Here is a 144,179-nt window from a genome sequence, read left to right as displayed (position 1 = left end):
CAGACTGCAAATATGCATGTCCCCAGCGGGTGTTCCTGCCAGTAGAATGTTGGGAATTTAAAGCTTTAGCCCCAGCATGATTATAATTCTACAGAAAATATTGTGTTTAGGGAGAATCAGGACATACATTAAAAGGTAATCACAATATCAGAGGAAAGGAAAATACAATGGATCCAAATCTTTAATTTTGAAACACTGACACAGAAGGATGATCAGTGATGAAGATTACAGGACAACCCCATACCATTGTCGACACTAGCTGGAAATGGAGTGTAGATGTCCAAGGGCTTATTAACCAACAATGCAAGTCAGCTACCCAATCATTGAGAACTACTAAATTAGTAGCCGCTTCTTCTTGTTTGGGCATTTTCAGTCAATTATATACAGTATATGTTGTGTATAACAACCCTAATTCTTCATATGAATTTACCATTGCTGAATCAGGAATGCACACAGTTCATTTCATATAGAGGCAGTTTCCACATACACTATGTCGAAGTCGTATAATTAGATGAACGAAAGTATATTGGTTAATATTGTTTTACCGTGTGATTGCGATCGGTATGCATGGCGCGATCACGTGGTAAAATACGCAAGCACACACTCGCACTCTAACATTTAGATATATATATATATTTTTTTTTTTTTATTTATTTTTTTCATATTTATATTAGTTCCATTCCACAGTGATTTATGCAGATAGTATTTAGTTTATTATTAGTTTATATATTATGATTATATGTACACCTTAGTGATATTTGAGGTTCAGGAACTATGTCATGTTTAGTGTCATTTTAATCCTCTATTCATCAGCAGTTGTCCGGTTTATTCACCGAAGAGATCGCACATTGCATACTCTAGTTAGCGATGTTAGGGAATAAATGTTTAAACTGTTACCGAGTGTGCGAGTGTGTATTGGTGAATAGACTAGCTCAAACTGGTTTCTGGCCGGGGAATCATCTGGAATGTTGACCCTCACCCTTGGAGGGGGTTGTTTGAACTAGCCTATGACCTGTTTACACTGGACCCTCCTGAAGCCCGGACCTATAGAAGCAAGCCACGTCCTCTGCATTGTTTTCTCTGTAACACTGAGTGTATATAATACAGCTCTAGCTGGTATTGCCCAGTCATTATCTGGCCACAGTATTCTGGAGTGAAGTACCGTAGCTGGTACCAGTGGAGCGCAGCGAGTGCGGTATGTATGTATCTTTTGGTATCGGCTGTACTGTATTATAATTATGTATTGAACTGCTAAATTTTGCATCTGCTAAATAGTTTTTGTGCTTTGGAAACACAAGCAATCGCTCAGACAATGCTTATTGGAAAATAATAAAATTACTTTAATAACTACATGGTACGTGGACACCGAACTTCACATCCATATGTGCTTGTTGACCCTCTCATTACAAAACCATATAAAATGAACATGAAATTGGTCCCCCCTTTGCTGCTGTAACAGCCTCCATCCTGCTGGGACGGATTTCCACTAGATTTCGTGATGTGGCTGTGGGGATTCGCATCCATCCAGTCGCAAGTGTATTAGTGAGGTCAGGATCAACTGATCAACTGATGCTGAGGGATAAGGCCTGGCTCGCAGTCTACGTCTCAAATCGTTCCAAAGGTGTTCAACTGAGTTGACATAAGACTTCTGTGTAGGCCAGCCAAGTTCTTTCACGTCAAGCTCAGGAAACCATTTTTTTATGGCCCTCGCTTTGACTACAGGGTTAGTGTCATGCCGATACAGTTTCCATATAGTTGGAAACACGCAATTCTCTAGAATGTCATTATATGCTGTAGCATTAACATCTCCCTTCACTTGAACTAAGTGGTTGAGGCCAAACCATGAAACACAGTTCCAGACCATTATTCCTCCTCCACCAAATTTTCTCATACGCATTCGGTACTTAAGCAATCACTTGGCATCTGCCAAACCCAGATTCGTCCGTCAAATTACCAGATGGTAAATCGCGATTTGTCACGCCAGAGAAAAGTGTTTCCACTGTTCCAGAGTCTGATGGTGGTGTGCTTTATACCCCTCCGGTCACGGTTTTGCGTTTGCTCATGGTGGTCCGAGTCTTGCGTGTGCCTGCTCGGCCATGGAAACCCAATCCATGAAGCTCCCAACAAACAGTTCCTGTGAAAATGCTGCATCCAGGACTGTTGACCTGTTGTTGGTCCTAGACACTGGCACTTAACAATACCAGAACCTACAGCTGATTGGAGCTGTTGTCAGGGCAGAAATCTGATCAACCGACTTATTGCAAAGGTGGCAACTTATGGCCGTGCACCATTAAAAGTCAGTGAGCACTTCAGTATGACCCATTCTACTGCTTATATTTACCCATGGAGACTGCATGGCTGTATGCTTGATTCTATGTACCTGCTAGCAATGGGTGGGACTGGAATGGCCACAATAATTAGAACGGGCATCCAAATTCTTATGATCATGTAGTGTATTTTTTGACTTTCTATTTATACTGCATAGATAATTTGTTTATTGAATGGGGATAGAAGTTGCTAGCCACTGTGAAGAGCAAGAACAAACACCATCAATAGTGTGTTCATTTGTCTTTCTAACATCAGGTAACTGAAGGTGATAACACTAACTGGCGTTCAAAAATATATGAGAGCTTTTCCTCCCATGCTAGTACTACAATAAAGTACAGATCAACACCGCTAAATAGCTAAATTATATAACTGAAGAAAAATATAACAAACAAAAGTATCACAACAACTACTTGGACTTGTACACATTAGGGTTGAAAAACAGCACAAGTTAGAAGTGTAGACAAAATCTTGTACTTTGTCCCTATGTTACACTAGTTTTAGGACGGTCAGTGTTTATATACACAACTTATAACATCTCTCTGCTAGCTTGAAGTACCCTGAGAAGCATCTAGCTGCTGAAGAAACTACAATGAAGCTTTATTACTGCCAGATCGAGAAAAGTGCACAACGAAACTTTAACATTCGCCCTATACTGATCCTAGACTTATGTTTTGGGAAATTCATCCATGTTTAAAGATCAACAAGAACAGAAATCTCTTCAGAGAAGGAGTAACAAGTGCACTGGAATCGGTACATCGTTCATTACAAGAATTTGCTATTTAATCAGAGACTGCTATTGGCTCTGTAAACTGGTCCCTCTTATACACTGGTAAATGAATATCAAATGTGTCTATATGGAACATCTATCTACATTCAATATTATTGTTATTTATTACATGGCTAATATGGGGATATAGGACATTATTTTGATCGAATACATACATTTCTGGTCAATTTTTATGCTCTTATACAATTAGTTTCTATAACAGTGCTGTCTTTTTTTCCTTTCTCACAATAACATACCTTGGGTCTGGCTTCATGGCAAGAGTTTAGGATATCACTAGAGAATGTCCAAGTGTTAAAGAGAAATATAATAAATATATATATCTATCAAAGATAGCAGGCAATCGGAAGGCCGACATCTTCCTTAGCTTGTATAAAAAGCAAAGTCTAGACCATATTTCCCCGTGTATTTAGACTCTCTTTAATGGTGATACAATTTGAAAAGTGGCAACTAGGCAGCTGTTGGTTGTTCTCAGAATTAGGAGTAAAATGATGCATGTGTAATTAGTCTAGTTTGACATTTTCTACATTCTATTACAAATTCGGATAATAAAGCCCTGGTACAAAAAGGGTCTTCGCACGATAGGTATTGCTATTAAAAAAACAGTCATACTGTAAATCCTCTGTGGCTTGTTTATAAAGGATAGAACTGAGAGACTAGCTGAAAGAGGGCTATTTACTGACATTGCTGAAAGATGCAAATCTGCTCTACCATAGCAACCAAACATTTGCTTTCACTGTCTGACCTGCACTACAGATATAATAGCTACTGCGCTACAGACAGATGAAAGCCCTACTGATTGGTTGCTATGGCTGAAGTGTAGATTTGTACCTTTGATATACATGTTAGTAGGAAGCCCTCAATAAGTCTTAATGGCATAAAAATGTCTGTCTCAATGTGTAGAACACAATCAGACCCAAATCACTCCTAAGGCGACAACAACAAAGCCATTCACGAAGGCTTGGGACTACTAGGATAGTACAGAGAGAGACTACGGTCCTGATTCATTAAGGATCTTAACTTAAGAAACTTTTATTTCAGTCTCGACAAAACCATGTTACAATGCAAGGAGTGCAAATTAGCATTCTGTTTTGCACATAAGTTAAATACTGACTGTTTTTTCATGCAGCACACAAATATCAACTTGAAATATCAATGTACAAATAAGCTATCAAGTATTTGTGTGCTACATGAAAAAACAGTCAGTATTTAACTTGTGTGCAAAACAGAATACTAATTTGCACCCCTTGCATTGTAACATGGTTTTGTCCAGGAGACTGAAATAAGAAGTTTCTTAAGTTAAGATCCTTAATGAATCAGGCCCTACATGACTAATCTGGCTAAAAGTGAGTTATAAGCAGGCTGGCAACGTAAGTGTTATACTGAACCCCAAAGAGAGAGATCGCTGCTGCACGTGATCCCAAAATGTTGACACGCTCAAGCAAAAAAGAACCGATCATTCTAGGAATTCTGTTTGACTGCACTAACAGTCCCAAATGTGACATAATTGCGCGGCCTTTGCTTAAAACTGAGGAGTCTTAAATTTTTCCCAGATATGTGTTCTGACAAATTGGAAACAGACTGTGTCACTTGGCCTGAATGACAATATGAGTGTGTGTGTGTGTGTGTGTGTGTGTGTGTGTGTGTAACCATCTTTTAGCTCTCAGGGGAAAATTAAATGCTTTAAATCAAGAAAACGTACTGTGTAAAGAGCCTAATAGTTTTTCCACTATGTAATTAGAACACACACATTGGTGTATAATACCTTATAATGGACCCATGTTCTGCTGCTTCCGGCCTCACAACTACAAATGATCTTACACTGCTGAGAAGCATTGGAAATCTAGATGCACACTAATAAAAAGGACATACAAACAAGTAAAACCAAATGAGAGAGTTACAAAAACACCCATCTACCTCCAACTAACTCCGCAGCTTCTTAAAAATGTGCCACCCGCACTGTGAGCCACCGATACAGAATGACTACTGCCCAAATGTTGTTCAATCACCACTGAACCATCTCCCGTTACTGCCATCATAAACACGTTTGTTAGAGGGCGTCATGCACCCGTGTGCTGTCTCAGCAATCTCTCATTAAGAAAATAAAAACCTTTGAAAATTAAATGATCATTTTATTCCTGGTGCTATGCCCTGGTCAGAGTGTGTGTAAAATACACACAGTTGCCATCTCTATGCTCAAGAGGACAAGCAGAGTTCATTTGGGGTAACTTTTGGATGTTGCTCTAATCGTTTGAAAGTAACTATGAGACGAATCATAACTTCGCTCTGTTATGCTACCAAAACAAAGCCCAATCTGTCCCAAACAATAGTACATTCACCACAGTAAAATATGAAATAAAATAAATGCATACAAATTATTTCCCTATTAAAGTCTCTCATCAACATTAAACTTACGTTTCGGGATTATTGAAATGAATGTATAAAATAATCATGTCACACACATTTCATTAAGAAGTTCAAGTTTTTCAAACAATACGTCTCCAAAGCTTTGGAGCCCTCCAGTAGATTACATGCAATCCTTCCAACTAAAGCGAAGAAAGACTGATCTACCTCTAATATCAGTCTATTGTAACACATCTTTAAGTTAGGGATTTGGTCATCCCAAATAAAGACTGTTGCAATAAATAATGGAATACTGCATCTTGCTACAAAGTGCTTAGAATACACAAATAGAATGCATTCATTAGGCTCACCGGCTTCGGCATCTTGTCTGTGTTCTCTCTTCGTTAAACCAGCAAATGATTGTCCTCTCCTGCGAAAAGAAACATTTTAATCAATACAACGGAAAACAAACATTTGAAAAAAAAACACAAGCACTAAACAATCTATGTCCTATATGCACACTTTCCCATGCTATTAAAATATAACTAAGCAGTGGTGAACAATATAATGAAGGCGCCAGTCATTTCTGCACTCAGAATAGAGGCCCTCGACACTGAACGGCTCCCATAATCTACAGGCAGGGTCTCACGAGAAGTGCCCCAAACCATGCAGACGAGATCAACATCCAAGCAACCAAAAAAAACCTGAAGCCAACTAACTTTCCTGAGTCATTAATATTGGAGGTCAATGCCTCCTAGATATGACAGACCAGATCCTACATCCGCCATTATTTTATACACTCTAGTTAAGCGTATCATAACTGAAAGAACAATATCCATGGCAATGATCTATAAACATATTTCAAAAGACTCAATCATTATATTTAACCGCACACTTGTTTTACTTTAAAATTACACTGGCCCCAATATATACATATAAGAAGAGACGGCTTTCTAATTTCACTAAACAACCATCAAAAAAACTAGCAATTAAAAAAAATAAAAATAAATAAAAAAAAAAAAAATGTACAGGATGAAAGAAAATGCCTCCTAAATCGGAAACAGATGCTTCTTTTAATATCCATTTAATCAGAACCATAACATATTGGGCAGCAAGACAATAAAGGGCTGGAATCCACTATGAGAAATCCTCTCATGTTTATTTTCACTGTGAACGCCTTAGCTTGTGTTTGTTTACATGTGTGTTACACATGTTAAGTACAGCACATGACAAAGATGGTTAACCGTTCACTACATCTGTCTGCACAGCCACGTGCAAAAATGTGAATTGACTAACACCAATGGAAAATATCCTTCTCAGTTGAATAAAACTAAAATTATTCCATAACGATGTAACAAATGCAACTGAAATCATTAAAGTCAACTTCAACTGTACTTCCCCTTTAAAGTTGCAATGCTATGAAAATAAACAACAAACCACTCGGTTACTGTCAGAAAAAAACATGGAGGTCATTGAAACAATTCCTTAAATTGCTATAAGTTATTTACAGATTGACAAGAGTTGTGTTACCATGGCAACCAGTCACATGGCATACAACGTTTTTAAGCACAGAGCCTTTAGAACGCCTGTCGGCACATTTGTTTTCTGCATAGTCCCTCCGCTCCCTATTCCTCGGTGAGCATGTACAAGGAGGGAGGGCTCTGTCTCGAATCAGGTGACCCTCTCCTCAGGAACAAGCTTGACGGCTGAAATGCAAATGCATTCCAGATAAGAGACTGTCTTCAGGTTAAACATGTAAAAAAGGGTCCAAATGTCAGAAAACTGTGGTAAAAGATTGTAACATCCTCGATAGCAGGGGTTGCTCATTTCAGTGAATAAGTGAACTCTAACAATATTAGGCAGCATAGATTGTAGGCTCACAACCAGGGACCTCTAACCGCCATCAGTCTGATAACACGCAGGTGTAAATTTATCAAGCTGCGGGTCTGAGAAAGTGGAGATATTGCTTATAGCAACAAGATTTTAGTTGTTTAGTACATTCTACAAAATGATAGCTAGAATCTGACTGGTTGCTATAGGCAACATCTCTACTTTTTCAAACCTGCAGCTTGATAAATTTACCCCCCAGTCTTTTTATTACGGTTTGTTCGCTCCCAATTGAATAGTGTTGCACTAGAGAAATATAAGTTAATAGTAATGGTAACAGTAATGTGAGAAATAAAGCCATGTTAAAGACATAACTCAGGCATGTAGAAGACACTGTGAAGACAATAACTAATTCCCTTCCTACTGGTCTTCCCCTAAACAGACTCTCACCCATACAATCTATTTTGCACGCAGTGGCCAGATTGATTTTCCTTGCAAATTGTTCTTCCTCTGCTGAATCACTGTCTGTGTCTACATCGGGTGCCTGTTTTTTACAGAATCCTATATAAAATACTTCTACTACCATAAAAAGCCATCAACAAAACTGCACCAACATACATCTCCTCACTTGTCTCAAAATATCTCCTAACTCGATACCTTCGTTCTGCATAAGATCTGCGTCTCTCATCCACTCTCATTACATCCTCCCATTCCCGGTTACAGGACTTCTTTCGCACTGCACGCACTCTTTGGAATTCCCTCCCTCACACAATAAGACTTTCTTCTGGTCTACAAACCTTTAAGCGTTCTCTGAAAACGCACCTTTTCAGGCAAGCTTATAATATTCCTCAACCACCTTCTTAACTTCACTAGATTACTACCCATTACATAGTTCACACAAAACAACCACCCTCTGACAAACATTGCGGTGTGACTGGATCATATAGCATACTAATCCCTTTTTGTCTGCTTTTTTGTTTTTTACCTTTGCAATCTGGCTAGACCAAAATACAATATGTAGACTTAACCTCACGTATCCAACTCCCTTTGTCCCATAGATTTTAAGCTTGCGAGCAGGGCCTTCTCACCTCTTTGTCTGAAGATCTACTGTAATACTATCTAGGTTCAGCTGCTGGACCCAACGAGTTTAATGTTCACTGTTACTGCCGGCGCTATCTCGGTTCCTCCTCTGGTGAGGTCTGCGTCTTCCTGGGCGGATCTGTGTCCAACTGTGAGCATGGTGCCAATCAAACACCCCAGTTACACAACAGAACCAGAAGAGGAAGGAGGATCAGTTAATATAAATGGTGGTGGTCAGTCATTACAAAGACTAGCTCACCTTTCATGTCTCCAATTCCCACCATCTCTCCCAATTCCAACTACACCAAGCCACCGGAAGCTGCACAAGTCATCAATGGCCGCTTTGTATTCAGAGGCAGAAGCTTTATCAGCCCCCAATATTACTCTCCCCAGCTACAATTTATATATCAAGTGTTCTCCACAAATTTTAGATTGTAAGCTCCTTTGGGCAGTGCCACCTTTTTCTTCTGCTGCATGTCATTTATTTGCATCATGATAATCTCACTGTAAAGTGCTGCATAATATATTGGCGCTACATAAAGGATGGTTAGCATAGGTCTGTTAATGTCCTGACTTGAAAGAGGACAATAAAAATGTCCATGTGATCCGAGGTCATATGATCATGTTAAGTCCCCACCCCATACACACAGTGGTCTATCGGTTCACCACTAATCATGATTATTTTCCACTGGTATTGTCCCCTGGACCGGTAAGAATTCTAATGTTATTTATGGAGCAGAGTCTTAGCAGAAAGGACAGACAGTATTTTTTTTCTCTCCCAGAAATGGTGACAACTTAAAGGTTTGAGTGGGTTTTCTCCGGTTTCCTCCCACACTCCAAAGACATACTGATTGGCTTCTGACGGTTAAATGACTTTTGACGAAATTCATCCTATGGTGTGTGTGTCTGTGTGGTAGGAAATATAGATTGTACACCCCACTGGGTCAGGGAGTGAAGTGAATGAGTATATTCACTGTATGTGCTATATAAATAAATAAGATGATGTTTTTTTTCTCCTCAAGCGTCTTGTAATCTGTACTCAATAATGTAATGCTACATACCCACCTCACTGTGTGCCACAAGTTTACATTGGTCTCTTTCTGTGATAGCTTTGTTGAATGAGGGACATTTGTATATGAAAACATAAATACAATAGGTTACACAGAAACAGCTATTAAACAAGCATGCAGCAATCCTGAAGGCAGGATTACCTTGTTTAAACCACTTTAACGGACTACTTACAATTGCTAAAATGTTGTTCCTTCAAAGGAATCGGTCACAGCATTATGTCCTTAAATATAGGAGACAATTAGCAGTGCCACATTTTCCTAATTGGTGCCAAACGCGTGGAGCTGCCTATGCCTGCCAAATTAATATGCTAATCTCCAGGCTTTATGCATTCTCTAACATACGCTTCTTATGAATAGATTAGTGATGGGTTTCAACAAAGTTTAGGATCACTACAAATTCAAATATAGATTACAGAGCCTTTAAATAAACGCTTTAAAGTCTTGATTTTATTTGCGACATTAATTTTGTTAAACAGACCAATGATTTTTATATACAAGATTGTCTGTCCAGGTATGCATTCAGACACCCCTGCACCGACTGGAATGAATCCAACGCAAGGTGGTCCTGTTGCATCCTGGACAGGTTTAGGGGGGTTAGGGTCCTGGGCCTTCCACTGGATGGATTTCGATGATATTTAATATAAAAACAAGATTGACACTGAGCAGCCACCTCATGGTGTGTTGGAGGAGCTGCTAATTTTTAAAAGTTTGACAGTTACACCCAACTCATTGGTAACTTAATGACGCCAGGTACTTCAGCCAGTTTACATCTTGCCCCATCTTTAGATTTATTTATTTTTTGCTGAAAAAGTATCCCGCTCACTTCAGTCTCTAGCGAAAGATTTGAAACGCTGAAAATGCCTTACTATCTACTGACTGTACAAAATTACAATCTTGCGGGTGAAAATGTTCCCAATTTGGCAGAAGCACCATGGATATTGTCCACCAGTGTTAGCGGTGGTAGACACTTTAACGGTGCTGGTAACAGACCGTGACTACCACAAACCCACAAAAATGAAACTGACTTACCCGACTCATAATACATGATTGACCTTAACAATGACACCACTATATCAGTCTTTTTAAAGCGGCAATGCCGATTCTCAGACAACCCCACTCCTACACTTAGGGTTAGGGGCTAGAAATAACAATAAGGTTAGCTTTAGTGACCTGGCATTGCTGCTTTAAAAATACGGATATAGAGGTCGCTAATTAAATTTACGTTAAAACAGGCTGCCGTTTTTACTGGTGATCGGGATTTGGTATCACCCTGTCGGGGACTTGTTGTGTCATTGTTAAGGTCAGTCATTTATTAGGAGTCTGGCAAGTCAGTTTTGTTTTTGTGGGTTCATGGTAGTCACCGTTGATTACACCACCCCCGTTCATTCGTACCACACCCAGTGTTAGGGGGTTTGGAGGTGCCTAATATTTATTTGGCTGCCCAGTTGGTAAGGCTCATTTTATTACATTCCCCTCAATTATCTCTACATTATGTTCAATTTAGGACTAAGTGTCCTGTAGCTTTCCTGCAAGATGCCGGATGTTACCCACACTTCCTTCCCTACATTCCACTGGGTGAATGAGGAGTGAATTACATCATGTAAGTTATAGTGGTTTCCATATGCTCATTGTTAAAGTCTATATACCTAGGTTATTTTACAATAAATACATTGCAGAACAAGAGGACAGTCTTCGGCTGATCGGGGGGATCCTGGAGTAATGTAGCTATTTTACTGAAAGTAGTAGATGAAAAAGGCAGGCATTCAGCAAATTCTCTGGGGAGCGATTTCTAAAAACTGGTCATCCATTATATCCAGACCATGTGGCTGGGAACAGAGAGATGGTATTCATGTTAATTATTCCCCAGGTTCACACCAGAGCTTGTCCTCCTCAAGTCATATTTAAAATGGTTGATATATGGGCTCCAATCAGGGGCAGTAGCACTAGTCCCAAAAATGCCTACTAGTGTAGCTCTGCAGTCTTAGGTTGTGTTTTCCCCTTAATTACTGGACAATTCCACCTTCCTTTAATAGCAAAAAATTACTATCTTACTCAGATTTTATAGACTTTATGCCATGAGATTTTACATCAGTAAAGCAGAAAGCTAGTCGCTATAAGGAAAGATCTGTGGATTATAGGGGTATATTAAGTCAGGTAGTAATCTCATCTGTGAGTCCCAATAGTCAAGTTACACTAGAAGTATATTTAAATATTAGCATGTACATATATCGTGTGAGTTTGAGTGTTACAACTGGGCAATTTGCATTCCACCAGCTAATATGAGAGTAAGAACTGTGTACTCCAACTAATGGGTCTTCATTTCTGGGGAAAATATACTCCAATCAAGAATTCATGTGTATTTTTGTGTAAGTATACGTAATGAGAGAAACATAAGGTAGACTTATTTGCTTGCAGTTTTAACATGAATTATCCACAAGCGTCAATTGAACAGTACCCCTATTCGCTAAATTAGCTTAATAGAATAATTGCTTATCCATGATAATCAATACCTCTTGAAGAAAACACTTTCAATATATTAAAAATACAAATTATGAAAAACTTTAAAAGTACCATTTAGTATAGAATAAAAATGCTTATGGCCATGTGATACCCAACCTAGCATTAGAGAAGACAGACAAACAGGTCCCTCTTATAGCCACATCTCTTGCCTGCAAAAGAACACTTCACACCGAAAACAGCCAAGCATTCCTGAAGCTTCACCAGATCTTGTCCTTACTCCTAACCAAAAACCACCACTGAATGACAACTATAAAAGCTGCATAGGTTGTGGGAAAAGAATAGGAAAAATAAAACATATACACACACTTACATATATGGAATATGTCTTATCTGCCAACCTGTAATACAGAAAGTTCCAAATATGGAGAGGAGCAATAAGTAACACATTGCTGATTTCCACTGATTTTGTCACATACACAGACATGATCGCCAAGCGTTTCTTTGTAGTTACTAGGAGTTACTATGATTTTAATGCACAATTTGCTGAATTTGATAGGCCTAAATAAGAGCAAACAAAAAAATATGACTACTGAACACCATGTCAGTTTTTGTTTTAACGCCTCAAAACTTTAATTGACTTGTTAGTCTTTCTTTCTTGAGTTAAAGCCTATTTCAGAGTTGAATAAATACTCTGGTCCTTCTAACCTCTCAGGATGTTGTGCCTACTCCAGCAGCTGACTGAGGACTTGGAAATAAATACAACGGACGTTACAAAGCAAGGGAGGGCTACACAGATTTTTACCCTTGGAATTTTCATGTACAGAAATCTGTAAAGAAATTGAAGCTCAAGACAGGTAGAAAATTTCAGCAAGAATTTCATTAAGCTGGGTACTCACTCCAGAAAGTTTTACCAACAAGTAAAAGCCCGATCAGCAGGCCGATTCATGTGTACACCCAATACACATTCTACAAGATTTACCTTCAGATCTGTGCTCTTCATCTGTTATAACCATCGACTGAAAAGATTGTGACTCTGTAAACTCTATGGAGACCTGCCTACACTGCTGGGCGAGAGTCATTACACACTGCAGAATCTGCCCAACATCGTTCTATCGTTGATAGTGATTTTTAAACAGTTTATAAAATCAGATGAAAAGATACCATGATTGTGGGAGCGTACACACTAATGTGATATCGGACCCAACAGTCGTTTATCGTGTGATTGGCATGAAAATGGAGTGAAAAAAACCTGTAGTGTGTACCCCGCTTAAAATAAAACAAAAGATTAAAGTTTTGGGATGTCTTACACAGTCTCCAGACTTGGAGATCTGCAGTAATTCAACATGTGCATGCAAGAAGGCCTAACAATATTTATGAGCTAGGAAAGCTCTCTAAGGAAAAAAACAAAAATCATAAAACAAGAATAAGTCGAATGACTTGGAAGCTGTGATTTCTGAAGTTCTGCAATTTGACCGAGGTGTCCAAAACGTTGCACACTGTGAGCAGATGTTCCGGAGCAGTGCTGTTTTCTGTGACCTTGCTAGTCTGTGATGTACAAGTGCTTCACATTTCCATGTCCAGAGAATTTCTCTGAGTAGCTTGACCAGCGTAACATCACTTGGCCTGTCGCCTCCTCCTTTTATATGGTCGTGGAACACTTCAGTGACTCCTCGTATTTGATAAGAATAAAGTCACTGGTCTGGGAAATGAAACTTGCAAAGGATTACGTTCACAGTTGCTTCTTTAGGCTTTTCCTGTACTTTAGAAAGGGCACGACCTCCAGTTTCACAAGCAGCTCAATTTAGCTGCAACTGTAAATAGCCCTAATATACCATAGCTGGACTTCCTCTCTATTTATACTCCGGATTTTTACTACTGCTCCGCAGATTTCAACAATAGCCCTTAACTATGTGTCACAATGGGTAGTCTATTTAAACATGTGATTAACATGGACAACATGAGCAAATGTTGACACACATGTTGTAGAACATTTTGAATGTTTTATTCCTTGGCCGACACCTCAAAACGGAGAGGATGGTTTGTAATGTCTTTTCCATTGTACTGTCCGAAGCCACAATGGCAGGGTTCACTTCCTTTGCATATAATGCCACAGAAAGTAGCGAGGAAGTATATTGGAACATAAAATGTGTTCTTGTAACAAACGCCCTGCCCATCCCATCCCCACCTAGTAGAAATGATTAGGAGAGTTTCCTGTCTAAGACCCCCAGAGTTCAGGATATGCTAATCCCAGCTGGAGCTATAAGGGACATTTATTTTTTTCATATCTTCAAAGAAAGCTGCCTAAAGGTGCCCGGGCAGCTCCGACGACTTTCAATGGAGGAAAATTACTTTTAAACTTAGCCCGACAGGTTGATCAGGTACAGAATAGATGAGGCAAAGTACCACCCACATGGAGGGTACTTCTGTACGTCTACAAATCGGGGAGAGAGAAATTTAGTGGGAGGCAAAATACTTTCAGCACCACACAAATGAGCATGGCCCACTCCACCCTCCGTCTTTATCTGCTCTATAAACCTTGTTCTGTTTCTATGTTTTACCACCTATCTGGCACTGCAGTTTTGTGGCTCTTTATAAACAATGGTGATGATGGCGTTCTACTTTATAACGAGCACTGAGTAAATGTGTCTATATGAAACTACTACTACTTACATGCACTAAGTAAACTTTAAATGTTGAAATCTAGAACTGAAGATATTTGAGGTACGACATAATAGTGAGTAAAATAAACATTCTCTGTGTACACCAGGCTTCCGGTTTGTAAACTCAGTGTTTATAACAAGTGTGTCCAGCGTTACATTCACCGGGAATACAGAACTAGCCATATACCATTCAGGACTTGTTAAATCTGCAGTGTGTATTGGAACAGTAATTCGAGAGGGCGATCTATTAGAGACTATTTTGCGAATCATAGGACAATGCACCACAGGCGTATTTCTAACCACATTCTTAAGTGGTAATCAGCTTGTTCACATTACACACAATGCATGGCTGCAGAGATTTAATATGGTCTTGCAGTCTCAGCAATGTCACTTGCTCCTATTGAATCAATAGGCTACATTCTCAAGGATATTGGCTAAGCAAGGAATGCACTATACCACTGCCAGTGAAACTCCGAGACCAAATGAATTCAACGCTTCTAGTGCAAACCATACACAATAGTAGTTGAAGTAGTTGGTAGCTGAAGCTTTATAAAGCAAAGATCTAGATTTAGACATTCAGAAGACGCAATAAACAGTTTTAAGCACAGATCGAGTTACACTGATGCTTCCCCAGGAGTCAGGCGTGTAGCAGGATCTGCTGTAATGCTTGGTCTAGCAAACACTAATTTAGCCATAAACCACAACATTGCACCAGTGTTGTCATATAAAATATTGACATTAATAAAGTAGGTGAAAGCTGGATACAAACCGAATGCAGAAATAAAAAGGGCTCCGTAAACTCAGGTCAGCAGTAACAGATCTAAATACTTACTTAGGGGAAATCATTTTATAATTACCAGTTTGAAACAGACTTACAGGATAATTATAAATGATCGTTTACATAACAGCAGTCATATTACATAGCACTGTACATATCATATTTATCATTCACATCAGTCCCTGCCCCACTGGAGCTTACAGTATAAATTTACGCACAAACACAAACATTTATGTCAAAAGCTAATTAACCTGCCAGTATGGTTTCTGTTCTGGGTGACAAAACCGGAGCACAACCACACATACACAGGGAGAACATACAAACACCACACAGATAGGACCCTGTCCGTAATCAAACCCATGACTGCAGTGAAGTGGGGCAGCAATGTTAACCACGGTGCTAGTAAAGAGGGTGTCCCTAAAGATTACATATATGGGGTCCGGTGGTCACAAGGTCTGGTGGATTCCTCAATGTCTTGCACATACCTATCACCGCTAGACTCACTCTTACTGATAGTGCTGTTGTTGGTGGACAACATGATGCCGGTCTGAGAAAAAGGGCAGGTTGGAAGGAGGGAGCAAATCCCACTGATGTCCGCCACACTCTCCTTGTTCCCTACAATACCAGTCTATTTTTCAGGTGGGCAATGTGTTGTCTACAGGTACACCGCCAGTAGCAGCCAGCGGACATGCGCATGACCCCAAGTAAGTAATCATCCTGAGCAGACTTATTTTTCACCCAAAGCTGAATGTTTAGGTGAAATTTTCTTTTTCTACATTCTAGCTTTCAAAATATGCAACAAAATTTCATTAACAAACATGACGACTGCAGTTTACTCTGGTTTCCCAATGGATGTCCCATCTTTAGTCAAAGACAATGCAGCCATTTATATGCCAACAAGAAAAAAATTATAATTTACAAAAATAATGAGATGCAAGTGTTATTTGTTCTCGCAAATTTTCTTTCAAGAGCATCTGTTAACAGAGACTAATACAAGCTTTGGTTCATCGACCAGTTAGATCACAATAACACACACTCTAACACTGGGTACACTTTAGAAGAGGCTATTTGGTCTGACATAAGGACATTCACTCCTGTTGAGAACCGCAGTGAAGTCATCACCTGAAATTCTAAATTTTGTTTATCTGGGAGAATGGGAAGTAGTGTCAGAGATGATCACTTCAGCTGTGAGCTTCCTGCATGCATGCATGTAACAGAAACTAAATTTACTATACAGGAGAGTTTAAAGACACTTCACTCAGTTTTAATGTGGTATTCCCAAAGTTACTAGCTGTCCCTGGAAAAGTCACTATCCATCATATTAACTACACTGTATACATCCTCAGTCTGTTCACTGGACGCAGTCGTCTATTCTAATTTTTGCGCTCTAAACATGATTATAAATAAATGTTGATAAATAAGTAATGACCACTGACCATTTGACAAATACAAAAGGATGTATTCACTTACTGTAAGTACACTTGCAGTATTTTGGTCAGATTACTCTGTGCCATAAGTGGGGAATGGGTTGATAATGACGTAGAACAAACTACATGTTTTGTCAATACTCCGTCTTGATAGATCCCCCTTGGAGCTTAATGGCTTTTCCATTTGCAGCACTAGTTTTAAATACACCCTGAAATGCTTTTAAACACACAGCAGAGTCATCTCAGGAGTCCGAAATACATTTCTGTCTCATTCTTTTTACTAATCTATTGAAGTTTTAACGATGGGCAGCTGTAATTTATTGGTGAAATAACAAGAGGCTTCCTGGCACCATCCTCTGGGGTATAAGTTTAATCCCACATGCTACATTCATACTGCACCAAAATCCCGGGTTTTTGCCGGGGGGAGCTCAAACGACCCGGGTCTTGGTGCAGTATGAATGGTACAAGTCAAAAATCCCGGGTCTAAAAACCCGGGATTATGAATGGTGCAACCCCGGTTTTTCAACCCGGGTTGCACAGAAAACAAGCTGATTGGCTTGATTGTGGTAAACAATCACCACCCACTTTTGCATCATCTTTATGCGTCAAAAAAACAGTGACCTTTCAATGACATCACCATTTTTCAGCCAATGAAAACTGCTCTGGTGATGACTCCCACAAATTGCCAGGGCACAGACTTGTGCAGTATGAATGGGGTCAACCCGGGAAATTCCCGGGTCCGAGGTGCAGTATGAATGGTGTTTCTGAGCTGGGACGCTCCGAGCCCCGGCAAAAACCCGGCTTGAAAAACCCGGGATATTGCCGGGGCGGCAGTATGAAAGCGGTATAAGACAGTAGAAACTCGTGGCCAAGGCTGGTCTATTCCATTTCTGTAGACTGCCCATCATCATCATCAACATTTATTTATATAGCGCCAGCAAATTCCGTAGCACTTTACAATTGGGAACAAACATTAATAAGACAATACTGGGTAATACATCTCAGGATTACACATTCTAATCATTTCCTCATAAACCTTACTCACACATTGACCTGTTGTAACCATCTCACACAACACCTTTTAGATTCTGACAGTCAAACACCTGGCTCAATACTCACTGCATTATATGATTTGCTAAAAAAAAAAAAAAACCTTGATGGCACCCTTCATGGCAGCTCAACAAAACTTTTTAAACCAGACACTTCAAAGAAACCATTTCATCCACCTCAAAAAGAATATTTTGAACTAAACTAGCACTTAGAAGTAAAACTTCCCACAATCTGGGATGCACATAAAGCGGTCACTGGGGACACAAAGTCTTCTAACTACACAACTTGGAATCACTCCATAAACAACCACAATCACCCAGAGGGTCAAACAAATTACAAAACTCAAGAGGGGAAATTCAAACAATACTGGGAAGACGAAAGAAGCGTAAAGCTGGGTACACACTACAGAAATTTCGACCAACTTTTTATGCCGAGCGATTTTACATGCGATTGATGGTCCGATCAGTCGGTCCATGGACTGCATACACACTAGCCTTGTTTAGGACGATAAAGGGAAGAGCGGACGTCCCTTCAGCGACTTTTTACAGCCATGTTGTCATGAGCAATAACTGTAATTTCGTATTCACTGTTGTGGATCGGTCAGAAGTTTATACACACTACACAGCGGAAACGAGATTGGAACGAAAATATTAAACGGTACGACCAACCAAATGAGGCGACAATCGTCCATTTGGGCAGACTTTCGACCATCGTGTCACTGCACACACTGACCCGACTTTTGAAAGAGCGGTTGTATGTCGGCTGATTTAGCCGATTATGGGACGAAAACCGTGTAGTGTGTACCCAGCTTTACTTCTGACCAGAGACCAAATTAATGAGACATTTCGGAGTTATTACGACTCGTTAAGTAACATCCACAGCACAGAATCCTCTCGAAGTGCAATCCAGTCTTTCCTTTACCTATATTGGAACACTCACACACAGGGTCATTCAGGACATAATAGAGGAGGAAGTAGTCCTTGCTCTCAAATCAGCTGGACCACATGGTTTTACAAGGTGTTATTAAAAAGTGTTTGTGAAAGAGTGGACCACACAGCTGACACTGATATTTAATATTACTCTTCAAGGGGGCAAATTTAACCCAGACTCTACACAATAGTTATTCTCAGACCAAATAATGATGTACCGATTACAGAGCAGTATCACTTTTAAATACCAATGTCAAGCTCTTTGCAAAAGTGCTGAACAACTGCCTTAACAATTAGACGACTTGATAGTCCTTCATCAAGTGGGATTTGTCCCCTCCAGACAATCCTTAGTTAATACTTGGAGAACAATTAATCTAACAACGCACACATTTAAAATGTTGGCCCTTGCAAGGCTTTCTTGGACTTATGTTTTAAAAAAAAAAAAGTTTTGGCTTTACTGGCAATTTTTTACAGGCTACTCGTGCACTCTACCATAACCCTTTTCCAGTAGTAATGGCTGACTTCATCAGTGTTTACATTAAGCAATGGAACCAGGTATGGATGTCCTCTCTCTACTACTATGCATAGAACCCCTCGCTGCTACAATACGGACAGAGCAGTTATGAAGGGTACACAAGTTGGATCTACTCAATATAAACCATTATTATTGGACAACAATGTTTTACAGACTCTCTCAAACCACTGATATCGCTTCCTAAACCTTTTTTAAAGACCTGGAAGCCGACGGTAAACGGTCAGGTTACAAAATTAACAACTTAAATCATTTCAATGGAAACCTCTATCACTCCAATATTTAGGAATACAAAATAATCTAACCAAATATTAAATGAAAATTAACCCCACATTTCTAAAAATCAACTAATAGAGAGATTGCCTACTGTGGTCCCCTGAACATATATAAAATGTCTAGTATAGAAAATAATTATAAAAAATTACACTGGATGCTATATGGTCCGACCCTCTCCTCCATAAATTCTCTCTATTGCAGGCCACTCAGAGAATTAGATTCCCCCCCAAAAAAAAGAATCCCCAGTAAGCTTTACCTGTTCATTTTTTCTCTCATTTTCTTTTTTTTTTTTTTTTTAGTTATCTATTTTGATACAAAAAATTTTTGGTTTGATATTTATGTAGATACAAGATAACCCGTGCATGATACTCATGCATTCTAGTCAAATCAAGCTACTTAAGGTGTTAAAAAGGTTCTTATCTTCATCGCCACACACACACACGCCGCTAGGCTTTTATATATTAGATAATGCTAAGAATTTAGTAGGTCAGTGTAGTATATAACTCCGCCCAGCAGGTGGCGCTGCAGCTTGAGCACTCTGTCACCCGGTAGTTTTTTCCACACACACACACACTAACACAGCATGTGTGTTCATGAGGTAAAATTACCTCACGAAAATGAGTTTGAGCCCTCAACTCGTAAATTTAGCCTTTACTACCTCTCCCACAGGGGGGATGATGGAAGCTAACTGACTTCACTATTATAATTTTTTTGTCAAATAATGTCAGTATACCAAATTTCAGGTCAATTGGATGAGCCCTTTCTGAGAAAATATTTTTTTACACACCCACGCCGCTAGGCTTTTATATATTAGATAATGCTAAGAATTTAGTAGGTCAGTGTAGTAGCTGCAGCTTGAGCACTCTGTCACCCGGTAGTTTTTTTTACACACACACACACACGCCACTAGGCTTTTATATATTAGATAAGGTTCTTATTAGACGTTTTACATTCTTAGATTTGTAACAATGACTATACCGTTTGTATTGTGTATTCCCTGTTATAAATAAAGACCTTACAGGAGCAGTCATTGTGATTTACTGTTCACACGAGTTGTGTTGAACGAACAGCAGAACGATTTACAATCTCCTAAAGAGAAAATACATGTAGATTGGTGCTGTTATAGCCATATGTAAGATCTGTAGTGAAAGCACTAAAAGTGTTCTTCATATACTTCAATGTATTTGTCAGGTAGCATTATTATGGCTGGGGATGACCTGAATCCGCTCTCCCCCGCTATCTTGGCAGGATGTCTATTCTCTATAATCGTCCTGTTATATTACAATACAGACTACAGGAAGTAGAGCATGGTCAGGAAATGGTTAATAACCTTTACATTTTCTTTTACAAGATACTTTGTAAATATACACTGCTCAGGAGAAGACCAAGCAATAATGGAAACTTGTGTTTATGTTCATAAAAGGTGGCGAGTGGTTTTATCACACCTCAACCAATGACAACATTTCCCATTCATCAGAAAAAAAACACGCAGATACTGAGTACTCTGTGCGGAAAGATACGGTTTAATGTTTCAATGAATAGCTGTAGAAAATAAAGCCTCCACAAATTGGCATATATTCCTTTTAATGCGATGCTGATAAATGAAGGACAGAAGAGAAACAAAAGCGCTCATATCTCCCCTTACAGGCTGTATAAACACAAACTTCAGCAACACTGACAGCTGCACAAATTCAGATAAAGGGACTCACCATATATTACAGTATTGATGTTTTTTTTACTCCCATTGAGCCTCCAGAACATCAGTTTTGTTAGTGAATTCGACCATTCTACAGAGTGTGGACCAGTCACACACCATCAAATTCTGTGTTTATGTGACTGTGTATAGTTGCAGGTGGGACAAACAAAGACAACCTCATCTGGGCTTCTGTGGCGTTATCTCCCAAACATGGAAGTACTGGAGTCTGTATTGCAATCAGATTATTACGCACAGATCATGAACAACTGCAGTTCTCTAAACATACTGGTGGGTTAATTGGCTGCTAGTTAAAGTGGACCCTAGCGTGTATTTGTGTGGCAGTGAATTTAGAGTGTAAGATCCAATGGACTGATGTGAATGATTAAATATACTCTGTGCAGCCCTGCAGTATACAATAAGAATAAACAAGGATAATAATAATTTAACCACACTGCTCATCTGCCATATTAACCAACCAGATTCAAATGTCTGTGGTCAGCTTTACGTTTCTAGAAATTTACGCATGACCTCCTAAGGTGGAGAGATTACTCAAACTATTTTTTTTGGCCATTACTGAATGAGAATTGTATTACTTTAGCACTGGCCAAGCTACGTTACAAAGTAAAAATCACTATTTATACATGCAGCTTTCCACTGCCTCTCAGCAATTAAACAGCAAAAGGCTGTAGGGCTACATAGCAGCCCTCTGGCCTTCAAAAGGCCTGCCCATTACCCTTAAACTCAGTAATAAGTTAAAACAATACGTTTAAACAAAGAAAAAGCAACCTATCTATAACATATCAGCAGGCATTTTAAACAAGTATTAAACAAGTGTTACAAGCTATAACAAACAAATCTGACAAAGCCGGAACGAGCTGGGGCCACTGGTGAAGGCTCTGAGGGCCGCCTGTTGCCCATCATCGCTACATATACACTGGAGTTTGCATATTTTTTTTTTTGTTAAAATAAATGATAAAATAAACACGGAAAAAATAAAACATCCTATAAACCACACTGCATTATGTAGATGCATTTACATATTAGGTCCATGCGTCTTTTTTTTTGTAACACGTGTCTGTTTAACAGAAAGTCATCTTGTTCATGCCAAACACGTGTGGAAAGTCATATGTAAAAACCGCATCTCATTGCATTTAAACAGCACTTTCCATCTAGATGAATGTATGTTTTTAACTGCGTTGACACACATACATTACAATTGAAGCCAAGTATTAAGCAACAAAAAAGCACCAGGGCAGGTTTAACCAACATAAAAATGCAAATATCAATATTTTTTTTTTTATCTATACATGCACTTAACGTGCATCTTAAACACAGAATATTAATGGCAGGGGTATATGTAGCCTTAACGATTCAGATTTCTGGGAAAAGTCAAAATAAATCCAGCTTTTTGGACTATACTTGTGGTTTCTTTTTCTCCAAAACTTGTCTTCAAACAATAAGAGGAAAACATGCAGAAAGGGAATGTAAACTCCACAAAGACATATATTACCATTAAGCATCATCCTGTATACTCCCATACTTTACAGAGTGACAAAAGCTTGAGTATTATTGTACAGTCCCCTTTCCTGCTATACGGTTTTTAAATATCAGATGCTCAGAAAAAATGTGTCTATATAAAAGGTCTGTACATGTCTATATAAAAGGTCTGTAAAATAATCATCTATTACCACAGAAAGAGGTTGGTACAAGTTTATAGGTTAATGCTCAGCAATACATAAAAACTAGTTACAGCCCTGAACAGACAGACACTGCCAGATGGAGAACCACAACTGGGATAGAAAGGCAGGTACTTCCCGCATCAAGATTAGAAGAAGAAAATGTCAGCACTACAGGATCTGCTTAGTTAAAAAAAAAAAAAGTTATATTTTTTTATTAAATTTACATCTTTAAAACATGAACAAACATGTCCTCATCTTACACTTGTACGAATTGCAATTACTTAATATACTGCATCCATGTATCAACCTGTCTTTGCTCCTAATACTATCACCGGATCTTAAACACCACAGTATTACCAGGTTTAGTGGGTTTTGCTGGATACCAGAGCGAGACAGATGTCATACATAAAGGCTGCAACAAGGGACATCTGTGTCCTGTGTCACCAGTTGACCTGCAAGCTTTAGGAATGTGTCTTCCTCCTAAACTCGGCATCCATGTATAGCACCTTATCTGGAAACATTTTCTAAAAACCGATAAGTAAAACTTTTATTAGCAACCGTGTCATGTAAACATGTAGGTATTCCCACATGGTCAGGTATTCACAGTACTCCCTCTATCCCAGACATATGTTTTAACTGAACATTACAAATGAAAAGCAAACAGTTACTGAAGTGTGTGCTTAGCTCATAAGCCATAAAGTAAGACATACACAAACATCCATTTATGAATACATCACGTATATACAAACATGGTACCAATACAGTATAAAAGACAGCGATAGAATGCTTAGAACTCAGCAGTCCTTTGACCATAAATGTTAGGTTGTTGCTAGCAGCATACACCATAAACATGCCTCTCTCCCAACTATATAATAAGCAACAAATAGCCAAATAAACATTTAACCAGACAAATCACAAAGCAACATCTATAAACTCTCTGACATAACATTAACTGGATGTTGTTTACACATATGCACCAGTAAAGTGTATTTATATGGCTAAATATTTGTAAACTCATTCTTCTAACAAGCAATAATTCACTCCTTATGAGTGCTACAGTCCACATGACATCACCTGTGTGGCCAATAGATAACATAACTTGAAGTTTCATAAATAAATAAAAAATAAGTATATTCCAAAGAACTTGGCATTAGGTCCCTGCATGTGAGCACTGGTGGAATAAATGAGGGAACAGCCCCTGGGGACATGTCCCTTATTTTGAACTGTGCACAACACAGAAGTCATCTAACCTTGTCCAGACCTAGTGACAGAGAGGCCTTTATACTGACACACACCTAACATACAGACACTGCCCAGAGCCACAGACTTGTCAGTCCCCCCCTCACTCTGCTCCATTAACATTGTGGAGTATAAACTTCCAGCTCTCTGCAGTAGGAGAGGTAAGTACATAGCTCGGTGTGCGGCGATAAACAGGACTGACTGTGCTGAGCAATGACTGGGACATGTTATATAAAACTTCCCCACTCGGGATCCTTCCACTCTCTCCCCCCCCCCCCCCAGCAGGGCCCAACGTCCCGCACCAGCAGCCTCTCCCCCCCGGTCTCCGTGTTACCTGCAGGAGGCCTCGGCTCGGGTGCGCTCCCACCTCCTCCTCCCTCCCGCAGGCTCCGTTACTCGGGCGGCTCTGGAGGATGTCGGCGCTGTGTGGGCTGAGGCCGCGCAGTCTCTCTCTCTCTGGGGAGGAGGAGAGGGAGGGAGGGGAGATGGAGGCTGGGAGGTGGGAGGCGGCTCTCGGGGTCGCCGTAGGAGGAATGGAGGTCTCCACAATATGGCCGCCCAGCACCTCATGCACCGTCTGGGGAGAGAGGAGGGCGGTGTGTGCCGGGGGCAGCGAGTGGAGTTGTGTCATTCGTGTGTCCCCAGCTGCCCTGTCATGCTGAGCTTATAATACTCCCAGATATTACCCACATCACACCCGCTGCACTAGTGTATCAATTATATATAATCATAATACTGACTGATTGTACCAGGACACTTCATGTCTCTGGGTTCATATATCCAGACATTAATACCTAGTACTTGAGGGGAACTTATAATATACTTCTAAGGGGAACAGTGAGGGAAACAGGGACACGTCTGATTTAGCAGCATTCATGTTTAGTTATATTATTGGTTGTTATGTACTAAGAGCACGTTGTGGTGAGCAGAGAAATACACAATAAATAACCAGCATTAGTTTTGTTCCCGTGCAACAAGTGGATGCTGCAGATACAGTGTAGATGTCGCTGTACACTGTATATTATAGGATGCACAGCAGAGTGAACGTGCTGTAATACTCCTTAGTACTGTCCTTATCACTTAATACAGAGCTCCCATTGTTCTAAAATGAAAAACAGGGACACCTATGTGACCTTAAGTTTGCTCAGTTTATACATTTTCTCCACACATACTTCTTATTATGTCCCAAATAAGACAAAACAGTTGTGAGTTTATTCCAATATACTGTTAGTTTGGATTCATTGGGAGTTTAAATTATGGTAAAGTAATTATTGTTATTTAAAGACTTTGGGGTATTCAATTGTTAGTGAGTTTTTTTTTTCTCCCGCCGTGTTAAAAAAAAAAATCTCCTGTGGGTATTTGATGGCAATAGCGACCATTTTGAGTTAGCGCAGCGGGAAAACTCGTGCAATTCAATTGAAAAAGAGGGAACGCTGCCCCGGCTCGTTAAAAATTGTGTTTGCGAGATTTTGGGGGAGTGAAGTGGAGTTTTAACGTGGTCATGTATTACACAAAAAAAAGGTTTTGCATGCATTTCCATACATTAGATTGCATTGCACATGATAATATCTACATTACAGTACTTTCTTTAGCATATTTTTTAATTCAGCTATTTTTTTTTACCATACAATTATCTATACCATGTCAAAACACATTACTATATTCATATTTGTACCAAAAACATACATAAATAATAATTAATTAGTGATTTTATTTTTATTTATTTCTTTTTTCATTTCATTATTTTTTCAGAAGTTAGGCATTAGTGATAAACATGAGTTTAACTTTTTTTTCCACATTTTTACATGATTTCAAATACTTTTCAGAGGTTTTTTATTTTTAACACACCCCAAGGAGGTGCGAGATGAAATAGCATATTTTCCTGTTTTACCTGCCGCTTTAAAAAACAATTGAATAGCTTTTAACGTGGCTGCCTCTCGCACACCCTATACTTTCAATACATCTTCTACTGGAGCGCGAGAGGACCGTTTCTTGAAAAAAAAGTAGCATTAAAAATGGAATTGAATTGCGGGTAAAGTTAACCCGCTCGAAAATGATAAAAAACAGTGTTAAAATAACTTAACACGGTCAAAAAAAACAACTCGCTGACAATTGAATACCCCCTTTGGTTGGAAAGAGGGGACTACCCTAGGAAATCCAAGAATCTTGGAAAGCAAGGTTTAATTTTGTGTTGAATAAACTATACAATATAGGTTTTATTAATCTGCTACAGACATCTGTTTCCTACACATTATGGTGACTATAATAAAATAATTATTGTATTATATTTCAAATGGCTGTTTATATGAAAAATGCAAATTTCATTTGAAGGTGCCTGAAACTGCAAAACTCAGCTGTAGACCCCCTTCCCCTCAACAATATTGTGACATGTCAAGTTTACAAGGTAATTTTATGGCATACTCCACTGCCGACTTAAACTGCAAAGTTCAAGCCTATTATTTTTGCTCCTTTTAAAAATTAGTTACAGATTCTTTGGGGAAATTCAGTGATGTCCTGTCGGAGCTGCTAAGGGAGATTTTAGTTGGCTTGGCAGGGGTGTTAGGGTAATTTTACCTCTCCTTTATCAAGTCCCTTCAGATATCAGTGAGATAAGATGCTGGTTAACCAGGAGATCAGTAATCAAGACACAGACATGCCAATGTCAAGATAGAACTGAGCTGTGCTCGTTTAATAGTGGCATACATTTATACATGAAAAAGCGTTTGATCTGGTTATAGAACAGAAACACACGATTAATATTTTCCTCAGTAAATATAAATCGTCTGACAAAACTAGTTAGTTCTCTTCATGTCACTTTTATGGGTTCTTATCAACTTTCACTGGAGCCAGTACTCCCAATGTCCTCATCCATTATCCCCTGTCCTAGGGGTCTTTAAGATAGTTCAAGGCTGGAGCTGGTGATTACACTGAATGTATTTTTAAGGCAAATACCAAGATTTTTAACTCCTTCACATGTCATTATTACCATCATCGTTGAGGACCTAGAAATGCTCTCACAATCTCCCTCCTTTTAATAATATATATAAAAGTTTAAAAAGGTTAAGGCCTGAAATGGTGGCAGCCCAGACTAATTTTGTACAGTCTTGTGAGAAAGCAAGGGTCTTTCACCATTCACCCAGGACCGAGTAGAGATATCAGCACTTCTGCCCCTGTTTATTCAAAAAGTATCTTTTCTTCATGCCTCTGCTGTAATCTCTGTATATATTATCTGAACGTACATGACGTATACCAGTTCCATCCTATCAATATAATCAATACCACAGTGATAATGAGTAGTGGGTGTAATGCCCATACACAAACACTAGTGTTATGCTGCAACATACATGTTTGAAATACTGCAGTTTGTTGTGGGCAAACAGGTCCCATGTCTGTGTTATCACAGAGATCTAGGTTATGTGTCCAGTGTGACCAGCGTCGTCTTGCAGTGTGATGCGTGCACCCAGGAGTCTCGGTTTTGGAGTTTCACTGATGTGGGGGTGGTCAGTAAGACCTGATATGGATCCTCGAACCTTGGTTCAAAAGTTCTCACGTGTTTCTTTAAGTACACCCAATCGCCAGGTTTCAGCTTATGCGGCTGTAGGTCTGAATCAGGCTCTGGAAGTGAATAAAATGCTAGAACATACAAATAGTTCAAATGGTTAGTTAGACTTCTCATATAGCTAGTAAAATCTCCATGTTTATGTTGTAATTGCTGTGGATAATAACACCCTGTCTTTGGTAGTGTTCCCAAAATTATTTCATAAGGAGACTGCTTGCTATTCCTATTTGGCACAGTTCTTAAACTGAACAAGGCTATGGGCAGGCATTCTGGGCATGTTTTTTTTGTTTTTTTGTTTTTTTTTAGCTATGATTTTCTGAATCTTCAGCTTCAATTACCTCAGGGACACCATACCTGCACACAATCTCACCAATCAGTTTTACGCAGTTGCTTTTGCTGTTGCCTTGGCTACTGGCCAAGTCTCCGGCCATTTACTGAAAAGATCTGTACAGACTAGACAGCACTCCTGTAAATGTGGCCCAGAAGGAGTTTTGGTTGTGGCAAGGGGGCAGCACTGTTAATGGAAAAAAAAAATCATGCAAAAAAAAAAAAAGAAAATACTTACCTTGCGGTCACGCGGTCACGTCAGCTGGTACTCCGGCTCCCTCCCTTGTCTCCTCCTCCGTGTGGTGCTCGCAGTGCATGTCGGGCGTGATAGCATCACGCCCAACATCCATTGCGGAGCGCAGCACAGAGGAATCACCCGCCTGAGAAGAACAATCAGCAGCACAGAATTGGAGAAAAGAAGAGAAGAGGACAGGAGAACAAGCCGATTAAAAGGTAAATTATTATTATTTCAAGGGATGCTGACCAGTGAATAAAAGTCACCTGTTCCTGGAGCATCATGGACCTTATCTCCCTGCTACATACTTCTACTTGTAATACTAATGGGGCATTATATTATTATTTTCTTTGGCCCATTATAAGTTGTTATTCCTTAGCTAACATAGTGGTGTAATTAACAAAATAGGTCACAATTTGGGGTCACAGTGATGTATATGTCAGGTACCGCAGGCCTGGTCAGGGCACCCTGATATACAATGCCTGGCTTAAATGCACTTAATTGATATTGCATCGAAACAATACAAAAAGTGATTATAGTATAATAACTAGTGAGGATTTTTTGAACAGAGCGATTGAAAGGTAAGTATAGGGGATTTGAAAAAAAAGTGATTTTATATATATATATATATATATATATATATATATATCACTTTTTTTCTCATATATATATATATGTTAACTACGTTTTCTATGGTTTTTTGGATGATCAGATATCGTTAATGTGGCCCAGGGAAGCTAAAAGGTTGGACACCCCTGGACTAGAACATATTCATATATTCCATATTTAGGCAATTGTATATAGTCTATCTGTAGTCTTTGAAAAGGATAAAAACTTTTGGAGTTGTACCTTGTGACATTTTTACCCTTTTTCCTGGATTTGAAGTTCCACAGATCCATCAGGCCTGAACATAGTCTGTAGCAGCGTTATTGAATCCTGGAGCTATCCAATGCTGATGGACCACGCTAGTCATCTGTTCCTTCCCCAGGTGTGGCTGTCCATGAGCTATCTGTAACATGGGAGGGAACAAAACCCTTGGAAGACAAAGTTTATCATTCAGTTTCCACATACCAACGCAATCTTCTTGTGCTCCTAATCGTTTCCATCTTTCTTTCTCCAATGGTCCTGTTTGTTGTTGAAACTTTTTAGATCAGTGTAGTCAGACATTTCTTTCTGTACTGTGTATACTTCTCTTTCAGGTTTCTCTTAGCCACCATTTTTTTGCTTCTGCATCTGCGCAACGTGTTCCCTTTTAAAACAAAAGTCTCATTCCTTGTATGTGCTTCTATTTTAATTACGGCAACCTTGTGTGGCAATTGCAATGCTCTAAACAAGTTTCTTATTAGACTGGCATGCTGTATGTCCTTACCACTAGAGGTCTTGAAATCTCTGCTCTTCCATATTGGACCAAAGTCCTGCGTCACTCCCCAAGCATACCTGGAGTCCGTGTAGATATTGGCAGTGGTTCCTTCTGCATATTTCAATGCCTTGGTGAGTGCTATCAGTTCAGCAGCTTGTGCTGACAGTATCGATGGTAGTGGTCCTGATTCAACTACTTCATTTTCTGTAGTCACAGCCTATCCTGTAAATGGTGATCCGTTATCATAATACCTGGAACCATCTACAAAAAGTTCATACACAGCATTAGCCAAGGGAGAGTCAGTAACATTTGGAAGAGACTGTGCTTCCATATCCATAAGAGTGAGGCAATCATGTGAAAAAAAAAAATTGTGGTTAATATTTTCATCCAATTCATCGTCATCACCTTCACTATCACAATGTCTTTCTTCTGACGCTCTTGTTCTTCACTATTATTCCCTCCTTTTGAATCTTGAGATTCATACATTAGGGGTAACAATGTTGCTGGATTTAATACTGTGCACCGTTTGATTGTGACATGTGAAGCACTTAACAATGCTACCTCGTACTTAGTGAGTCTGGCTGCTGAAAGGTGTTTTTACCTGTTATATCACTTGTACTCTTTGAGGCGTCAGATGTTTAGTGCCCTGTGAAATGCAGTGTCCTAAGAAAATTACCTTCTGTGCTGCTTGGAGCTTGGATTTGGACACTCTGCAGTCCTGCTGGGCCAAAAAGGTTAGTAGAGAAACAGTTTCTTTACACTGTTGTTCACTATCAGCAGCTATCAACAAGTCATCAACATACAGCAATAGTCGGGTTGTTTCAGGATATTGCGGTAACCAACCTTGTAAGACAGTTGACATTGCTTCAGAGAATTCTGAAGGGCTGGTGGCCCCTCCCTGGGGCAATCTGGTCCAGTAGTATTGTGTTCCTTCATGCGTAAAAGGCAGCATTTTCTGTGAATCGTTAGTTATTGGTACAGAAAAGAAAGTATTTGCTAGATCTATAACTGTAAACCACATTGATGTAACAGGAATTTGGTTCAGCAAGGTATGTGGGTTTGGGACAATGGGTGTGTTCACAACCAGTCGTTTATTTATTTCTCTGAGATCGTGAATTAACCTGAATTCGGGAGCTCCTCCCTCTTACTGTTCTCTTTCCTTGACTGGGAATAAAGGTGTATCAAAAGGTGGTCGACATTTCTTTACTATACCTTTGTCTTGGTATTCTTGTAATTGTTTTGTGATTGCTTTATTCTGTAACAAAGTCAAAGGATATTGTTTAACACATATTAGTAGTGTGTTAGGTCTTAGTATAAGTTGTACCGGAGCAACTTTTAACAGTCCCACATCAGTTTTTTCCCTTTGACCATATTTTCTCAGGTACATCCTTCAGCCACTGTGGTAATGGTGCCTCATCTTGAGATGTGTTTTCACTTGGTTGTTTCAAAAACACCTGTATTGCTGCTTCTATCTGATTAGATATGTTGTCTGGAAGTTGACTGGTGCATTTCTTCCCTTCTGGGGTGTATTTAATGCATGCTCTCATTAACTGTAATATGTCGGCACCCAGTAGATTTACAGGACAAGTGTTTAAAGTGAGAAACTCTATAGGGACAGGAGTACAGTCTTTGTTTACTTGTATCTTAACTTTCTTACTTTTCCTCAGGTGTATGGGCTGTCCTGTCAACCCTAATGCTTTTACATCATCTGAGGTCACTTATTCTTGTGGTACTTGATCGTGTCTCAATACTGTTTGGCTTGCTCCCGTGTCAATTAGGAAGTCCAATTGTTGACCAGTGGGCAGTGTAATTTGCACAGTAGATCCAGGCAGCTTTCCTTCTTCAGAGGTGTTTACAAGAACTGGACAAGGTGTTGACAACGGGGAGCCATATCTTCATTGATTGCTGCTTATGGTGCCCTGGGGACCTCTGATTTCTCTTTGCTGCTGCTGCCACTTCTTGTATTTGCTGCAGTTCTTCTTCATGTGACCTGGTAATTTACATCAAAAACATCTGCCAGTCATGTCCTCACCTTGATTCCTTTGTCTTGCACTTACACTTTCTGTTCCTTTGGGCTGCTGCCTTACTTGCCATGTTCCTTTTCCCTGTACCAGGTGTAAAGTTACCTGAGGAGTCTTTTGGGCATTCTTTTCCCTTTTTTCTGCTTCCTGGTACTCCAGTCCTCCAAGTACCTGTAGCAAAGATTACACTTTCATAGACAATGCCTCAGGTCTGACTGTAAAGAGTTGGCTTCTTACCTCATTCTTTAAACCATTCAAAAACTTTGTCTTTAACATTCTTTGACCATCTGGGGTTTCTATAGAAAAACCATCATTTTGTCTGGTAGTTAATTTATCCAAATACATCCTTACTAAATCATTTCTCTGTGTTATGTCTGGTGCTGCTGGTGCTTTTAATTTTTGTTTATGACACCACCATTGTACTCTGGCTAGAAATTCAAGACCACTGTTATACGTATTTCTTTCTTCTACAGGGGGTGCAGGATGAAGTAATAGCCCCCCTGTCACCTTCTGGTGCGCTTGCTGTTAACCCCATTATTTGAGTCATCACTCCTATTATTAGCACCTTCGGCAGTATTAGCATCAAAATTTGGGTTAGGCACCCTTTGTATTCTGACTGGATACATATTAGTGTGAGAATGCAATCCCTGATTTTCCAATGTTATTCTCCTTCTCACCCTCTGATTTGTTGTTTCTCTTTAATGGACTGATATTGTGATCCTTCAACCGGCTTACCATCATTGGTATCTTGGAAACATTTTCCTTTCTCCTGCAAGAATTATCTGTACAAGGAGGTGCATTAGATTCCACATTGCAAACATTGTCTCTCAGGATAATCATTTATTTCATTATTAGCAGACTGAGAATGGATTTGACTTGGGGTTTGAAACGTGATTGATGGAGTGTTACCTGCGTCCACTGGGGTCACTGAATGAGTTTCTAATTGCGAATGCCCCTTTTGTGCTGATAACTGTACTATGTGACCTGCCTGTTAAGGTACTGGTGGTTTATCTGGTCTATTGTCTGGTTTCTGCGGTGGAGCTGTAGGGTCCACATAAGGCGGTGGCATGTCTAATACACCTGTACCTATGTGTGCATTCTCTCTTCTTTTCTTTTTTGTCATCTCTAATGATACTGTATACCACATGTTAACCATATATGCTTGTCCTTTTCTGCTTATCCATGCTTTATTGGTGTTTTGAAACCTTTTCCACTTTTCTGGATCTCTGTTGCAGCTGTAACCATTTTTGCTTTCTTATTTCATAATCAGCAGAATATCCTTTTACAATTTCATTACGTAACCCAGGTGGTAATTTCTTTATACTGTACAGACAGATAGGTTTCCCTTCAAAGGGTATGTGATTAACTTGCCAATATAGTAACACTTGAGACCAAAAATAATCTATATTTTGCTGCAATATATATCATTATTTAAATGCACATTTAACATACAATAATATTGCTTTGCATCCACAACACATCCAGAAACAGTTCTATCAATTACAACTTCCAGTGTAGGAAGAGTATTGGCAGAATGCTTTCAAAGTATAACAGCACATGAACAGTCTGAGCAATAACCAAATGAATTATTAAAATACAATCGTGAGTATATTTGACATATATTAAATGCAACCATATAGTTAGCGCTTTTTATGCTCTTAAACAGATATCTGGGTTCAGGAAATCTCTCTTACTATATACAGATGAACAGCTTTTAGACACACAACAAGAATGCTGGACAGAGAGTAAATCAGTGGAAAAAATCACAGCTGAATTCACTCACCGTACGCGTTTGAGCTGTCCGTGATTCTAGCTGATGCTGCAAGCGTTATTTGTCATCTGTATAGGTTGTCCGAGATCCCGGCTATTCGAGCCCCCACGTAATGTTAGGGTAATTTTACCTCTCCTTTATCAAGTCCTTTCAGATATCCGTGAGATAAGATGCTGGTTAACCAGGAGATCAGTAATCAAGACACAGACATGCCAATGTCAAGATAGAACTGAGCTGTGCTCGTTTAATGGTGGCATACATTTATACTTGAAAAAGCGTTTGATCTGGTTATAGAACAGAAACACATGATTAATATTTTCCTCAGTAAATATAAATCTTCTGACAAAGCTAGTTAGTTCTCTTCATGTCACTTTTATGGGTTCTTATCAACTTTCACTGGAGCCAGTACTCCTAATGTCCTCATCCATTATCCCCTGTCCTAGGGGTCTTTGAGATAGTTCAAGGCTGGAGCTGGTGATTACACTGAATGTATTTTTAAGGCAAATACCAAGATTTTTAACTCCTTCACATATCATTATTACCATCATCGTTGAGGACCTAGAAATGCTCTCACAGGGGCGTTTCGCTGGGGCTCGACAATAAGCCCTGGCATGGTAAATTCAAGTGGCAGTACATTTTGTATGACTGCGGTATGCAGAGATATAAAATTATACTTACTGCCGCCATCTAGCCACCAATGATAAATAGACCCCTAAGTTCTAGTGAGGTATTGACTGATGTGAATGATTACATATTTTTTGTAAAGCGCTGTGGTGTCTTCTAACATCTAAAATAATTTACAGTAGGTTGTTTTTCATTCTTAAAGAACTTACAGAACAGAACTCACAAATCCTAAACAATGACATCAGAAATTATATTTGTTACATATATTATTTACATTTTATATACATATTAGCATCACTTGAGTATTATATCTATATTAAAACTACAATATTGCTATTGCTACTATGGCCCTTCCCCTCTTCCCCTCCCCAGAGTCCCCGGGGCTGATCCTTATGATAATGCAGACAGGGATAGTGAGTGGAAGCCATCTTACCAACATTATGGGCCCCTGGGCAAAGCAGTGTACTGAGGCCCCTACCAACACAACCATATATATATATATATATATATATATATATATATATATATAGTACTTGCTCTGCCACCTGTACAGCAACTAAAAAGTCAAATCCCCTCTACACTTACCTTTCAATCTCCGTGTTCACCGATTGCACCCCATTCTTTTCTTTTTTCTTATTTTCTGCCTCTTTGAATTTCACTTGCTTCTCCATGCTGCTCGCTCCTCAATGAAAATGTCCGGCGTGATGACGTCACACCCGACATTCAGTGCGAGCACAGCATGGGGGAGGGGAACAGGGAGGGAGCCGGATCGCCACCTGACTGCAAAAGGTAAGGTTTTTTTTTTGCAGGATTATTTATTATAATTAAGAAAGAGCTCTGCCTATGGTGCCCCCCCCCCCCCCGCCCCGGGCACTTGCCCATCATGCCCAGAGGAAAAGACGGCCCTGAGTGGGAGGATCAATCAGAAGCCAAAATTACGGTCCTATTGCTCACACACTCCCTACACAATCATTTTAAAATTGCAAACTTAAATGTTTTGCCGCTCAGGTGGTAATGCAGCTATTATGTCAGTTATGATATTATTAGAAACTATTAATCTCATCAGCAAGGCTATGGCTACGTGGGTAATGTACATGCAAGACTATCTGAAACTATTGGATCAGACCAAACAACGTGATCAAAAATGCCCCTTTAGCCTGCTGCTACATAAAATTGTGATGCAATTGGTTCACCAATAAAATAGAACAATACCTCACTTATTCCATTCCATTCTGTGGTGGTAGCTGTGACTTTATGTATTCTGCCATAAGCATGCCATAGATTCTGTACTAGTCTGCACCAGCTATATGCTATATCATGTATATGCTATGTGAAATATAAATACAACTAAATAGAGAATACATATAAGGTGTATCAAAAGTACCACTAGTTTAGCATAAATATCTGCTTTTGAAAATGTTTTCTTTTTCTGAGTTTCATTTTACTGAAATTGTTTTTGTTTTAATACTAACGAACAAGAAGAACTGACATCCAGTTGGTTTAATATCAAGTTTCTGTGCCTTTTAAAGCAACCAGAGTTTCTGCATCAACTTGACTTTAGAAGTGACCTGATCTGTGATCAAAGTATTCACCTTAACCCAACGGAAATGCTATGGCATAACTTGTATTGAGCGGCCCACGTAAGATAACTCAGAAATATTGTGCTGAAACAAATCTGTAAGACCTATGAATCATGTATCTACAAGTCAATGTGTAAGATTGATCAAAGCATAAAGGAAACTCTTGCTTAAAGCCTTTGCTCCTACAGTAATTGCCTTTAATTTGTGAATGTCGGATCAAGTCTTCAATAAAAACGTGAAAAAAGGACATTTTAATGTAGAAATACAGATTATTATTTAGGATTCAAACACTCTCAGCACTATATATTTCATCTGCTCTGTCTTGCACTCTGTACCATTGACTTTTATAACATCTGGAGGCGATTCTCTGAACCGACCACTATTTAAGTACTTCCTGTCGCTCTTGTTTAGATTCCATGGCTTGTCTTCTAGAGTCTGACTTTACTTTCTGACTTTGTAAGGAATTTGATTCTTTGGCGTTTGCTTCCAGTGTTACTCCTATAGGCTGCTTGTATGAAAAAAAGATCCAGAACTGAGTGTCTGCATCTTTAGTTAGATGTTAACCAAAAAGGAAAATGTTAGATGTTTTATGCTAGGTTAAAATAATACAAACATTAACATATTTAGAAACTTATATCACAGAGACAAAAAAAAACCTTTTATTAGTGTAAGTTTTATTTGGAATGGAAATGTCAGTAATACATTGGGTAAGGAAAAGAATTGTGTAGTTCATAGCAACCAAACAGACCCTGTTCATTTTCTAATGCAGATTAGAACATAAGAAATCTGATTGGTTGCTATGAGCAACACCACATTTTTCTATTACGCCAGTTTTAAGAAATGCTCCAATATTTATAAAATCTATGTCAAATAAAATATATTTGCCATGACCTCGAAGATACTGTTCAGCAGGATGTGTGGAGTGTCTTTAACTCTCCTGTGTCTGCCTGTACGCTCACAACTATATCCTGGCTCTTTATGAGCATGCCCAAAGCATTGTTGACAGGGTGACATGACGTAGACATGCACTTTGATTGGACTGCCATTGTAGGTTTATCTAGCCTGAGTGTACATCAAGACTGGCTTTTGTGTTGCTGGCCGCTGTGAACTATTTTGACCTTGATTGAATTGGTTTTGACCTTGGCTACTCTGACTCACTGGTTACTTGTTTTCCTATTAGTAAACTAGCTACATGCTTATGTCCTGGGGCAAATAAGTAGCAGCAAGTTTGACAAGGACATGTTCTCACCCACGTTTAGTGATGCATGGCACACTTGCTGTTTTCTTGCACCCACAAACACTGTCAAAAATCTTCATTCAGTGTTCGATTGAAACTGTGAATGCAGGGTCTTAACAGCTAACAATCTCTTGCTTTGTACAAAAATTGAGCAACCTTATTTACTTCCCTACCAACCAAAAGAAATACAGTGCACATAGACACTTTGTGTCTGTGTGTAGTCACAGAATCATCTACAGGCGACAAAAAATCTACATACGTTTGTTTCCAGGATGGAGGGGAGGGGGTGTGTTGGCAAATTTCAGCTGGGGCAAAGGAGGCAAGACTCAACTCAGCAGCCTATTTTAAAGGAAAAAAATGAGGGTGGCCCAGTGACACAGCCCAAAGTAGCCCCCTATGGGACCGGCACAGGGGGCAGATGCCCCCCAGCCAAGCCTGCCTCTGCTTCAGACTAACATGCACAGAGTGCCCTTTTGTTATCGCTGTACTCAGTAGAGCGTCTAGTTAGACTTTGGGGTACATTTTTGGATTACACTAATTGCATAAAAGAAATTTGAGAAGAATCATGGAAAAGTCTATTTGTTTCAAACGTGGTTACATAAAATGTGTTTTAGTAACCCATTACAAAGTTTTGACCCGATGGTACCGGTGTCCCAGCCTGTTAGCCAAGATGTTTCCAGGGCAGTCAAACCTATGTTGGCGATGCCAGCTGGCGCCGGGCACCAAATTACACATATGGTGGGATTGTACAGCGCTTAGGCCTTTCTGGGATGCAGTTCTTCTTGCCAAAGCCATAGTAGGTGTTGAGTTACCCAATTGTCCTAAATACTGGTTACTAAACAACAACAAAATGACTATCTCGCAGTATAAAAAATCAACAGTTAAAAATCTCTGTAAGGCGGCAAAGGCCGTGATCCCGGTACACTGGATATCGTCAAATGCCCCTACCATTAAAGAATGGTTTGCCCGTTTGGAGTTTTACAGGACAATAGACGATGTGCTTTACTCCTCAATGGATAAATATAGAGAATATTATCTTTTGTGGTTCAAATGGCTTGAATTCAAGGATACATCATTATATACTCAGTGGAATAGATGAAGCCCCCCTCTCCTTTTCTTTCTCCCTAGATTTGCCATCCCTTCCACCACTTACCCGTCTTTTTTCTATCCCCCATCCCCTTAATTACTTCTGCTAAATAATATATTTCATGTTATTGTTCTTTGACGTTCAGTAACACCTTTAATCTTTTGTCTGCTGTAAGTCAAGAACGTTTGTATAAGCTGTTTTATTTTTCAAGAAAAAAAAGATTTACAAAAAAAAAAATGTGTTTCAGTAAAATAAAAAATAGGAATTTGCTTTAAGATCAAATCGACACATCTACAGAACATAAAATTTGGCCTAGGGTATATTTTCACCTTGTTTTCTATAGATGTCTAGTCAGCAATGGCGATCTTTATTTCATTGCATATTATCATGTATTAGTATGATTGGGACCAGCTATGTTAGTTGCTTTGTCATGCTTAGATGTCAATAGAACAATGCCATTCAGTGGCCGAATATTATGACAATCGTAGAATACATGTTGGTAAGCATTACACATTAAAATGTATTGCAATGAAGGGACAACTGGGCTTGGCTGTACAAGACATCATACATAACATTGATATGTTTCAGAATAATGTCACATTAAATTTAATTAAGTATTGCCCATATTCAACCATCTTTATATATTTTTATAACTACACTCTTAAGATGTCCTTCAACTATATGTACCAACATCTTAATATGTTCCTTTTGTACAGTGCTCTTGCTATTTTAGATCAGCCACTCCTTTAGCATCCAAACAAAGTTCTCTGTCCTTGGCCTTCTTCCCGTTTCCGTCATCATTGTAGTGTGTGTATTGTATGGAGGTCTTGCCAGCTCCTAATCCTTGGCTTGTTTCCTCTGTTTGCTCAGTTGTGGATCCTTTTTCCCACTTTCTCTACTTACCTGTGGTGACCTTATGAAGTCACAGAACTTAATTTTTACCGGAACTTACACAGATGATTTCTGATACTTCAAATCACCCCCATGAAGAATTTATGGGGGAGTCGCTCCATTTACCTAAGAATTAGTGCAGGAAAGTTGACCTAGGACATGCCCTATCCCAACTATAAATCTGCCATCACATTTTAAATTTACCTCCCCTCCAATGCAACATGGTTTTGCCTTACTTGCTTACATTTGCTTAACGTTTCTTAATGAATCAGGCCCATAGTTATTAGTGACAAAAATAACAAAGTTCTGTTGTTTTTTCCCATAAAATACATTTATTAGGATGTGATGAATGTCTACTGTACATACAAATGCATTTTTACCGTTGCTCCTGATATAACGCAAGTTCTAGCATGCAGACGTGACCGCCATAACTAGTAATCAGCACTTACGCCCGACCGGTAGCTGGTGCAAGTGATACAACAGAAAATCTGGTACCTTTGAGATGCCCAAAGCATGAATCGGATGCTTCTGTGAGCGCTTGAGCGCGCCCTTACTGTACATTGACTACATCCATACGCCCAGTCCGCTCCCCGTTCCTCACATGAAATTGTAGGCTGTAGTAATGGTCCTTTGCGCTCAAAGATGAATTGGACGTTGCTGCGTTCATTGGCATATGGTCCGGTTCTGGCACATATTGGCATTTACGTTTCTTAATGAATCAGGCCCTGTATGTATTAAGAGCATCTTTTTTGTGTGTTTTATGTAAAAAAAAGATATATATATTTTTTTTAAACTAACTATATTTGTATTAATGATTATACTGTTTAGAGTTGTTCATTTATTTTATAATATATATTTTTTTTGTTTCTGTTCTGATCCTTATATTGCACATAAGCTTGTGCGTATACTGCACTTTGTTCTATCTGTTATCATACGGTACCGTTTAGGCAGAGCGTACTTACACCTCGATTCAAATCGAAACACATGTTGAGATCCGCTCCAATTTCAATACGGTCGGGACTGCACTGAAGTTCTGCGCTCTTTCATAATCTGCAACCGCAAGTTGTGTTCCGATTTGAATGAGGCCAAAAAAGTGCGGTTTCACAAACCTGCACTTCGATTAATTTCTACCTCTTCCTTTTATTTATAACATCAAGGGGAGTAGGTGAAAATTGAATTGTCTCAGATTAAGTTATACCAGCTACCAAAAATAGATTTTAACATTGGAAACTATTTTAGTCTAGACAGGTGTCACATTTTTAGAAGGATGATTTCAGATCAGGGCTGTTAAAGAGAAGAGATAGCAAATCCCACATCAGGAACCTTTGAAATTTGATTTCTGGGAACACGGTACACAATGGTAATAGACCAGAATACTTCTACACTACATGCATTCTGTTAGTTTTAGAAAATGTCAGAATATTTCTTTAGTTTTACTTTTGTTAGTTCAGCAATGTGTAAATTCCTGATGATCTGAGCAGCCAAGATATTTATTTAATTCTTTATAAAAGCTTTGTACTTAATAACACAGGTATAACAAGAAACGAGAGGCCTGATTCATTAAGGATCTTAACTTGAGAAACTTCGTATTTCAGTCTCCTGGACAAAACTATGTTACAATGCAAGGGGTGCAAATTAGTTTTCTGTTTTGCACATAAGTTAAATACTGACTGTTTTTTCATGTAGCACACAAATATCAACTTTAAATTTCAGTGTACAAATAAGCTATCAAGTATTTGTGTGCTACATGAAAAAACAGTCAGTATTTAACTTATGTGCAAAATAGAATGCACCCCTTGCATTGTAACATGGTTTTGTCCAGGAGACTGAAATAAGAAGTTTCTCAAGTTAAGATCCTTAATGAATCAGGCCCGAGGTGAGAAATTCTGCCCATAGAATAGAAGTTCTGCTTTTGCTTTGCCATTCATTCCACACTGTATTTTTACATTCTCATATCGCAGAATTTCTATTGTCTTTAAACAGAGCTGGTATAACGCTGTTAATTCATTTCTACGCTGATGGTGTGGTTAGAGTATAAAATTGGAGAAGTCCGGGCAGCACAAAAAAAGCTTGGGAAATTTCATGGGGCTCAGGAATGACACTGGGAATTCCATTTGTAACTAATTATGGAATGAGTCAAATATTTGCAAATTTTGCTGATCACTAATGCCTCACCTGAGGCAGATATGAAATGACTCACTTCTGATCCCTTATAGAGATTACCATAAATATTTGTATATGACTTATGTGTACTTTACATAGTACAAATACGGTAATTGTAAGCATCATTATTTCTAACAAGTGAAATTCTACTAATTTATACATTTGTACAAACTTTATTTTTTTATAATAATTTCCTTTATTTGTCTGCCCCCCACCCACCCCCACCATCACCTGGGATAGCTGCCCCAGTTTGCCTTATTATAGACTAATAGTATCAGAGCATCATAATGTGTTATGAAAGATGATTTTATATTATCCTCATGTTATAAAATATTTAAAATATGCTAAAATAGTTGAATTGCAAGGTCATACATTTTAGCTGTCTCTAGCTTAGAAATCAGACTCTAAAGGGAGTCATAAATCTAGGATTTGAGAAAAAAGGTTTTGTTATACTTTGGAGCCTGATTTCTGAGTGAAAGTATAAAGAAATATACTTCCGGCTTCTGGAAACAGAATATTCAGAATTATTGGTGATGTCTAGGGTTTCTGTTATTTATTTCGTAATTGTTTGTACATTTACAATTCTGTTATTTTGTATAATTTACTGATACTAGATTGTAAGGGCATGCCTACTAATTGTCCTGATTTAGGTGGGAAAGTTCAGATTTGATGGGTCTAGATTGGGATAGTCTGAATATGGGGAGACATGACCCATCCATGTCCATACACCCCCTATTGTGTACGTGCACTACTTTCCAATTAGACATTCTGAAAAGTTGGGTAAAGTGTGTGCTAAATTTAGTGGAGTTATCATCATCACCATTTATTTATATAGCGCCACTAATTCCGGAGCGCTGTACAGAGAACTCGCTCACATCATTCCCTGCCCCATTGGAGCTTACAGTCTAAATTCCCTAACAACCACACAAACAGAAAGAGAGACTAGGGTCAATTTTTGATAGCAGCCAATTAACCTACTAGTATGTTTTTGGAGTGTGGGAGGAAACTGGAGCACCTGGAGGAAACCCATGCAAACAAGGGTAGAGCATACAAACTCCACACAGATAAGGCCATGGTCGTGAATTGAACTCATGACCCCAGTGCTGTGATGCAGAAGTGCTAACCGCTTAGCCAACCGTGCTGTGCAGTTATGTTAAAGGTACCTGTCTTTATGTGGTGGCATCAAGGTTTAGGATGTATGGTCTGTTTGTTGGTGTTTGGGTTTCACTCTATTTTGTAACATAATGTGAAAGGAGAATGAGAGATTTTGTTGTGGATGTAATTAATATCAGTTCCTTTGTGCAGGAAGTATGTGACAGATTTTGTTTTAAAAACCACTTGACGTACAATAAAAACAGCAAGAATAAACTTGTAAGGAAGGTGGTGCACAACTAGCATTCAACCCCGCTTGCAAACTGTTGTCCTGAAGGAAAAGTATTACTATAATAGGGAAATAAATACTAACTTCCCTAGTCAGTTCGGGTTACTATATGGATAGTATGGTGCTTGGCTGGCAAATTATTTTAGCAGTCACATTTATTAATGTATATATTTTGACTGTCATAAAATGTACTGACTTTTTCTTTAGCTGGTAACTAGTCTCCAGACAATGGCAGTTGCACATTCCTGTATAGACAGGCTAATTCTGTTTATACAGGGATACGATGACATAGTCTCTACACCTCAGCAAACATGTAGGAATCTGTGTGAGGACCCTCTGTGCGTTTGGCAACTGGCTCTTTTGAGGCACAGAGCCTAAAAGTTCTCAGAACAGGGGAACTTGGACTCGACAGGTAGAGGACTGAAGGTTGCAGTCCCCATAAGGAAGGCAATTACCAGGTGGATGCCAGGTGAGGTCCAGATCCAGCTAGGATTTGTTGAAGCATGTTGGCAGCAATGTAATCAGTTTCACAGGCCGGAGTAGTGTGAGGCTGAGGAGCTCAAATCGCCTGGGAACTTTCTTCATTTTCCTCTCGATGTACACAGGTGCAAACAATCCTCCCCTAGAGCAGTGATACCACCGTAAGTAGCAGTGATGATGATGAAACAATTCTGGGCAGCACAGTGGCTCAGTGGTTAGTACTTCTGCCCCACAGTGCTGGGGTTATGAAGTTTGTATGTTCTCCCTGTGTTTGCGTGGGCATCCTCCATGTGCTCCATTTTCCTCCCACCTTCCAGAAACATACTGGCAGGTTAACTGGCTCCCTAGTGTGTGTGTGTTAGGGAATTTAGACTGTAAGTTCCAATGGGGCTGGGACTGAGATGGATGACAAATATTCTCTATACAGCGCTGCGGAATTGGTGGCGCTATATAAAATATTGATGATGACGAACAATAAGTAGATGTCCTGCGCCTATCATAAGTGTAGCTGAATTGTAGCACAAGTAGCAAGGTGACATCAGACTATTAAAGTAATTCTATTGTTTTCAAATAAGCATTGCATAAGCGATTTGTGTTTCCAAAGCACAAAGTAATTTATTTTAGCAGATGCAAAATTTAACAATTCAATACATGATTATAATACAGTACAGCCCACTGGTACCTGCGTACAGTACTTCACTTCAGAATACTGTGGTCAGAAAAGACTGAGACCAGTGCCAGTTAGAGCTGTATTATATACATTCAGTGTAACAGTGAAAACAATGCAGATGGTGTGCCTTGCTTCTATTGGTCCAGGTATCAGGAAGGTCCAGAGTGCTGCAGGTCGTAGGCCAGTTCGAACAAAAATATCCAAAGGTGGAGGTCATCTCTCCAGGGGTTGTGCTCTGACTTTGCCGCCAAGACTCCAGTTTCAACTAGTCTATTAGCATTTTACAGTTGGTATCACGCTGATCATTTATTCCCTAACATCAATAACTGGAGTATGCAATGTGCGATCTCTTCGGTGAATGAATCGGACGACTGCTGACGGAATAGGGGATTAAGATGACTCCAAACATGACACAATTCCTGCAACCTGAACCTCAAGTAACACTAAAGTGTGCATATAATCTTAATATATAAACTAAATACTATCTGCTCATAAATCTCTGTGGAATGGAATAAATATAAATATAACTAATAATAAGTAAATGTTATAGTGCGAGAGTGTGCATGCGTATTTTACTGCGTGATCGCGCCATGCCACGTGTACGTGGCATACTGATCGAAATCGCACAGCAAAAATATATTAACCAATATATTTTTGTTCATCCAATTACACGACTTCGACAAGACTGTACTTAACGCAAAGGGGAACTAGTCGCTATCGTAGCAGATTGACAGCATGATGTGGAAGCCAACCTGATTGACACAATATTGACTGTTTATGGATAATATTGTATCAATTAAACAATACATTATACTTTTATTTTATTAAGGTAAATAAGTGTGTCCAACAATAGGAATAGAGATCATTTCAGTGTGTAACACATATTGTGTAATGGTGTAAAAGCTGGTACATGTCTGCACAAGGGCACGCTTCTCTGTGCTTGAGAAGTATCCACATCTGACTTCATATTTACTTCAGAAGACTTTATAAGACTTTGTGCTTTATCACAGATTGTATACCAGCATATGAAATGACCTCACATAGTGAACTTTGCATGAAATTACGATACAATACAAGAAAAAATGTTAAATTAAGTGGGGAAAATCTAACTTTCCTAAATTGGAGCAAATAGTTCTTTATATCTGATGCATGGTGTTGTGTAATTTTTGCATTGCTAAAATATTACCTACATTTAAAAGATTACTTATTGATTCTTTGTGTTTTAACAGTTACATAATTTGGTAACACTAGGGAGCTTGATTCATTTTATTTCTGTTAAAAGCAAGAAGGATCCAGTTCAAAGAATTATCGCATGAAAAATCTTCAACCAGGAACCCCTGATCAGCACTGTCTCAAAAACAGTGGGGTTTTGAGCTTGATGAATATGTATCCAAAGTTAATTATCCAGATGTTTAGCTAAAAATATTAAAATCAAAAGATTATGCTTATTTTCCATCCCTGGGTTCAGTTATGTAACGCTTGACATGCTTTTACCTCCGTTCATACGGGAAACTTCTCAACTGCAACCACCAGCACTGATTATGTCTTCCATCACAATAAGAGGATGGAAACGGGTAAAGAGGAGTGAGAGGAGAAGGGTGAGCAGGGAGAAGATACAGGGGTAAGAGGAAACGTGGGTTGTGGAGTACACAGGGGAAATGTGGATGATGGCGGTAGAGCAGAACAGTGGTTGGAGGCAGCAAAGGGCACAATAAGGAGGTGGGGAAAGATAAGAAAGAGAGGGGCCGGTATGATAAGAGGAATGATAAGAGGGATAAAGGGAGACGGACAAACACAGGATGAATCAGAAAGTGAGGGACTAACACCAACAATGCGGACAGACACACACTGGGGAGGGGAGGGGTATAATAAGAGACTGATGGGGAAAAGTAGGTACATAAAAAATATCCAGCAAGATAATGTGTCGTGTCGCAAATCACATCTCACACATCCCACAAATATGACAACAAGTTCAGTGTACTCCAATGGCCTCCACGGTCACCAGATGGAGATGTGGTAGAACAGAAGATTTACAACATGAATGTGCAGCCGACAAATCTGCAGCAACTCGAGATGCTATGATGTAAACAAGGACCAGAATCGTCTAAGGAATGTTGTGTACACCTTGTTAAAACCATGTTGTGGGGGAAAAACAAGTGTACCTAATAAAGCGGCCACAGAGATTAGATAGACAGACATACTGGCAAGGTGTGTCCTTGATAAAGGAACGTTTGATATATTTATTTATTTATTCTACCTGGAGATCTCTTTTCGCAAGATCCTACATATTGGTGTTGGATTTTACGGAGCTCCCCATCTGTGATTTGTGGAGCGGTGAGCAACAATCAGTATATATGTATATGGCCTTTTCAGTGCCCTCCAAACACCTTTTTTCAATATAGGGTACTTTGATACACAATAACGCTAAAGTATATACTGTAGTTTTATACATTTCATGCGCAATCAATGCTATAATTTCAATAAAATGCTGTAGAAAGGGAGTGCTGGTTTCCTGGGGGTATATTTACTAAATTGCAGGTTTGAGAAAGTAGAGATGTTGCCTATAGCAACCAATCTGATTCTAATTATCATTTATCATTTAGTACATTCTACAAAATGTCAGGTAGAATCTGATTGGCTGCTATAGGGAACATCTCCACTTTTTCAAACCTGCAGTTTAGTAAATCCACCCCCTTTATGGAATTCAATACGATTTTTATATTACCTGGCTCCCACATTTTTTATAAATAAAATGATGTGCGTTTTGTCTTGAACTATATATATATTGTAACAAAAGGAGGCATTTTTGCCCTTTTTGCAAGTCTCTCGAAAGACACCAGATATGTTTCTACGTCATCAGCTGGTGACATTTTCTGGAGAACAGGACCAGGTGGTTCATTTCTGTCATGCCTCACCTGGCTTAACTCTTCTCTTAAGAGCCTTGTGTTTTCCACCTGTGCCTCGGCGATTTGTAGCATCTGAGCTTGCTGCTGTTGCTGCGCAGCGGCCACATTCACGAGGGTTCTCAGTACATCCTCCATGTTGACGTCTGCGCAGGTTGGGTAGCGGAAACTTGTTTCCCGAGAATCCCACTTCTGACACCACTTGTGGCAAGAGCCCGCTACTGCAGAAGCAGACGCGTACAACTTCTTCCTTTTTATGGTTCTTTATTGTCAGGATGGTAATAATGTTTTGACACCGTATACTTGCACAGCAATTATGGAGACCCTCAACGCTTACTATACATAGTCCAGCTCTCTGTCCAGATCAGCCAGCTAGCCCAGCATTGATCTCCCTGAACAATGAAACAAGCAGGGTTTTATACCTGACACTCCTCCCACAGGCCTAGCTTGATGGACAGGTGACACACCCACCTTCTCTTTAAAAGTAAACACCCATCCCTGGCTCTGTTTAGACTATCAGACCCACCCTGTCTGTTTGCTGAGAGGAAGCAGCTTTTAAATCATGTAAGTAAACCAATTTTAAACTACACATATGTTTTTATCTGGTTTAATCTCCACCTAGGTACATAACTGTGCCAATGTTTTACTCTACTTCCCTGCTTTCTCTGCATATTGCCAGCTAAATGCCTCCTTTTGTTACTATATATATATATATATAGATGGGGAGAGGGAGAGAGTTAAAGAAAGATGGAGACATTTGTAGTTTATCATTTGAACCACTTTCTGTGCTGTTTCTTTGAATTAACAAAGACATTTCAAAGTCAGGGTAAACTGGAGCATTTGAAGCAGGAAACATTGTTTTGTTCTTGCCTACAATATATAGCTGTAACAGAGCAGAGCTGTATTGGAGTCAAGATTCACTGACACGGAAAGATGTTTTGCCTTTCATAGGAAAAATAACAAACATTTACAGTATATGTGTGCTGCGAGCACATATATATTACTCCTAATGTTGATTCCTTATTATAAGGCTAAACACTGTATTTTTTCCCCATAAAAACACAATGTTGATTAAATTGCTATATATTAAAACTGTACTACACCTATGGAAAAGAGATTATTTACATGCCCCCCTTCCTGCTAGCCCCAGCCTCGGTGGCTGTTAACCCGTTATCGCAGGGCTCCTCTGTTCCACTGAAAACCAAGAGGAAAGGTGGCAGAGTGTGCATCTGTGAAACCCTACAACTCCTATAGCAGTTCCTGATCCTCCTGCTGCTTCAGCACCATAAGTTCTTCCAGTCTTCAGCTTCCTTCTCCCGCCAACTGTGATGGTGATCCTAAAACCTGTTGTGGTTTTCTCAAACAATGTTCCATTCAATTTGAGCTGTTGCCCACAATTTTCCAACTGAGTACAGTATATTTCCTTTTGTTCTTGGGACAAGCTTTAGCTTGGGCCTGTCCTCTTCAGAAGCCAAGTGATCCCTTGATTTTTGATGAACCCGGACGACCGTCCTCCGCAATTTCCAGCATTTTATGGCTTTGGCAGGGCTCACGGACTGTAGGCTAGTATGTGGTGCAAGTCTGCACACTTTCCTTGGAACTTAAATGGAAATACAAGGCCTTGGCAGGGTCTTTTGGACTGGATTAAGGACGAGCTTGCATCTTACGAATTGCCAACCTCTCTTGACTATCTGATTTCCTGTGGATATCCATTTCCGTGAACGCTCCCAAGAAAGGAACAGGGCCGTTGGCTGGTTATTAGGTTGGCTCCAAGCGCCCCCTGTAGCTACTGAAGAAACAATGCAGCTCAGACTTTCTTGCCTCTTTTCAGAGGAAGTTTAAGAATTATATGGGCAGTCAGGCAATTTGCTTGTCTCTTGTACAAAGTGTTCAGAAAACACTGGGTCCTTCTTATAACTGTGCAGGAGAGGCCAAGTAAGGTTCCATCTTGCACTCTCCTACCACTGCTGGACATTAACAACTATTCTGTTTCTTTCTGCCTAACTGATTAGTGACAATTCCTGCACTCTTGGATCCTGGAGCTGCTGGGAACATCATCTCTTCTGCCCTTGAAACCAGATGGGAGGTGCCAGTTTCACCCTTGGAAAACTCACTGCCATTGATGGCAGCAGGATTCCTGGTGGTACGTTTCAATACCGCGTTACTCCATTAACTCTCCAAGTAGGTGCTCTGCATAAAGTGGAAATATATATTAATTTAAATCATTAGACCCTCCTCTTCTCCTGGTGTAGTAGGATTGTTCTTTGTGGAAATAGAATGATGGAACTTTTTGGCCATGTATTGACTATTATGGTCTTGATTCATTCATCATTAAGAATCTCTATTCTCTCCCTTTAATAACTGGATTGTTTGAGTGTGCTAAGGGAGCTACTATCTCCACTACATTAGACCATTGTGGAGCCTATAATCTAATCTGTACTTGCAAGGGAGGTGAATGGAAAATTGTTTTTAACACTACAGACGGCCACTATGAATATTTGATAATGCCTTTTGGGCTTTGCAGTGTGCCAGCGATTTTCCAAAGTTTTGTTAATGAAATCTTCCAGCATTTGCTCTACATGTGTGGTAGCTTATTTAGATTACATCCTAATGCTTTATAATGATCTTGCCACATATTGTTCCCACGTGGCTAAAGTTCTTTCTCATTTACTGAAACACCGAGTTTATTGTAAACTTGACAAAATGCATTTTCGAGCAAGAGCAGATGCCCTTTCTCCATCATATATTATGTAACCGAGGTCTCCAAATGGATCCAGAAAAAGTCTGAGCAGTGTTAGATTGGCCACAGCCCTCTAGGCTGAAAGCCACCCAATGTTTCCTTGGCTTTGCCAATTATTATTGAAACTTTAATAAAGGGTATTTTATCCAATCCAATCATCTTGCTCACTAGAAAGGTTTCTGAAACCAAATATTACCTACTTCTGCTTCAGAGGCTTTCCTGTCCCTTAAACAGGCTTTTTCTTCTGCCACAGTTCTCAAACAACCTAATACATCTCAGCCCTTCTTCCTGGAGGTTGGTGCATCATCCTTTGGAGTCTGAGCTATTCTCTCTCAGAGGTTCCCTTCCCAGAAAGTTACATTACTGCAGTTTTGTCTCTCTCAAATTCCTTCCTGCTGAAATTAATTACAGCACTAGGGACAAGGAACTCCTTGCCATGGAACATGCCCTTGAAGAGATACCGCCTTGAAGGGTACATTTTTCCAGTTACAGTATACATGGATCACACAAATTTCTTCAACAACCCAATGTTTGAAGCCCTGACAAGCCAGACGGTCTTTGTTTTTTTACACATTTTAACCTCCATATAACATTCAGTACTGGAAACAAACATCGGAAAGCTGATACATTGTCCTGTTCCTTTGAAGGAGAACCAGATGTGGACATATCGGAAAATCATCCCAATGTTTGGTTGTCACTTCCATGGTTCTTTAGGTTCCTACTCCTCAACACAAAGCTTTAATTTCTCTCAAGTTTCATAAGAAAATTCTACACTGGGCATAGTCCTCCCATTTGTCTGGACACGCTAGTTCTCGTAAAACCTTGGAACTGATTTGTCAGGACTTCTGGTGGCCGACTCTTTGCCAAGATGTAAGAGATTTGATTTCTGCTTGTCCCACCTGTGCTGAATATAAAGTTCCTCACCAACTACCCCTTGGACCTTTGCACTCTTTGTTCATACCGATCAGACCATAGACCCACATTGTCATAGATTTCAAGCTACCAAACTTCCACCTAGTATAAAATGTAACACCATATGGGTAGTGGATGATCGGTTTTCAAAAATGGAATACTTCAGTACTCACTTTGACTGTTTTGTTCATCAGATACATTTTTCGATTACATGAGGCTCCCCAAGAGATTATCTCTGACTGTGGGGTACAATTAATATTGGAGAGCTTTATGTAAACATTTAAACATCAAACTCAATTTTTCCATGACCTATCATCTCCACTCAAGAATGGTTGAACTAGAATATAGAAACCTTTCTGAGAATCTATACTTCTTCCAACCAGGACAACTAGGTAAATCTTCCATGGGCAGAATTCACATTCAAGAGACTTCTTCATATACTCCCCTCTTTATTGTGTGTGGTCTCCATTCTCTACTGATGAAACTGTCATCCTTCCCTTCTACTGAAACACCTGCTGTTAATTCCTTATGTCGGAATTTATCTAACATGTGGTCTAATGTAGTGAAGAAACTAAAAAAATCCTCTAATCGTTACACATTTATTTCAGATAAAAAACAATGGGCCATTTCCTAATTTAAAAGTAGGGGATACAGTGTGGTTATCAACATGGAACCTGTGTTTGAAAGTACCTCGTAGGGACAATGCACCCAGGTACATTGATCCATTCAAGATTTTTCAAGTTATAAATCCGGTGGCAATCAGAATTAAGTTTCTGTCATATCGTCACATTCTTAACACCTTTCATGTTTCTTTACTCAAACCCCTCGTTATCATACAAGTACAAGCATCGATGTTCCTGATGTATTAGTTCCAGTATTCCTAGTATCTGCCCCTGATATCTGCTTCTGCTTCCGGTATCAACTCTAGTCATCAGTCCTCACTTCGGTACCTGCACAGAGAGCCGTGGCCTGCGTGGAGTTATCAGAAAAGATCACAACTTTTTGCAGGGGTTCCTGGTGAAGACCTACTCAACATTAGACTCCGTGCCTCCAATGTGGGTAGCATTAAATCAGGTGGATCGCTTAGAATCCAAAAGTCCCACTGCGTTTTCCTGCCAACCTGGTCCAGCTGCATCTTACATTCCTGTTGCCATAGAGATCTCTGCTCTGCATATGACTACCAAGTCCTCTGTGGTGCCCACGTACTTCAATTAAGATACCATTACTCAAGATGAAGTTCTGGGGAGAGCCACATCCTGTGAATATATCTGGTGTTATGGGAACGGGGGTCACTAAAGGTGGAGCTCTTGTCTATTACAGGTTTTGGTAACTTAACCAGTATGGTGATTCGTGGCAGGTTTATGCATAATTAGCTCGAATGATTTTCCCTTATGAACACATAATAAAATAGTGAAATTACATAGTGTCATTTAAACAAAATAAAAAATTACTTCTTTCATCTACCTGTCACACTGCTAATGTACTGTAACCATCTTAGCCCATCCAGTTAATATTACATTGAGTTCAACATGTTAATTTCTGCTTTTCATGCATCCATTCCGGACTGTGATTTATATTTCTACATGTGTGTCAGACAGTGCTGAGCATATACGTATGTTTGCTCAATATGGCAATGGGTGCTGGCCCATACTAGGAAGCCTGGTGCCAGTGACTGCTTTACGTCATAGTGATGTGGCCTGGAACCAATGCTTCTAAGGTAAATTCTGTATAAAGTTCATTGTGGAAGACTGCTAAGGGCTGGCATATTTCAGACATAACATTAATTTGAAACAGATGGAAATGCAAAGAGAAGAGCCTAGATAACTACACTGCTTGGATGAATCAGGCAAGTTTTTGTAGCATTGAGCAAAGCAGTGCGTTCACTGACAGTCATATATTCCATTACTGAACACATACAAAATAAGCCATGTGACACACGTGATATTGCTACTCTACAAATATAAGTTACATTTTATAGAAGTGTGTGTATATATATATATATATATATATATATATATATACATACAGAGACCACTATAGTATACAGTATGTATTGTATAAGTATATATAGAGAGAAAGATAGAGAAAGAGAGAGCCAGGTACCGTCATCGCACTCTCCCTGCTGTGCATGGATGGCTGCCATCTCTCCCTGGTCAGGCGCGCTTGTTGCCTAGCAATGGGACGTGACTTCTGCTCTGCCATCCCAGGAACTTCCGAGCATGCGCGCCCCATTGCCAGACAATGGGATACGATTCTACTCGTGCCTAACTGGGATCCTTATATAAGGAGGACTCTGGCACCATTAGTGTGCCAGAGTATCAGGTCCACCCTAGCTCCAATGCTTCTACCAGTTCCAGTCTCCTACACCTCTCCTGCTCCAATTGGCTTGACTTCTCTGTTGTGACCTCGGTTAGGCTCTAGACTTCTCCCTTGGATCCTGATTTTGTCTGTGTTTCCTGACCGGCTCTAACCTTTGACTTCCCTGACCACTCTCTGCATTCTGATTCAGCACTGTATACCAGCTTAACTTTACCTAGGATTGTCTGACCATGCTTCTTCACCCACCTGTTTCTCCAGAGGCTGTCTTAGAGGACCACAACCTGCACGTCCCACGCATCGAAGCCCATACCTCCTTGCGGGGTCCCTGGTGAAGACCGGGGGCGTGTTAGACTCCGCGCCTCCACAGGTAAACAGGCTCCATCCACTATTCCCTCTTGGTTTTGTGACACTGCCAATCCACATGCAGACCATATATATGCAAACCAGCTAATTAAAAAAAAAAAAAACTACCACTGCTGATTGGCGGTGACATGAATGCACTCTGCCCACAACACCTATATGTATAAAATTCATACATAGAGGTGTATGGATGTATGGAAGAGAAAAAAAACAAGGAACACAAAATATGAATCTATACTTGAGTAGCCACAAAAACTATTGAAATGGATGTGTGGGGTTGAGGACAATAATGACCGAGAGACTAGTGAATTATTATACCTCTGTGATTATGTGAAGAACATAAATCAGATCTGGTCAATTCTAGTCATAAATGTACAAAATCTTAAATGAACACCTCTATCAGAGAATGCCACAATAAACGTTTGCTTACTCGGTAACCAAACATATTGAATAACTTACATTTACCAGATAAGGAGCAGTCATTTATATGATGATAAGAGGCAAGTGCTGCAAAGACTCAGATAATACCTCTTTTACAATTAAAATGTCCGATAAGAGTGTAATAATGCATAATAAACAGTGGGAGACTTCTGTGTGTTATACAGATTTGTGTACACAATTGAAAGGCTCACCACTGCCATTATTTATTTACACAAGAGATGAAGCTGTTCACAATGGGCTTATGTCTGAGATCGAGGCAGGGTACCAATCCGTTATATCATTTTTGTTTTCTCACCTCTCTATACTATTTCTTTAGGAAACGTATACACTTTGTTGGCCTTTATACTGATTACATAGATTTAAAGGATATATGCACCCATAGTTAATATTTAAATGGTAAGCCCGCTTCCCTCCAGCTCGCCAAACATTAGTGGTCTGATGTCTGAAAGCCCTAACGTTAAAAAGATACTCATCCATTAATAGGGCTATCAGGCATTGGCAATGTTTTTCGCCTATAGACTCTTCAAGGGGTCTATTTACTAAACTGCGGGTTTGAGAAAGTGGAGATGTTGCCTATAGCAACCAATCAGATTCTAGCTGTCAGTTTGTAGAGTGCACAAAATAAATGACAGCTAGAATCTGATTGGCTGCTATAGGCAACATCTCCACTTTTTCAAACCTGCTTTAAGTCTCATGTATTTAATAGTATATCCAATTGTGTAAAGCACTACAGAATACTGTGGAATAGTATCATCATCAGCTATTTATATAGCACCACTAATTCCACAGTGCTGTACAGAGAATTTACTCACATCAGTCCCTGCCCCATTGAAGCTTACAGCAAAAAAAACCATTCAAGATGTGTCATTCATTACATATAGATAAGTGTAACATTTAAAACAGCATTGACACAGAGGGTCTGGTAATAGGGCTCAGGCCACTCTCAGCGTTGTACTGTTTTTCTTCTGTTTTGCAAAATATGTTGTGTGGGGCGTTCACATTTCCCCTGTACAGCAGTCTAACTTGTCCGTTATCATTTATTAGTTTTTTTTAAATACGTTTTGATTTTCTAAAAATATTATTGGGTTGATTACATTTACATACAGTGCGTCATTAGAAGGGTGTTGGATTGTTTTACCTTAATTCCAGACCATCAATTGTGTTATGTGGGTTACATTGCTCCAGAAAAAGAAAACAAACACAAACTTTCTTTGAAATGTCAGAAAACTTTACTCACATTCTTCCATCCTCTACAAAAGAACAGGTTCAGCTGTGCTTTCCGCAGACCGGTTGTTATGACAAGAACCTCCATTTCTTATCATTTGAAGGGGGGGTTCTCGCTCATGTTGATCTCCACATATTAATTAATAACGCTTAGCTGGTTTTATATACAATACTCGTATAATATACTCATAACTGGCGTTGCATATTATCATGTACAAATATATTACATTATACTTTATCTATTCACATATATATCTATTATATTCTTCTCTTGGGGCACTAATTCGCTCATTCGGCCTCCAATACTACCTCTACGCTGATGACACCCAAATCCATATCTCTTCCCCTGACTCCTCTCCTTCTGTACTATCATGTGTAACCAACTGTCCTTCTGCTATCTCCACATGGATGTCCCAACACTACCTAAAGCTAAACATGTCTAAAACAGAGCTTATTATCTTCCCTCCTGCAAGAGTCACCACCTGCCCTAAAATCTCCCTCATTGTCAATAACACCACAATTTCCTCAGTCTCCCAAGCCCGCTACCTTGGTGTCACACTTGATACCGGCCTCTGCTTAATTCCTCACATACAGACTCTTTCCCAGTCCTGTCGACTCCACCTTAAAAACATTGACAGAATACACCCTTTTCTTACTCAACGTTCTGTTAAAACTCTTGTCCATTCTCTTATCATCTCCGGTCTTGACTATTGCAACCTCCTGCTATCTGGAATTCCTCACACCAATATATCCAGACTTCAATCCATCCTAAATGCTGCTGCAAGACTGATCTTCCTCTCTCACCACTCCACATCTGCTACTGCACTTTTCAAATCCCTACCCTGGCTCCCTGTGTCCTCCAGAATCAAATTCAAATTACTCACCCTTACCTACAAAGCCCTCAACGGCACTGTCCCTTCATACATCTCACATCTCATAGCAAAATACTCTCCCTCCCGCTCTCTTAGATCTACCTCTGACCTGCGCCTTGTCTGGTCTCTTGTAACCACCTCTCACCCCAGCCTACAAGGCTTCTCCCGTGCTACTACCCACTTATGGAATTCCCTATCACACTCAATCAGACTTTCAAATCTTTAGATGCTCTTTGAAAACCCTTTTCTCTTTTTTAGAGGTGACCTTATCCTCGATAACACTATTCACAATAATGCACCCTCACAACTATCCCAATTTCCACTCTGAAACATTTACTCCTCTTGTGTCAACTGTGCCCTCTTCCACTTAGAATGTAAGCTCTCTAATGAGCAGGGTCCTTCATACCCTTTGTTTTCATGTCCATGTTTATTTTGTCTACCTTGTATGTCTCTGTTATATATATTGCCTGTCTTCCCTACTGTACGGCGCTGCAGAGCACTGTGGCGCCTTACTAATCTACGATAATAATAATAATATTTGTCTATTGTACCATTTTGTCCAGATGATCTAACAGTATTACACTTAGAGTTACACTTGGAACTGTTCAACAAATATGTTTTTATAGTTTATCATAGAGAATATTAACACATTAAACAGTTTATGTGATCCCAATATGCAAACAAACTGGTGTATATAATAAAATGTCGTATACAATAACCTACTGGTAGAAAATATATCATTGATGAAGTTGTGGTAGTCTTTATAGGAATTAGGTTTTAGGTTCCAAGAATTTTCAGCTTGGTGTAAATGGAGAGAGACACCTTGGATCCAATCAAAAAGTTCAGAAATCAGGGAAATGGGATAGAGATTTTTTAATGATAAAAGTACAATAATAAGCTGAGGGCCTGAGAGTGTGGTCTTCTTTGCCAACAAAAAAGAACCCTGCACCAGCAGTAGATGACGACATCAATGTCTTAATGTATTCAAACAATGCTTGAGTTTTTAGAATGGACAATGGATAGACCCATAATCTGGTAAGAGCGGTACCAGGTATCAAGCCAATGACACAATTGCAAGGCTCATAGGGCCTGATTCATCAAGGCGAGCATATTGAGTGTTTGTTTCGTAATTCGGGTCTGCACACGCCCGAATTCAACAAGGAGCAGATTTGAAGATACGTGCGCTGATGAATTCTGGTGTAGGTCTGCTGTGCTCTACTGCACAAGACAGTGCCGGATACCTTCAATACCTATGTGGAATATAAATTAGCAAAAGAACGTACAGAAAAAATGATTCAATTAATGTCATCAGGCATCAATGACAAAACAGTTTAAAAAAATTATCTTTTTTTTAACATATTTGAAATACATTTATTAGGATGTTCTTAATGTCTGCTGAACATAAAATACATTTTTACAGTTACTCCTGATTGCAAACCTATGTTATAGCATGCATACTAGACTGTCATCGCTAGTAATCAGGGCTTAGACTAGTCCTGTAGCTGGAGCATGAGATTCAGTAGAAAAACTTTGCAATACCGCTTCCCCACCCAAATCACTCCCAAAATTCATAGGCTGAAATAAATGCCCTTTTCGTACGATGATGGATCTGACGTGGCTGCGTTTACTGGCGCATGAGCGGTTCTGGCCACGCACAGAGCAATTTTGCGAAGCATATGCACAAAATCTGCAGATACATCCCTTAATGAATCAGCTCCGTAAAGTATATCAGCCTTTCATTTCCAGAACATCTGCATATAGATGGTAAAGGGAAGGCAGTCTTGGAATAATTTCTACAGCGGCAGGGATGAGATGGTTTTAACTTCTTCCAGACAACTAATGAAACAGGAATAGTCCCAAGAGAGGATTTGTCCAAAATCCCAGCCCAAAGAGAGTGCAGCCAGGGCAAGCCAAGTAACAAAGGATTAAAGGCTTTTGAAGCATTATCACAAAAAAAATTAAAACAATGTGTTCCTGATGAATAACCCAGAGTTAAATCAAATTAATGAATGAAATAAATGATGTAATAAAATCAGTGCCAAATTATGCCCACTCTTATGAATAATTAAAGTCATAAATGAGGCTTATCATTTTTGGGGAAAACCAGAAAAGTTGTATTTAATAAAATCGGTGGTTATAAAGCAGTGGGAGGTTAGCCTTCGATGTGACACCTCTTCCAATTTTTTCTGCTACTCTGAAAACCTTGGGAGAGGCAGCTGCGCGCCAAGGTCGCAGAGGCGTCTGCCAAGAGCAGACAGTAGGCTCACACCTAGATGTACGCTGGACGGGGTGGATCCAGTGCACTTTGTGCTGACCACTTGCAGAAGAGAGCTCTGTGAGATGATGTGAACTGAACCTGTCCTAGATACTCAAGCAGCTAGGAAGGTGTCAAATAAACTGGTTGCAGAGACACAGAGCAAGTGGTTTAAATCTCCTCCCTGGGGTGCCGCTGCGATCTCACAGGGGTGCCGCGGCCAGGGCCAGTAATAAGCAAGACGGGGCACTACTTGGTAATTATTTTGGCTTAAGGGTGCCTTGACAAAATTATGGAGAGCCTAAGAGTGCCTCGAACTGAGAAAATTTGGGATCCAGTGGTGTAAACTTTAAAAGACAAATATTGTGTAATCACTAATAGATTAGATAATCTAATATTTTCTTTTAAATTCAGTTTCCTTTTTTTTTCATGCAGCATCAAATTTTTTTTACTACCTCTGTTACGTACATTACAAAACACTGTGGTAGTAATCCTCTTATCCTGCAGGACAGTCAAGCAGTAAAAACAAATGATGATAATTGTTTAAATCAAAACATACATCACCATGACGATTCTGGTCACTTTGTATAAATTGCGGTAATCCTTTTCAAACCTTATTAGTGCCTACATGTAAGCACCATTTTACTGTTATATGGCACCAATTAGCTGGAAGTCACTGCTGTCTTATCTGGCCTGTGCACTGCTATCTCTGGAAGTAAACAGGAGCTTTCACTGAGGAGACAATGTTGAAATATTTCTCTTATCAGAATTCAACTTGACCTGATCATTTACATATGTTCTGCAGGAAATGAGACACAGACTGGGGATGGCTAAATACTGGGCTGCTATTCATTCCTTCTCTCCCATGGGCCTACTACAATATCTGCAGGAAAAACTCACTGGTCTATTTGCAAAACAAGGACATTAATTGATATTAATTGATAGTATGTCCTAATCAGCTATAAATTGCAGTAAATTGTGTGATAGTTTGCAGAAATTATGAACGATTTGCCTGTTTGCTTTGATATCAATTCAAGAAGACTTGTAGATGTCAGGAATAAATGTCCTGTACGTAGTTGATAAAAAAAACAAACCTTTAAATTAATATAAGCTATATGACCTTACCTGGCTGTGCACGCTGGTCTCCTCAAAGCCTTCTTAGCTGAAATCGATGCTGAATAGTCCATTATAGGTCTACAGCGGGATTTAACATTGCAGTTACTCTGCCTGGCCAATTAAAACTATAGCTAGCCAAGTTAACCAAAATGGTGTTAGAATTGTCTGATTTAAAGTAAGTGTTTCAGAGTCAAGTTCACAACTTTTACTTTTAAAAAATGTACAGCTTTGCCTGATCATAGAAATTTATGGCTAAAAAGCACATAAGAAATCTATTATTATTATTATTACCATTTATTTATATAGCGCCACTAATTCCGCAGCGCAATACAGAGAACTCACTCACATCAGTCCCTGCAAGAGAAAGCTGTAAAAGTTGCAAGAGACCATGTGCAAAACAATAAATTAGAGGTTAAGTGGACGTACGTGGATTAACTGGAATTGGGGTAAGGGTTTTATTTGAAAAATAGACCCTCTCCGATCAATGGTTAGTTACACTATCTAGGAGAGTGTATCTGCTACCCTTTCCTGCCAAGTTTGGATCTTCAGTGGGCCCCAATCCCTGTATCATCTGCCTGGTTTGAATTGTGAATAAAGGCATGTCCGTGTTTTGAGGCGAGCAGCATAGGAAATTGATCTAGTCAATCTAAAACATACATGTTTCCATAGACAGCAATAGGAAAAACACTGCCACCGGGGTCAGGAAATAATCATGATCGGAAACCTAATTATATTGTTCAAGATATTATATAAAGTTATGTACACATAACGCTCCTCCTCCGCATCCCCTCTCTGACGTGCCCTACACTGGCTCCCCATCCCCTATAGAATCCTTTTCAAACTCCTGACCACCACTTACAAGGCTTTTTCCCAGTCTACTGCCCCTTATATCTCTAACCTCCTCTCCATTCACACTCCTGCCGGCTCCCTGCGTTTGGCCAATGACCGTCGCCTCTCCTCCACTCTAATCACCTCTTCCCACTCCAGAATCCAGGACTTCTACCGTGCAGCCCCCCCTTCACTGGAACGACCTCCCTCGCTCCATCCGTCTGTCTCCCAATCTAAGTTCCTTCAAACGGGCACTTAAAACCCACCTGTTCCTTAAAGCCTACCATGCTTCCACCTAACCCATTATCCCCTCTCTCCTCCCGGTCCCTTACTCTCTCCCATATACGTCAACTGACTCCCTTTGTGCCTGAGTCTTGTTCACCCTCCCTTAGGATGTAAGCTCATTTGAGCAGGGCCCTCTTCCCTCCTGTATACATAACTGTTCTTCTGCTCCGTCCTTACTGCATTAGCATGCCTGGAGCCTCTGATGTTTTGGTATTTATTGTTTATTGTTCAGTTGTGTCTTACCCTGTATAGTCTACTGTTTGTGCAGTGTACGACGCTGCGGAACCCTTGTGGCGCCTAACAAATAAAGGATAATAATAATAATAATAATTAACACATTTACATAAAAAGGATAATTGAAATGATTAATCACAATAATAATAATTATTATTTCATACACCTGTTTATCGGTTGTTTTGTACATTAGAATACATTAATTTTGGTTTATTTGCCTTTTTACTATAATATCAGAATGTTTTAGTGATTTACATGTTCAGTTTTATAACGTGCTATTTAGTTTCTGAGATCGAGTTCAGGATTTTATTTGTATCACATAAGAGAAGGAAAGTACTAGTAGGAATCTGCAATGATAAACGTATCTGTCTTCTGCTGTCCGTCTCCAGTACAACAAATCAGTAGGATCCATGATGAAACGGACGCAGCAAACTGTGTTCTGGTTGCAGAAACAGAAGCACATATTATAAACCATTTAGTCCAGAGTTTCCCAATATTTTGGTATAGCATTCCCCCTTACAGTGGTAAACGTTTGCTAAGTACACTGAATTGTGTTGAAATTTACCCAAATACCCACCAAAATGTATCAATGTATTCTATTTACCCAGTAATATTTACTAAAAAAACAACTACTACTTGTATCCCTATTACTTTTGAATGTTTTATTAATTCCTAATAGCAGTAATTATCTAAAGTGCAGAAGCACAGTGCAAATTGTCTTTTGTGACATCATCTTCCTACTGTTGGGGCAAATGCTCCCTCTATTATGGGCAAGCGGCTAGACGTACAGGCCAAGATGGAAGCGTCTACAGAAGTTTTGGGAATTGGGCAGGTCAGGGGCATCCCTTGACCAGTGCAGTTTAGGCTCCTGAGTGTCTTGTTTTGCACTTAAGTGGAAAAAACAAGCTATCACTTTGCCGAATGGGATTACTTAAATAGCTTGTAGGGATAGAGAAGGCACATAAGGAGGCATTCAGTGTTTGTTTAGGCCACACAGCCTTTATATCTCCGAAAGAGGTCTTGAATTATCTGAATAGACAGAGGTGCCAGAAACTCTCACCTTACCCTATAAATTTTACCTTATACCAAGGATTTGACACCTATTGTGGAGTAATAAGTGTATCTATGGGCACCACGGTGGCTAAGTGGTTAGCACTTCTGCCTCACAGCGCTGGGGTCATGAGTTAATTTCCTGACCATGGTCTTATCTGTGTGGAGTTTATATGTTCTCCCCGTGTTTGCGTGGGTTTCCTCCGGGTGCTCCAGGGTCCTCCCACACTCCAAAAACATATTGGTAGGTTAATTGGCTGCTACCAAAATTGACCCTAGTCTATGTGTCTGTCTCTCTGTGTGTGTATGTGTGTGTTAGGGAATCTAGTCCGTAAGCCCCAATGGGGCAGGGACTGATGTGAGTGAGTTCTCTGTAAATCGCTGCGTAATTAGTGGCGCTATATAAATAAACGGTGATGATGATCATCTAGTTTTCTCGTCCATATGTCATGTTCCTTCCATATTAATAAACATGCCGTTATAGAACTTTGTGACTGACCATGACAAGGAACCACTGGCACTGGTCATTCTGGAAAAGTAATACGTCCTTCTGCTAGTAGAGCATATAATGGTCCTGGGATGGAGGATCACAGAGTAGGGGTCATCAGTTATTGCCGGACATGTCTCATGGTACGTGTGCTAGTAATATATCCAGGGGTGGAATAAGGGAATGGGGGGTATAACAACACATTATGGATCCTCCATCACTCCCTCTCCCCATCCTAAAAATCCCTAAACAGTAATGTGAATAAAGTGATTTTCTTAACAATAAGTCAACATTTTGAACTTTTCATCTTGAAAAAAGTCCCTGTCTGCTTCATATACACTTCAATCCAATATGGTCAAGTTACTGTACCGAAATTATTGGAGGGCTTTCCTTTTTTACTAATTAAATTTATACAAATACCATTCTTGAGATCATTATCATACTCAAACACATTGGGCCTGAGTCATTAAGGAGAGCAAGGCAAAAAAAGGAGTAAATGTTCTCCAGGACAAACCATGTTACAATGCAAATGGTGCAAAGAAGTTTATTATTTTGCACATAAGATAAATACTGGCTGCTTTTTCATGTAGCACACAGATACTTGTTAGCTTAATTATTACACAGAAATGTAAAGTTGATCTAGGACATGTCCTACCCCAACTATAAATCTGTCTCCACATTTTAAATTTACCTCCCCCTCCAATGCAACATGGTTTTGGCCAGGTGCAAAGTTTCTCATTTTTTATGCTTTGCTATTAATGAATCAGGCTCATTGAGTAGTTTAATGCTGGCACAACACAACACCACACTTGCCTACTTTTTAAATCTGTACTCCGGAAGATCAGAGTACAGATCATGTGACAGAGAATAGGAGGGGCGTGACTATGTCATTACGTCACTATAGACCCGCCCCTACTATAAATTAACAGGTAATCAAGGTATTGAATAGCGGGGGCGGGGCTTCATGATGAGATTGAGCCATTGGTCAGTGTTATAACCAATGATGGTCCCTGAGACTTATCATTGTATGCCCCTTATTTCCATCCATGCTAAGCCTGCTCCTTATTCCTTTCATTGTACTACTGTTGGGCTGTCACTGATAGCCCTGCCACTGTCCTCCATAAACAACAGAAAAATAACCGCTGCACCAATTAAATACACATTGTGAGACGAATATCTTTGTAAGTCAATGCAATATATATATATATATATGAGGGTGCTGCCCATTACAGATCCCTTTATAAATACGTATATTCTTGAAAAAAAGAGAGCACAACTTCTAACATATACAATACGTAGTCACCTTCATAAAATACTTCTATTTAATGCATATTCTAAAACCAAATGTAACAGTAAAAGAATAAATTAAAAAGCCAATAAAACAATTGACCAATACCAATGTACTAAAAAATGTCCGAGTCCAAGACCAGTGGTAAGTTCAAAAAAGTTCACTTTAGTTCATCCTATTGGCCCTAAATTGTGACGTCACTACACCGGAAGTTGTGCGCACAACCCAGCGTACCTGAAGTTTTCATGTGTTCCAAGCGACTGGAACGCACGCAGCTTAGTACGGATAGCGGGACTGGCACAACATACGCAGCTCCGGTTTAATGAGTAATTTGGAGAACGTGGATGAGAAAAGTGAATGGAATTTGAGACCGATTGGATATATGTAGCTGTGTACCACAGTGAACTTTTTTGAACTTACCACTGGTCTTGGGCTCAGACATTTTTTAGTACATTGGTATTGGTCAATTGTTTTTATTGGCTTTTCAATTTATTCTTTTTACTGTTACATTTGTTTTTAGAATATGCATTAAATTGAAGGTTTTTTTTTGAAGGTGACTACGTATTGTATATGTTAGAGGTTCTGCCACTGTCCTGAAGACAAGCAGTGTTTCCTTAAGTCTTCACAATATATACATCAAGTTCTATTAAGTTTACAACATTTAGAGCTCTACAACCAGCCCTTTCTGTATCCCCCCGACTTACCTAGAGGTAACCCAGCTAGGGCACACAGCATGTCCAATCCCAGATCATGTGCACAGGAGCCCTAGAAGATGTACATATCTCCAGCACCTCCTCTAGCCTTTTGTAATTGCACCCACACAAATTAATTCTATTAGTTGCAATCCCCTGGGACTAGGAGCTGCCTTAGGATGTACCCGGACATGGGGAACAACCCTCCCGCCGGCTTCTGGCTCCCATCTCTATCCTATGAGAATAAAGAGGAAGGGACAGCAAGCCATGCAATAAGGTGCTACACTTGTGAGTCTGGAGCAAGGCGCAGACATAAACCGATTAAATGGTACATGGCAAAGTAGGGAAAGTAGCAGCTTGAAAAAAATGTATGGCAAATGGGCCCATGAATGATCGATGTTCTGCACCTGTGTACATGGGACTTTGGCAGAGCACACAAACCCCCAAACTGCTGACCCCCCCCCCTGCGACTACAGTAGTTCTGCCATTAAACATATCACATTGTTATATTATCGCATTATACTGTAATTCTGCTTATAAGCTAAAAGTTACCATATTAAAGAGTAGCCCATTCAGAGTACATTTACATATTAGATATATTGTAATATGAGAGAAGTTAAATAACACGATATTCAGTGTATATAACGTAAGCTGCAAAAGTGGTGAAGGACACATATGTTTCTGGAGAATATTTATGTTAAATAGTTATTAGGTCTGGCTGTGCCATCTTGTGGTCAAGTGATGTTATTACATGGCCTGGAATGTACATAGGTGCATTTGTAGCTGGAAAAAATCATATGAAATGCACTGTTCTATACAGCTGACTACTACATTTAACAATTTATAAAATGCTTATAAAACAATATGAACATGTCCTCACTCCTCCGCGGTCGGGCACCATCTTAGGTCCCGGTTTGCACATGCGCAGACCCGACTTCTTCTTTAACACCTCCTCTCTTTCCCTATTGGTCCTCTGACTGCCTCCCTCTACCTAAGGCACATTCCTCCTACCTTCAGTGCCTGTTCTTGATCCTCATTCCCTTTGGAACTAGCTGTGGATACAACCTCCTGGCGTTCTGTCCTGCTGTCTGATCTACCTCCACCATTCCAGTGGCAGTATCCTGCAGTCTTCAGACCATCCCTACAACCTTCTGGCGTTCTGTCTTGCTGTCCGCAGATCTACCTCCACCATTCCAGTGATAATATCTTGCAGTCCGCAGACCATCACTTCAACCTCCTAGTGTTCAATTCTGCTATCCGCAGATCATCTTTCCACCTTTCCAGACTATTGCATCTCCCTACTTGTGTTTTCCCCATTGACCGGAGATCATCGCTCCACCACACCTGTGTTGCTGAATTCCGCTGATCCCGCCACACTCTCCAGAGCGTCATGACCTGTGTAGCGGAAGCTGCTAAAACCGTACCCTCTTACGGGGGTCCCTGGGGAAAACCAGCCGCTGCGTTAGATTCCGAGCCTTTGGTGAGTAACGGCTAAATTATCAGGATCCGTGATTCCTAGCTGCCCGTGACAGTAAGAACAGGCCATGACGGACCCCATCGCGGAACCTTCAGCGAAAGACCTACTGCAACACCTGGTCGTTCGAGTGGAACAACAGGATGCTATTCAGCGGCAATTATTACAGTGCTTCCAATCCCTGGTTACTCAGGTGGACTTCCTGCAAAGGGCAGCTTGTGCTTCACCCCCTGCACAAAACTCCCCTGTGGTTCCTCAGGTCTCTGAGCAGCTCTCTGCGGCTGCTCCCTCTACTTTACATTTGCCCTCTCCCTCCAAATTTGGTGGGGATCCAAAGTCCTGTCGGGGCTTCCTTAATCAATGTTCCATCCACTTCGAACTCCAACCTCATCGTTCCAAGGTGGCATATATTATATCATTTCTCTCCGGACAGGCTCTGGCATGGGCCTCTCCCCATTGGGAAAGAGACGATACGCTATTAAATGAAAGTGCTGCCTTCATGGCCACATTCCGGAGAATATTCGATGAACCCGGTCGGGTCACCTCAGCCGTCTCTAGCTTCCTTCGACTATGTCAGGGGTCACGCTCCGTAGCGCAGTATGTGATCCAGTTCCGCACTTTATCCTCGGAACTTCAGTGGAATAATGAGACTCTAGTGCAGTGGTCAGGGAACAGGGGTAAATTACCCCAAATGGGGTAAAAATGAAATTCCTAGGGGTAAAATTCCTGCCGATTCACATGCTGTCAGTTGGATTGTAGACCCCTTTAAATGTGAAATTGCTGCTGTACCAGAAGAGCCTCAAGGGTTGGCAGAGGCACTTCTTGAGCGTCGATGCAATAATGAAGCATGTATTGCATTTGAAATCAAAGCAGATCTGTCATATTTTTGGATGTTAACAGCTGCAAAGGCATTCAAAATTGCACATGAGGAGGCAGTCAAAATGTTGCTGCCTTTTGCAACAACCTACCTTTGCGAACAAGGATTTTCCACTCTAACGAACATGAAAACAAAGCAGAGAAATCGATTAGATGCTGAAGACTTTCCAAATTGCTCTGACATTAAAATGCCCCATTATTGATGCTCTCGTATAAAAAATGAAGCAAGAAGCAACATCATTTCTCCAAAACCTGAAGTTTTGAAGTTGAACTTTTCAAAGAAATTTTGAATAGATTCAATAAAATTTTGAATTCCAATAAATAATAATATATGATTTCCTTCCTTTCAAATCAAGGGGGTAACGTCGGTGTATCTAAATATATTTAAGGGTGAAAGGTAAAAAAGTTTCCTGAACCCTACTCTAGTGACTGCTTCAAGGACTATTGGACAAAATCAAAGTCGTTCTGGCCTGACAGGAGTTACCATCCACCCTGGATACCTTAATTTCCTTGTGTAACCGCGTTGACTTGAGGTTCCGTGAGAGAACCTGTCAGGCTGGCACCCAGCTTTCAACACCCCCTTCCTCCGGTGGAGCCCATGGAGATGGGTCGATCACGATTAAAGTTTGAGGAGGGAGAGCGTCACTTGAAGAATAAATTATGTATCTATTGTGCCGATCCTGGTCATAAGCTTAACTCCTGCCCTAGGAGGTCGGGAAATGTGAGGCCCTAACCTGTTCTGGGGAGGTCAGGCTGGGGTCTTTGGAATCCTTTGCAATCTGTTCGGTCTCTAAGATTTGCTCCTTTCCTGTCACTGTCATCACAGCCATTGATGGATCACGAATTCCCAATGGAATCATCACTGAACGCACCACTCCCCTCTCTCTCCAAGTAGGGCATTGCATCGGGAACAAATCTCCCTTTTGGTTCTTCATTCTGCTACCAGCTCTCATGTTCTGGGTCTTCCCTGGCTCCACTCACCACAAATGGATTGGAGTTCACCTCAAGTTCTATCTTGGGGGCCTGCTTGCCACCAGAGATGCCATTCCCGAGTTCTTCCTTTTAAACTGACTAGCACGTCTCGGAAGCTTCCTCCGCCCAGTCTTCCTGTCCAGTACTCTTCCGTCGCTGATGTAATTGACAAAGTGCACTCGGAGTGGCTTCCTCCCCATCGAGCTTGGGATTGTCCCCTGGACCTGCAGGCTGGTAAGATTCCACCTAGAGGTCAAGTATATCCACTTTCCTTTCCTGAGACCCAGGCTATGTCTGACTACATTAAGGAGAATCTTCAGCGTTGTTTTATCAGATCCTCTTCTTCTCCAGCCGGAGCGGGGTTCTTCTTCATTAAGAAGAAAGACGGAACATTACGGCCCTGCATCGATTACCGGGGTCTCAACGCCATAACCATTAAGAAAAGTTACCCAATTCCCTTAATCACGGAACTATTTAATCGCATAAGGGGAGACCAAATTTTCACCAAACTGGATCTTCGCGGTGCATACAATCTTATTAGGATCAAGACTGGAGATGAGTGGGAGACAGCCTTCAACACCCGGGACGGACACTATGAATATCTTTTTATGCCGTTTGGTTTGTGTAACGCCCCAGCTGTCTTCCAAGGTTTCGTGAACGAGATCTTTCGGGACTTACTCTACGTTTGTGTGGTCTATCTGGATGACATCTTGATTTTTTCTCAAGACATCCCTTCTCACAGACAACATGTTGCAGAACTACTCTCTAGACTCCAGAGGATCCAACTATTCTGTAAGTTGGAGAAATGCTCCTTTGAACTCCCACAAATTCCCTTCCTGGGCTACCTGGTGTCTAGCCTTGGTCTTGAGATGGACCCTGAGAAAGTGAGAGCTGTCTTGCAATGGCCTCTACCCATCGGTCCAGCGCTTTTTGGGCTTTGCCAACTATTATCGGCGTTTCATTCAAGGGTTCTCCACCATCGTTGCGCACATAGTTGCCGTTACTCGCAAAGGCTCTAACACCAAGCAATGGCCTCCTGACGCTCTACGGGCTTTCCAATTTCTCAAAGAAGCATTCTCCACTGCTCCCATACTTCAAAAACCCAACATTTCTCTTCCTTTTTTCCTTGAGGTTGACGCCTCCAATATCGGTATAGGGACTATACGGTCTCAAACGTTTGTACAGAACAAGCTCCATCCCTGTGCCTTTTACTCCCGGAATCTACTGCCGGCTGAGAAAAACTATACTATTGGTGACAAGGAACTGTTGGCTATGAAGGTGGCTTTGGAAGAATGGAGATACCTATTGGAGGGAGCACGCCATCCTATTACTATCTTTACCGATCATATACATTTACTTTATCTGCACTCTGCCCAATGTATGAACCCCCGGCAAGCGCGATGGTCGCTGTTCTTCTCACTTTTTGAACTTATTATCACCTTCCAACCTGCTTGAAACAAAAAAGCAGATGCATTATCCTGAGCCTTCAGTCCCACCTCTGACTCGGAAACTCCACGGGAGTATCCAGTTCTAGATCCTAGCTGTGTTCTATTTTCCGCCTCTACTCCCAGTACTCCATCTTAGGCAAAACCTTGGTGGCTCCTCAGCTCCGAAATAGAATTCTTTCCTGATATCACTCCTCTCACTTTTCGGGCCATGTTGGAATTTGGAAAACCTTAGAGATCATTTCCCGAAGTTATTTGTGGCCTACTATCTGAAGTGACATCAAGGATTTTGTATCTGTTCGTGATATTTGCGCTCAATTCAAGTCTTTCCATCTAACTCCGGCTGACCTTCTTCAACCTCTGCCTATTCCTCTCAAGCCATGGACACATTAGCATAGATTTTGTTACTGATCTACCCAGCAGAAGGTTTAACACCATCTGGGTAATCGCAGACAGGTTCTCCAAAATGGCCCATTTCGTTCCTCTCGTGGGCCTGCCCTTCTCCCCCAACCTGGTGGACTATTTAATCAAAGAGATTTTTCGACTTCACGGATGTCCCTCTGAAATCGTTTCGGACAGATCTACCTACACCACTCCAGTGGTAATATCCTGCAGTCCGCGGACCATCACTACAACCTCCTGGCGTCCTGTCCTGCTGTCCGCAGATCTACCTCCTCCATTCCAGTGGAAATATCCTGCAGTCCGCAGACCATCACTACAACCTCCTGGCGTTCTGTCCTGCTGTTCACAGATCTACCTCCACCATTCCAGTGTTAATATCCTGCAGTCCGCAGACCATCGCTTCAACCTCCTAGTGTTCAATCCTGCTATCCGCAGATCATCTTTCCACCTTTCAAGTTGTAACTGGTTGCAGTCCGCAGATGCTTGCACCTCCCTCCTTGTGTTGTCCCCATTGTCCGCAGATCATCACTCCACCATACCTGTGTTGCTGAATTCCGCTGATTCTGCCACACTCTCCAGAGGCCTGCAACCTGCGTAGCATAAGCTGCTAAAACCATAGCCTCTTGTGGGGGGCCCTGGAGAAGACCAGCCACTGCGTTAGACTCCGCCCCTTTGGTGAGTAACAGCTAAATTGTCAGGATCAGGGTCTGTGATTCCTAGCTGCCCGGGACAGTTCCATTCCAATGCAGAGTATCCTATAGTCTACATTTGGGCAGGCAACATTTCTTTCATATGAGGCATCCCTATGCTTTTTTCACCAGTTTTTCAGGGACGTCCAGCCTGTCTCAGATACAGAAATCTGAAACAGCTGCTATGGCTGGAGTCACCTTTTTCACTTACCAATGAATACACCTTTTCTGCCACCACAAAAGATTTACTATGGAGTCCTAACGTTCACAAAAAACACTTATTAATATTATACACTTAAATCACATACACATGTAGCATCAGCCTCACTTGCCTCACAGCCTTCAACACCCGGGACGGACACTATGAATATCTTTTTATGCCGTTTGGTTTGTGTAACGCCCCAGCTGTCTTCCAAGGTTTCGTGAACGAGATCTTTCGGGACTTACTCTACGTTTGTGTGGTCTATCTGGATGACATCTTGATTTTTTCTCAAGACATCCCTTCTCACAGACAACATGTTGCAGAACTACTCTCTAGACTCCAGAGGATCCAACTATTCTGTAAGTTGGAGAAATGCTCCTTTGAACTCCCACAAATTCCCTTCCTGGGCTACCTGGTGTCTAGCCTTGGTCTTGAGATGGACCCTGTGAAAGTGAGAGCTGTCTTGCAATGGCCTCTACCCATCGGTCCAGCGCTTTTTGGGCTTTGCCAACTATTATCGGCGTTTCATTCAAGGGTTCTCCACCATCGTTGCGCACATAGTTGCCGTTACTCGCAAAGGCTCTAACACCAAGCAATGGCCTCCTGACGCTCTACGGGCTTTCCAATTTCTCAAAGAAGCATTCTCCACTGCTCCCATACTTCAAAAACCCAACATTTCTCTTCCTTTTTTCCTTGAGGTTGACGCCTCCAATATCGGTATAGGGACTATACGGTCTCAAACGTTTGTACAGAACAAGCTCCATCCCTGTGCCTTTTACTCCCGGAATCTACTGCCGGCTGAGAAAAACTATACTATTGGTGACAAGGAACTGTTGGCTATGAAGGTGGCTTTGGAAGAATGGAGATACCTATTGGAGGGAGCACGCCATCCTATTACTATCTTTACCGATCATATACATTTACTTTATCTGCACTCTGCCCAATGTATGAACCCCCGGCAAGCGCGATGGTCGCTGTTCTTCTCACTTTTTGAACTTATTATCACCTTCCAACCTGCTTGAAACAAAAAAGCAGATGCATTATCCTGAGCCTTCAGTCCCACCTCTGACTCGGAAACTCCACGGGAGTATCCAGTTCTAGATCCTAGCTGTGTTCTATTTTCCGCCTCTACTCCCAGTACTCCATCTTAGGCAAAACCTTGGTGGCTCCTCAGCTCCGAAATAGAATTCTTTCCTGATATCACTCCTCTCACTTTTCGGGCCATGTTGGAATTTGGAAAACCTTAGAGATCATTTCCCGAAGTTATTTGTGGCCTACTATCTGAAGTGACATCAAGGATTTTGTATCTGTTCGTGATATTTGCGCTCATTTCAAGTCTTTCCATCTAACTCCGGCTGACCTTCTTCAACCTCTGCCTATTCCTCTCAAGCCATGGACACATTAGCATAGATTTTGTTACTGATCTACCCAGCAGAAGGTTTAACACCATCTGGGTAATCGCAGACAGGTTCTCCAAAATGGCCCATTTCGTTCCTCTCGTGGGCCTGCCCTTCTCCCCCAACCTGGTGGACTATTTAATCAAAGAGATTTTTCGACTTCACGGATGTCCCTCTGAAATCGTTTCGAAAAGATCTACCTCCACCACTCCAGTGGTAATATCCTGCAGTCCGCGGACCATCACTACAACCTCCTGGCGTCCTGTCCTGCTGTCCGCAGATCTACCTCCTCCATTCCAGTGGAAATATCCTGCAGTCCGCAGACCATCACTACAACCTCCTGGCGTTCTGTCCTGCTGTTCACAGATCTACCTCCTCCATTCCAGTGTTAATATCCTGCAGTCCGCAGACCATCGCTTCAACCTCCTAGTGTTCAATCCTGCTATCCGCAGATCATCTTTCCACCTTTCAAGTTGTAACTGGTTGCAGTCCGCAGATGCTTGCACCTCCCTCCTTGTGTTGTCCCCATTGTCCGCAGATCATCACTCCACCATACCTGTGTTGCTGAATTCCGCTGATTCTGCCACACTCTCCAGAGGCCTGCAACCTGCGTAGCATAAGCTGCTAAAACCATAGCCTCTTGTGGGGGGCCCTGGAGAAGACCAGCCACTGCGTTAGACTCCGCCCCTTTGGTGAGTAACAGCTAAATTGTCAGGATCAGGGTCTGTGATTCCTAGCTGCCCGGGACAGTTCCATTCCAATGCAGAGTATCCTATAGTCTACATTTGGGCAGGCAACATTTCTTTCATATGAGGCATCCCTATGCTTTTTTCACCAGTTTTTCAGGGACGTCCAGCCTGTCTCAGATACAGAAATCTGAAACAGCTGCTATGGCTGGAGTCACCTTTTTCACTTACCAATGAATACACCTTTTCTGCCACCACAAAAGATTTACTATGGAGTCCTAACGTTCACAAAAAACACTTATTAATATTATACACTTAAATCACATACACATGTAGCATGAGCCTCACTTGGCTTCGTAAATTCACAAAAAATCACAGAGAATATGCTAAATTAAATGTATTATGAAAAATGTTTCCAAGGCTTAAGTACAAAACAGTTAATAACAAGACATACAAAATAAGTTTCAGAAATAAAACCAGAGTCATTAACTTACTAGTTTAAGACTTGGCGTGAGAGTATCCTTTAAGAAAAATTATTCTAACCTGGCCATAGAATGAACAACATTACTTGGTAGGCAGCTGATTTTTAACTTTCCTCACACTGTCCACACCTTTGAAAATTAACTCTCCCAATGTCATGGCAGAATGACACAGGGCTTTTGAAATGACTTATTTATTTCCTGAGATATAGGTCTGGCATCTCAAAGGACAGAATTTCTCACCCCTGCTCTGGCTGTTTACATACCCTCTATAAAGCCTCAGAGATGTTATCAGTACCTGGGCCTGGTTACTTTCAAAAGACTTTTGTCACTTTCCCAAGTTAAACTCATGCCATTCAGCAAAGCACATGTTGACCTTATTTTACAAGGTTACATACAACATACAGGTGGTCATTCATGAATATTCAAGGGAAAAGTAACAATCAGTGATTAGGGGCAATGCATAATCGCCACACCCCACCAGCCCTTTTGTCAGGACAGAACAGGTAATCCAAATATTTCTGGTATTCCCAGTTTGGCCTACCAGAGATTGGTTTTCATTAATCATTCAGTTGCACAAAGGCCCAAACATCCCCTAGGGCCCTACAAGGACTGTTTCCAGGGCACTTTGGATTTGTTAGACACATTACCCCACTGCATGGATGGGAGCATTAAAAGAGTTGCTAAGAGATTTAGCATTAATATCACCCACAAAGACTTTGATGAATGTTTCCTTGAGGCCCTGTACTAGGGCTAGATATTGCACGATGATCAGAGAATTTCACCATTGGCGATCTCATTCAAATTTCGCTCACATCTTGACCCTTCTGAATTTAGCCCTAGATTTCCTAGCTACTAAATACAAGGCACAGTTGGCATATTCTACACTTAAATCTCATGACTCTACATTTTCTCTAGTAGTATCCCTAGTATCTCCTTCTCGATACCTATATTGGTATCTACCTCTAGAGACCTAATTTACCTAAATACTCCAACACAGGGGGCATTGGTCTTGGCCTCAGAGGATATAGGCTTTAATATTTATCAGCTGTCATGTACATTAGCCTCTCTGTTAGCATTGGCCCTTTGTCTTTTGAAGAAAAATAACCACACTAGTAAGTATATGAACAGCAAATTATTTATGTAATACTCCCAAGTCTATCCTCCATAAAGTATTATCAGGAGGTGCTATCACTTAGAGTATTTTTTTTTTTTTGCATTAATGAATGAATGAAATAAAGATTATTTTTTAATAATGGGTTACAAAATGAAGTAGTGCATCACTAATCCAAAGTCTTTATTTCTTTTTTTGCAATGAACTTAGCATTGGTTTTTGTGGCTACAGGTGGAGAACTGTTTCTCATTCAGGCTACAGACCCCTGATTAATACAAACTCCAGGGGGAATACAAAGTTATCTTGAAAGGTCACACTAAAACTTCCTCTTTCAGTCAGTCCATTGTGGAATTTAATCAGATGCAGATGTGTTGGAGCCTAATCTATTAGCAGTGTAAGTGTCTTATCTTTACAGCCCCTATGAGGGGGAAAGTATGACCTGTCAGAAACCCTTCAGGGCAGCGAGGTGCTCCACTATAAGTGGGTGGATTGTTTGACTAGTAGGGAAGCTGGTATCATATAAGTGGGTGGATTGTTTGACTAGTAGGGAAGCTGGTATCATATAAGTGGGTGGATTGTTTGACTAGTAGGGAAGCTGGTATCATATAAGTGGGTGGATTGTTTGTCTAGTAGGGAAGCTGGTATCATATAAGTGGGTGGATTGTTTGACTAGTAGGGAAGCTGGTATCATATAAGTGGGTGGATTGTTTGTCTAGTAGGGAAGCTGGTATCATATAAGTGGGTGGATTGTTTGTCTAGTAGGGAAGCTGGTATCCTATAAGTGGGTGGATTGTTTGACTAGTAGGGAAGCTGGTATCATATAAGTGGGTGGATTGTTTGTCTAGTAGGGAAGCTGGTATCCTATAAGTGGCTGGATTGTTTGTCTAGTAGGGAAGCTGGTATCATATAAGTGGGTGGATTGTTTGACTAGTAGGGAAGCTGGTATCATATAAGTGGGTGGATTGTTTGACTAGTAGGGAAGCTGGTATCATATAAGTGGGTGGATTGTTTGACTAGTAGGGAAGCTGGTATCATATAAGTGGGTGGATTGTTTGACTAGTAGGGAAGCTGGTATCATATAAGTGGGTGGATTGTTTGTCTAGTAGGGAAGCTGGTATCATATAAGTGGGTGGATTGTTTGTCTAGTAGGGAAGCTGGTATCCTATAAGTGGGTGGATTGTTTGACTAGTAGGGAAGCTGGTATCATATAAGTGGGTGGATTGTTTGTCTAGTAGGGAAGCTGGTATCCTATAAGTGGCTGGATTGTTTGACTAGTAGGGAAGCTGGTATCATATAAGTGGGTGGATTGTTTGTCTAGTAGGGAAGCTGGTATCATATAAGTGGGTGGATTGTTTGACTAGTAGGGAAGCTGGTATCATATAAGTGGGTGGATTGTTTGTCTAGTAGGGAAGCTGGTATCCTATAAGTGGCTGGATTGTTTGACTAGTAGGGAAGCTGGTATCATATAAGTGGGTGGATTGTTTGACTAGTAGGGAAGCTGGTATCATATAAGTGGGTGGATTGTTTGTCTAGTAGGGAAGCTGGTATCCTATAAGTGGCTGGATTGTTTGACTAGTAGGGAAGCTGGTATCATATAAGTGGGTGGATTGTTTGTCTAGTAGGGAAGCTGGTATCATATAAGTGGGTGGATTGTTTGACTAGTAGGGAAGCTGGTATCATATAAGTGGGTGGATTGTTTGTCTAGTAGGGAAGCTGGTATCCTATAAGTGGCTGGATTGTTTGACTAGTAGGGAAGCTGGTATCATATAAGTGGGTGGATTGTTTGACTAGTAGGGAAGCTGGTATCATATAAGTGGGTGGATTGTTTGTCTAGTAGGGAAGCTGGTATCCTATAAGTGGCTGGATTGTTTGACTAGTAGGGAAGCTGGTATCATATAAGTGGGTGGATTGTTTGACTAGTAGGGAAGCTGGTATCATATAAGTGGGTGGATTGTTTGACTAGTAGGGAAGCTGGTATCATATAAGTGGGTGGATTGTTTGTCTAGTAGGGAAGCTGGTATCATATAAGTGGGTGGATTGTTTGTCTAGTAGGGAAGCTGGTATCATATAAGTGGGTGGATTGTTTGACTAGTAGGGAAGCTGGTATCATATAAGTGGGTGGATTGTTTGTCTAGTAGGGAAGCTGGTATCCTATAAGTGGCTGGATTGTTTGACTAGTAGGGAAGCTGGTATCATATAAGTGGGTGGATTGTTTGACTAGTAGGGAAGCTGTTATCATATAAGTGGGTGGATTGTTTGACTAGTAGGGAAGCTGGTATCATATAAGTGGGTGGATTGTTTGTCTAGTAGGGAAGCTGGTATCATATAAGTGGGTGGATTGTTTGACTAGTAGGGAAGCTGGTATCATATAAGTGGGTGGATTGTTTGACTAGTAGGGAAGCTGGTATCATATAAGTGGGTGGATTGTTTGACTAGTAGGGAAGCTGGTATCATATAAGTGGGTGGATTGTTTGACTAGTAGGGAAGCTGGTATCATATAAGTGGGTGGATTGTTTGTCTAGTAGGGAAGCTGGTATCATATAAGTGGGTGGATTGTTTGACTAGTAGGGAAGCTGGTATCATATAAGTGGGTGGATTGTTTGACTAGTAGGGAAGCAGGTATCATATAAGTGGGTGGATTGTTTGTCTAGTAGGGAAGCTGGTATCATATAAGTGGGTGGATTGTTTGACTAGTAGGGAAGCTGGTATCATATAAGTGGGTGGATTGTTTGACTAGTAGGGAAGCTGGTATCGATACTAACCAATTCAGGGGTCACTCACTATTAATGCAACAGCAGACCATCTGATTTTCCAAGAGATCGAGTGTCTTGGAACAACCACCAGGTATGTGGAAGTCTGCCCAACAGCTGTTGCTAGGTGGCTATTCTACCAACAAACAAAATATAGGTGTGAAGGTATCTAAAAAGAAAAATCTATGAACAACAAACTTCTAGGGAAATAGTGTTGCCACCAAGAAACGGCACCCACCCTAAACCTATTACTAATTCTGTCATTTCCTCTGGAGAAATATGTGGCTAATGTTATTATGGTATTTTCTGTTGTCTCCACTCGGCGCGCAAGGGACCAAAATATGCCTCAAACCTGTTACTGCCGGCCTTTTCATTATGTACCTTTCATCTTTACATGTTATATTATTGTAAACATCCAGCAGTGGTTCCAAGACCTTTTTACGTTTCTCGTTTCCCTTCTCTAGGAGTGGCTTGCCATACGTAAGCTTCTCAAATATATAACTGCAGGCTACGCATGACCACCAGCGCAAATGTACATGCGCATGGACCGCTCCATATGTGGTAGGGGAGTGCATATTTCTTTTTACGTCTCTTCCTGCTGCGGCTCTATGTCTTGACACTTGCTGACCAGCCGTTGCTTGGTGGCAATCCTAATACCCTAGAACAAAGTAAGTTTGCAGATCATAGATCCCTGGAAACTTGTATTACCATTGAGGGACGCAGTGAGGGGAACAGGTCCATGTACGCAGTCCGGGGCCTACCTGGGGCTCTGGCCTGCCTTTGTAGTGGGAGGAGCCACCAATCTGGTGTGGCCACACACCCCTCATTGGCTATGTAAGGGGACTCAAGAAGTTGCTGTATCGGGGCCTGAAAATCCTGTTACCATTTACTATATACGACTGAAACGGCAGTTTAGCAGTAGGTATTAAATAAGGTTTACTTCATGTTTATTTGTAAAAATATATGCTTACTATTATAACTACAAATACAGTTCTCCCCTGTATAAAGCAATATTTATTAGAGCTGTGAATGTGGAGGATTACTGTACACGCTCAGTTTCTTGCCAACAGCAGTAAAAGAACTAAATTGTCCAGAAAGAGGATTTATTCTCTGTATAGAGAAAACAACATTAAATTATTTAATCACATTTAGCATATTATTGCAGATAAGTACATGCACCTATAATCTTAGACTCAGTTGACAAACTATATTAGGACTATAATTGAATAACTAAACTGTAAAATGTTACATGCAAATGTGTTTTTACTATTAGCTATTCACTATACCTTTGTCTCAGGTATATAATTATAGGTACCTATTGGTCACTAGTATAGATCTTTTAATAGTTATTTGTGCCCTCTCATTCATACATTGGTAACAATTATATATGTATAACAAGATTGGATACTTCAAAAACACAAGTAAAAAGGGTTCTAATGTTGGGGGCACATTATTTTAATCTGCCAGTCCTAAAACTCCAAATTACCTTAAGTAAATAAATTTTTAAGTTATTAAAATTGTATTTCTCAAATTGTTCAAATGTGTATCCAATATGCAGTATATAGTGTCCTGTGATCACCAGCAAAATATTAAAATAAAATTGTGATATGTAGAAAAATAATTGGCTGCCTGCAATAGATTAAGGGTATTATATAACTGATTGCGAACCAGGTATATAATATTGAATCATATTGGATACACGTTTTCACAATTTGAGAAATAAAATTAAATTTTAATGACCCAAAATGTATTAACTTTGAAAAGTAATTTGGAGTCTCAGAACTGGCAGTTTAAAATAATGTTTCTCCAACACTAGAACCCTTTTTTTCTTGTCTTTTTGATGCATTATAAATTGTTCTGAGCACCCCAATAGAATTAAGTTTTGGGATATACTACTAGTGTAAAATTAAATATATAAAGACTATTTTGGTGCAGATTCTTTTCCTATATACTAAAGGTTGGTTACTTATAACATTCATATGATTTGCAAGTTGCCAACTGACAGATATTCTGTGATTGACAATATATGTGCCCCGTACCGAATGTCCATGTACAAAACAGCCTGTAGAGAATCACAATATATATAGATGGTACTGCTGCAGCTAGGAACCAAGACAGGGTGAAGTGTACCTCTGCTCACTCGATTCCCGAGTAAGTCGCCAATGCGTTTCAACCCTATTACACATGGGTCTTTATCAAGGCATAGCATGTTTTGGACATGGACATTCGGTACGGGGCACATATATTGTCAATCCTTTGGAGTACATTTACATGTTTTATATTTTTATGACCTTGTTTTTATTGTGATTAAATGTATGTATTGAGTTAATGCACAACAATTGTCTCTGTTGCTTCTCTTTACAAATATACTCCTTGCCTGAGGTTGGACAGGTATCCTGGTGTTCCAGAAGGAGGAGGGAGAACAGGATTTAGTCTGAAAAGCGTTTGTTGGAGGTTCTATATGTAAGCATAAGGGGTTCTGAGAAAGAAGAATCACGGGTGGATGTCTGGAGTTTGCTGTTTAAACATCATTTACTAAGGACCATTTCACACTATATAGTGGTGGTGGACTTTATGTTCTTGTGTATACATATTATGCTCTCCTTTTTTTTTATGTCTTTTTATCTAAATATATATTCCATATGATGGTGATATCGAATGTTATGCAGAAGAGAGAATCTCTCTATGAATAAAGTGTCCATATTGTGATCATGTAATAGACAGAAACGGAAGTGCAAGTGTATGTACTATTTTTTATTTCAGAGTTTATTATTTTGCACATACTGGCTGCCTTTTCATGTAGCACACAAATACTTGATAACTTTATATTTATACTGAAATTTATAGTTGACCTAGGACATGCCCTATCCCAAATATAAATCTGCCATCACATTTTAAATTTACTCCCCCCCCCCAATGCAACATGGTTTTGCCTTACATGCTTACTTTTGCTTAACTTTCCTTAATGAATCATGCCCATTGTCTTTAATTAATCATGAGTGTGAGGAGAAATGTCAGTAGCCAAATCTGTAGATTTCTTAAAAATATTAAAGGATTTTTTTTAAAAAAACAAACAAAAATAACTTAGTGCCAACTCCCTCCTTAAGTTTTTAGCTGTTCTATAATGTGGCAAGACAGACTCTATTAGTAAAACATATTTTTTAATAATGTAATTATGTATTTTAGGATAATTTCTATTTTATGAGCTTAACAATTAAACCTATAAATAAATTATAACGAACTGTCTGTCATAATGAGTGGAAGGAGACCCATGTGATTTCTTTATATTTGTATCTACAGGTGTAATTCTTTACACACTTAACATTTTTTCACATCCACTATCCGTTTAGGCTACCCCATTTCGAAAGAAGTCATACTTGACACTTGACTGTTCTTTAAAATCTGCGAATGTTGAACAATCATGCCTAAACCTTCTGAACTGGGATATTTTGTGTTAAAGTTAAATAATTGGATGAAGGTGGTAATCAATATCTTCTGTACACTACAATCATTTGCGATGCGATTTATACGCAACGTAATTATTTTCATAGCAACCTTTTATTAAGCTTAATGTTTACTAATTTATTTATATAAAATAAAGTGCTAAAGAGGCTAAAATATGTTTCCAACTTACACATTACATTGAGTTTGGTATAGATTTCTGTTCAGAATTCCATGAGAACGTTTCCGCTATTATTTGTGTAAATAATATCACTTTTTCATACACTAAAAAGCCAGCTCACAGGGATAATACAAAACAGTTTATACAGGTCTAGAGGCAGGAATCTGAAGAAGGACACCTGGCAGTTTAATGGAACAATAACCAGAGGAATCCACTAATGGAGTTCCTGGAAAGTCATGTCTTGACAACCTATGAATGAAGACCCTAATACTGTAACCGTGTATCTTTGTGATGTCACTGCCTTTTACAACTGTACAGTGTATAAATTGTTGAGTTTGGAAACCAGAGCGCTTTGATAGCAGCTTGAGCTAGTCCTAGCAGGCACATGCTTGTACATACCAAAGTTTGCCTTGTATTCTATTTACGAATAAAACCTATGTGCTTTGGAACCACAGTGATCGTATAGGAGAATTTTTCTTTTTAAACGATATCTACGGACTTAACATTTATATCCAGGGCCTATGATGATGACTATTATGAAAAAAGATGTTGGACTCTACCACTTTATTAAAAAATTAATTTGTGGTCTGTGAATGAATTATAAATTAAATGAGTTGTGATTTAGCTGAATTACAAACAAATTTACAGAGGACATATCCTCAATTCTGTTCAACAGCTTACATCAGGTATGTGTCTTCAATTCATCAAACATTACTAGTCCACCCTCTGGAAGGTGGACATGGACTAAGAGGGTCTGCACCTAACCTGTTCCAACTCAGAAGAGGTGACTGTCAGTGACATGAGAACCTTACAGGTAAATATATGCATTGGGAGGAGCAAAAATATGTCAGCGCTGGCCATGGGCCGTATGCCACCCGCTATACTAACTCCTGTACCTCCCATCATGATGGATTGTGGTATTAAAGTGAAGCCAAACAGTCTTACGGACTGCTTCAGCTTAACTCTCCCCATCAGTATAATTAATTAACTGCTAATAAAACCAAATAGAAGCCCTCATCCTGCCTGTCCCCAGTAACAGCTCTGATAGGTTTGGCTCTATATAGTACAGAGATGTGTGACATTAGCTGTCTCTGTTGGGTAAGGGAGTTTGTGGGTATATAACTGTTATGCTGGGCACTGGCTGCATGTAGTGGGCATTGGGTTGTGTGGGAATGGAGCATGTTATGATAGGCACAGGCTCTAAATTCTCTAGCGCAGAAACACACACACACACAGTTCCATGTTTGTCAGCAGCTAATTAACCTGCCAGTATGTTTTGAGGAAACCAGAGCACCGGAGGAAACCCACGCAATCACAGGGAGAACACACAAACTCCACACAGATAAGGCCCTGGTTGGGACTGAACCACTGGCACTGCCTCACATCTTTTAGGATGTAAGCTCTCAGGAGCAGGGTCCTCTTTCTTTCTGTTCTCCTTCTACTATTCCATCGCCCTCTGTACCTCTAGGTTGCTTCCCTAGCCCTGTTTTCTTGTGCCCAGGCCTACTTCACGTTGGACATCACCATCACTCTCACTCACTGTCCTGTAATAACCTGATCTGGAGACCGAAGTGACAAGAACACTGCCACCCCTCCTGTTTCTGTATTAGCAATGGCACAGAGCAATGTCACTGGAGACTGGCAAGAACACTGCCACCACTCCTGTTTCTGTATTAGCAATGGCACAGAGCAATGTCACTGGAGACTGGCAAGAACACTGCCACCACTCCTGTTTCTGTATTAGCAATGGCACAGAGCAATGTCACTGGAGACTGGCAAGAACACTGCTACCCCTCATGTTTCTGTTTGAGCAATGATGCTGACCAATTGCACTGGAGACTGCCAAGAACGATCCTACCCCTTCTGTGTCTGTCTGTGAAGTGACACTGGATCCGACGATGTGCGGATGACGTTTTGTCTTGATTTCAGTTCAGAGGACACAAGAAAATACCGAGCCAGATCGACTCGGTACTTGGATTGGATTTGGGGGGCTCAGGAGACTTTGTGCTGTTAAGCTGCTAATTTAAGGAGGCGCCGGCTGTAAAATGTCCAAATGAATAATATCAATAACAACAATGACCAGCAAGGTGCACTGTGTGAATCAGGCATAAATAGGCAGAGACACAGGTGCAGAGATTAACCAGGAGCAGAAGATTAACTCCTGCTAGTGAGGGAAAAAACAATAGAACAATAGCAGCACCTCTGGTAAGCCACATGTACTGCAGGCCTGACACAATAAACAGAGTCCAACATTAGTTCAGCAGACAGGAGTTACAGAGACAAAGCAGCATCCTGGGGCGATGCTGCAGTGCAGACGGAGGCAGATCCTAACACAAATGCATATGAAAATATTTTTAACCTGAACAAGTTGCAATCATAGCTGACTAGTATGGCTACAACTAGTGTTTAAAAAAAGGTGAGAGGTTAGAAAGGCCAGGTCAGCTACAAACAGACAAACTGGTAAAAAATCAGCAGGCATGAAGCAAGGTCAAAAACAAAAGGTCAAGGCAGGTGGACAGTAACAGTGGGCAGGAACAAAGGAAGGATGAGCAACAAGAAATCCAATAAGGACAATAATGCCCAGCTTAGGAAACAAAAACCTATAACGGGCACCTAGGTGATTCCATGTCTGAACTTAAAGATGCAAAGCACCAATTGAGGTGCAGCAGGGTGTACGACCACCCTACACTGCAAGTGTACAATTTGGCTAAAAAGAAAAGACCAGTCAAACAAGTTCAGACCTGATAATATTCATGTGAGGTATTTATCTTACAATTGCCATAATAAACTCCTCCATGACATAAGATAACTTAGCAAATAACCCACTCTATCAATAGATCATGTATTACTGTGACCTTTCATCTGTCCCCTCCTTCAAGACTTCCCATGCTCTTCTATATAACACCCTACCTTGGCATGTCTGACCATCTCTAAACTTTGCATCTTTCAAACTTTCCATGAAGTCATACCTTATCCCAAATTCCATTTTATACTTATTTATCTATTTCTTCAGCTGTTCTAAGCAGTTCTCATGCCTCACTAATTTATCTACTGTTTAGATTATAAGTGTGACACAAGACACCTGATTCCCAAAACAAACTCAAATTCATCGCAGTCTTTGCCTTTAGCAGCCCGTTTCCCTTGGAGCTGAGCATGCTCTCTGGTACTTGGTTACCCCAGGTCTTGTGCATGCAGTATTATAAGGAGTTCATTGGCACAGATAATATTGGAAACACAATAGTACACATGGTATGGTGCAAATCTAGGTAAAGGTAGACAAGACCTGCACAAAGAACTGGGCACACTAAGAAATAGCACTCATCACCAACAGAAAATATATCACCAATAATAGGTGGAGACACCATAGTGGAGAGTAGGGCAAGACAGACACTGTTGGATACAGGAGGTACTGAGAAACACTATGTGCAGGAGACACTCTAGAGGGGATAGGATATATTAGTAGGGGAGCAAAGACACTGATTAGCTGTGGTGAAACTAGAAGATAGAAGAGAAACAAGGGGTGCATGTAGGAAGCAAAGGGACAATGGGAACGTACAGAGATGTGGATGGGGTTTGTGGTACTCTCCTAAAATATATAAGAAACTCAGCAGGAAGGCAGAGAAATGAAGAGGACAAGGGTGTTGTTACGATCTTGATGCCTTAGTCAGTATTAGCACAGGCTTACCTAGGGCGCGGAGTCTAACGGCCTTCCGGTCTTCACCAAGAACCACCGCAAGGTAGTGTGGGCTTAGCTGCCGAAGAACCGCAGGTCGCGGCCCCCAGATTAGCCGTGAATTCCAGGCGTAGTAGGTCTGGAACAGTAACCGGTAGATGCACGGAGGCAATGGGTGCGTGGCAGGATCCAGAGAATAGTCGGTAACACAGCCGGGTCGGTACACAGAAGGTATCAGGTATACGGTGCCAGAGGGAGATCCAGAGAATAGTCGGTAACACAGCCGGGTCGGTACACAGAAGGTATCAGGTATACGGTGCCAGAGGGAGATCCAGAGAATAGTCGATAACACAGCCGGGTCGGTACACAGAAGGTATCAGGTATACGGTGCCAGAGGGAGATCCAGAGAATAGTCGGTCACAGCCAGGTAGGTACACAGGAGTAGGAGGAATAGAGGGGTAAACAGGGAGCAGGATCACAGGAGTCAGGACACAGGAACTGTAGCCAGGAACAGGAAACACATTGCTCTGACACAGGCAGCGTGTCAGAGCAGGGAAGATATAGTAGTTTGAATTCCCCGCCCAGGAGTCACATGATCAGCAGCAGAGAGAAGCAGGAAGTGCGGCAGCGCTAACAGAAGCAGCGCTGAAGATATGGACACCGCTGTCAGCTCCCGCTGACAGCGCAGCGGAACGGGGACAAGGTAAGTTCCTAACAGTACCCCCCCCTTCAGGGGTGGCCTCCGGACAACCTATAAGGCTTTAGAGGGAACTTGGTATGGAATTTCTTCAACAAACTCGGAGCATGAAGGTCTCGTGCAGGAATCCAAGAACGCTCTTCAGGACCGTAACCTTTCCAGTCAACCAGGAACTGCAAGGAACCTCTGGAAATCCGAGAATCTAGAATCTCCTTCACCTCAAATTCCTGATCTGGTGCAGAAATAGCAGCAGGAGGTCTTCTTGAAGAGAAGAATTTGTTAACAACAAGTGGTTTGAGAAGGGAAATGTGGAAGACATTGGGAACCCTCAAGGTAGGGGGTAATTTTAATCTAAAGGCCACCGGATTAATGACCTCAATGATCTTGAAGGGACCGATAAATCGGGGAGCGAATTTCCTAGAAGGAACCAACAGGCGAAGATTCTTTGTAGACAACCACACTTTGTCACCAGGAGTGAGTAGTGGAGACGGTCTTCTTCTTTTGTCAAATGCTTTTTTACTGATGGCAGAGGTGTGAAGTAGTTTGCGTTTGATAAGATCCCACCTAGACGAGAAGTCCGATAGAAGGGAATCCACTGCAGGAACCCCAGAAGCGGTTAACTCTTTGAAGGGTGGAACTTTAGGATGAAATCCCTGAAGGGCAAAAAAGGGAGAAATGGAGGTAGAGTCATGTGAATTATTATTGTGGGCGAATTCTGCCCAAGGTAATAAATCAACCCAATCATCATGTTTAGCTGAAATGAAACATCTGAGGAATTTCTCCAATTCTTGATTCGTCCTTTCCGTGAGACCATTACTTTGCGGATGATATGCAGAAGAGAAATTTAACTTAATTCCACAAAGACGAGAAAAGGCCCTCCAAAATCTTGCCACAAACTGAGTTCCTCGATCAGAAACGATAATATCTGGACAGCCGTGTAGGCGGAAAATTTCTTTAATGAAGAGTTGAGCCAGAACAGGAGCAGAAGGGAGACCTTTTAATGCCACAAAATGAGCGGCTCGGGAAAGGCGATCGGTGACCACCCACACTACTGAGAACCCTCTGGAGGAGGGTAAATCTGTGATAAAATCCATGGAGAGATGACTCCAAGGTCGATCCGGAATTGGCAGAGGCTGCAGCAGACCGTATGGAGCTTGACGAGGAACTTTATTCTGAGCGCAAGTGGAACACGCCGTCACAAACTGTCGAACGTCCGAACGGATAGCCGGCCACCAATAACTACGGGAGATAAATTCCAAGGTCTTCTTTATACCGGCATGACCAGAAAAACGGGAGGCATGAGCCCATTTAAGGAGTTTAGTTTGGAGATGTGGAGGAACCAAAGCCTTCCCGTGAGGAATGATCACCCGAGTAGGAGTAGTAGCCAAAATACATTCTGGATCTAGAATAGACCTAACACTCTCTTCTTCGGTATCCATAGAATCAAAGGAACGAGAGAGGGCATCAGCCTTCTTGTTCTTGGACCCTGGTCTGAAGGTAATGATCATATTGAATCGTGAAAAAAATAACGACCATCTGGCCTGACGGGGATTGAGGCAGGATGCAGTTTGTAGATAAAGCAGGTTCTTGTGATCCGTAAAAATAGTAACAGGAAATCTGGCTCCCTCCAAATGATGTCTCCAGGCCTCCAAGGCCAATTTGATAGCAAGTAGTTCTCTGTCTCCAATGCCGTAGTTTTTTTCGGTGGATGAGAATTTACGAGAAAAGAAGCCACAGGGAGAAAACTTTCCAGTAGAATTCTTCTGAGACAAAATAGCTCCTACTCCAGTGGAGGATGCGTCAACTTCGAGAAAAAAGGGGAAGGAAGAATCTGGCTGTTGAAGAATAGGTGCCGATATGAAGGCTTCTTTAAGATACTTGAAGGCCTCTACCGCCTCTGGTGGCCAGGTCTTAGCGTTGGCAGATTTCTTGGTCAGGGAAGTGATGGGTGCAATAACAGACGAAAACCCTTTGATAAAGTGGCGGTAATAATTAGAGAACCCAATAAAACGCTGGATGGCCTTAAGTCCAACCGGTTGGGGCCAATCAGAAATCGCCTTTAATTTCTCAGGGTCCATACGTAATCCGGAGCCAGAAACCACGTGACCAAGAAAAGGAAGATGCGTTTTTTCAAAGACACACTTGTCCACATTACAGTACAGATGATGCGACCGAAGGCGTTGAAGAATCAAGGAGACATGATGGCGATGAGTAATAATATCAGGTGAAAAAATAAGAATATCGTCAAGGTAGATGACAACAAATTGATACAGGAAATCCTGAAAGACTTCGTTAATAAAATTTTGAAAAACCGCAGGAGCGTTACAAAGTCCAAATGGCATGACAAGATACTCAAAATGCCCATCGTGCGTATTGAACGCCGTCTTCCATTCATCCCCTTGTTTAATACGGATAAGGTTGTAGGCCCCTTTCAAATCCAGTTTAGAAAAAATTGAAGCTCCCTTGATCCTATCAAAGAGTTCAGAGATTAATGGTAAGGGGTACCTATTCTTTTTCGTTATGGCGTTGAGGCCACGGTAGTCTATGCAAGGACGCAATCCGCCGTCCTTCTTTTTTACGAAAAAGAAACCTGCTCCTGCTGGTGACGAGGATTTCCGAATAAAACCCCTGTTTAAATTCTCCTTAATATATAGGGACATGGCCTCTGATTCGGGTAGAGATAATGGAAATACCCGTCCTCTAGGTGGTATCTTATCCGGCAACAATTCAATGGAGCAATCCCAAGGTCTATGAGGGGGTAACTTGGAAGCCTCCTTTTCAGAAAAGACATCAGAAAACGAATGATATTGAGGAGGAATACCGGAGGGTGTTGGGAGACAGCCCATAGCGGGTCTATGAATCCTGGGAAGACATCGGGAATGACACTCTGAACCCCATGCAAGAACTTCCGGTTTCTGCCAATCTAAAATGGGGGAGTGAAGTCTGAGCCAAGGTAGGCCTAAGATCAACGGGTTGATAGCCTTTGGAATGACTAAGAAGGAGATTTCCTCAGTGTGCAAGGCTCCAATGCGTAGAGACATGTTAACAGTTCTGTTCTTAATGGATCCTCCAATGATACGACTGCCATCTATAGCTGTAATGGCAATAGGTGGATCTAAGGGTTGCCTAGGCAATGATAACCGCTCTACAATGTCAGCTCGTAAAAAGTTCCCCGCTGCACCGGAGTCAATAAGCGCTGGAAGAGACAATTGTTTATCAGTATATTGCAGAATAACTTGGATAGAAAAACTAGAATCCATAGGAGAGAGAATGTTCATACCTAACTTAGTCTCTCCGTCATCAGTTAGGTCCGATCGTTTCCCGGGCGCTTCCCACATTGACTCAGGACATGACCGGGTTCCCCGCAATAAAGGCATAAACGATTCTTGAACCGCCTCTCTCTTTCCTCCTGGGATAAACGTGCTCTTCCCAACTGCATAGGCTCTTCCTCCGGTGTAATAGGACTTTGGAAGCGAGGAGCCAAACGGAAAGTAGATCGACGGGAACTCTCTCTCTCCTGAGTGCGTTCACGGAAACGTATATCAATCTGGTTACAGAGAGAGATCAAAGCATCCAGGGTAGTGGGTAACTCTCGGGCTGCTAGCTCGTCCTTAACACGATCGGACAAGCCTTGCCAAAATGTGGCCACTAAAGCTTCATTGTTCCAACGAAGTTCGGCCGCCATAGTGCGAAATTGAAGGGCATACTGGCCCAGAGTAAGGGTACCCTGGCGCAGACGGAGGAGTCCAGAAGCTGCACTGGAGACTCGTCCGGGTTCATCAAAGATGCGTCTGAAGGTTTCCAAGAAAGTGGCACAATTATGGAGAATGGGGTCATCATGTTCCCAGAGAGGAGAAGCCCAGGCAAGCGCTTGACCAGACAATAAGGAAATAATATAGGCGACTTTAGTTTTCTGTGTGGGAAAGTTCCCGGGCAAAAGTTCGAATTGAATAGCACACTGGTTCAAGAAGCCTCGGCATTCCTTAGGATCCCCATTGAACTTGGGTGGGTTAGGTATGCGGAGTTGAGAGGTGGTGGGAGCAGATACAGCTGAACCGCTTGGAGCGGGGGCAGGCTGTGGGGCCGGAGCAGGTGGAGGATTAGGAGCTGCCACCTGAGCTGCTTGGAGCGTATCCAACCTGTTAGACAGAGTCTGCAAAATCTGTAATAACTGTTCTTGATTTTTCCCCTGTTCCTCAACCTGAGCCGCTAAGTTATCCAGTAGTACTCTCGCAGTGGGATTCACTGTCGCTTCCATCAGTTAGATAAGGGGTCAGAGCAAACTGTTACGATCTTGATGCCTTAGTCAGTATTAGCACAGGCTTACCTAGGGCGCGGAGTCTAACGGCCTTCCGGTCTTCACCAAGAACCACCGCAAGGTAGTGTGGGCTTAGCTGCCGAAGAACCGCAGGTCGCGGCCCCCAGATTAGCCGTGAATTCCAGGCGTAGTAGGTCTGGAACAGTAACCGGTAGATGCACGGAGGCAATGGGTGCGTGGCAGGATCCAGAGAATAGTCGGTAACACAGCCGGGTCGGTACACAGAAGGTATCAGGTATACGGTGCCAGAGGGAGATCCAGAGAATAGTCGGTAACACAGCCGGGTCGGTACACAGAAGGTATCAGGTATACGGTGCCAGAGGGAGATCCAGAGAATAGTCGATAACACAGCCGGGTCGGTACACAGAAGGTATCAGGTATACGGTGCCAGAGGGAGATCCAGAGAATAGTCGGTCACAGCCAGGTAGGTACACAGGAGTAGGAGGAATAGAGGGGTAAACAGGGAGCAGGATCACAGGAGTCAGGACACAGGAACTGTAGCCAGGAACAGGAAACACATTGCTCTGACACAGGCAGCGTGTCAGAGCAGGGAAGATATAGTAGTTTGAATTCCCCGCCCAGGAGTCACATGATCAGCAGCAGAGAGAAGCAGGAAGTGCGGCAGCGCTAACAGAAGCAGCGCTGAAGATATGGACACCGCTGTCAGCTCCCGCTGACAGCGCAGCGGAGCGGGGACAAGGTAAGTTCCTAACAGGTGTATACAAGAGTCTAAAATTCAAAAAGAGGTGCAGTGATCAGACAGTGTGCAGATAACACATGGGGTACAGACAAGATATGAGGTTAGAGGCAGACACAAGGCAATAAGACACTGAAAACATAGGGAGAAAGAGGGAAATAAAAAAGACATAAAGAAACACACCACCAAGATCATGTTTGAAGTGAGACAAAGTCCCCACAACAACTGGAAGAAGGTTCAGATGTTCCACCACATTGGAAGGAGTGGTAGAGTCCCTACATGCTGGAAAGATAAGTATCTTTAGAGAAATCCCTTGGAACCAATTGGGTGTAATGTGTGTTATTTTAAATGCTTGTGCTCTATGTTCGGTATATATGATTTAATTACATTCTAGACCATTATTATATGCTGTGTTTTATTTTCATGTAACACTGGCTGGGAAGAGTTTAGATCAGATCTGGACAAACGTATCTAAACATTGGTAGCCAGGGTCAAACATTAATAATTTACAATCTTATATAAAGAGAGTGAAAGCTATACAGCCAAGACAACCAGAGAGGCATGTATACAGATACAATGAGAGGCGTAAATATACCATCTAAGGAGCATGAATGTGGCCGTATTTGTCTCCGTCTTCAGGTCTCACAATTTTATCCCCCTTACCCTGATTTCATGAGATCTGGAAACAGGTCAAATATCTCCTACCCCATTGGCTGTGTTGGGAAGCTGTCATACCTACAAGAGTGGCTCCTAAGCTCCGATTGGTAAACAGCAATGGTCACTCAGAGTGCCAAGAGCTATCAAGCAAGTACAACAGCTTTCTGAACAGCCGGAGAGAGAGAGTGTAATCTATTGCATACTTGCCAACTTTCTTCAGCTCTCTTCCGGGAGCCTGCCAGTGGAGGTGGGCGTGAGGGGGGACAAAATACGGGAGTCTCCCGGACATTCCGGGAGAGTTGGCAAGCATGATCTATTGCTGTGTGTAAGGTTATCTTATGCTATGGTTCCTTGTAGAGTCACAGATGGTCTCACAAATAGAAAATGTCACTAGTCAGAGATTTCAGGAAGCTAAAATAAAAAGCAATTTTATTTATCTTTGGTTATGCTGATTTTACTATAAGAAATAAGTATGTAAATCAATATTCCATTACTTGACTCCTGAGGAAATGAGAGCATTATGACAAGTGCAGGCACAATCTCTGTCCAGGATGAGGCTCAAACATCTCTGCGTCTGTCTTTATCTACTCGCAATATTTCCGGGACTACACCTACTATATTTAATCATGTAATATATACATATAATTAAGGTTAGTGAAAATGATAGTTGAAAACCTGTGACCTAAAGAGGGCTGTGTACAGGAGGTCCCCTGGATAAAGTGGGCAGGAAAGAGTGGCATAGAATTGCAAAGTCCAGGGGGTAGATTTACTAAAGCTTCTAAAAAGGTAAAGTGGGAGTGTTGCCCATAGAAAGCAATCAGATTCTATCAGGCAGATTCAATTCCCCGTATTGTTCTTTAGAACAATGCGGAGTGAGCATCATTACCGTTACTACGGTAATAGATGTGCATTATTACCATTAGTGGGATAACTTCAACGCTGATTTTTGCTCGCAGCGCAAAAATACACGTTAACATTGCCGTACTAACAGTAATAATGCGCATCTATTACCGTAGTAATAGAACAACGCAGGGAATTGAATCTGCCCCAATATATCATTTATCTAGCACATTATAGAAATGATAGCTAGATTCTGATTGTTATGGGCAGCATCTCCACTTTTCCTTTTTAGAACTTTTAGTAAATCTACCCCTAAGTGTGTGAAGTTGATAGTCTTATTAAAAAAAAACCCTCATTGCTGTAATAAAAGCAACAGGTGCAAGTTTAGGGACGTGCACACTTTTGCAACCAGGGTATTGTAGTACTTTTATTTTCACTTTCTTTTATGTGTTTTTCGCTTGAATTTTGTTATTTCCAAAGCCACATTAAAGGTGAAAATAGGTTGGATATGATTTATCTTGATTTCAGGCTTTACATCACAAATACCTGCAATTTCAACAAGGTAGGTAATGGTAATTAGAATTTTTTACCATTGTATATCATACTTGCCAACTCGGACATTCTGGAAACTCCTGAATTCTGGGCAGGTCTCCCGGGAGAGCAGGGCATTCTCCCGCATCTGCTCACTTCACTAGGAAGTTTTGAGCCTCCATGATGTGATTCTCGGGGAATCGCGTCATTTTGGCTCGACCACCGTGGTAAAATGACGCATTTGCATCATTACATAATGGGGCGGGGCCAGAAATTATGCGATTCGCCGAGCCCCGCCCCCTCACACCAACCTCCTACCCCGATTTCCCGGAGGAAAATCAGGTGTCTATAGAAGTATAAACATAGAAAAATCGTTAAAAAAAACCTGCCAAACCACAAAAAGACTTGCTTTCAAAAGTGGAGTAAAATTAAAACTGGTATGAAATATTTCTCAAAAGATGGAGGTAAGTACATGAAAAATATGTTTTTACAATATTTTATGCCATTTTGTTCGTAATTTTATGTTTCATTTTACTTATGTAAATAATTGTATTTTGGCGCTGAGATACGTAAGTGCTATACAAATGAAAGTTTGCAAGCACTAGCCTAAAGCGTTTTTAAGGAACGTGCAGCCAAATTAGCAATTAGAAACTTAGTAGCAACACAGTATTACAAAAACAACAATCAACTGAACAACAAAGAGATAATCAATCCATATTAATACATTTATAGGTATTACCTAAAATAATAATAATAATAATAATGCTTGTATATGCTACTCAAAATTTACAAGTTTAATCAGATATGGCAATCCACAAGATAAATGTCCAATACATCCTCTAAACTGTTACAGTAATTCCAAATATCAAAGGCACATTCTACTTAGGTTTATAATTATGTACTTTTGTGTAACACAATAGAATGTTAATGCAATGGCCTAAAGGAGCTTTCTATCGAATTATCTTCCTCATAACACTGGCATGAATGGATATTTACGTAAAGAGATTATGGGATGTATAGAGTCTCTCTATTTATATGTTAATTGAGCAGCTATAGAACCCGTATTATGAGCCTCACTTAGAGCTCGCTCCCTAAATGCACGCATAACAATATGTTGCAAAAATGTCAGACTTTGTGTGTATGTTGATTTCCTTAAAACTCCCAACTCAAACGTAAAAATGCGTATACTTGTCCCCAACGATAGCATAGAAATGTAGCTGGACTCTATTCGTAGAAAATAAATTATGTATTTAAGTGTAATATCACTGGCATAGAGAATTGTGTCTTTGCAGTTATTAGTAAATGGGAAAGATGCATTTTCTATATAAAATGTACTCCAACACAAATACCGCATCCATCGTTTGCTGATTTATAAATCCAATGGGAATCTTTTTTGCTGCAGCAGACCAATCGGAAATGATAAATAAGAAATCTGAATAGAAGGCTGCAAATTGACATAATATCGCTTAAACTATAAGAAGTGAAACACTATGAGCGGGAGGGAGTCAATACGCACACAGCCAATCAGAAGCGGATAGTCATCATCATTATCTTATCACTTACCTTTACACCAGACCTCCGGTAGCATATCTTCATATGCCTCAGGGTTCCGCTAGGGTGCACCTTAAGGGGGAGTGCTACCTCCCTAAAAGTCTAAGATATACCCCAACCTATATACTGAAGAATATGGGTAGACATGCGCACTCTGGAAATACGTATATTTATTCCCCACTGTGATGAAATGAGAGATTGTTGTCTGTGTGATAATTTAACAAGTAGATAAACTATACCTCGTTTCTCACACTAACAGGGGATGAGTTGCTATACTTTTTTATCCCTGGTCCCCAAATAATAGTCTTTATTACTGTAAAACTATATGTTGCAGTTTATGCCTCAGTCAAAAGGGGCAAAATGTATTTGATGTTTTCACTTATATTTCAAATGAGCCTGCATTATGTACCGTGCTATCTATATGCAATTATTGTGTAAAGTATATTTATATGAAGCGGTTAATCGCAATATATGTGATCCCAATTGTAAAGAGCTATGGAATTTGCTAGTGCTATATAAATAAATAATGATGATTAAGCGGATTGTACCCCTGTATTTACCCAATGTTATACTATTTACTGACAGTACTGCTTCATTCACATATATGGTAGTTAAATAACATTATCAGAGAGGTCTCGTGGCACTACAATGCCCAGGTGCTGACATTGTGCATCTGAGCAGGTAAACAGATTATCCACACAAATCATTGTTGACAGATCCACACTTCCCCAGACTAAGTAACTCACAATGTTATTCTCCAATGCAGTTGGGGGCCCAGGAACTTCTGTGTAGGGATGTAGAGAATCCCTTTTAACACCAGATAATATTCCTTGGCTGAGCTGCGGTTATCCTGTTCACACACAACCCATTGTGTGCAGGGATCTAGACATCTGGGGGTAAATGTATCAAAGTCCGTTTTTTTCATCTCGCAGGAGCAGAGCTGGATTAAGGCTTTGGGGGGCCCGGGGCACTTAAAACAGGGGGGCCCCTAAGATCTGAAATTAAGAGCATAGTGTCATCATGCACGAGAGAGCGTTACAAGTAGGTGGTGAATATTAAAAAGACAATCTGACCAATTCTATCATAAAAGGAATATTTATTTAACATGTATCTAAACATTTTATATATTATATGTATCTATACACACACACACACACACATATATACAATAACACAAATACATATGTATACATACATATATATATTTATATATGTTACAACTACTTACAGCTACCTCTACTTCTTCTGGAAAGCTGGCAAGGTCCACAAAGATGTGAAAGTATGATGGCTAGACGTAATATATATTAATATTAGTACAGGTACTTGTAAATTGTACAGGCACCTCCGTATAAAACGCATGTAATATAACGCCATTGAGTATAAGGCTATTAGCATTAACACATCCTGAATTCCGACACCTACAGCCCACTATATAACATCCAGAGGGCTCGCCTAGGCTGTACGCACAAGAAAAATCATTGCTTACACAAGCTAAAATACTGTAAATTAAAACAATCATAAAAACCCCACATTAAAACTAGCAATGATACTGCACATTAAAACTAACATAAAAAAAAAACATTGATAACATAACACCAATTTTGACTATAAATGTCTGTGTAGTTATGTATGTATGTATGTATGTATGTATGTATGTATGTATGTATGTATGTATATATATATATATATATATATATATATATATATATATATCTATCTATCTCTCTCTCAAGCAATAAACATGCTATGAGGGGTCTTCTTGATATATTTCATCATCATCACCATTTATTTATATATCGCCACTAATTCCGCAGCGCTGTACAGAGAACTCACTGACATCAGTGCCTGCCCCATTGGGGCTTACAGTCTAAATTTCCTAACACACACACACACAGATAGACAGACGGACAGGCAGACTAGGGTCAATTTGAAAGCAGCCAATTAACCTACCAGTATGTTTTTCTAGTGTGGGAGGAAACCGGAGCACCTGGAGGAAACCCACGCAAACACGGGGAGAACATACAAACTCCACACAGATAAGGCCATGGTCAGGAATTGAACTCATGACCCCAGTGCTGTGAGGCAGAAGTGCTAACCACTACACCACCGTGCTGCCCCATACCAATTCATTATCTGGACATCTGTGTATATGGTCTGATTAAATATAATTGCATTGCAATTAAAAGTTGTTGCATAAGTAGGCATCTACAGTGAAAAGTCATCACCCCACACTGTCGAAATACAACGTTACACATTTAACATCCGCTCTAGGTCATACTCATTAGAACATGGCTTACAAACACAAACTTTATACCTAGCTTTCTATTAAGAGTATTACAGCATGGTCTCCGTATAGTTACTGTACAGCCACACCTCCCATTATCACACTAGGGGGCACATTTATCAATCATCGGCAGAAATGAGAAATAGTTATCAATCCTTATCGCATGTATAAGGATTGAACTATTTCTCAAATTTATTAAAAACGGATCACAGAAACAGCAGTTCCGAAAAACTGCTGTTTCTGTGATAAAAAAAAAATCATACTTACCCCCCTCTTCGGGACGCGATGTCTCTAGGATCTCCTACTGGTCATCTTCATTCCTCTTCTTCCTTCAATTGCTCATGTTCGCACAAAGATCCCTGCTCTGTCTTTGCAATTCAGCGAGCGGTGAGTGACAGGGAGGGATCATGTGAAAAAAATGTTTTTCTGAACTTGTTAGATTGCAGCCGGGAGCAGTCACCATACTGTTAAATGGTGACTGCTCCCAAAAATGAAGGAGTGCAAAGCAGCAGATATCCACGATATCTGCTGCGATGCACCTTTCATAAATTTGCGGAGGACACGGAGGCACCTTAATTACCCCGTAAGAGCAATATCGTGCTTTCTTAAATATGCCCCTAGGTGACATAAACTTAAAACAATATATTTATTACAGAATGCCCGGGACAGGCATAAAACAAATTTGGTGATTATGTTAATGCAAAATGTCAGATCATTTCCCAACTGTCGAAGTCAGCAAATTGGATAAAGTCATTTCAATTAAAGTCTAGCAAACTTGGTTGTCTTTGTCTGAAAAGATGCGTACGGTACGCTATGACGTACAAGGGCACGCTACGGCGTGAAAGGGCATACACATCCACTACACGTGGCAGCAACAGTAATCGGTCTTTTACCATACATTCGCACAAACACGCATACTTATAAAATAGTACACATTAATGGTAGTTGCAACACATAGTCAGTTATGTCGAAATATAGTAGTATTTATATGTTATATCAGAGTTACATGCATATTAGTGAAATACACGGAACGGGTTAAAGGAATAACATCATGAGTGGTATCATAATGAACCTTATTACATATCCTACTGTTTGGTTCACTCTGCGAGGGAATCGCAGAGTGCATACGCAAGTTATGAATGATAGGAAATTATGAACTACTTAAGACTAAGGAATCCGGGCGGGAAGAGCAGAGCATACCCCCTGCAGAGATGACCCCCTCCTTTGGATTCCTTAGGATGAACCAGCCAATGATTGACGACCCCTTGGACATTCCTGAGACCCGGACCAATAGATGCAAGCTATACCATCTTCATTGTATTACTGTATTTGATTGTGTATATAAGCAGCAGCTTGTGATCCAGAGGGCAGACATCTTGTCCCCAGACTTCAGGATTGAATGACTGCACTGGATCCAGAGCGCCTGCGATAAGTAACGGCTGTATTTACTATTACTTCGCTTGAGCATATTTTTCCACTTATTGCGAATAAATCTTTGTGCTTTGGAAACACAAATCGAGGTTCGACAATCGTTATTGGTTAGCGACAATACGCACATAACAATTGGGGGCTCGTGAGCTTTGGAGGTTTCGTTGCCGATGATACGCAAGACCAACGGATTTCGGTTCCTCAACAAAGGGTGGAGACGCGTCATAAACGGGTAAGAACGCATGGTGTTCAAAACCTGAATTTTACTCTGTGTTGTGAAACCGAATGTCCGTTTTGCATTATCTAAGGCACGCTAACTAGAACCTAGGGACAAAAGAGAAAACTGTTTCTTTTTTCTGTCATTGTGCGTTTTAACTGTATTGCATTGCTTAGCGTATGTGTACTTCCTGCTGTGCGTACGCGAACTTCCGGAAAATTTGCCACGTGGTTAAACATTCGTTTTGATAGTTATTATACATGCATAGTATAATTACTTGTGAAAGCCTCTGAGACATTATTACTATTGTTGGGAACTTTTGATTTTCTGCGCAGAAAAGGTGTATAGTGTGTGATGTTGTAACGTAGATACACTGTTTTATTGTTGAGGTGCTCAGTTGCTGTCTGACGAGGCGGATTGCCCAACTGAAGGACGGTATACAGGGCAGGTATACCGAATGCGAAAACTGGGTTTTCGCAAAGCGCTACCAATAGATTGCAAGGTTTGCTAATAATTAGTATTGGTAGGCAGTGCGATCCGGTCGCACCGTTAGTGCGAATTGGTGAAGCAGCTAGGAGGAATTATACTGGAAAGGCAGGTTGATTGTATCGACTTTGCGCTCCCAGCGATAATAAACTCAGCAGATTTTTGTGGTTGAGCCAGGGTATCGAGGAGCTGATAGCCCTTGGGGCCCACAGTGATATTTCTGTATTAGGGACCCTCGCAAGGGGCGAGAAAAGCGAGTGAGTGCGGCTAAAGGAAATACGTTCACCGAGGATTATAGATCTCTAGCGGTGAGTATAGCAACAGAGTTGAAATTATTAGGTGGAAAGAACAGAGCATTGAGGTGTGTCTGTATTTCACATTTGGCCGGAAGGAACAGAGCATTGCGGTGTGTCTGTGTTCCGGGTAGAAGGTATATTGTTCAACATGGGTGCTAAGCATACGCTAGAGATGGTCAGTGTACTGCCTAAGGAAGGCCCTATTGGTTCAGCGAGGTTTCTCATGTGTAAGAAATATAGTGCATATGCAACTGTGTATTGTGACACGTGGGTCGGGATGACCAAAGATTGTGATAGGCCTTTCCCAACAATAGGTAGTTTTAATGCAGAGGTACTGAATACTGTAAAAGATAAAATATGGTTGATCAAGTCAACGAAAAAGAGAAATAGACATAATGATTGTTTAAAATTGTGGCAAATGGAAGGTAACACGTGGCAGAGCAGCGAATGCAAACCGGAAATAGGCGTGGCGAAAAGCGCGCGCAAGGCGGATGTAACCGTTGAGAAGCGTGGCGAACTCAGCGCAAGCGCGCCCCCGCCACCTTATGTGGCGGGAGGGGTAAGTACAGCCGTTGTTAAAACTGAAAATAGAAAAATTACTAAGTTGTACCCTGTTTTAAATCAGTTTCAATCAAGTGTATCTGAAAATGAAGATGAACCCACTGTGATTTCGGCTATTGCCCATGCTGTTAATGTACTAGAGGCTCAGCGCAAGTATGAGAAAATGGCTGAGATAGGTGAGAGTAGCGTGATCACTAGGAGTGAAAGTGTTCTAAATCTAGGGCCTGTAAATCCTGTAGCGTCCCCTGAAGTTAGTGTACCAGAGGGTGTGTTCCCGGTCCGCACAATAACAGTTCCCAATGGGAAACCGGATAAGGATGGTGTAGTTCCTTTAAGAAATGTTACAATGCATTGTCCCTGGACTAGATCAGAATTACGTTCCATTATGACTGAATTCCCAGATCCTAGAAAAGAGTTAGCTAAATGTCAGAAATTTGTTAAAGACTTAGGGAATGCTCACGAACCAACCAGTAAGGATTGGCGGGTAGTGTTGAGGGCGTGTCTTCCTCCCAATACTAACATACAAAAATTTATTGGAGATTGTTTGTTGGAGGAAGATGACACCTTGACTGATGAGATTAACCAACGGAATATAGAACAAATTGTCAAACACTTAGCCATCTGTTTTCCAGTAGTAGTAAATTGGAGTAAGATTTTCACCATTAAACAAAAGGATAGTGAAACTGCCTCAGATTACTTTGCTAGAGCTATAACAGCGATTGCACGATTTACTGGGATATCCAACATAAGTGAGGACCCACATCACAGAGAGGTAGCTGTAGGGGTACTGATGGATGGCCTTAGGGAAAATTTAAAGACGAGAGTACAAACCACATTACCTAATTGGAGAGGCGTCACGGTAGACTTCCTTAGGGAGTCTGCTGTGGAGCATGACAAGAACCTTTTTAGAAAAAGGGAAGAGAAAAGTGATAGGTTAATGACGGTAAGTATACAGGCTCTAGAAGGGGTGCACACACGACCACCAGCATACAACCCATATAACAGGAAACCTAAAGTGATCAGGTGTTTCAACTGTAACGAGGAAGGACATTACGCTAGAGAGTGTAATAAAGAAAGACTCAATACACATAGGGGTGGGTCACATAGATATCCTCCAAGAAAGGATTCACATAGACTAGAAGACTCACATCTACCCGCGCATATTACGGCAGCAAATGCTGCGCGGGAAATCAATAGTCAGCGCTAGGGGTCAGGTCATACCTGTAGTCTACAGCCAGTGAGGTTAACTGAGAGTCAGAGTGAAGAACCAACAATGATAGTTGACATAGCTGGCAGGAAACAAACTTTTCTTGTAGATACAGGGGCGGCCCGATCTGTGATAACCTCTCCTTTCAATCTACAGGTGACCAGCAAAACTATTCCAGCTATGGGGGTGACGGGAAAAGTGTTACATTATCCTCTAACTAAACCCGCCGAAGTTACTATCGGGCCTCTGCATACTAAGCATTCGTTTCTTTTGGCTGCAGCGGCTCCTACTAACTTGCTAGGGAGAGACTTGTTATGTAAAATGGGATGTGTCATATACTGTACTTCAGATGGTGTGTTCCTAGATATACCCGAGAAGGTTGCACATGAGGTACAGGACATATTGGACACCCCTCAAAGGTTAATGTTACACTCGCCTGTTATAGAACAAAGTCCATCTCAAGTAAAGGGGATGTTGCTGGAAATACCAGGTTCCCTATGGACCAGAGATGGACAGGACACTGGACTGATGGCAAACGTAGCCCCTGTCATGGTCAAACTAAAAAAGTGGTAGGATAGCTCCAAAAATCCCACAGTATCCATTAAAACCGGAGGTGGAACTATGGGTATATCCTGTTATTGAGAGGCTGTTACAACAAGGGATTTTAATTCGTACAGCCAGTACAGCAAATAGTCCCATTTTCCCTGTGAAGAAGAGTGGGGGGAGGGGCTATAGATTAGTCCAGGACTTAAGGGGAATTAACAAAGTTGTTGAGAGCCAATTCCCCGTAGTGCCGAATCCAGCTGTCATCCTCATGCAGATTCCACCGTCTGCCAGTCATTTTACTGTCATTGATCTATGTTCTGCTTTCTTCTCAGTCCCTCTTCACCCTGACTGCCAATACCTTTTTGCATTCTCCTACAGGGGAGTGCAATACACATGGACCAGACTACCCCAGGGGTTCATTGACAGCCCCAGTATTTTCTCCCAAGCCTTACATGACTGTTTGCAATCCTTTCAACCCCACAATGGGTCTGTTCTAATTCAATATGTGGACGATTTGTTGTTGTGCTCTGATTCTTTTATGTCATGTTTACATGATACTAAATCATTGTTGCTTCATCTTTCACAAACAGGGCACAAGGTGGCAAAGGATAAATTACAGCCATGTCAGACTAAGGTCAAATACTTAGGACACTGCCTCACTAAGGGGCTAAGACACCTGACAACCGACAGAATTGAGGCCATACAACACATGACCCTGCCACAGAGCCAGAAGCAGATTCGTACTTTCTTGGGGATGTGTGGATACTGTAGGTCATGGATCCCAGGTTTTTCTATTCTGGCATTACCATTGCAGGAGCTAGTCTCTTCCTCAAAACCAGAACGTGTCGTACACACAGAAGAGTCAGAGCAAGCGTTCTTTAATCTTAAAGATAGTCTGACAAGAGCACCTGCATTGGGAATACCTGATTATGAAAGGCCTTTTGAGCTATATTGTACAGAAGCTGATGGCTGTGCAGCAGGTGTCCTCGCACAGAAACATGGTGACGCTAGCAGACCGGTAGCATACTACAGTGCACAATTAGACAATGTGGCAAGATCACTCCCAACATGTCTCAGAAGTGTAGCAGCAACGGCCCTTCTAGTAAGTAAGAGCGAGGATGTAGTATTAGGACATAATTCAACCATCTATACACCCCATGCTGTATCAGCTCTGTTAAATTCAGCCCAAACCAGACATGTTTCTTCAGCTAGATTCACAAAGTGGGAACTAGCCCTGATGGCACCCTCAAACATCACCATCAAACGATGTTACCCTAAATCCAGCTACATACCTTCCGTATGTGTCTCAAGAGACACAAAGGGTGGGAGGTGAGGAGACCCTGGTTGATGATGAGTTAGGCAAGAATACTGACACGCATGATGTATGGAACACCTGAATCAGACCTTTACTGCAAGGCCCGACATACGTGACACCCCCTTAGAAAATGTAGATTTTACGTTTTATACAGACGGAAGTTGCCATAGACAGACAGAGACAGGAGAGCTATGTACTGGTTACGCTGTTGTAGACGATCAGGATGTGGTAGAAGCTGAACCCCTTGGCCCACCTCACTCAGCCCAAGTGGCGGAACTAGTAGCACTAAGGAGAGCGTGTGAATTGGCAGAGGGTAAATCAGCCAACATATATACTGACTCTAGGTACGCCTTCGGGGTAGTGCATGATTTTGGGGCCCTTTGGCGTCTTAGAAACTTTACGACAGCAGCAGGTACACCAGTGGCACACTCACAACACATAAAAGGACTTCTGACAGCGATACAGTTACCCAGAACAGTAGCCGTCATAAAATGCAAAGCCCATACCTTTGAAGAAGACCCAGTGTCATTGGGCAACAACAGGGCAGACGAAGCTGCTAAATGGGCAGCAGGGCAACCTATGACTGTATCGACCGAGACTATGATGGTTTTTCAGACATTAGACACGCAGAAATTAATTGAAATGCAAGATTTGTGTTCCCTGCAGGAGAAGGCGGTCTGGAAGGCGAAGGGATGTGGTCAAGAGTCCTCAGGACTCTGGAGGGATGGGCAAGGTAAGCCTGTAGCTCCCCGAACATACTATCCAAGCCTGGCTGAAGCAGCACACGGCCTGACTCACCTGGGTAAAGAAGGTATGTGCAAACTGGTGAGAGCATACTGGTGTGCTCCCGGATTTTCCTCTCAAGCTGGTAAGAAAGCAATGTCATGTCTTACTTGTTAGAGGAAAAATGTTGGGAAAACTATTCCAACTGAGTCATCCCACATCCCTCCTACAGACGGACCTTTTCAGGTAATACAAATTGACTATATCCAATTACCACCGTGCAGGAATCTAAAGTATGTGTTAGTGTGTATTGATGTGTTTTCCGGTTGGGTAGAAGCATATCCGGCAGCCACTAATACTGCTGTGTTCACTGCAAAGAAAATCGTACAAGACTTTGTGTGTAGGTTCGGTATCCCTAGAATCATTGAAAGTGATAGGGGTACCCATTTTACTGGTGATATCTTCCAAAATATGTGTAAACTCATGGGAATCAGTAGCAGACTTCACACCCCTTACCGACCACAAGCCAGTGGTAAGGTGGAGAGAGTAAACGGTACTATCAAGAACAAACTAGGTAAGATAATGGCTGAAACTGGGTTGGCATGGCCTGAGGCTTTGCCGTTGGTCCTCCACAGCATTCGAACCACTCCTAGACCTCCTCTTAATCTGTCCCCCTTTGAGATACTGTTCGGACGACAACCTCATTTGATCGTGAGTCCACAAGACGACTTAAAGTGTAATAATGAAGTGACTGTACAATATCTTATAAGAATGAGTAGACAGCTGAAACAACAACAACAAAAACTAAAAATGCTGTCACCTGGTATGCCAGAAACGAACTGTCATGATGTTGAACCTGGAGACTATGTTATGATCCGCAATTTCTTACGTTCAGGTTGTTTAACAGACCGTTGGGAAGGCCCATACCAAGTGCTGCTGACCAGTACTACATCACTGAAGGTTGCAGAGAGAGACACTTGGGTCCATTCCACCCACTGCAGGAGAGTCCATAATCCGGAGAAAGTGCAAGACAAGACTCAGACCGACGACATAGAGCTGTCACTTGTGAGCCTGTTCCGGGAGACCTAAAGCCTGCAGTTAAGACACCTGAACCAGAGACGTTGCCTCAGAACTATCTTTCCAGCGATGGAGTGGCGGTTTTTGTTTTTCTTTTGTTCCAGGATTTTCCTTGTTTTTACTTTTTCTAGGACATTCTATTTTTGTGAAGGAGAATGGAGGATGGAGGAGAGTTCTGGGAGTGATACGGATGAAATGGAGGCCGAAGAAAAGTTAATAGGATATCCTGAGCAGCCCATTATCAAACTTGGTCCAGGGGTTATGAAAAGGTCTGCTAGCTCAGGAACTCGGAGGCAGTGTGAGGGGCTATTGTCTGATGAGTATTGTATCTGCAAGTTCTGCAACTCCCTAGTTGACGAGAGATGCATCCAACGATGCCAGTCCCCCAGTACTCTGAATATAGGCGGGCATTCTTTGGAGGATTATCACTCCCTGGTGGGTAAGGTGCTAAACCAAACTGAGTGTTGGGTGTGCTCTCACGTGCCTCAAGGGCAGCATAACATAGGACTAGTGCCATTCCCGCTAAACATATCCGAAGTACTCGAATTAAGGGGTGGGAGGCCCATAGAAGGGAGGTACAATAACACTAGGTCCCCTAGTCTGACGCTTCGACAATACTCCATAGGCAGATCTTTGCTGTGCCTAAACATATCTCATGCAAAGCGCCTGGAGAATTGGGAGGCTGACCTATCAGATCAGACAATGGCTCGCCACACTCATTTTAGAGAGAGACTCACAAGGTCACTACTAGGCAGGAATGCTGATGGAAGTCACAAGTTAGGGCGGATAACCAAACATAAGAAGGTATCTATTGGAAAAGTCTCTACAGATAAATGTGAAAATATCATTAATGCCGACACGTGTCTAGAGCAGATGGAGACACTAGGCATGGGTAGTTTTATCAAAACTCTGTGTGATATAATTCATGGGCATACTGTTCCTTATCTTCTCCCTGATGATGTGCATTTTGTTTGTGGGAGGAAAGCTTATTCCTGGGTGACTCCGAGTTCCAAGGGCTTGTGTTTCTTAGCTAAACTGGTTCCTGAAATCATGACTATTACTCATGAAGAAATTTTAGATATTCACAAGACTACATCACCACCATACATACACACACAGTATGAACACCGTGGCAAGAGAAATATGATTCCTGGTGAGGAACCCATAGCTACAAAATTGATTAGTGAAACTGCTGGTTTCCAAGTTATGGTTGCTCTAGATCTCACCAGGACCGCTCGGGGAACATTAAACTTTAAATATATCCAAGACCTAGCTAAATTAATAGATAATATCACCGAGATGTATGATGACACTTTCAGGTATACTGGAAGGGAGCTACAAGCGTACAAGAAGGAGTTGGTGCAACATAGACTGGTACTAAATTATCTCACCTCTATTACTGGTGGGTACTGTGTGACACTGGCCACCCAGTTCGGTGTCAAATGTTGCACGTACATTACTAATAATACGGAAGACCCTAAAGAGGTTATAGACCGGAAGATGGATGAAATTTTGCAGCTGAAATGGGAATTTCGAAAGAGCCATAATTCTTCGTTATATGAGGTCGGGGAAAAGGTGGCGGGTTGGTTCTCATGGTTGAACCCAGCAAAATGGTTCTCCGGTCTGGGGGAGTGGGTACAGGAAATGATTGCGAGTGTAGGTAAGCTCCTTCTCCTTATACTGGGTGTCATCTTAGCAATTGGTTTAGTTGTCAAATGTGTTCCTACTGTGTTGAAGTGTGGAAAACGGTCTCATAAGAGTAACACTGAGAAAGAGACTGAAAGGGTGGTACCAGATACCGAGATCATGGTCTGTGAAGAAGTATTGTATAATCCTGAACTTGAAACGGTGATTGGGTGATAGTTTATTACACTATCAAAGGGTGGAACTGTCGAAGTCAGCAAATTGGATAAAGTCATTTCAATTAAAGTCTAGCAAACTTGGTTGTCTTTGTCTGAAAAGATGCGTACGGTACGCTATGACGTACAAGGGCACGCTACGGCGTGAAAGGGCGTACACATCCACTACACGTGGCAGCAACAGTAATCGGTCTTTTACCATACATTCGCACAAACACGCATACTTATAAAATAGTACACATTAATGGTAGTTGCAACACATAGTCAGTTATGTCGAAATATAGTAGTATTTATATGTTATATCAGAGTTACATGCATATTAGTGAAATACACGGAACGGGTTAAAGGAATAACATCATGAGTGGTATCATAATGAACCTTATTACATATCCTACTGTTTGGTTCACTCTGCGAGGGAATCGCAGAGTGCATACGCAAGTTATGAATGATAGGAAATTATGAACTACTTAAGACTAAGGAATCCGGGCGGGAAGAGCAGAGCATACCCCCTGCAGAGATGACCCCCTCCTTTGGATTCCTTAGGATGAACCAGCCAATGATTGACGACCCCTTGGACATTCCTGAGACCCGGACCAATAGATGCAAGCTATACCATCTTCATTGTATTACTGTATTTGATTGTGTATATAAGCAGCAGCTTGTGATCCAGAGGGCAGACATCTTGTCCCCAGACTTCAGGATTGAATGACTGCACTGGATCCAGAGCGCCTGCGATAAGTAACGGCTGTATTTACTATTACTTCGCTTGAGCATATTTTTCCACTTATTGCGAATAAATCTTTGTGCTTTGGAAACACAAATCGAGGTTCGACAATCGTTATTGGTTAGCGACAATACGCACATAACACAACATAAGTAGGAAGGCAACAAGCACATGCAGTGTTACTATAGGAGGAAATTACCAGTAAGAAGCAGTATAGGAGACTGCTCCACCTTCTCAGGCCTCCAACCCATTCAGCTATTTTCAAACCACTCCATACATACTACTACTGTTGTGTTGCCATCAGTGTTCCAAAATAAACTACGGTACATAATTCTACAAGCAAAACCAATTTTAAGATATATATAATGAAGCTTTTGTAAAACTCCATTACTTCCACTACTGAGGGACATCCACTGACCTTCTACACATGCTATATTTATTTATATATTATATATTTTGTGACTTACAGTATGAATATGAGCCCAGTGAAACGACTCACCTGCTCACTTGATGTCTTGGAGGAGCTGCTGCTGCTGAGCATGCGCAGCAGCTCCATTTCGGCCATTTTAGACAGTACAGCAGCTCCTCCAGCAGGTGCTGCTGTACTACTGGCACACAGTTAGAGATCATAACGATCTCTATGCGCACATGGAGCGATTCACACACGAAGTGTGTGCATGCATCAGGGGACCCCCGCAGCCGCATCTGACGTTACTGATAGATGCGGCTGCAGGGGTCCTCTGATGCATGCACACACTCCGTGTGTGAATCGCTCCGTGTGCACATAGAGATGACATGGCAGGTGAGATGATGCGGGCAGCGGGGGGCTCTTGGAGAGAGGGGGGCCCGGGGCACGTGCCCCCTGTGCCCCCCCCTTAATCCGGCCATGCGCAGGAGATCGGCGATTTTTCAGCTAAAATTGAAAGCGGCAATGGCTTGTAATGGCAAACTTACCTTTACAAGCCATCGCCGCTTTAAATTTCAGCTGAAAAATCGGACTTTGATACATTTACCCCCTGGTCTCTGACCCTCATATGACTTTATGGTACCCTCTATGTGATCAATATTGTGACTAGGGAATAAAGTATGATGAAGAATCGCTGAGAGTGGGACATCTGGAACATAAACAAAGAGCAGGATCTGTAAATCCGTCAGTGAGGAGGGTTCTTGACGTAGGGCGCTGTGTTAGTCGGTATCCCAGACCAGGAGACACAGGACTGCTGCTGGCGATATCTCGCAATAGGACTGCACACCTTCACAACTGTAACACTTGTGTAACGTGCAGTAAATAAGTAATAAATATGGAGTACTTGCCTTACTCTAGATTAGCGCCGGCCGGCCGGTGGTGCGGAGTCTAACGAACCCCGTGGTGTTCACCAAGAACCGCCGCAAGGCGGGATGGGCTTTGCTGCGGAGGAACGCAGGTCGCTGTCCACTGGTCTGCCTCTAGAGGTAAGGATGTGGGAGATATAGCCATGGTCAGCAAGCCGGGGTAGGGTACACTTGAGCAGAGATTAGACGTGGTCAGCAAGCCGGGGTCTGGTACACTGGAGCAGAGGAACAGCGTAGTCAATCACGCCTGGGTCTGGTACACTTGGAGCAAAGAGGTAACGTGGTCAAACAAGCCTGGTCTGGTACACTGGAACAGAGTCTAGAAGATCAAGCAAGGTTCACTGGAAAGCACAGGAAACGTTAAGTCAGGAACAGCAAGAAGTTGCTCTGACGCTGCCCAGGCGTCAGAGCAGAGTTTTTATAGAGCATCTTTGAATTCCCCACCTGCCGTGTCATGTGACTGCCCGGCAGAGACCCGAAAGCAGTAGAGATCGTGGCGCTGGAACGGTTACAGGTAAGTGTGTAACAACAACCCAATATCAGCATGGACACCAGCAGCGGAGAGTCTCAGGCTGGAGACTAAGCTCCACAAAGGGTAACTACTGTTACACATAGGAGTCCGGCTGTTACTTTTCAAACCCGCTGTCCGGCACGCTCTCGCTCTACTCTTCTCTCCGCTACAGACGCAGAACACTGAGCCACAATCCTACTCTGTGCAGCAGAAGGCGCATGGCTCTATAAGAACAGCTCTGAACCTGTGCTCATGTGTTCTGACCTGTGACCTGTCCTACTCATCAGCTCAGCTATTGAGACCTGCTCTGTGCACAGGCCTAGGTCAAAGTATTAGGTTCCAAACCTTTACTCTAGCAATGCTGTTCATATTGTGGCTGGATCCTATATACCCAGACCTGGACTGTTCCTGACTTCTGCCTGGCGTTTGGTACTGTGCATTCCTGATTGTTGCTGACCCGGCTTGTTCTGACACTTCTACCGCTTGTTGATTTGGCACCCAGCTGCCTGTTTGTGTACCAGTACTTTGACCAGACCCTTTTTGCTGTTGATGCCAGCTCATTACACCTGAAAGCAGCGCAGAGGGCTGCAACTTGTGAACCCACCAGAAGCAAAGGCCAAACCTCCTTGTGGGGGTCCCTGGCGAAAACTATTTCCACCAAATTTCCTGTGATATGTGCAGGGGTGTGATTAGTGTTATGCTGCTGGGAAGCTGTCAAGGGTGACACTATGCAAGTCTCATGTGGGGAATTACTGGACAGAACACCACCCCCTGGGCCCATCTATATGGGGATGAAAAATAACAGGGATTTTGGGCCCCTCAGCTACTCCCTCCAAGCTGTTAGATGGCTGACTCAGAGAGAGTGGGCCAGCAAATGACCCCTCAGTCTCGTCAGGCAATTCATGTGAATGTTCAGAACTCAAATTGAGATCTGGGTGGTGAACATTCGAACTACAGGTCACAGCGTCAATGTAAGTACTCCTCCCACTTGCTACTTCCTGTTGGTCATTGCTATGTGCCTCCAACACATTTTCTACAACCCTGGGGACTACTGGTTCAGGCACAGACGGTCACAAAGTTTCACTCTGCCCTTCTTCCTATTTACCCTGCATCCTCACTGCTAGACACATTACTTGAGTAAAAACATTGTTATTATCTAACCCAACAGAATTATCCACAGTATCCTCTACCCCAATTGTAGCTGTCATATTATCCACATTAGTATCAATTACAACATTTGTAGGAACATTATTATCTGTCCCTACCTCATGACAAGATGTCAGTGGAAAAACATGTTTAGATTCTAATGCAACACTATTTTTAGCATTGTCATCATTACACACATCAGGTACGATATGACATTCCCATTCCCTGTCACATCCTGGTACCTGGTAAAACATGGGTACTCTCAATAGATTCTAACACAGTAACATGTGTGACATTAACATCATTACACACTCCAGGTACAGTAGAATAAACCTTCTCCCTGTCACATCCTGGTTTACATATTCCAGGGGCAGCTGAACAGACCTTTTTCCTGTCACCTCCTGGTACCTGGAAAAAAAATGTGAGTTCTCTTGGCTGAGTTCACAATATCATCTGTGGAGACATACTGAGATAACATCTTACCTAAATCAGTCCCAAGTAACACATTGGCAGGATCAGGGTCCCGATCCACTACCCACTTCCTTCACATCAGATGGGAAGAAAGTAAAAAACTGCTCCTGGATCATGAAATCTTTCAGAGCATTAAGGGTGGTGATCTTTAGCCCCCAATCCACTGTTTGAAGGAAGCAGACGGTTGAGCAACAAGTCAGGAGTAAGTTTTAGAGGCACTGCGTTTTAAACCTCAGAACCTTTGTCTGTGCGCCTCCAGGGTGATATTAAAACACTGCAACAGGGCACTTTTGATCGCCTCATAAACTCCGTCCATCTCAGGTGGAAGATCTGCAAAGGGCTCTAATGCTTTCCCTCGCAAACCAGGGGTCAAGTACTGCGCCCACTGATCTTTGGGCAGTCCATACTGTCAAATCCTCGCAAAAAAGGCATCTAAATCCCTGTCTTTTTCCAGAACAGGGAAAATCTCTGGACGGGGTCTGCTGGCACCAGTCTCCCTGGCTGGTATTGAAGATCGGTAAGCTCCAGCTGGTATCTCATTCTGCAGCTTTCTTTCTACTTGGCGCTCCGCTGCCTCCACAGCAGTGCTCCTCTCCTGGCGTTCAGCAGCTTCCTTCTCCTGGTACTGCTGTATAAGCTGCATTTTGGTTGCAATGTCTGCTGGCCCCAAATATTTTAGGGCAGTTTGCAAATAAACATCCATGGCAGTATCCACAATTGAACTACTAGAGTCCTCATAAAGTAACAGTCCAGGATTTGAAGCAATATCCTCCATCAGATCCTCTTCAGAATCCGGGATGTGCCCTCCATGGGACAGATCTGTAACTTGGAACTGATCTCTCTGCAAGTGGGCTTCAATTTATTGCTCCTTGCTTTAGTCACTGGTAGGAATTCCTTTCTCCTCAAATTGTGCCATCAGCGCATCCTGGTCCATGCGTTTATATGCAGCCGCCATCTCCTCAGTCAAATTGCCAAATAACAGATAGAAAAGATAAAAAAAAAAGAATGGAAGGGAACTGTTTTGCATGTATGTCTTAAAAAACTAAAATGCTTTGAGTTTTGTCCTTATGAACACGGCTGTCCTTAAGTGCAGGGAATGATTACTTAAACCCAGCACTTTATGCTCTAAAAATTAGAAAAATCCCACAAGCTGCCAACAATTGTCAGGGATAGCTGCATCTAGCCACTCCCTGATTTAATGTCTTATCATATGTTCACACAGTCAAATAATATACCACTCCTAACTACCTTTACCTGTCACAATCCGCCATCTGCGCACTTGTGACTTGGAAGCTTACTGTAAGGGGACAAACAGGATTCCAGCCTAAATCTTGCATTCACCTCTCCCTAAGGTTACAGATTTAACTGGTCCCCTCCCCTCCCAACACAGGCACCGGCTTCCACACTTCTCACACACTTCCGTTCTGTCACCATCTAGGTATAAAGCCCACAGAACGCCTATGACTTAATTACCCAATTGCGCAAAACCTTGTGCTCTGGTACCTTAAATAGTTAACACTTCACACACTGGTAGCTAAACACAGCCAAGCAATCTGTCTCTTCTAAACAGACAGTGAAAACATTTTGAGCAATAAGGACAGCACTTATTAAATTTTAGATTTAATATACATAAATGTACAATGCTTACAGGCTATAAAAACAATTAAGATGACATAATATACATAGCAAAACATGTAAAATAAAAGATAATGTTCAGAATATGAACTTACATATGAGTTGTATACTCTACGCCAAGGGACATTGCCTTGGAAGATGGACAGCTTATTAATGATAATTGATTACCCCAAAAAATTACCATTTCTTGTAACGGGTCTAATCCTTTTAAATACACTTTTACACCTTTCACCTCCTCCAGGTGGTTGCAGTCTCCAGAGTGGGCCTGTGACCTGGGGAGGGCTGGCAAATTTTAGCCCGGGGGGCAAGACTCAACTCAGCAGCCTATTAAAAACATTTTAAAGTAAACAAATGCATGTGGGCCAGTGACCCAGCCAAAGTAGCCCACTATGGGACTGGCCAGGGGGGTAGATGCCCCCCAGCCCAGCCTGCCCCTGCTTGTGACACTGTTTACAACCACAATTTTGAATCTTTCCTGTTCACTATACACTCCTATGACAGAACATAGTTCTCCAACTGGGGGCTTTGAAGCTGCTCAGTTTCCTATAAGTTGGCAATGTTATCTGGTAATTATGGGGTCTGCAGAGCCACTGAATAAACACAGGTCATTTGAGAGTGGGGCACTGCTTTGAAGTCATTTGCATTTAACTTAGAGAAAAACAATTATAAATGGCTTCATTTGATTACCAATATTTACATTGAAGTTATGAATAGGCCTTATTACCCACGATTATGTTATTTGTTAATCCTTATAACTGTAATTCCTCCCTGTTCACAACATATTCCAATAAAACATCACAATAGTTTCCAAGGTCTCATGTGTTAAGCAATGGCCATGTAAGAAGATTCAAAACTCACTGACTCGTATCATCGCCCGTCAGCGAATTCTTCAGAGGATAATATAACATTCTCAGTGTGGATTAGTGTAAGAGGATAGGTGGTTTTAGTGTAATATTTGGATGACAATGGAGGTATCTGCAATTTGGGCATTCTATGTGCAATATATGTCTGGCAATTGGGGGATGCCATCTGTACACATTAACTAGAGGATGAATCTTCATATTCTTAGTCTAGCAATATAGCTAAAAAGTATATTTACACCATAGCACTTGTGCTAAGTAATCACTTTGATACAAGAAGAAGTCTCTTATTACTAAGCTGTATGTCAGGTATATATTTGATGTGCGCTACAATGATAATTTTCCTGCACTAGCAATTTTTGTAAATTGCTTTAATTTAACACGTTCAATTTTATATTAAACAATGTGGGCCCGATTCATTAAGGCAAGTAAAGCCCAAATAAATGAGTAACTTTGCACCTTAGCAGAACCATGTTGTATTGGAAGGAGTGTAAATTTAAAATGTGGGGACAGGCTTATAGTTAGGGTAGGGCATGTCCTAGATCAACTTTAGATTTCAGTGTAAACATAAAGCTATCAAGTATTTGTGTGCTACATGAAAAAACAGCCAGTATTTAACTTATGTGCAAAATAATAAACTAATATGCACCCCTTGTATTGTAACATGGTTTTGTCCACGAGAAAACGTACTGATTTTTTTTACTTACTTCCTTAATGAATCAGGCCGTGTGCTTTACTGTGTCCCCCTACATGGAAGGTGTGGCTTAAAAAGTGGGTATGGCCTAAATATATACTATATGGACAACAGTATTCAGACACTCAACCATTAGACCAACAGGGACTGTAGTGACATTGTTTTCAAATACATATACTTTAATATGGAGTTGGTCCCCCTTTTGCAGCAATAACAGCTTCCACTCTTCTTGGAAGGCTTTCCACAAGATGTTGGAGTGTTTCTGTGGGAATTTGTGCCCAATCATTCTGTAGAGCGGCGGTTCCCAAACTGTGCGCCGCGGCTCCCAGGGGTGCCACGGGCCAGCCATAAAAAAAAAAAAGAACACAGAAACTTACCAATCCGTAGGGCGCCGGGACCCAGCAGCCTCCTCTCTCCCGCAGCTGTCACTGAATATCGACGTCAGTAACAAGCTGCGGGAGAGAGGAGTCTGCTGGGTCCCGGCGCCCGACGGTTTGGTAAGTTTCTGTGGTTTTTTTTTATGGCTGGCGCCTGGCGCGGGGTAGAGGATGGGGACAGAGAGCAGAGGATGGGGACAGCGGGGCAGAGAAGGGGGACAGAGAGCAGAGGATGGGGACAGCGGGGCAGAGAAGGGGGACAGAGAGCAGAGGATGGGGACAGCGGGGCAGAGAAGGGGGACAGAGAGCAGAGGATGGGGACAGCGGGGCAGTGGAGGGGACACAGCGTGAGAGGGGCAGGGGAGGGGGACACAGCGTGAGAGGGGCAGGGGAGGGGGACACAGCGTGAGAGGGGCAGGGGAGGGGGACACAGCGTGAGAGGGGCAGGGGGAGGGGGACACAGCGTGAGAGGGGCAGGGGAGGGGGACACAGCGTGAGAGGGGCAGGGGAGGGGGACACAGCGTGAGAGGGGCAGGGGAGGGGGACACAGCGTGAGAGGGGCAGGGGAGGGGGGACACAGCGTGAGAGGGGCAGGGGAGGGGGACACAGCGTGAGAGGGGCAGGGGAGGGGGACACAGCGTGAGAGGGGCAGGGGAGGGGGACACAGCGTGAGAGGGGCAGGGGAGGGGGACACAGCGTGAGAGGGGCAGGGGAGGGGGACACAGCGTGAGAGGGGCAGGGGAGGGGGCAGGGGAGGGGGACACAGCGTGAGAGGGGCAGGGGAGGGGGACACAGCGTGAGAGGGGCAGGGGAGGGGGACACAGCGTGAGAGGGGCAGGGGAGGGGGACACAGCGTGAGAGGGGCAGGGGAGGGGGACACAGCGTGAGAGGGGGCAGAGGAGGGGGGACAGCATGACAGAGCAGAGGAGGGGGGACAGCATGACAGAGGGCAGAGGGGGCAGTGTGAGAGAAGGCAGTGTGTCTGGATGCAGAGGGGGCAGAGTGCCTGAGGGCAGAGTGTCTGGATGCAGAGGGGGCATTTTTGCATACAACTAAATAAGTATTTCTGTCCTGACCTAAATACTTATTACAATTTTTTGACCCAACTACTTCTAAAACAGGACTGCTCAATAATTATTTTGGAGGGGTGCCTTGAAAAAATTTGGACTCTGCTGTAGAGCATTTATGAGGTTAGGCACTGATTTTGGATGAGAAGGCCTTGATCGCAATCTCCGTTCCAGTTCATCCCAAAGGTGTTCGATGTGGTTGAGGTCAGGGCTCTGTGCAGGCCAGTCAAGTTCTTCCACACCGAACTCATTACACCATGTCTTGTAGTCCTTGGTTTGTGCACTGGGCACAGTCATGTCGGAATTGAAAATGGCCTTCCCCAAACTGTTGCCACAAAGTTGGAAGCATAGCATTGTCCAAAATGACTCGGCATGCTGAAGCATTAAGATTGCTCTTCAGTGGAGATAAGGAGCCTAGCCCAAACCCTGAAAAACAACCTCATACCATTATCCCTCCTGCACCAAACTTCACAGTTGGCATAATGCAGTCAAGCAGGTAACGTTCTCCTGGCATCCGCCAAACCCAGACTCGCCCATCTGACTGCCAAACAGAGACGCGTGATTTGTCACTCCCCAGAACACGTTTCCACTACTCCACAGTCCAGTGTCGGTGTGCTTTACACCACTCCATCCTACACCTGGCATTGGTCTTGGTGATGTGAGGATTGCATGCAGCTGCTCGGCTATGGAAACCAATTCCATTAAGCTCCCGACACACAGTTTTTGTGCTTACATGAATGCCAGTGGAAGTTCAGCACTCTTCAGCTAAAGAATCAGCAGAGCATTGGCAACTTTTATGCACCATGTGCATTAGCAGTCATTGACCCTGCTCTGTGATTTTACGTGGTCTTCCACTTTGTGGCTGAGTTGCTGTTGTTCGTAAACGTTTCCACTTTCTATTAATACAACTTACAGTTGACTGTGGAATATCCTGCAGGGATGAAATTTCATGAACCGTCTTATTGCAAAGGTGGCATCCTATCACAGTACCACGCTTGAAGTCACTGAGCTTTTCAGAACGACCATTTTGTATCACAAATGTTTGCAAATGGAGACTGCATGACTAGGTGCTTGATTTTATACACCTCTGGCAACAGGTCTGATTGAAACACCTCAATTCAATAATTAACAGGTGTGGCCAAATACTTTTGTCCATGTAGTGTAGATGTACGAGTCTATGGATTTATTTGACAGTATCTAGTAACCTAAACTACTTGACCTCACTATTGGGCTTAATTATAATACAATTCTATTTCACTGCATGCAGACTAAGGACACTACACCTACCAAACATAGCATAATCACACATATACAATCCTATTAACATCTTATATACTTGTGTAGCATTCAGGAGAACAGTATCAAAACAAAGGAGACAATACTTCAGCACATGATCAGTATTAAACTCAAGTACACTGTTAAAGACAATTTTTTCAAGGGCAAAAAAATCTTCAAAACCTGGGACTATCCTTAGAAACAAATAACATATCTGTGAAGTATTGTCACAAATTTCAGTAAAAGTTACCTCTGCTCCAGATGATGTGCAACAATTTTGTACAACACTCTGACACGTTTACAAATGCCTCAAGAATATTGCAGTTTTAATTATTAATATCTGCACTTTTCCATACTATTTGTAAGTGAAAATTGACTAGAACATGATAATCCAAAAATGCTCACAGCAGCAGGAGAGAAGCTGCTGATCTTGGGAAAGACAGTGACCTGCCCACATGTGATTAGGTGTTTAGAGGGCTACATATGACAGGGGAAGTGTCATGGCTTGAAGAGGGAAACTGAGGCAAGAATGGAGCACAGAGTAGTGGATTAAGGTGCCTATCAAACAGAGGAGGGAAAAACTGGTCTAAACTGTACCTCTAGATGACAAAGTTCCAATATCCAATGTGTTACTAAGGTGCACTAATGTTTTTTTTGGCTCTCGCAGATAAACGGTTTAATGAGGATTTTCTTATGTTGCATCCAATATAGTAAATACATGCATTGTAAGCTGAGGGTCAGAACAAATCTCCACAAAACAATGCATGCATGATTTTCTGGAATTTTGGTCTGACGCATTGTTTTCCTTGTCACTTGTGTGAACAGCAGCCAACGTCTGGTATAGGGGGTCAATGATTTCTGTGCCTGCAGTATTTTCAAAGACTTTTTACCTCATCTCATTCCATGTGATATGTGTCATCTGACTGAGGACCTAGATATGGTGGAAATCAGACAATGTGAACGTAGCCAGGGGCGTAACATTCCATTGCCGGGGCTCACAGCAAAGCTTGGTCCCAACAATGCTAGTTCATGAAGCTCTATTTGGGGTTTCAGTTTGAGATGCCAGTCTACTACTGCACTCAGGGCCGCCGAGAGGGAAGGGGGGGAGCGGGTACTAATTAGCCGGGCATACCAGGGGGCCCGGGCCGGGCCCTCACTGTTCACTTTTTTTTATTTCTTTTTTTTTTTTAAACTTACTTTTTTCCCTTTTCCTTTTTTTTTTGCCGCGGGGGGGCTGCGGGGGTATGGCGGTTCAGGGCTCCGCCCCTTCGTTGGTGGGGGGGAGCAGGGTTTAAAAAAAAAGAAAGAAAGAAAGATACTCACGTGATTGCGGTGCCGGCGTCCCTCATCTCTTCTCTGTTTACACTGGCTGCTGGGCGTGATGTCATCAAATCACGCCTGACAGTCAGTGAGGAGCAGCGCAGAGAGGACCAAGACAGAAGAAAGAAGCAAGAAGAGAGAAGACAGAAGAGAGGAAAACAGCTAATACAAATGTAAGTAAAAAAAAAGGGAGAAACAGTGTGAGGAACAACAGGGAGAGAGAGGCACAGTATGAAGAAAAAGGGGGAGAGAGAGAGGCACAGTATGAAGAAAAAGAGGGGTAGAGAGAGGCACGGTATGAGGAAAAAAGGGGAGAGAGAGAGGCACAGTTTCAGGGGAAAAAAGTGGAGAGAGAGAGGCACAGTTTCAGGGGAAAAAAGGGGAGAGAGAGGCACAGTTTCAGGAAAAAAGGGGGGAGAGAGAGAGGCACAGTTTCAGGAAAAAGGGGGAGAGAGAGAGGCACAGTATGAGGGAAAAGGGGGAGAGAGAGAGGCACAGTATGAGGGAAAAGGGGGTAGAGAGAGGCACAGTATGAGGAAAAAGGGGGAGAGAGGCACAGTATGAGGAAAAAGGGGGAGAGAGGCACAGTATGAGGAAAAAGGGGGAGAGAGGCACAGTATGAGGGAAAAAAGGGGGGACAGAGAGAGGCACAGTATCAGGAAAAAAAGGGGAGAGAGAGAGGCACAGTTTCAGGAAAAAGGGGGGGAGAGAGAGAGGCACAGTATGAGGGACAAGGGGGAGAGAGAGAGGCACAGTATGAGGAAAAAGGGGGAGAGAGAGAGGCACAGTATGAGGTAAAAGGGGGTAGAGAGAGGCACAGTATGAGGAAAAAGGGGGAGAGATGCACAGTATGAGGAAAAAGGGGGAGAGAGAGGCACAGTATGAGGAAAAAAGGGGGGGAGAGAGGCACAGTATGAGGAAAAAATGGGGGAGAGAGAGGCACAGTTTCAGGAAAAAAGGGGGAGAGAGAGGCACAGTTTCAAGAAAAAAGGGAGAGAGAGGCACAGTTTCAGGAAAAAGGTGGGGAGAGAGAGAGGCACAGTATGAGGGAAAAGGGGGTAGAGAGAGGCACAGTATGAAGAAAAAGGGGGGTAGAGAGCTACACAGTATGAGGAAAAAGGGGGAGAGAGGCACAGTATGAGGGAAAAGGGGGTAGAGAGAGGCACAGTATGAGGAAAAAGGGGGAGAGATGCACAGTATAAGGAAAAAAGGGGGAGAGAGAGGCACAGTATGAGGAAAAAAGGGGGAGAGAGAGGCACAGTATGAGGAAAAAAGGGGGGAGAGAGGCACAGTTTCAGGAAAAAGGTGGGGAGAGAGAGAGAGGCACAGTATGAGGGAAAAGGGGGTAGAGAGAGGCACAGTATGAAGAAAAAGGGGGGTAGAGAGCTACACAGTATGAGGAAAAAGGGGGAGAGGCACAGTATGAGGAAAAAGGGGGGGCTGCGGGGGTATGGCGGTTCAGGGATCTGCCCCTTCATTGGTGGGGGGAGCAGGGTTTTTTAAAAAAAAAAAAAGAAAGAAAGATACTCACGTGATTGCGGTGCCGGCGTCCCTCATCTCTTCTCTGTTTACACTGGCTGCTGGGCGTGATGTCATCAAGTCCTCTCTGCGCTGCTCCTCACTGACTGTCAGGCGTGACAGTCAGTGAGGAGCAGCGCAGAGAGGACCAAGACAGAAGAAAGAAGCAAGAAGAGAGAAGACAGAAAAGAGGAAAACAGCTAATACAAATGTAAGTAAAAAAAAAAGGGAGAAACAGTGTGAGGAACAACAGGGAGAGAGAGGCACAGTATGAAGAAAAAGGGGAAGAGAGAGGCACAGTATGAAGAAAAAGGGGGAGAGAAAGGCACAGTATGAAGAAAAAGAGAGGTAGAGAGGAGCAGTATGAGGAAAAAGGGGGAGAGAGAGAGGCGCAGTATGAGGAAAAAAAGGGGAGAGAGAGAGAGGCAGTTTCAGGAAAAAAGGGGGGGGGGGGGGAGAGGCACAGTTTCAGGAAAAAGGGGGGGGGGGAGAGAGAGAGGCACAGTATGAGGGAAAAGGGGGAGAGAGAGAGAAGCACAGTATGAGGAAGAAGGGGGAGAGAGGCACAGTATGAGGGAAAAGGGGGGTAGAGAGAATCACAGTATGAGGTAAAAGGGGGAGGGAGAGAGAGGCGCAGTATGAGGAAAAAAAGGGGGGAGAGAGAGGCATAGTTTCAGGAAAAAAGGGGGGAGAGAGAGAGAGGCACAGTTTCAGGAAAAAGGGGGAGAGAGAGAGGCACAGTATGAGGGAAAAGGGGGAGAGAGAGAGGCACAGTATGAGGGAAAAGGGGGGTAGAGAGAGGCACAGTATGAGGAAAAAGGGGGAGAGAGGCACAGTATGAGGAAAAAGGGGGAGAGAGGCACAGTATGATGAAAAAGGGGGAGAGAGAGGCACAGTATGAGGGAAAAAAAGGGGGAGAGAGAGGCAAAGTATGAGGGAAAAAGGGGGGGACAGAGAGAGGCACAGTATCAGGAAAAAAAGGGGAGAGAGAGAGGCACAGTTTCAGGAAAAAGGGGGGGGAGAGAGACAGGCACAGTATGAGGGAAAAGGGGGTAGAGAGAGGCACATTATGAGGAAAAAGGGGGAGAGATGCACAGTATAAGGAAAAAAGGGGGAGAGAGAGGCACAGTATGAGGAAAAAAGGGGGAGAGAGAGGCACAGTATGAGGATAAAAGGGGGGAGAGAGAGAGGCACAGTTTCAGGAAAAAAGGGGGAGAGAGAGGCACAGTTTCAAGAAAAAAGGGAGAGAGAGGCACAGTTTCAGGAAAAAGGTGGGGAGAGAGAGGCACAGTATGAAGAAAAAGGGGGGTAGAGAGCTACACAGTATGAGGAAAAAGGGGGAGAGGGGCACAGTATGAGGGAAAAGGGGGTAGAGAGAGGCACAGTATGAAGAAAAAGGGGGGTAGAGAGCTACACAGTATGAGTAAAAAGGGGGAGAGAGAGGGGCACAGTATAAGGGAAAAGGGGGTAGAGAGAGGCACAGTATGAGGAAAAAGGGGGAGAGATGCACAGTATAAGGAAAAAGGGGGAGAGAGAGGCACAGTATGAGGGAAAAAAGGGGGAGAGAGAGGCACAGTATGAGGAAAAAAGGGGGGAGAGAGGCACAGTTTCAGGAAAAAAAGGGGGGGAGAGATAGAGGCACAGTTTCAGGAAAAAAGGGAGAGAGAGGCACAGTTTCAGGAGAAAGGTGGGGAGAGGCACAGTATGAGGGAAAATGGGGTAGAGAGAGGCACAGTATGAAGAAAAAGGGGGGTAGAGAGCTACACAGTATGAGGAAAAAGGGGGAGAGAGGCACAGTATGAGGAAAAAGGGGGGGGCTGCGGGGGTCCGGCGGTATGGCGGTTCAGGGCTCCGCCCCTTCATTGGTGGGGGGAGCAGGGTTTTTTAAAAAATAAAGAAAGAAAGATACTCACGTGATTGCGGTGCCGGCGTCCCTCATCTCTTCTCTGTTTACACTGGCTGCTGGGCGTGATGTCATCAAGTCACGCCTGACAGTCAGTGAGGAGCAGCGCAGAGAGGACCAAGACAGAAGAAAGAAGCAAGAAGAGAGAAGACAGAAGAGAGGAAAACAGCTAATACAAATGTAAGTAAAAAAAAAAGGGAGAAACAGTGTGAGGAACAACAGGGAGAGAGAGGCACAGTATGAAGAAAAAGGGGGAGAGAGAGAGGCACAGTATGAAGAAAAAGGGGGAGAGAGAGAAAGGCACAGTATGAAGAAAAAGAGAGGTAGAGAGGCACAGTATGAGGAAAAAGGGGGAGAGAGGCACAGTATGGGGAAAAGGGGGTAGAGAGAGGCACAGTATGAGGAAAAAGGGGGAGAGAGAGAGGCGCAGTATGAGGAAAAAAAGGGGGGAGAGAGAGAGAGGCACAGTTTCAGGAAAAAAGGGGGGAGAGAGAGGCACAGTATGAGGGAAAAGGGGGTAGAGAGAGGCACAGTATGAGGGAAAAGGGGAATAGAGAGAGGCACAGTATGAGGGAAAAGGGGGTCGAGAGAGGCACAGTATGAGGAAAAAGGGGGAGAGAGGCACAGTATGAGGAAAAAGGGGGAGAGAGAGGCACAGTATGAGGGGAAAAAAGGGGGAGAGAGAGGCAAAGTATGAGGGGAAAAAGGGGGGACAGAGAGAGGCACAGTATCAGGAAAAAAAGGGGAGAGAGAGAGGCACAGTTTCAGGAAAAAGGGGGGGAGAGAGGCACAGTTTCAGGAAAAAGGGGGGGGGAGAGAGAGGCACAGTATGAGGGAAAAGGGGGAGAGAGAGGCACAGTATGAGGAAAAAGGGGGAGAGAGAGAGGCACAGTATGAGGGAAAAGGGGTTAGAGAGAGGCACAGTATGAGGAAAAAGGGGGAGAGAGGCACAGTATGAGGAAAAAGGGGGAGAGAGGCACAGTATGAGGAAAAAGGGGGGAGAGAGAGGCAAAGTATGAGGGGAAAAAGGGGGGGGGAGAGAGAGGCAAAGTATGAGGGGGAAAAGGGGGGGGAGAGAGGCACAGTTTCAGGAAAAAGGGGGGGGGAGAGAGAGGCACAGTATAAGGGAAAAGGGGGAGAGAGAGGCACAGTATGAAGAAAAAGGGGGGTAGAGAGAGGCACAGTATGAGGAAAAAGGGGGAGAGAGGCACAGTATGAGGGAAAAGGGGGAGAGAGAGAGAGGCACAGTATGAGGAAAAAGGGGGAGAGAGAGGCACAGTATGAGGAAAAAGGGGAAGAGAGAGGCACAGTATGAAGAAAAAGGGGGAGAGAAAGGCACAGTATGAAGAAAAAGAGAGGTAGAGAGGAGCAGTATGAGGAAAAAGGGGGAGAGAGAGAGGCGCAGTATGAGGAAAAAAAGGGGAGAGAGAGAGAGGCAGTTTCAGGAAAAAAGGGGGGGGGGGAGAGGCACAGTTTCAGGAAAAAGGGGGGGGGGGAGAGAGAGAGGCACAGTATGAGGGAAAAGGGGGAGAGAGAGAGAAGCACAGTATGAGGAAGAAGGGGGAGAGAGGCACAGTATGAGGGAAAAGGGGGGTAGAGAGAATCACAGTATGAGGTAAAAGGGGGAGGGAGAGAGAGGCGCAGTATGAGGAAAAAAAGGGGGGAGAGAGAGGCATAGTTTCAGGAAAAAAGGGGGGAGAGAGAGAGAGGCACAGTTTCAGGAAAAAGGGGGGAGAGAGAGAGGCACAGTATGAGGGAAAAGGGGGAGAGAGAGAGGCACAGTATGAGGGAAAAGGGGGTAGAGAGAGGCACAGTATGAGGAAAAAGGGGGAGAGAGGCACAGTATGAGGAAAAAGGGGGAGAGAGGCACAGTATGAGGAAAAAGGGGGAGAGAGGCACAGTATGATGAAAAAGGGGGAGAGAGAGGCACAGTATGAGGGAAAAAAAGGGGGAGAGAGAGGCAAAGTATGAGGGAAAAAGGGGGGGACAGAGAGAGGCACAGTATCAGGAAAAAAAGGGGAGAGAGAGAGGCACAGTTTCAGGAAAAAGGGGGGGGGAGAGAGACAGGCACAGTATGAGGGAAAAGGGGGTAGAGAGAGGCACATTATGAGGAAAAAGGGGGAGAGATGCACAGTATAAGGAAAAAAGGGGGAGAGAGAGGCACAGTATGAGGAAAAAAGGGGGAGAGAGAGGCACAGTATGAGGATAAAAGGGGGGAGAGAGAGAGGCACAGTTTCAGGAAAAAAGGGGGAGAGAGAGGCACAGTTTCAAGAAAAAAGGGAGAGAGAGGCACAGTTTCAGGAAAAAGGTGGGGAGAGAGAGGCACAGTATGAAGAAAAAGGGGGAGAGAGAGGGGCACAGTATAAGGGAAAAGGGGGTAGAGAGAGGCACAGTATGAGGAAAAAGGGGGAGAGATGCACAGTATAAGGAAAAAGGGGGAGAGAGAGGCACAGTATGAGGGAAAAAAGGGGGAGAGAGAGGCACAGTATGAGGAAAAAAGGGGGGAGAGAGGCACAGTTTCAGGAAAAAAGGGGGGGAGAGAGAGAGGCACAGTTTCAGGAAAAAAGGGAGAGAGAGGCACAGTTTCAGGAGAAAGGTGGGGAGAGGCACAGTATGAGGGAAAATGGGGTAGAGAGAGGCACAGTATGAAGAAAAAGGGGGGTAGAGAGCTACACAGTATGAGGAAAAAGGGGGAGAGAGGCACAGTATGAGGAAAAAGGGGGGGGCTGCGGGGGTCCGGCGGTATGGCGGTTCAGGGCTCCGCCCCTTCATTGGTGGGGGGAGCAGGGTTTTTTAAAAAATAAAGAAAGAAAGATACTCACGTGATTGCGGTGCCGGCGTCCCTCATCTCTTCTCTGTTTACACTGGCTGCTGGGCGTGATGTCATCAAGTCACGCCTGACAGTCAGTGAGGAGCAGCGCAGAGAGGACCAAGACAGAAGAAAGAAGCAAGAAGAGAGAAGACAGAAGAGAGGAAAACAGCTAATACAAATGTAAGTAAAAAAAAAAGGGAGAAACAGTGTGAGGAACAACAGGGAGAGAGAGGCACAGTATGAAGAAAAAGGGGGAGAGAGAGAGGCACAGTATGAAGAAAAAGGGGGAGAGAGAGAAAGGCACAGTATGAAGAAAAAGAGAGGTAGAGAGGCACAGTATGAGGAAAAAGGGGGAGAGAGGCACAGTATGGGGAAAAGGGGGTAGAGAGAGGCACAGTATGAGGAAAAAGGGGGAGAGAGAGAGGCGCAGTATGAGGAAAAAAAGGGGGGAGAGAGAGAGAGGCACAGTTTCAGGAAAAAAGGGGGGAGAGAGAGGCACAGTATGAGGGAAAAGGGGGTAGAGAGAGGCACAGTATGAGGGAAAAGGGGAATAGAGAGAGGCACAGTATGAGGGAAAAGGGGGTCGAGAGAGGCACAGTATGAGGAAAAAGGGGGAGAGAGGCACAGTATGAGGAAAAAGGGGGAGAGAGAGGCACAGTATGAGGGAAAAAAAGGGGGAGAGAGAGGCAAAGTATGAGGGGAAAAAGGGGGGACAGAGAGAGGCACAGTATCAGGAAAAAAAGGGGAGAGAGAGAGGCACAGTTTCAGGAAAAAGGGGGGGAGAGAGGCACAGTTTCAGGAAAAAGGGGGGGGAGAGAGAGGCACAGTATGAGGGAAAAGGGGGAGAGAGAGGCACAGTATGAGGAAAAAGGGGGAGAGAGAGAGGCACAGTATGAGGGAAAAGGGGTTAGAGAGAGGCACAGTATGAGGAAAAAGGGGGAGAGAGGCACAGTATGAGGAAAAAGGGGGAGAGAGGCACAGTATGAGGAAAAAAGGGGGGAGAGAGAGGCAAAGTATGAGGGGAAAAAGGGGGGGGGAGAGAGAGGCAAAGTATGAGGGGGAAAAGGGGGGGGAGAGAGGCACAGTTTCAGGAAAAAGGGGGGGGGAGAGAGAGGCACAGTATAAGGGAAAAGGGGGAGAGAGAGGCACAGTATGAAGAAAAAGGGGGGTAGAGAGAGGCACAGTATGAGGAAAAAGGGGGAGAGAGGCACAGTATGAGGGAAAAGGGGGAGAGAGAGAGAGGCACAGTATGAGGAAAAAGGGGGAGAGAGAGGCACAGTATGAGGAAAAAGGGGGGAGAGAGAGAGGCCCAGTATGAGGGAAAAGGGGGTAGAGAGTCGCAGTATGAAGAAAATGGGGGGTAGAGAGAGGCACAGTATGAAAAAAAAGGGGGGTAGAGAGAGGCACAGTATGAAGAAAAAGGGGGAGAGAGGCACAGTATGAGGAAAAAGGGGGAGAGAGAGAGGCACAGTAAGAGGAAAAAGGGGGAGAAAGAAAGAGGCACAGTATGAGGAAAAGGGGGGAGAGAGAGAGAGAGGCACAGTATGAGGAAAAAGGGGGAGAGAATTTTTTTTTGGTGTCGCACAAACAGTTCCTGGACGAGTGAATGTTTTGTGCTGCCGCTATAAGGCGGGCCACATGAAGTTGTTGTACCGGGGCCCTGAATTCCTCTTGGCAGCCCTGACTGCACTACTTGGGGAGCAATTGTGCCTGAGATTTCTGCTGAACAATTCCAGACCAAACACTATAGCCATGTCCACTGTCCACACTGCTGGGATCACTTCTACTCACTGACCCCTGCTCCACATGATGTTTGCACTGGTTTTCTTTCTGTCCTGGTTTTATAAATGTTGCTCACACTGTGCAGAACTTTACATTAGGGATGAGCGGACTCGGATTCTCGCAATCCGAGCCCACCCGAACAGTGCGGATCCGAGGCCGATCCGAGCACTGTTCGGGAACTTCTGGGCGGCAAACGGAGCCAAACCGAGGCTATGACATCCAAGTCTCGCGTCGGATCTCGCGAGACTCGGATGTCATAAATACTCACCTTGCGGTCGCCATCTTCATTCTGGCTGTGATCACTCGTGAGGGAGGTTGTAGTTTTGGAGCTCCTGATCAGTTTAGTTGTTCTTTGTCCAGTGCTCTGTCCTGCTGAGTCAAGTGGTGCTTTGTGCAGTGCTCTGTCCTGCTGAGTACAGTGGTGCTTTTGTCCTGTGCTCTGTCCTGCTGAATCCAGCGGTGCTGTGTCCTGTGCTCTGTTCTGCTAAGGGCATAGTTATTTCAAATTTATTCAAAAGTTATTAAAAATTTTAAAAATAATTATAAAAAACTTATACAAATTTTTTTTAAAAATTTTTTTAAAAAAAATTATACAAAAATAATTGAAAAAAACCATAAAAAAATTTGTTTAAAAAAACTAGGTACTGATATTTCAAAGTCAAACTACGTTCACTGTTGCTGCTGTACTCAAAAATAATAGGTACTGCTATTTAAAAGTCAAACTACGTTCTCTGTTGCTGCTGTACCCAAAAATAATAGGTACTGCTATTTAAAAGTCAAACTACGTTCACTGTTGCTGCTGTACAAAAAAAAACTAGGTACTGCTATTTAAAAGTCAAACTACGTTCACTGTTGCTGCTGTACCCAAAAATAACTGCGGCCTTAACAGCTATGTTGGTGTTAGACGTGCATCCGGTGTCCGCCATCTGTGCAGTGGAATTCAGACCAGTTGGAGGATGTAGGAGCAGCCATCTGTGCAGTGGAATTCAGACCAGTTGGAGGAGGTAGGAGCAGACATCTGTGCAGTGGAATTCAGACCAGTTGGAGGAGGTATTGTGGCTCCGGTACCAAATTGGATACCGGGGCCACTCCACTACGCAGTCCAGATAGATGCGTATCAGATATTAAACTACATTCAGTGTTGGGGCCAAATCCAAAAATAATTAAAATGCACTGTCATGATCGAAAATAAGAGGTATTGACGTGCTAGAACTCCACCCTCTATATGCTGCACAGGATGGAGGAGCAGCCATCTGTGCAGTGAAATTCAGACCAGTTGGAGGAGGTATTGTGGCCCCGGTACCAAATTGGGTACCGGGGCCACTCCACTACACAGTTCAGATAGATGCGTATCATATATTAAAATACGTTGACTGTTGCTGCCAAATCCAAATTTTATGAAAATGACCTGTCATCGTCGAAAACAAGAGGTAGTGACGCGCTCGAACTACACCCTCTATATGCTGCAGAGGATGTAGGAGCAGCAATATGTGCAGTGGAATTGAGACCAGTTGGAGGAGGTATTGTGGCCCCGGTACCAAATTGGGTACCGGGGCCACTCCACTACGCAGTCCAGAAACCTACCTCGGTGCAACGTTTTGGACTAAAAACAATATTGTGAGGTGTGAGGTGTTCAGAATAGACTGGAAATTAGTGGAAATGATTGTTAGTGAATGTTATTGAGGTTAATAATAGCGTAGGAGTGTAAAAAAACAAAAAAACTGGATTTTAGCGCTTTTTTAAAAATAAATCAGAACCCAAAACCCTAAATCAGAACCAAAACCTTTCGTCAGGTGTTTTGGCAAAACAAATCAGAACCCAAAACCTCAAGCTAATCAGAACCCAAAACCCAAAACACTAAAAGTGCCCGGTGCACACCCCTACTTTAAATATTGCAATCCACATTATTAATTTTTCACCATAATATGGTTTGTAATGTCATGTTTAGGGATCTTAAATACAAATCTATTATTATCCACTTCTGAAGTTTACATAATGATTTGGGATACTGAAAATCCCATTGTTGGTACAGAAAATAAAACAAAAACCAACATTTGAAAAACCAACATTTCCATGGACAAATCTTTCAAATCTGTCATGTAATTAGGGACACTTGGCAACTCTGCAACATAATAAAATAGAGAGTTTACTGTCCTGCGTGGTATCATTTAAACCACAGCTCTATCCATCTACCAGGGCGTATACTGAATATAAGCAGCAGAAGGACATATCAGAAGACTGGTGCAAATGGTAAAACATGATATTAAAGACGCTGAACTTCATGCATACCTAAAGTGTCCTTTCATGGAATGTAAACTAAATACACAGCATTAATGTTGTGTGATGATAAGCAGCAGCCACTGTATACATGCAGGCAGGTCCTATACCTGGGATTAGTGCGGGCAGTGCCCCCTACTGCTGGACAGCGGCATAGAGGAGCGGAGGGGCAGCAGCCACTTTGCATGCAGGCAGGTCCTATACCTGGGATTAGTGCAAGCAGCGCCCCCTACTGCTGGACAGCAGCATAGGAGAGCGGAGGGGCAGCAGCCACTGTGCATGCAGGCAGGTACTATACCTGGGATTAGTGCGGGCAGCGCCCCCTACTGCTGGACAGCAGCATAGAGGCGCGGAGGGGCAGCAGCCACTGTGCATGCAGGCAGGTCCTATACCTGGGATTAGTGCGGGCAGCGCCCCCTACTGCTGGACAGCAGCATAGAGGAGCGGAGGGGCAGCAGCCACTGTGCATGCAGGCAGGTCCTATACCTGGGATTAGTGCGGGCAGCGCCCCCTACTGCTGGACAGCGGCATAGAGGAGCGGAGGGGCAGCAGCCACTGTGCATGCAGGCAGGTCCTATACCTGGGATTAGTGCGGGCAGCGCCCCCTACTGCTGGACAGCGGCATAGAGGCGCGGAGGGGCAGCAGCCACTGTGCATGCAGGCAGGTCCTATACCTGGGATTAGTGCGGGCAGCACCCCCTACTGCTCGACAGCAGCATAGAGGAGCAGAGGGAGAGCAGCCACTGTGCATGCAGGCAGGTCTAATACCTGGGATTAGTACGGGCAGCGCGCCCTACAGCTGGACAGCGGCATAGAGAAGCGGAGGGGCAGCAGCCACTGTGCATGCAGGCAGGTCCTATACCTGGGATTAGTGCGAGCAGCGCTCCCTACTGCTGGACAGCGGCATAGAGGAGCGGAGGGGCAGCAGCCACTGTGCATGCAGGCAGGTCCTATACCTGGGATTAGTGCGAGCAGCGCTCCCTACTGCTGGACAGCGGCATAGAGGAGCAGAGGGGCAGCAGCCACTGTGCATGCAGGCAGGTCCTATACCTAGGATTAGTGCGGGCAGCGCCCCCTACTGCTGGACAGCGGCATAGAGGAGCGGAGGGGCAGCAGCCACTGTACATGCAGGCAGGTCCTATACCTGGGATTAGTGCGAGCAGCGCCCCCTACTGCTGGACAGCGGCATAGAGGAGAGGAGGGGCGGCAGCTGTATACCGCCCCTGTTTGTATAACGCTGTAACGCGGACTGGTTCCGGGTGCACTGGACAGACATGGCAGCTACAGCCAGGCTCCTAGCGGCTTCTCGATGCCTTCTAGTAAGATCTAGGGCTGGGATCCCCGCGGTACATCGGCCGCTGTGCCCACCTAGGAGCTGCCTAGAACCCACGGCGAGACGCTTCTTCAGGTATACACCGGGGGCTACTTAATCTACCGAACTGTCTGTCCTGTGTGTTAGGGTGACCCTGGTCCTCCATAATCTGTGCCTGCCTATGTACAGCATCAGTACGCGACCTCTGGCACCCAGCTATGCTGAGGAACTACAAGTCCCAGCATGATGTTCTAGAACTTGTAGATTCACAACAGCTGGTGTCTTACAGGCAGGGCATTCTGGGACTTGTAGTTTCACAGCAGCTGGCGAGCCACAGTTTGCCTATTGGAAACCCATGTATACAAGCAGTTCCATAATGGTATGTTTGTACTGTATAATGAGAGTTGTCTCTTTAAACTGTCTGAGATTTTAGTAGGTAAGGTGGGTAAGAGGAAAGCCCCTGGCACACCTAATAGGCATGTTATGTTGGCACACAAATCTGTATATACAGGGAGAAAGCATGGGCTCTTGTATGTGGTTTACAGTGACAGGAGGGTTCCTGTTCCTGTTATTATGGCACTCCCAAACTTCATGTTCAGTGATCAGCTAGTTCTATTGTGTTTATGTAATCCCCCATGCAGGTAAGCAGCTCCTTCAGTCAAGGCAAGCAAGCTGTCAGACTGCATATTTTTCTATGAGAAGTTATCTGGTTGTTTTATTTAATGCAGTCAGGCTGCAAAATCTGTGTCCCTTAAAAGTGTTTACTTTGCTTACAGTACTTTTTGCTCTAAATCTGTATTTGTGTTTTACTGATGCCAACCATTCACAGACTGTAAAGTGCAAATATGTAACTGTAAGAACAAATGTAGTGTTCAGTAAAAATCAGTACTCATATCAATATTAACTTGTGTGTGTGGTATTTATTTAGTTTTATACAAATTTGTCACCCATGCACAATGTTTTCACTTATTCTAAGTGTAACAGGGAGTTTTCCCATTTCCTGTGATTGTAAATCTGCTGCATTTCTTTTTGTATAACTGCTAACAGTATAAGGAAATAACTGCATTCTAAGCTTTTGTTGCTTATTATGGTCCCAGACTGTCCATTCTCCATACACACCACCACCTTGCATGTGCAGAACTCATGTGAGTAACTCTGGTAAATATAGATTTGATGGTGGAAATTTGTCATTAACCGTCATCAAAGTATGATGTTCAGATTTATTAGTGTTCTCCCCAAATAAATAATCAGCTACAGGTGCTTTTTTTGGGGGGGAGGGGGCATATTTACCAACTGTGAGTGTCGTATGCCTGAAGTAATCATCATCATAACCATTTATTTATATAGCGTCACTGATTCCGTACTGCTGTACAGAGAACTCGCTCACATCAGTCCCTGCCCCATTGGAGCTTACAGTCTAAATTCCCTAACAACCACACAGACAGAAAGAGAGACTAGGGTCAATTTTTGATAGCAGCCAATTAACCTACTAGTATGTTTTTGGAGTATGGGAGGAAACCGGAGCACCCAGAGGAAACCCATGCAAACACAGGGAGAACATACAAACTCCACACAGATAAGGCCATGGTTGGGAATCGAACTCATGACCCCAGTGCTGAAGCAGAAGTGCTAACCACTAAGCCACTGTGCTGCCCTCAATTGTTCTAGTTGGTGAAAGGGTAGTTTAGGTACTGCATGGAGTTCCCATTGAAGGGTGCAAGGTGTAGCCAAACTTTTTATTTTCTATCCAGACTCTGCAGTAACTATTTTGGAGCCATCTTTCCTCAGGTAATTCCTCTGCGTTCTCCTACCCCTCTAGATAAGGGGTTCTTAAACTATGGCTAGTCATGGTCATATTTTTGCAGATTGATTGTGTACTGACACTTACTATAACATTTTTATGAATTCTCTTAGTATATTTTACGAGTTCTGAATTTCCTGTCAACTATATTAACCACAATATGCGGAAGTAATGTTGTGAATAATTCCACTTTATATTAGTAATGAAAGTCTTAACGGGCAAGCAATAAACTATTTCACATAACTATCAACATCTGTGAACAATATACCTTAGAGAAGTCAAGTGTTTATACTGAATATATCCTTCATGCTCTCTTTCCTACCTTTACATTTACAGCTTTTGATGTTAAAAGGGAGGTGCTTCTCCATCTTAGAGCAGTGATGTGTAGATTTCTGTATAGGTGCAGAGTTTAGGACAGTGTTGGCTAACCTGTGACACTCCAGTTGTTGTGAAACTACAAGTCCCAGCATACCCTTCCAGCAATAAGATGCTCTATATTGGCAAAGCATGCTGGGACTTGTAGTTTCACAACACCTGGAGTGTCACAGGTTAGCCAACACTGGTTTAGGATGATGGAGGACATCATAGGTGACTCATCAGCTGGTTATGGTCCTTTAATTTTTGGGCCTCTTTTGTTGCGGTAGCAATATGGTCCTGAGAAAATTAAGAGAGTGCTCTAAACCGCATGTGAGCGGAACACTCAATGGCTTTTATTTCACACATTCTTTCAATCTCATTTCATTTCTATGTAACTTGTCCCAACGTTGTGCAACCTGGCATAATCTTGCTGGGAGGTGTTTAATAGAGGGCTTGGCAGTCATGCAAGTTGTTTGTTTGCATAACCTTTAATAGGTGAAACACCTGGTATACTGTGAAAACGTGCATAGATTAGTCTCTAGAACGTCACAAGTAAGACCACTTTGCTTGGGTCATTTCTCTTTTGAGTCTATTTTCATTTACAATGTACAGCTGGTTTGTGATATTGCAGCTCTCCTCTAGTGTTATTGAGAATTTTAGTGAATTATAGTATATATGGGGTAGTTACCAGGAATGAGGTGTTAATAGGGCTGTGGTTAATCAAACAAGTGTGTAATTTGAGGCCCTATCGCACCAGAACATCCATCGTTCACTTATCACCCTCAGCAGATCAGGGGAACAGCCAGTTCAGGCCTCAAAGCACTGACTACTTTCTCATTGTGGGCAGAGAGCTTTGTGATTTAGTGCCATCACAATTGTAGGGTTCTTTTAACATTGTGTGATACAGTTGCTTTTAAAATCACTGTTTTTCTTGTTTGCCTGAAGTCTATTAATATTTGTGTATATTTAAACAGTTTCAGAAGAGTGTGATCATCCCATGTGCTGGTAGCAGTATGCTCATGCCTCAGGAAGTCGGTTGTATTGACAATTTTCAATAATCTTGTGAATAACTAGAAGCTATTTTTACATGCTTTTTCATCCCAAAGAACAGCCCACACCACCAGCTATTTTAAAGAGCGTTTTCACTTTATATGGGGTTGTTAGTAAAACTTGAGATTGTACTTTGGTGATGTCCCTCCCCTGGGCCCTTGATGATTTGTGGCACTCTCCTATAGCCATGACCTTTGATGTTTACTTTTAACGCTGTCTGTCAGTCTCTGAAGCAGGAAAGATGGGACACTGTGGCTGTAAAGGAAAGCTGATTGCTGAAAATTACCTCTTTTATATATGTTAGCTTGTATTCTATTCTTGTATTCTAGGTTTAGAGGTCCTTTGAAAGTTGCCACACACTGTATTGAAGGTACCATGCATCCAAACACACAAGCTACTTGCATTATTTTCTAAGAAACAATGATGCAGTCCCTTCTCTGTTTTTCAGCAACAAATAGTGTGTTTATAGTGTTTTGCACATTGGATAACTGGCTTTGTGAGATGCTGCTGTGATATTTTTTTTATTTTTTTTTTTCATCCTGTTTTTTGGAAAATATATTCTAGTTGTGTATAAAATGGCTAAAATTAATTTTACATTGAGAATTTTTCTAGATTTTTCTATCCGATGAAAGAAGAGCTCAATACAACCTATATACCTATAGTGACCACTTCTTGACAGAATACGCTAGACTACTTGTTTGGTTGCGCTAAGCAATCGCCTCACACCAAGCATTTTGCAGCAGTGATAATTGATTTGTTTATTTGTTCAATCCGGGATCTGGTGTTTGATAAAATGATAAAGCATAATCTGGCAGTTATTATTGCTGATACAGATTTCTGTTTATGAATCCACCAATCAAGTCTTCCAGTGCATTTCTCCTAGCCAACCGCACAAACTCTTTTATCTGACCCAGAATGATGCAAGATAGAGAAGCTTCATCCTTCTATATATGCTTTTTTCTTCTGTAGGGTAGGACAGACTTAATGCTAGAAACATGTAACAAATCCTATTGATATATAATATTTAAATGTGGTTTTATTTGGTATTTAAGCAGGTTTGTTGTAATTTTTCTTTTATGTGAATATGGTAAGTCACATTTTGAGCATACTGCATGACCTGTAGAGATTAGATAACTGCAGCTTCTGCAGGTTGACAAGTGTTAACATCGTCTAGGCAGGAGGGTATGTTTCCTTTATGTTCTATAGAGTATTATTTCATGTTCTTATCTACTGTAATATTATCCAAGTTACTTGTATAGGTGGATAAGTCCACCTTTGTGTCTTTTTTGCAGATATACTCCTTTGTCTGATCGTTCGCTTGTTACACGTGTCTAGAGCAGTGGATTCCAAACTTTTTCAGTTCAAGGCACCCTTAGGCTCTCCAAAATGTTTTCAAGCACCCCTAAGCCCAAATAATTACCAAGTAGTCCCCGCCTTGCTTACCACTGGCCCTGGCCGAGGCACCCCTGTGAGATCTCAAAGGCACCCCAGGGAGCCTAGGCACACAGTTTGGGAACCCCTGGTCTAGAGTATCTTGCTCTGATATTTCATCCTCACAGTTAGTATGTATTTTGCACTAATCTCCATCTCCAGCGGGTCAAGCGTATCCGGTCTTATGTCTGTCTGACCCCCCTGAGGCAGAAGGCCGCATTTGATTTACCCCCTTAAGGTGAGAGTCTGCAGGTAAGGTAAGTGTAAGACACTCTAACAGAGTGCGCCTAGCCAACAGTCAGACATAGGGGAGAGTTTATATTGGTAAAATAGAACCTTAGGACACAAACGTTAAATGGTGAATATCCTGTTAGGATTGGAGGACCTTTTTGACTTCTTAAGCTAGAAATGTTTGTAAATTTTTGGGTATGAAATAAAAATTGAATGTATTTCCTAAAAATGTTACACCATCTGAACAAATCGAGTAAAACCTTTTTATGTTTCTTTTTTTTATTACAGCTCGGAAGGCAAAGTTACAGTAAATTTTATAAATCGTGACGGAGACACAATTGTAGCACAGGGGAAAATTGGAGATTCGCTTCTAGATGTTGTTGTAGAAAAAAATTTAGACATTGACGGATTTGGTGAGTATATAGTCTGGTCAGTGAAGACAATGTTAAAGGACCCTTTCAAATCACGATTGATCTCATGTGAAAAGTTATGTTGTAGCATTTACCATGTTTGGAGTGAAGAGGAAATGGTTAGCTCATGAAAGCCGAACATCTCTCAAATAGCCTTAGTTGTAAAATATTTATCGGTGTTCGTTGTTAGACTGTGCTTTGCCTGGTCACTGAAGCCACCGACAGCAGAGCTGCCATATTGTATTAGACTGATTTTTCTCAAATATTTGGTAGCATGCTCAGAGGTAAAACTAATACACTCTCTCCTGAGTGAGTCTCTCAGTTCGGTAAACAAAATAAAAATACAGCCTGAGCTCTGTAACCATGATTGTGTATAATAGGCGTTTCTGAAGAGCAGATTGAAAGTTATTCTCTTATACTGCATGGTTTACATTTCCAAGAAGAGCTCCACCCACCTGTAATGATATGCAGTAAGTCATCCAATCACAGCTTGCAGCAATCCAGTCCGTGGTATCTATACAAGAGGTGTCAAAAGATCTGAATTCTAGGGCAGCACAGTGGCCTAGTGGTTAGCACTTCTGCCTCACAGCACTGTCTGTCTGTGTGTGAGTGTGTGTCTATATAAGGGAATTTAGACTGTAAGCTCCAATGGGGCAGGGACTGATGTGAATGAGTTCTCTGTACAGCGCTGCGGAATTAGTGGCGCTATATAAATAAATGATGATGATGAATTCCCCTCTTGCAGCACTGAGCATTACTGTGTGAGGGGCGAGTTTGTTTTGCATAATAATTTTTTAGTGGGTATATATTTTATTTTTTTTCTTCCCATTTAGAGGATACGAACACTTTGATCGCTAACTTTTTTTTTTTTTTTTTCTTTCAGTTTTAAGCACTAGGGGGCACTGCTGGTTATACAAAGTGTGCCTTTTTGGTGGTGACCCCTTCATAGACAGAGCAAAGCCCTGTCGGAGATGGGGCTTTTTGCCTTTCAATACATAGAGCCTATAGTAGATTTCCAGCATATAGGATATACTTTATTTTGAGACCATTGAATAACATCCATCTCTGCAACTCTTATAACTCTCCCTTAGACCCCAGATATTCCGAATTGGCATAAATTACTACTGAATGTCTTAATTAAAACATTAAAAGCAAATAATCTTTTTTTTTTTTTTTGTCGCTGTGTTTAATGTTCAGTATCTCAGAAGGAAAAATGTTGTTAATCGAGTTTGATAACTATACTTCCATCGTAACTGTCTGGCAGTAGCAAACAGCTTAGTCAAAATTCTAAAGCTCTTCTACTGTTCCTGCAAAAGCTTTTACCAGACGATCATTGTTTAATCTTTCTTCCTTTTAAAATCTTAAACAATGAAATGAAAAATCTTCTTTGATTTGTGTGAGTTTGTGTCTTTTCAGTTGTTGGGCGCATGTCACAGTAACTTACATATATATCATCTGGTATTACCTCTTTCACTGTTGTGCGATGGAAATATAAAATCCATTAATATTTTTTAGAAGCTTTGAACATTACCCTTACTGTGCAAAAGAACAGCAGATACAAAAGCCACAGATCACAAATGTGATTTGTGTGGAATATCGCATTCTCTGTCCTGTAGGTCATCTTACCTGCTCTGCAGTGATGTCTGTTTTAAAATGTCAAAACATCATTTTTGTTTTGTCTAAAGAAGAATGTGTGGAATTGCTTTATGGCAATATGTAGCCAAAATGTCATGGAGTGTTTGAAGACTGTAGGCCAGGGTTCAAGAATGTACTGTACATGTGTGTGAATGTGCTATATGCCCATATGTATAATCCCAGCTGTAGGAAATAAGTCTTGTTCCTTCGGTACATAGGCACCAATTATATGTATAATGCAGATCATTACAGTTCAAACTGCTTATGAGGGAATATGATTTTAATGACTGGGTGTTAATGGAAAAGTCTAAGCCTGAAACAACTGAGATATTTATACTAAAGGTGTGAAGCACGTAAGACCTGTTTGCCGAGAGTTTTAATCTTAAAGCCACTGTTTTGATTCTAAATTGCATTACATGTTACAGGACTCTGTATGGTGCAGAAAACAACTCTTTATATGATAGGCTTGCAGTATCCCAGCTAACAGAAATGCTGTGTACTGATTGGTGGAGACTCTCACAATGGCTCTACAAGTCTAGCGATAAATGAATTTTGGCTTTTGTGCTGGCAGCACAGACATTTCACAGCCTTTTATTTATTCATCCAGGTGCATGCGAGGGGACGCTGGCCTGCTCTACCTGTCACCTCATATTTGAAGATCCCATATTTCAGCAGCTGGAACAAGTTACTGATGAGGAGATGGACATGCTGGATCTGGCCTATGGACTCACTGAAACGTAACTTCCCTTATCTATATCGCAGCATTCATAATCATCATCATCATCATCATCAGCTGTTTATATAGCGCCACTAATTTCGCAGCACTGTACAGAGAATTCACTCACATCAGTCCCTGCCCCATTGGAGCTTACACACACATCAATTTGTTAGCAGCCAATTAACCTACTAGTATGTTTTTGGAGTGTGGGAGGAAACCGGAGCACCCGGAGGAAACCCACACAAACACGGGGAGAACGTACAAACTGCACATCGATAAGGCCATGTTCACTAGAAATTAGTGAAAAGAAGGTGCGCTTCTTTAAATGAATGAAATGTATAGAAGTGAATAAAATAATTTGAAAACGTGCACCTTTGACCGTGAAGATCACTGTATGTGAGAACAAAAGAAAATGCAGTCCAGTGCTTTAAAGCACACAATATATAAATCCCTGTGTCAGCAAATGCATAAATAGGAGAATTTATCACTGTCCTTTCTATACTTCCTTCAGTATAGTTAGTAAGTGCTGTTCACAACTATATTTATCCTTATACACAGTACAAAGCTTACTGAGACTGTTCATCTTCCATTCCCCTGAATACACACCAAGAGCTGAGCTCTGCATAGTCAGTAACTATCCTGGCTCCTCCCATCTGCTTCTTACTCTTCTCCCCATGTTGGGAGTTGTAGTTCTTCAATGCCCGGTGGTGCCTGTGCATTCACAGTGCTGATGGGTTGCTATGGGCAACACCTTCTCTTTTCCCAATTTAGAAGGTTTAGTAAATCTACCTCTAAATGTCCTTTGTAAGCAGGCAACTGTCCTTTAAGTTTCTATATTACAGCATTGGTTTGTCACTCTGGACGTGCTATCGAGCCACAAACTGCACCATTTCTGTCCCTCTTTTCTTTGGCAAACTTGGGAAAAATAATTAGAAGTTTCTTTCTCTATGGTCTGTTTGAGAACTATAGCTGCCTTCATTGAGATTATCCCATTGTGTACAAGCTGTCAGGGGATGGGGGGGAAATCCTAGCAATACCACATAAATTCTCACTGGAAGGTGAGCAATATCGTAAATTAACAATATAAAAAAAAAGAAGAAAGCATTATATATGAAACTCGCCCACAAAACTACAGACAAATATGTGTAATCGATTTGTGTGCATAAATAACAAACATTCTATGTAATCCCTTTTGCAGGTCAAGGTTGGGTTGCCAAATTTGCCTGCAGCCATTCATGAACGGAATGACTGTGAAAGTTCCAGAGGCTGTTGCAGATGTCCGGCAAGCAGTAGATATGGGCAAAAATTCCTGAAATAAGCCAAATTTGTGTAGCTACGTCTTACCACGTTGACTCTCTCTTCTTTTATATAATAGTTCTTAATTCTATGTAATTACTTACTTGATGCTCCAGTTAATGAAATGTATTTTTAAATTTGCCTTTAAGTATATTTTTGTTATCTCACTATTTTATTTTGTAAAGTCAAAACTCTGTTGTCAATTTTTACATTGTGTAACTAAACTCCACCGGTCATACGTTGAGTGTTCCATGACTACGTTCCATGGTCTACTCTATTCAGTTATTCTCTAACTCTAGAGGGCGCTGTTCTTAAGCAGAAAACCTTGCTGGACCCATGTGTATGAAATATTGAAATGCTTTATGGTAGATTCGTTTGGGAATGGTACCAAGGCATATCTCTACTTGTAACAACATTTAGAGTGGACTTTATTATTCACGTTGGTCCACAAAACCATTGGGAAGCTAAAATTGTAAATGCATGTTCGAGACAAAGGAACTGGTAGTTAGAGGAGTATTTTACAGGTTCCTCATGTAGTACAGCAATTGTAAGTAATTCATTTAGTGAATTTAATTTTATTTAATAATCATGGACACTAAACCACTGCAGAGTATTGAAATAATAGAATTTAATTATCAATGATTTAGAGAAATAATTTTCAATAAAGACATGATATTTTGGGGTTATTGGAAGAAATGTCAATATCTGGTATGCTGGGACTTGTAGTTTCACAACACCTGGAGAGTGCATGTTTTTGAGGGGTACTTGGTGACATGTTTAAAAAAACAAGACACACACACACACAGACAGACACACACAGACACACACAGACACACACAGACACACACAGACACACACAGACACACACAGACACACACAGACACACACAGACACACACAGACACACACAGACACACACACAGTTAAAGCAGCCCTGATGTAATCCAAAATATGGTTGAACTGATTCATATTTTAGGAGAAAAGTGAAAACATTTGATCAGAGGGGATCAAAGATGTGGTAGAAGGTTGGATTTTTGCAAAGTGCGCCTCTTCTGGGGGTGGGGGGGCGGGTGGTGTGTTTGTGTGTTTTATGATTGTAAGGAAGCAAGGGGTTACACTTAAACCATCATTGCTGTACCTTGTTTTCCACATTTTAATATGGATTGTAAAAACATGGAGTTTTTGCCTTTAATTTTGCACTTTGTTAATAACTTTTAAAACCCTACATTTTTTATATCCGTCCCTGACAGCCTACACCTACGGATTGGATCACTGTTCAGAAGTTGGGGGTTTCCTGGCCTTTAGTCTTACAATTCAGACAGTTCTTCTTTTCATACCCAAATATCTGTAGAGTAACAAAGAATGTAATGCAGGCCTGGGCCTCAGACAGTCACCTGTAGTTTTTAGGAGGCGTTTGTTTTTTCTCTATAATCCGGAAACAATTGTATGTGTTTGGTATTGAATATTTATTATTTCCAGATAAAATCTGTCTGCTGGACATTCAGGGCTGATACAAAGGGTAGTGTTATCACCAGAGGCTAGCTTTGAGGTCCTGGGACAATGTTTTGGGCTAATGTTGTCTATAGTGAGTGAAGGACATCGCAGTGGAGGAGGGAGTTCAAAATAATTTATATAAGACAGATTACAGCGCCGACCCCTAAGAAGCGAGGTGACCAATAACTTCGTCCCTACCAAGCTGATAGAGGCATGAAGATAGTGGAGTATGGACCACCCCCATTGTCCTGTTGTATCTGGCACCAAGACATTAGCAGCAGATCCTTTAACTCCAGTAAGTTGGGAGGTGGGTTCTCCATTGCTTGGACTTTGTTTTCCAGCAAATGCCACAGATGCTTGATTGGATTGAGATCTGTGGAATTTAGAGGCCAAGCTCCAAGCTTCAAGCTCTTTGTCATGTTTCTCAAACCATCCACATGAATAAATGCCAGGACACAAGGTTTCGCAGCAGAACTTTGCCCAGAGAATCACACTGCCTCTGCCAGATTGCCATAGTGCATCCAGGTAAACAACGCACACACCCAGCCTTCTACATGATGTAAAAGAAAATGTGATTCATCAGACCAGACCTCCTTCCATTGCTCCATGTTCTGGTGCTGTCACTCACTTGCTCATTGTATACTCTTTCCGCTGTGGACAGGGGTCAGCATGGGCACTGTGACTATGCAGCAAGCTGTGATGCACTGTGTGTTCTGACACCTTTCTATCACAGACAGCATTAACAGTTTCAGAAATTTGTGCTACAGTAGCTTTTCTGCGCATCAATGATCCTTGGGTGTCCTTGACCCTATTGCTGGTTCACCAGTTGTCCTTCCTTGGACCACTTTTGGTAGGTGCTAACCACTACAGGTCGGGAACACCATGCAAGACCTGCTGTTTTGGAAATGCTCTGACCCAGTCTGGCCATCACAATTTGGGCTTTGTCAAAGTCACTCAGATCCTAATGCTTGCTACATGAACTTCAAGAACTGACTGTTCACTTGCTGTCTGATATATCCCACCACTTGACAGGTGTCATTGTAACGGGAAAATCAATGTTATTCACTTGTCGGTGGTATTAATGTTGGGGCTGATCAGTGAATAATCTCTTCAGTGCTTTAACGTAATAAAATATTGTTCTCTCTTTCACCTGAGTGATCTGATAACCTCACAACAGTTAGGTGGTTGTTGCTTTTTTTACATTTGCATTATTGGCATGCATTTAAGATTACATAGTGGCAGCAATATCCTAAAGATGGGTAGCATCAACATGTATTAATAAGGAAAATGTACTTTATTGCAGTTTGGTTACATTTAATTTTACACACCAACCTTCTTGAACTCTTAAGAGCTTATGGATTGGTGCACAGAAATAATGACAAAGTATTTTGGGATGCAAGGGGATCGGAATGAGATCATTATGAGCTAATTGCTTGGACAAGAGCTTTTCTTTTGTATTTTTGCCTTCAGAGGACAGACATTGTGGAGGCTCAGGGTCGCTCATCTCTTTTACCGTTCTCATACTTCAGTTTTTAATTAAATTTTAAAACTCATTTATTGAAGCTTTATTCCAGGCTTCCCTGTAAAGCTGCTGCAGAGCGAGGCATAAAGGATATTACATTGGAAGTCTTTGATTTTTGTCTTGACTATATTAGTTCATGAGTATTTTATGGCTGGTACCACAGAGTTCCAAATTACTGGCAGTGATTTAAACAAAGGGAGGGCATTCTGAAACCTGCATCCGCTTCTTCAGCAGTTATACACTTATCATGCAAGGCTTACTGTGTGTGTGTGTGTGTGTGTATATATATATATATATATATATAAATATATATATATTATATATACGGTGTGTGTATATGTATGTATATGTGTATATATATATGTATGTATATATATATATATATATATATGTATGTATATGTGTGTATATATATATATATATATATATATATATATATATATATATATATATATACATACACACCCCTCTCCCTCCTCTTTTATATAATGTATATACTGATATTGGCTCTGTTTTCCGGTAATTTTAGAAAAAGAAAGGTAAGTGTTGCCTTTCAGTATTGTAGTCATACATTTATGTACTTGCTGTGAGGAGCACTGCTGAGCTATTTAATAAGAATGTTAATAGCTGGGGTAGTGTTAGAAATCATATGGATAAAGTTTTAAATGTGACTAAGTATATTTCAGAAATAAATCTCTAATGTAAAAACGTGAAGGTTGTTTGCTGATGGTGCTGGGATGTACCTTTAGTACAACGTTTGCTGGGAAAAAAACATGCAGTATCCCGGGACCTATTGAAATGTGGCTTACTACTGGAGATCTGGTACAAATACCTGCTAAACATCCAGAAAAGAGGACTAGTTCTATTTTTTTTTATATCTTTATTTATTTACATAAAAAAGGCACAAAAACCTCCAGTGTTTTGGGGTTTTTTTCTTTCTTTTTTCCTCTGTGCTCATCAATGTCTTCAGAGCCTGAAGAGGAAGAGAGAATTGAATCTGGATCAGTGAAGCTGTAGAGGTTTCCTGATACCTTGGTCAATCATACTGGAGCCTTTCGATGTCTTGGGCCTGATTTTTGAATCTTAAAATGGGATGTGAATGCAATCTGATTTTAAAAGCCTGTGTGTAACTTGTGTGCACATACCCGTGTTCAGATACAAGTGGATCTCAATTCTCAAAACATTTCCATCTGAATCTGGTTATAAGTACACCCTAGCTCTACGGTGCTTCCCGTATGCAGACAGACAGACAGAACGCAGTGCAGAATACACACATGTATGCAATAGAACGTCCCATCGGAGCGCATGCAAAATTTTTATTTTATAAAATAAATCTACAACTCCATGTTATCATTAATAAATTTATTTTTTTACATGAAATACATACATCATAAAGATCTTAATGTGTGCTGTACATAAAGTGCATTTTTATAGCTTCTCTTGCTTGCAAACATGTTGTGTCACGCAGATGTGTAGTCATCACTATCAGTTGGCATTTACACCTACCCTTTACCTTGTGCAAAGGATATGGCAAAAAAAAACCATGTTCTTAAGAGGCCCTGCACTTGAATCAGCTGCATCTGCATAACCATGCCCTCACAGTACATTTCCTACCTCAGTCCGCACTTCAATTCGGAGGCACTTGTGTCAGTTACGTTCACTGCCATAAGCCACATTAAGGCGTAAGATACGCCACACAAATAGACTTAGATCAGAAGTTGAATCGGGTCCCTTATGTAAAATAAGTGAAAGACTAACCATCTCCGTACACATTTATTGAAACATCATTAATAAGCTATCACTATCTGAACTTCTTTATAATATACTGTACATGTTCTTTGCCACAATTGCGAAAATATGCTTTTGCTTGTACGGTGTTGAATTACATTAGAAACCAACATTAGTATACATACGTTCCAATAGATTGATTCCTATTCGGGCTTACATAGGAATTTTTAAAACCTGTCAAACCCTTATTCCCAGGCATCCTAAATAATATAAATATATATATATATATATATATAGTGTGTATAGGTGAAATGGACCATGTTGTGGAAAAGATACAGCAAGCAATGTCTGTACCACTGGGGCGTTTTAGAGGTAGAGCCACAAAATTGCGCACAAACGCATGTTTTTTTGAGTTGCACATATGTACAACTCAAAATGCTGTGTAATGATGTGGCCAATTCAAGATATATGTTAAGCATATATTCATCCTGACACAGTAAATATATGCCAGTCATCATCATCATCATCATCAACGTGATGACTGCCATTTTATTATTATCATTAATATTTATAAGGTGCTACAAGATTTCCGCAGCGCTATACAGAAGACAGACAGTGAATCATGCAGGGTAAAGCAGCACAGAACAGTGAACAAAACTACCAGTACTTCAATAGCTAGCACAGTGGAGATGGAGGAAAAGAATAGGTAGAGAGACTGGAGGGAAGAGGACCCAGATTGTAAGATCTTGCATCCTAAAGGGAGGGAAATCGGAAGCACAATAGGGAGTCAGAGGGGAGGAGTTCAAGCATGGAGAGAAGGTTAGGTGGATGGCTGGCAGGCTTTGAGGAACAGATGAGTTTTAAGTGTCTGAAGGTGCACAGATTAGTAGACGTCGGATGGAGTGTGGGAGATCATTCTTATGGAGGGGGGCAGCCCGGGAGAAATCTTGGATTCTGGCGGGAGATGAGGTGATCAGAATGAAGGAGAGGTGACAGTCATTGGTCAATCGCAGGGAACGGAAGGGAGTGTGAAAGGAGAGGAGGTTGGATGGAGATGTATGGGGCAGTAGAGTGGGAGAGGGCCTTGTAGTTGAGGCCATTTAAGGAAATAAAGGAATAAATGTCCTGGGACGGTGACTGCTAATTCAGGGGACAATACGTGGCATCATACACCAGGGTATGGTACACATAGTGGGCCTGGTTAATTAAAAAAACGCAAAACTAACAATTTGAGGTTAAAAAAAAGAATGCATGCAATCTGAAAAAGTGTCTCCTGTTGAGTACGGGTATAATACACTCTGCCTATACGGCGCTTACAATATGAAGTCACAACACACTGCAGGATATGAACAATGCATATCCGCAATATACAGTCCTAGCAGAACGCACCGGAAAAAAAGTAATTACTGTCACTTCTTATAATCATTAAGAAAAATACATTGAAAAAAAAACAACTTTTTTTTTTATAATATTTTTTACATCATTTACATTCATCGTAACGGTTTCAATGCGTACTGTATATAACAGGAACTTTTACAGTTTCTCCTAACTGCAAACACACATTCTAGCAAGCATACGTCAGTCATCATTACTAATCAGCACTTACACCTGACCTGTAGCTGGTGGAAATGATACATCTGAAAATCACGTACCTTAAAGATGCCCAAAGCTTCAATTTTGCGCTAGTGCGTGCGTTCGGCCTTGACATGCACATACTGTACATTACGGACAAAAAGACTGAAGTAGAGTCTAAGTATATAAAAAGAAGGCAGTCCAGTCCACTAATTAGTAATCTTCAAATAAAATCTCTTATAGATAATTAAGATTTAAATTCTCATTACATGGCAAATGCGCCTTTATTCCAGAGATTGATGTTGGCAAAATATTTAAAACCATAGAAGATGTGTATAGAAAGAAATATAATGTGAAATTAAAAACAAAGCAGACCCTTCAGTGTGCATCAAAATAAATTCTGAGGGAATGTGAGATGCCAATACCACTAGATATCTGATATTAATTCATACTTTATTATAGTCATCCAATTGTAAGAATCTCAACATTATCTCACAATTCCTATCTCGTATTCATAGCAGACTGATATGGAAAGTTTTTCAACCCGGGTCTCACAGAAAGGAGGTGATTGGGGGGATTAGGGACGCTGGAACGTGACGTCTTTTAAAATCTGCAGAGTAGAGGAGAAAGCATGGCACATTGGCAGGAGGAAGAAGTTTGTGAGCTGATTGCAATTAGAGGAGAGGAGGAAATTCAAAAACAAAATAACTGGCACTGTAAAGGATTCCACAGTGTACTTCAATATTGCTAAAATATTGACAGACTGGGGGATCAAGCGCACCTAGCAGCAGGTAGTCAACAAGTTGAAGGCACTAAGAAAACAATACTCAAAAGTGCATGATCACAGCCACAGAAGGAGTGGTGCTACCCATATGGAATGGCCTGGCTAATTCTATTGCACTGTCCTCAAGCTGCCCTGATACAGTCCAACACCTGAAAGCAGTCAGTCAAGCGTGCCCTCACTGCTGCTTAATGATGAATCGCAGCAAGAAAATTGAGAATTGGACTATTCTGCTGTGAACGAAGACAGCATGAATACAAAGTCATAACCTTCGCCAGTGACATCACCTTCCCCAGCAACACAACCTTCGCCAGCGACGGAGATCCAGCCGTTACGTTCCAAAGGTAAGTTATTAACGTTAACATTAAAAACTATATAAAATAAACAGTTTAACAATAAAAAACTAAACGTAAATACATAATAAAACATGAACACGAATATGTTGCAGCATGCAGCTAGTGTGCAGGAGAGAGGAGGCCTCAAGCACAAATCAGCTTACAACACTGCTATTTTATTTT

The 144,179-nt window shown here is 41.8% G+C and overlaps 2 protein-coding genes, 1 long non-coding RNA gene and 1 pseudogene across 3 annotated transcripts in view; 1 reads left to right on the top strand and 3 right to left on the bottom strand.

Moving 5' to 3' along the window:
- Nucleotides 1-24,719, bottom strand: part of RDX (radixin) — a 58,351-nt gene extending 33,632 nt beyond the window's left edge. Inside the window, exons 1-2 of the mRNA XM_075198890.1 lie at nt 24,493-24,719; nt 5,827-5,885 (exon numbers count right to left, since the gene is read on the bottom strand). Coding sequence (XP_075054991.1) covers nt 5,827-5,838 — 12 coding nt within the window. The 5' untranslated portion in view covers nt 5,839-5,885; nt 24,493-24,719. The remainder of the gene's footprint in view (nt 1-5,826; nt 5,886-24,492) is intronic.
- Nucleotides 24,720-56,170: 31,451 nt separating this feature from the next.
- Nucleotides 56,171-109,902, bottom strand: LOC142140909 (uncharacterized). Its single transcript, XR_012688586.1, has 3 exons — nt 108,817-109,902; nt 106,659-107,017; nt 56,171-56,565 (listed from the first exon to the last, which is right to left on the bottom strand). It is a non-coding gene; the product is annotated as an uncharacterized LOC142140909 (long non-coding RNA).
- LOC142141893 (small nucleolar RNA SNORA47) lies at nt 105,513-105,589 on the bottom strand (annotated as a pseudogene).
- Nucleotides 109,903-127,479: 17,577 nt separating the features above from the next.
- On the top strand, nt 127,480-139,207 carry FDX1 (ferredoxin 1). The gene is made up of 4 exons (XM_075198889.1): nt 127,480-127,732; nt 132,795-132,919; nt 135,159-135,288; nt 136,468-139,207. The coding sequence occupies exons 1-4, from the start codon at nt 127,599-127,601 to the stop codon at nt 136,580-136,582; spliced, it is 504 nt and encodes a 167-aa protein (XP_075054990.1). The 5' UTR covers nt 127,480-127,598; the 3' UTR covers nt 136,583-139,207.
- Nucleotides 139,208-144,179: the final 4,972 nt, after the last annotated feature.

This window comes from Mixophyes fleayi, chromosome 2 (assembly GCF_038048845.1).
Source record: "Mixophyes fleayi isolate aMixFle1 chromosome 2, aMixFle1.hap1, whole genome shotgun sequence".
Taxonomy (NCBI): domain Eukaryota; kingdom Metazoa; phylum Chordata; class Amphibia; order Anura; family Limnodynastidae; genus Mixophyes; species Mixophyes fleayi.
Note: the sequence above shows the minus strand (reverse complement) of the source record. Positions and strands in the feature narration are given on the sequence as shown.

Coding starts and splice junctions, on each gene's coding strand:
- FDX1 (XM_075198889.1), top strand. CDS start 127,599: ATGGCAGCTACAGCCAGGCTCCTAGCGGCTTCTCGATGCCTTCTAGTA. Junction 132,920..135,158: donor TTTAGACATTGACGGATTTG/GTGAGTATATAG, acceptor TTATTCATCCAG/GTGCATGCGAGGGGACGCTG. Junction 135,289..136,467: donor GCCTATGGACTCACTGAAAC/GTAACTTCCCTT, acceptor TCCCTTTTGCAG/GTCAAGGTTGGGTTGCCAAA.